The sequence below is a fragment of the Topomyia yanbarensis genome, unplaced genomic scaffold (genome assembly GCF_030247195.1).
Source record: "Topomyia yanbarensis strain Yona2022 unplaced genomic scaffold, ASM3024719v1 HiC_scaffold_101, whole genome shotgun sequence".
Lineage (NCBI taxonomy): Eukaryota > Metazoa > Arthropoda > Insecta > Diptera > Culicidae > Topomyia > Topomyia yanbarensis.
The window spans coordinates 1-115,014 of NW_026683237.1; the positions used below are offsets into that span (position 1 = coordinate 1).

Sequence of the window (115,014 nt, forward strand, 5' to 3'; positions counted from 1 at the left end):
CTGACTTTTTTCGTGATTCGACGTACTTCAATAACCCCTTGCTTTTTGAGTCCTTCCGGTATCAGGTCAGTGGATAAGTTTTTTGTGTCTAGGTCGTATATTACGCCCGCCGTTTTGTTTAGCACTGGGTGCTGTGTGATTTCAATCTTGGTCCCATTTGCTAGCTGTGTCATCGCCATGAGCTGGCTGTATACTTTTTGGGAAGAGGTTCTGAGGACATACTGTGTACCCCTGGCTACTTTGCTCGCCTTGACTTCCTCGTTCGGTTCTCTTCCGATGGCGTTTTTTAACGATAGGTGGATCAAGAATGGATTGTAGGGTAACGACTGATCGTTTCCCATGGCGTCTTTGGATGCTCGCATGATTAAGGTTTGTTCGTTTATCTGATCCCCGTTATTCATGTAAGCTGGTATTTTGTTGCTGAGCGGTAGCCTCCCGAAGGGAGGGGGGTTATCGGTGTCCATCGAGAAAGGGTGGATCAGATATTGTTTGCTCGGGAATGTGCCGTCCGAGACTTTTCTGTTTTAGGTTACCGCAAGTAACGCACGTGGTTTCGACTCAAAGCTGTGGTGAAAATGTATAATAGGAGAAAAACTAACCTGACTGACACCGTTCAGCTTGCACTAAAAAACTTTCACAGTAACACCCCTGTTTGTCCTTAAATCAGTTGGCCAGCGGAGCTGGATTATAAGCCACCCCGCACCGGGAGTCGACGGCCCGTTATGCGGGGTTTTGGGCTGGTATGTCACTGTTTCACTCGAATGTGCGAATCACGAAAATGGTATAATTATATAAGAATAAAGCACGTGTTCGTAATCACTTTAGTGCTTCTCTTGTATTACCGGGGGGCAAAGCCCGAGTTAACACACCGTCCGGATGGCGTCGACCGAACTTTTGATCCACAGGCACTTTTCTTGTGCAATAACTTGCGTGCAAGTAAAACGCGCGGAGCTAGTCAGCTAGTCGACCGATCACTGCTGTGGTTAGAACCGAACTGAAGAAACTAAAAATCGTCCCGCTAGTGCCAGTGACGTAGCCAATTTTACGTACTGATCTATCGCACAGTAAATTACATCACGGAAAAATTCTGTAGAAAATAACCCATTGGAAATTTTCTCTTAAAAATTTGGGTAGAAGTAGTTTAGAGTCTATTGTTTATACTGTATTTTTAGCGCTGTCAGTTTTTCGAAATTTTGAAAAAATGGTGTCACCCGAAAAGCAACGTGGCGAATTGGTTTTTCGCAAGCACCTGCCAAATTCTCAACTCTCATCGTGACATCGGAAAACAACTCGGAATCGTGTAGTCAACGGTGAGTTGTGTGATTAAACCTTAATACCAAACTCTGAGCATCGAATGGAAGGAGAAATGCGGTCAGAATGGATGTTCTATTAGTGATCAGGATCACAAGCGTGTCGTGAAAGCGTTTAAGTGGAATCTTGATGCTTCGGTCAGGGATGTGGCCAAAAAATTGAATCTGTCCAAGTCTTTCGTTCAAGAACCGGGGTGGACTGCATACGTACAAAGTGCAGAAGGCTCGAAATCGTCACGAACGGTAAAATATAGTGGGAAAGTTGCGGGCCCGGAAACTGTACACCCAGATGCTGACGAAGCCTCATTGTCTCATGAGGAATGATGATACCTACGTCAAGCTTCGTGCCACTATTCAGATGTTGTCCTAGAGTGGTACGAAGCCAACGGGGTCACTTTTGTACCCAAGGACATGAACCACCACTTCTCCTTGGGGTAATTTTGTAACGCTGAATTCAACTTTTGTGTTCTTTAAAAAAAATTTCTTAACTCAATATTCTGGTACGTAGCTAAAAAATTCAATATTGTGCTAAAGTGATACAAATAATAAGATTATGTACACTGGGGTTATATCTATGCGAATGGTTTCATATAATGTGTGAATGGGAACGATCAAGGCTTTACCGGAGATTTGGTATTCGCACAGCAACGAGGACGCATCGGTCACACAGCAAATTCCCATATGAACTGGTAACCCTATGATGTCCGAATGATACAATACATATTCAAATGGTTTCAACATTACTTGGATTTGCGTGTCTAGATCACTAATGACTAATCAAAGTAGTTTTGACCATATTGGCCGCCTACGACAGTTCTTGATGCCCCCTGGGAACTCGTCAAGTTCCTAAGCTAATGTCACCTATTTCCCAGTAAACTCTTAAGCGTTTTTTACAAGCTTAATTTCAAATGAACGACATAATACCCCCATTGAGTCCAATTCAAAATCAGTGGTTTTGAACTTCATTTGGATTTGACTTTTGGTTCTGGAGTTATAGTTATTGCGGTCACATAGGAATTTCTCATATGAACCGGAACAATCGTAATTCCTCATAGGTTAAAAATCTATTGAAATGAACATCACATTACTTCGATTCGCAGGCCTAGATCACTGATGGCGAAGCAAAGATTATTGGAATATATTGTCCACTATCAACGATTCCGGAAGTCCCGGGTTTTGGGCATAGTCCAGATCTAAAGCCACTTCGGTAATGACTGAACCAATTTTCACTAACCTAGTCTCAATTGGAAAGTATAATATGAAGTTCGATGTTGAACCCACTATCTACCTCTCTACCTCCTACTTCTTAACTCCCCCCTCCTCACTCACCCTCCAACTTCTCATCCAAACCTCCCACCTGTATTCCCTTCATTCACCCCGTATACTAAAATAAGTTAGATGATTCCCGACGCATCCTCCCCCTCCCACTAATTATATCCCTTCTCTTCTCCAACATGAAGTTAACATGAATACAACATTGAACGCTGATTAAGCTATATTGAATATTATATTTTTGTTTGTTTCCAGTGTTTTTTTTTTTTTTTTTTTTTACAATGGAGAAGACCTTTATGTCCTAGCCCAGTACACGTGCTAACGGTAGGGTCCAATCTACCACACGGGGTGCACTAGGGGCGTGTCGGACTCGAATGGCGACCAGCCATTAATACCGACTAAACTCCATTGGGCTCCGCCATCATTCCTCTCAGGAACTACCTCTCGGTATTACTTCTGGGGGGATGGCTGTACTAAATGTACTCATTCACTCTCACTCGCGCGATCATACATCCTGTATGAGGCTTACTTGGGTGCTCTCTCAATCACACTTTGATTCACTCTCAAACACTCCCACATGAGGCTGACTTTTGTGCTCACCTTTTACGTTCCATGCGAGGCTGACTTGTGTGCTCACCTTACTCATTCCTTGCTAGGCTTACTTTTGTGCTCGCCCTACCCATACATGTGAGGCTGACTTGGGTGCTCACCCTATCACTCCTCTGCCACGCCATGAGGCATCGATAGCTTAGTTCCAACATACTACGCTACGACCCTCCCGTCTTGGCATGAGGCAGTCCACTTATACGCCTATACACTCACTCTTCTGTCTTGCTTCGGGGTGGCTGGGTTTACCCCTTACGCGGTTGCCATTCGCTGCGCCAACCTACCTCGGCATGAACAGACCATTCACTCTCTTATTTTGCGCTTGGCCTTTTTCGCTCCAACTAACCAATCACTAGTTAGCCGTGCCCGCCGTCTGTTGCTCGGTTCGCCAGATTACCTGTAGCCTACTGGCAATCTGGATGGTAGCAGCCGAGACTGCGTTCCACTTCTCCACCGTTTGACACATCCGCTGAATAAGGGTATCCGGGGTTGTGTCCCAGCCACAGACGTCAAGCATTGCTCTTCTTTCGACGTCGAACCGATGACATACGAACAGTATGTGTTCGGCAGTTTCGTCTACACCTGGGCAGTCCGGGCAGACTGGGACCTCCGCGTGTGTGAACCTGTGGAGGTACTGACGGAAACAGCCATGGCCTGACAGGAATTGTGTCAGGTGGAAGTGAACTTCCCCATGGGGTCTTCCCACCCAGCTCGATATGCTAGGTATCAGCCGGTGGGTCCACCTACCTTTCGAGGAGTTGTCCCACTCACGCTGCCATCTGGCGACCGAGGTCACCCTGGTGCGCTCGCGGGCTCCCCTATTTCCACGTAGCTCAAAGCACTCCTCATCTTCCCGAATGACCAGCCCGACTGGCATCATGCTCGCTATCACGCAGGATGCATCGTGTGATACCGTGCGGTAGGCAGATATCACTCTGAGGCACATCACGCGGTAGGTGCTCTCCAGTTTCTGTAGGTAACTGGTTACCCTCAGTGCTCTTGACCATGACGGGCCGCCGTACCTGAGGATAGATACGGCAACGCCTGCCAGTAACCTACGTCTACTGGCGCACACCTTTGAGCTGTTGGACATCATTCTCGATAGTGCCGCAACAGCAGTCGACGCTCTCTTGCACGTATAGTCGACATGGCTGCCGAAGGTCAGCTTGTCGTCTATAATGACTCCGAGAGACTTCAGACTTCGCTGTGAAGTGATCGCGACTTCTCCCACATGGATAACTGCATGTTGTGCCGACTTGCGGTTGTTGACGATAACTACCTCCGTCTTATGATGAGCGAGCTCCAGGCCTCTCGCGCTCATCCATTCCTCCACCGTGCTAATCGCGTGTTCTGCGGTTAGTTCTACCTCAGGAATTGACTCCCCGTAGACCTCCAAGGTTACGTCGTCGGCAAAGCCGACGATCTTGACCCCAGGAGGGAACTTCAGTCTCAGAACCCCGTCATACATGAGGTTCCATAGCACCGGGCCTAGGATCGAGCCCTGCGGGACTCCGGCGGTAATCGGAACCCTTTTCTGACCGGCATCGGTCTCGTATAGCAGTACGCGGTTTTGGAAGTAACTTTCCAGGATCCGGTACAGACCCACCGGTAGGCTAAGCCGGTGTAACGAGAGCGCGATGGCATCCCAGCTTGCGCTGTTGAATGCGTTCTTCACGTCAAGTGTCACTAACGCACAGTATCGAATACCTCGCCTTTTTCGTTGGATCGCTATCTCGGCAGTATTTATCACTGAGTTGAGAGCGTCCACTGTGGACTTACCCTTCCGAAAGCCAAACTGGTTGCTTGACAGACCGTCCGTACCTTCCGCGTACGGGGTGAGCCTGTTGAGGATGATCCTCTCAAGCAGTTTGCCAGTCGTGTCTATCAGACAGATTGGTCTGTACGCCGATGGGTCGCCTGGCGGCTTCCCGGGCTTCGGCAACAGCACCAGTTTCTGCCTTTTCCATCTATTGGGGAAACGGCACTCGTCAAGGCATCTCTGCATAGCTAGCCTGAACATGTTCGGGTTCGCTATGATCGCTGCCTTGAGAGCGTTGTTCGGAACTCCATCCGGCCCTGGAGCTTTGTTCATTGCTAGGGATTTAGCCACTGCGAGTAGTTCTTCGTTCGTCACTGGAGCCACCATTTCGACCGTGCCCGCACTGTCTCGTAGTGCAGGTGGCCAGGGGCTTGTGGCTCGGGACGGGAAGAGTACTTCGATAATCGTTGCCAACCGGTCCGGAGACCGTTCTGGGGGTGAGGAGCCCCCTTTGGTCTTGGCCATCACAATCCGGTAGGCGTCACCCCACGGATTCGCGTTGGCACTCTCACACAGGTTGTCGAAACACGCTCTCTTGCTGCTTTTAATAGCCTTGTTAAGGGCTAATTTCGCAGCTCGAAACACTTCACGGCGGTTCTCTCTTGCATCCTCGGTGCGAGCTCTTTGCATCCTACGTCTAGCTCTGAGGCAGGCTGACCGTAGAACTGCAATCTCGGCACTCCACCAGTATGCCGGGCATCTACCGTTTCTTGGCAGTGTTTTTCTCGGCATAGTGGCGTCGCACGCGCGTGATAGAACAGCTACCAGCGCATCCCCGCTTAGACTGTCGGTGTTGGCCTCCAGTCCCAGGGCCGCGGTGAAAGCTTCGCTGTCGAAGTGATTGGACTTCCACCCGCGTACCTGACAGGGATCTCCCGCCCTCGGATGCTGCACACCATAGTTGATCTTAAAGCGGATTGCTAAATGATCGCTATGGGTGTAGCCTTCGTCTACCCTCCATTCCATGCCTGGAGCCAGACTCGGGCTGGCAAAGGTCAAATCAATCCACGCCTCCACTCCGTTTCTACGGAATGTACTAGCGGAGCCATCATTAGCTAGCACAGTATCGAGTTTCGCAAACGCTTCCATTAGCGCTTGACCCCTGCTATTTGTACAGCGGCTGCCCCACTCCACTGCCCAAGCGTTGAAGTCTCCCGCTATTACTACCGGTTTCCGGCCCACGAGGTCCGACGAGAGCCTGTCGATCATCTGGTAGAACTGTTCTTTTGGCCACCTTGGTGGGGCGTAGCAGCTGCAATAGAACACACCATTGATCTTGGCAATCGCCACACCCTCGGCGGAGGGGTGTATTACCTCTTGAACCGGGAACCTTCCCGTTGTACAGATTGCCACCATTCCAGACCCGTCCGACACCCAATTGCCGTTGCCGGCAGGGATGCTGTACGGGTCTGATAAGAGGGCGACATCTGTCCTCGACTCCGAGACCGACTGCCACAGCAGCTGTTGGGCTGCTGCACAATGGTTAAGATTTAGCTGTGTGACTCTCACGGCTTCTTCTTATTTAACTCGCCGAAGGGACACGAAGGTCCGCCCATAGCATGTTTATGGGCTTGCTTCTTAGAGGTGCAGATAAGGCACTTATATGCCTTAGTGCACCCCCGCTCTTTATGCCCCTCCTCGCCGCATCGACGACATAGCTTGCTCCTGTCTAGGCCTTTGCATTCGTAAGCTTTATGGCCGGATTCTAGGCACCGATAGCACCTGTCCACTGAAGGCGGCTGGGGTATACTAATAGGGCATACCGACCAGCCGATCTTCAGCTTCCCTTTCTCGGTTACCTTTTTGGCATCCGCATTGAGTAGCCTGAGGTAGGCTACTTGGGTGCCAGAGGGTCCGTCCCTCAATCGCACAGAGGCCCGCTCGATTGTGACGCCGCAGTGCTCCTTGACGGCTGCGACGACGTCTTCTGCGGTCGCGAACTCGTCCAAGTGCTTGCACTGGAGAGTTGTTTCCGCACCTAGCGACCTGATTTGGGCGCCCTCGCCAAGGACCAGTGTTTCCAGTGTGTCAGTGTCGAAATGTTGCTTATCAGGGTCGTGACAATCGTGCACTTATATATACTTGTCAAATGTTATAAGAATGTAGTAGACATTTCCACAAAGTTTTATTGAACGTAACCAGGCATTAAATCATAGTTTTTATAAATGAGAAAGGCACAATTGCACCACTAGGTGGATTAAAACAGGTTTTATTGTACTTTTTTGCTAAAAACAGGAAAAAAAAAAGATTTTTTTTAAAAATATGTTCACAGCTTGACATTATTTTTAATTGCTTTTTTTTATAATTATTAAATTTATTTAGGCCCAAATGCGGTAGCTCAACGAGGCCGATTGTTCGTTTTTTACAATAAATAAAAAAAACAACTATATTAAGTTTTTTGTCTCGTTTAGACACAGCTTTCTGCTGCGTGTTGAGATCCTTTTTCTAGGGGGCGAAATATTGCCAGTGTTGTCCACTGCCATTTGAGGTTCGATCCGTTTGTCTTCTTTTGCGTTGTCGTTCATGTCCATGTCCTCATCCGTACTACTTTCCTGCTGCTCGCGGTCAGATGTTCCAGTTTGTGTCTTACTCTTATCGGTCGTCATTGTATGTTCGTATTTTTCGGCATTCGTTTCGTTGTTGTTGTTGCTGGTTGTTGGTGCTTGATCCGAAGATGTTGGTTTTGCAGCTAGTGGTTTAGCGTAAGATGGTTCTGGGCTGATTTCAGTTGGATTGGTTAAGTTTTCCTTAACAGTTTCTACGCAAGGTTTTCCGAGGTGCAGCTTCTTCGTGCAGAACTGGCACGTAGGAATTTGCCCTGGGTACGTGACTAGTGATGTTTGATGAATGAGAACATCGTCACTTCCTAACGCTGTGACGGTTATGTATGAGGGAATTGGCTTGGTCACACGCATTCTCACCACACGAACACCGTTAGGGATGCCCGGGAAAAAATTCCTCCAAGTCTCATGTGTAACGGAGTCTACTTCTCCGTATTTTTGCAAGCATTTTTTAATCGCGCCGTCAGGGGTACGCGTAGCCAAATCATGGACACGAACTTCTACAGCGCCGTTCTCGATGTATACGGGAATGCTATATTTAACATTGCCGCATTCGGCGGTGTGCTGCATGTTGTTTCGCGAGGCGAATGACTCAGCTTGGTTAATGTTATTGAACGAAATCAGCACGCAATGTTTAATATGATGCATTTGTAGGGTTTTCACTTCAGCCAGATTGAGTTTCATCTGCACTTTTAATAACTGTTCCACTTCCCGAATGGCTGGTCTTACGGGGCATTTCGAAAAATCAACAGCAACACAGTTCGGCCGTATCTGGGTTGCTTTTTGCTGTGCACCGTCACTCATCACTAAATCGCACAGTAGGTATAGGCTATTGTTATATGGACTGCTTGTGTGATAGGCACCGATTGATTTTTAGGTAGAATTGACTGTTTCACTTGCGCGGGACGATTTTTTTGCTTCTGCTCAGGGCGAGATGTGAAGACAAACTGTTTTTTAATTGTTGTCAATATCATGAAAATCGACCAAGCCGTTTTCTTGCAATCCGGGACGCCAACTTAAAAAACATGTTTTAATCCACCTAGTGGTGCAATTGTGCCTTTCTCATTTATCCAAACTATTATTTAATGGCACGACCGTCACAAACCTGATAAGCAACATGTCGATACTGACACACTTCAAACAAACAAAAATATAATATTTATATAGCTTAATCAGCGTGAGTTCAATGTAGTCTTCATGTTAACTTCATGATGGAGAAGGGAAGGGATATAATTAGTGGGAGAGGGAAGATGCATCGGGAATCATCTAACTTATTGCAGTATACGGGGTGGATGAAGGGAATGCATGTGGGAGGTTGGTCTGAGAGGGTGGGGGTGAGAGATGGCTGGTGGTTGAGAGGTAGGTGGTGGAGGGATAGATGGAGTGTTCAAAACCGAACTTCATATTATACCTTCCATTTGAGACTAGGTTAGTGAAATTTGGTTGTTATTACCGAAGTGGCTTTAGACCTGGAATTTGCCTGGAACCCCGGTGCTTCCGGAATTATCGATAGTGGACAATACATTCCAATAATTTTTGATTAGCCATCAGTGATCTAGGCCTGCGAATCGAAGTAAATTGATGTTTTAATAGATTTTAAACTTATCAGGTATTACAATTGTACCGGTTTATATGAGAAATTCCTATCTGACCGCAATTACCAACCTGTAACCCCGGAACCTTCTTCTTCTTCGCTTCTTTTTGGCTTGTTTGTGAAACAAAGCTCAAAATGGCACAGCATATAAAGCTATATTGCCAGTTAATTTTCGTTTATAGTCCAATGGACTTTACTTTTTGTGACTAACCGACGATAAACTCGCAGCGCCACAAAATTGGTCCACCACAGCACGAGTAATTCGCCCAATCAAGGTGAAAAAAGCGAATTATCTAGCACTCGGCGAAAACCGACATGTCGACACGTTGAAATTTTCACCGGAAGTGCCCCGGAACCAAAAGTCAGATATGAACTAAATTCAATAGCAGTCAATGGGAGTATTTAGTTCTACAAGATGACGACACGAATGAACTCATGATGAATGAAGTTCATGTTTGATAATTCTCGGTGGTTTGTTTACCCTGTTAGTTTCGTGAGTGCGAGTGCAACGGGTGCTCATCTGTTGCATTCGAGCTCACGTAACTTCCATGTAAACAAACAACCGAGAATTGTCAAACGAAGTTCATCCAGCTCATTTTGCAGGGTTATGTCGGTTGGTGTAAAACCTAATTATATCGTTCATTTGAAATTAAGCTTGTAAAATCGCTTAAGAGTTTGCTGGGAAATAGGTGTGATATTAGCTTATTAGCGAACTTGACGAGTTCCCTGAGGGCATCAAGAACTGTCGTAGGTGGCCAATATGATCAAAACTACTTTGATTAGTCATTAGTGATCTAGACACGCAAATCCAAGTAATGTTGAACCCATTTGAATATGTATTGCATCATTCGGACATCATAGGGTTACCAGTTTATATGGGAATTTGCTGTGTGACCGCACTCTTCAACCCGTAACTCCGGAACCGGAAGTCCGATCAATTAAAAATTCAATAGCATCTTATGGGAGCGTTACACCGTTCATTTGAAACTAAGTTTGTGTAAATCGGTTCAGCCATCTCTGAGAAAATCGAGTGACATTATTTGACACACACATACATACACACAGACATTTGCCAAACTCGAAGAACTTAATCGAATTAGGTTCTTTACTGGCACAATTAACCTCACTTTTCTTGACAGTTCGCTTGTACTGGTTACATAGACTTAGAAAAATTTGTGGACGACTAGATTCGCTCGAAGAAAATCGTAAAGATTTTTTCGAAGTCCATTAAACAGTACAAGCGAACTGTCAAAAATGAACACTCAGTTCATTTGTGTCATCAGCGTAAAGTATTCAATGGTATATGATACTCGGTCCTCGGTTGAAAAGTTGATTTTTGGAGTGATTGCATAGCCTTTCTTTATATGAGAAAGGCAAAACATGTGGAGTTTGCACCTTAATATCTCCCAAAAGAATATTATAACGAAAAATATAATTTAACATATCAATAATGAAGGCTTCAATTCAATTCTATCGTCGCATACGTAGGTTTAGATTCATGCAGAAGGTACTTCCTCACCCACCTCGGGTGCATCTCTTCGGGGTGAGAGAGCTGGCTTGGCGTCGAATAATCACGGCTAACAGAGCCACTGCAGCCCGTTGCACATGAAGTGTAGTGGAACTGGATCTCGTTCAGAAGGCAACACAACAGAAGTCCAATGAACCATTCGCTGGAACCTTCGCGAAACCTATCGTAGAACAGCTGCTGCAGGATATCGGAATCAACAACTCAACAGTAAAATCGAATCGAAAACCAGCAATCTATAAACAGTTTGTGGATCATCAGCAGCACCCGAGCATATTCATTGCAGCAGTCATTAGGGGAGAGTGGGTACGCTTGATCCCACTTTTGTTTTTTTTTTGTCATAACTTTCCAATGAAAATTAAATTTTTTGGATGTCGTTTAAACGTTTTAGTAGAAAAACGTGTTGTTCTAGACAAAATCCGTTAGAAATTAATCGTACTTGAAAATATTCGTACATAATTAGTTCGACGATCACATACAATTGTCCAAAAAAAATTGTAAAAAGATCTTCGAGATGGAATTGCACACATATTTTCTAAAATATTATATAAGTTTTCCAAACCAAATGTAGTACATCAGATTGTATTTTTAAACATCATAAACGACCAAATATTTCATTTTCTTTTAAGATTGTGATAACTTTATGCGTATAGATTATGAGCTATTACCAAGGAATCAAATACCCCCAAAGATCAAGTGTCCTCACTCTCCCCTATCGCCAAGGGCGACCGCGGGAGCTCATGGTGTCTCTGTTTCAGAGAAGTCTTTTCACTATGCCATTGTTCCAATAAAAATCACCTTGGGGGACGGGCATAGCGTAGTTGGTTAATCGATTGCCTTATACGCAGCTCACCTGCGTTCGACGCCCGCACAGGGTTAGATTTTTCCAACAGACACTTCTGTATCCCGAAAAGAGGCGAATGACCCTAAGATTAAAACTTCTATAATAAAAATAAAATAAAAATCTTCTATGTTACAGTGTATATCACCATCGTTGAGTACGTCATCAGCCAGTCGGTGGCACTAGCCCGCTGAATCATCGAAAACAACGTCAACCTGTTAGCGACACAGGCCCGCTGAATAACACCCTTCATATTAATACGTCCTGCAATCACTCCTTCGAAAAATAATCATCACACCTGCGAGCAATGAGGCATCTACTCAGGACAGCAACTCAGCACCGTATCCAACCAACAGTCTCCTCATGCGGATCAGCAGCAGCGAAGCTGAGTAATACCACTCCGCCCCTCTACCGCATCTACTCGATGGTAACGGGCCAGTTATCGCCCAGTACTGCCAACGGTCGTCGTCTTACAGCCACACACCAGAAGTGGCTTCAAGGTTCCAGCAACAAGGCAATTGTGGATGACGCGGTTCCAGGGCCGCTGAGAGAAAATACGGGCCCGGGGGGTCCAACGTACGGGCCCCCATCACTGTGTATTGCCTGAGTACAAAAAAGTCAATGTTTGAAATCCATTGGAGTTCACTGGTATTATGTATAGTATACTGAAATTTTATATTTATGTACCATTTTGTTGCTCTAGTTGTTTGTAGTGACAATGAAGGAAAAAACGTAATTTTTTATACTTTGGGAGTTTTTATTACTTCTTCGACAGTTTTGGTGACTTTGAAAAGCGCCATTTTTGTAATAGTATTTATAAGAGTAGGGAAATGACAAGATTAAAAGAGATGAAAAAACAATAGGAAAACTAAATATTAAAAGAATGTATAAAAAAACTAAAAACAACAAAATCAACCACATAAACAAATGTCAATTGTCAAAAAATGTTTAATCGAGAAAAACCAAAACAAAACCAATAAAAAATTGGTAAAGGAAAACAGGAAACTAGAAAAACATATTGCGAAGATTAAAAAAAGTCGAACATTATTGAATAGATGGTGAAAATAATGAAAAATCGATAGGAAATTAGGAAAAAATTAGAATCAATGAAAATGAAAAAATACTACTAAAAAGAATACAAACATTAATATAAAAAATGCATAAAACTGAAAAACTCGATAAATCAAGAATAATAAAATTTATTTAACATTAAAAACAAGAAATATTTCAAGCAATAGAAAAAATAAATAAAACGTTAAGAATGCATAAAACTAGAGGAGTATATATAAAAGACAAGAATAAAATAACCATAGAAATTAAAAAAATGGACGAACCAGAAATTTTTGAAAAACTGGAAAAGTTTAAATGATGAAAAGACGAAAAAGTAAAGGAAATTGGAAGTATTGAACAAAAACGGAGCAAACAGAAAAAATAGTAGAAAAAAGCCATACTATAGAAACACAAAAATGAAGATATTAACACGAAAAAAAATAATAAAATGGATATTATTTAAAGAATAGAAAAAGCACTAGAAATGAAATTTGAAATAAATTCAAACAACGAACTAAATGTAAAATTAAGAAAAAATGCGCATAATGTCAATAAAAGATAAATCAAATGTTTTTAGGAAAATAAAAAAATTAATGTTAACGTATAGGAAAATGGTCAACTGAAAAAGTATTTTCAAAACAGGTTAAATGGAAAACATGAAGAAATAACAATAACGAATTAAATCTTAAGAAAAAGCTATAAAAAAAAATTATATTAAATGATCAATTGGAAAAAATAAAACTACGATAAACGGAAAACTAAAAACTAGAAAACGAGGAAGAAAATAGAAGAAAGGTAAAAAATTAAACAATAAGACAAATTGGAATGAATTTGAATAAATAAAATTGCTTTTAGAAATGCAAAAAATATGAAAAAAAGGAAATAGAAAAAGGCTATGACAAGTATAAATGTAGTAAATAAACAAATTCTAAAAATTAGATGGAATGACAAAATAAACAAATAAAAATATATATGAAATATGAAACAGCATAAGCAGGAACGTAAAAAGATGTATAAAATAAAAGTATGCAAACAGATAAAAAAGGCAGAATCTTACAATTCTAGAAATATACATGCAATCCACAACTTGAAAAAACAGGTCAATGAAATTTTAACAAAATAAAAAAAAAATCCACGTAGGAATAAAAAAAATGGAAAAAATATGAGAAACATGGATCAAATTTCAAATAAGGGTTTTGGTTGGATTTTATGCTATACTGGTTTCGAAAACATTCATAATCCTATAAAAACGTGAATTATTCTTTTATTTGTGTTGGTGTCTTAGCACACCTTAAAATATTTTACAGGAATGTCGTAACTGATTTCTAGAATATAGTTCAAAAATAAAATCGTTACGTTCAGGAAGCGACGTTCAAAATCTCACACTCACTCCTCCAAAACGAAAAGATTTTGTATGCGGATTTAACTTGCTCCATTAGTTAACTAATCTTGCTAACTAGTTGATTTAGTTTGGAAGCAGAGTTAAAATTTCTCTTCGAAATCAATCAAAAACAATTTAGCAATTTAGTTGCTTTTTAGAATCATTGGCAGCAGCAGGATTGTGAACTGAGAGATCTTCTCTTCATTCTCCATGACATATAAAATTTAAAACAAAACTCTTAACACTATACTTGTCACGAAAGGGCCTTGTTGAGTACGCAATTTGCTGTTATAATAAAAATGTTGACAAAAGGCCGTATTTGAAAGAATTGTAAAACGTATTTATTTTTTTCCATCCCTGGCTCCTTTGCTAGGGGGAATTGGTAGTCGAAAATCACCGAAAAAGCTGAGTCATTTGAGTATGACCCCTTTACAAATGTTTCGGTATCATATCGTATATGATTATGATTTTTTATAGATTTTGTATCGATGAACGGCGAACCAAATATATTAAACTTCAAATTTAAATTTTTGGATTAATTTCGAATTCTTTTGGTATATCAAGAGTTTTTGATGACTCATTTGACCAATTGAGCTCTCAAATTGAGGTAGGGTTACCGCCTCTAGTGGTACTTTGACCAGCAGAATTTTACTGAGCAGGGGATAGACTTGAAGAGGCACATGGGTATGCGTTGAAATCAATTCGAATTTCGAATTAAAGTGATCACTCGACAGAATTTTGGAGCGCTTCCATTGCTTTTTATTATATAAAACGCTTAAAAACAAATAAATATGCACTGTTTTCTTATGTAGCTCGTAGCACTTCAAGGAAAAATATCTTATTTTCTTCACATAGAGTGTAATGTTTTGGTAAAGCACTCCACCTTTCTGTGACATTCACATTAAGTTGGATGTTTTTGCATTTGTTAACAGTTTTGTTGATTTAGTTGGATGTAGTGATTCGCTTTCTCGGATATTCACAAAGAATCCAAAAGCACCAACCACTCTCGCTTTGAAGGATAACCCGAGAGAGCTTTGCTCTGCTCCTCAGTAAACAAACACGGGGTGTGAAATCACGCTTCAGTTTCTTTCGAGAATCTTTGTGAGGAACATAGGGCCTGCAACCCGAGGATGATGTTTATGAGGGCTGGGTGCTGGGCGATTCCTGGTAAAGAAAAGGGCAACGCAAAATTGCAAAATAATCCAATGGATTCTTCCGGGCGAATTCAGATTTATCTGAACGAAGACACGGAATTCGCCTCAAAAACCGGTGTGGTAACCCTAAGCAGGGTTTTTTTCTTTCAATAATTACTTTCGATACTAATCCAGCGCTTTCAAAGATTGGAAATTCAATAAATCAAAAAAATCGATTTCAAATTGGCGAAATTTGAAGACAACCTCATGACTTCTAATCAAACCATTTAATTGTTTAACCCTTACAAGTCTAATCATATTTTTGTTTCGATTATAGACATTTCAACCTTAAGGTCATTCGCTTCTTTATTCAGGTTAGGAATTTTCCTATAACAAATCTTTATTCCTGTGTGCGAGGTTGGGATTCGAACCCAGGTGAGCTGCGTACATGACATTCAATGTACAAATTCCGCTATGCCCGCTCGAGTCTGATCTTGTTTCGATGCGAGATTTGCGTTGATATAAACATAGTTGATATCAAATATGCAGTAGTTTAGAATTTTCGCCATTCTAGTTTCCTCATACACAAGATATTGATTTTTTAATTGTATTCTCAAATAAATTTTTGTCGAAAATGTATTTGTCAAAATTTTAGCTTCTGTTAAAAATCCGGGCCCCCTTCAAAACTCCGGGCCCGGGGGGAAACACCCCGGTCCCCCCCCCCCTCTCGACGGCCCTGCGCGGTTCTGATCGAGTGACCTAGAACTGCCATTCCAACTTAGGTCCAAGTTAAGTATTTTTATACCGGTATCAATGCAACAGAAACTGATCCATTTTCCAATACAGGTATTGAGACAGAAGACAACACGTCCGCAGATAATAGCAAACAGCATAGCTACTGTTTCGGGTCCTAGATCGGCATCACGAGGGGTGGAGGAGGTCAAAGGAAGAAGATTATTGAAGTGAGCACCAACCGTTTGCCGTATGGGTATATATGAAACATCAACATTTTGTGTCAAAACAAACGTAAACCACAAAATCGGATTTAAAAACAATTTTAGTCCCAAGGATTTAAAAAAAAACTTCGGAAAACACAAATTTTACATAAATGCATCAAACCGTCGATATCTTATGTCAGAGGAATTAATAAGATTTGAAAAAAACCCTTTAATTTTATTTAAAAATCGAATGGGTTTTTATGGGAACTGTCAAATGTTTATGGGGCTCTCTCTAAGATACTCACTATTGTTTAAAGTTATAAGGAATCATACATATGCAAGTATGTATACATTAGTCCGGCAACACTTTTAAACTTTTGTCTGAACACTGCTAATTCTAATTGTGGTTGGGTCCACATACCATATGCCAAATATGAATTTGAATGAATCAGTGGCGAAAAATCTATATCTAGTTTTGCAGACTTGATGCGAGTGTAGAAATCGTTGATGAATAAGGTACAGATAAGTGGCCCTTTGTGACTTCCTTTAGGGAAACCGGTCGGTGTTTCAAAGACGCTTGTTTTTTTAAAGTTGGTGTTGATGAGATGTGGATCGCAGGGTCTTATAACAGTTGCTGTCCCCAGCCGAGTGCCCGTCGTTACAGTTGACACAGGGTGTTTTTGCTATTCACTTTGCTCACCTTTGCTTCCTATTTTGAACCTTTTTCTTGTTAAGAAACATGCTTAGAACTACTCCAACAACTACAAGGGGCAGCCCTATGGGGTTGCACGAACTGTAGACGTAGGACTATACTACCTAATGTAAAATATTTATTTTCTTGGTACATTTAGAGTAATAATAAATCAAATATATTTCTTACGAATAGTTTAAACACAACCAATCAACATCGAATGTTACATATTGAACCAAACCTTTTTGGTCATCAAGTTATTTCATTTGTAGTTGGCGATCGAATCCAATTAAACTTATTTGAGAGGATCTGAAGAAAGAAGACAAAACCGTGACCGAACTAATATCTGAAACTAAATCTTTATAGCACAAGATAAGCTTTCAAAAATTGTAAAAACGTTTCAATTGTGTGTGGTAAAAAACTCGGACCGGTTAAGAAAAATCAAATTTTAGGCAATGTACTCACAATTCATGTATAGAACAAGCTTTCTAGTTTTATTTTGTCATCATTTTAACTTTTCTAAAGTACGCATACAAATGTAGTGAATGCAGTGGTCTTAATCATATATCTGTGCTTTCCATCGATCCGCGTAAATTTGTTGCTAAGAAAGTTTTCGTCTTTGCGCAATGAAAGCACAAATTGCTATCATGCAACAAACTGCATCATTGAAATCTGTGTTTCGGTCAAAAATATCATTTTACCATCTGTGATAACTTAAACAGGAAAAAGAATCTGCGATAAATTTCCGAAAAATCACAATATTTCCAAAAATCCATCAACTTTTCATCAAAATGCCAAAAATCTACCATCTGTGAAAAAGAATCTGTGATCAAAAATTGTGAAAAAAATTCTGACATTACCCTGCCAACAAATTAGATATACCTACATTCGCCTCAAACATTGAACCCAAGCGAACGAAGCAAAATTAGTCAACGCTGATGATGATGGGTAGAGCGAAAGAGACAACTAGTACCACGACACTATGCCAACCGTGTTTGCAAATGGAGCTCGAATGTACAAGCGATTTTGTGCAGGTATAATTGTGTTCGAGATTGTACATAAAAGTGTGCTGGAAACGAGCACAACACAAAAGAAAGCATAGCACTGGATTGCGTACCTCCACAAGCAGTGTAACTGCTCTCTGCTCTGCCTGCCGTTCAACAGGCAACTGAAAAAAAATCCGGCCGGATCCATTCGTTAAATAGTCGATGATGACGTCATTCATAGAAGCTAAGCGCGCCAGATACACAAATTTGTCGTACCGGGCTTAGGAAGCGCTATCTTCTGTGTGTAATTGGGCGATATTTTGACAAGGTTACATATTATTTAATTTTTCAATGCCATGTTTTAAAAAATCTTTGGGTTTATCTATTGGAATCTATTCTTAAAAGTATTTCGGGGCGATTTGCCCAAAAAAATTGAAAATTTATCGTGAAATGGCTGAATCATATGCGTTTAAAATTGGACCACGTTTCGTTACATACCATTTTTGTAGAACTTACAAAGTGCACCCCCATATCGAAAACAAAGACGTAGTCCTACATCAAAATTATCGCCTACGACGCACTTTGTTTTCTGAAAGGTGGAACCGCATTTTTATTTGTCGTGAGACAGAATACGAGCTTGGATGACATCGATTAATCGAGCTGTCGATAGTCAACTAGTCGCAGCAAAGGTTAGAACCGATCTGATAATCTATTAGACTTGGTGATGCCTCTCTATTGTGACAGACCGACTGTGACCACTAGATAGACATGACATCCAAAAATAGAACATTACTTGAGGACACAACTCAACCACTTGCCACGGAAGTAGGACAGTACATTTTTACTGCAAAGAAAAGCCGATTAGAATGCATCAACAAAATTATAACAGAATTCAATTTTCGTAGTGAACTGTGTTATAAATCTGGTTCGTTAGTAGTTAGAACAAAATAAAATTACAACAAATAAAAACGCGAGATATAGTTTTGCAATCTTTTTGTTATGATGTTCTGATTTGGAATCAGCCTAGCAATTTACAACAATCTCTTGCACCAAATAATTATACCTAATTATGGTTCAAAACTATCTAGAATTCGCCATCCGTCCTAGTATGCATACCGTAAATACCCAAATTCACTGTTGTCCATTAAACCATGGGAATTTCTATAAATTGATAATAAAAGAATATTCGAGAACTCTCAAATTAATGCAATTTATTAGTATAGTTAATAATGCCTTATTGATAGGCGACTAGAAATGCCGGATAGCCGCTGGATGTTTGATTTATAGTTAAAGCGTATCCTATTCTATACTGTCAAAATTGAAAATAATTGCGAGAATCCTATAATGTTTCATAAAATTACAATAACCAATAAAACATTTTCGGCCCCAACAGTTGCTTCCATAATGTACACTGATTGATTTTACATGTGTTCACATAACAATTAATCCATTGAAAATAACGATACGCCTATAAGATACATCAGGTTTCAAGAAAACTATATCATACATGTAATTGTCTGGCGAAACACCCTTTTCTATAAACAATATCAATGGTAGAATACTCGGTTAAGTACCGGTATATTACTGTATACCAAATAAGTTAAAATTCGTAAATTCCATTCAGGTTATTTTATTAAAAAAGTTAAATTGATTGCTACCGGTAGCAACAAGTCTTTTAATATATGAACGAAAAGAACAAAATTGCATTTTAAAGAAAAATGTTCAATAAATATTATTCATAAATAATCGAAATGTGTCTACCAAATTTACAGATGAATTTAGCAAACTTGAGTCCAACCAACCATCACATGGCTTTTGATCATGATATAGATCCTTTACTGTTGTTGCCTAACGCTTTCGCAATGTACACGTTTAACAATCTATAACAAAATCAAGTTTTTAAACAATTATACTCCAATAAACGTCAGCAATTACTTACCTTATCTTACTCGCATTGAGAAGAGCAAACTTCGGTTTGACTTTCTCTTCGCCCATGACAATGTAAAGCTCAACCATACAAAATACTGCCGCTTTTCTCACCATCGATTGGCCGTCATCAGCTAACTGTAATTAACATAAATTAACTGTTGTCTCTTATATGAAAATAAAGTCATGTTACCCTAGCTATGTTTGGCATAATGTTATCTAAATGATTATCTGTCAGATCTTTCCCTTGCTTATGTGCCAATTCTTTGAGAATTTTCAGTGCGCAAAGGTTTGCCGGAAAATCTCCTGTCGCGATTACTGGATTCAGTATATTTACAGATACATCGAGAGGTAATACATTTGCTATTTTCACAACAATTAGGTCGATTTCCCTAGAAACCTGCAAAAAAAATTGTTTATAATATGCCTGTGACTGTGCTGATTAGTCCTCCGGAAGTCGTGCAAATGAAACGAACATCCGCTGGTGCCCTAAGACGATTCGCTATATTCATCTACGCATGCGATCAAAACTCAACCGTAGCAGTCATTGCTGTACTGCCCATAATCGCAAGTCATGCTCATTAGAGTGCCCAGAAAAATTAAGAATTTTTGAAAACTCAATCGGCCCACCCCTGAGTCGATTCCTAGTCCCACCAGGAGTACTTGCTCCAAATTTGAAGCAAATCGGACAAGTCTAGCTACCGGACCAGCGTGCCTGTAGTTTGCATAAGATTTTTCGACAATTTACATGGAGAAAAAACACTAACTGGCATTTTCGCCGCTAGGGGGCGCTGTATGCGTCGTATTATTATTGAAAGTGAAAATAAGAAAGATAATTAAATTGCCTGCAACTTTGTCGAAGACTGCTAGTGAATCCGGCTTTGTTAAAAGAAGTTATTAAATTTTTAATGAAGTGATGTCTGAGTCAGTTTTGCATGGGGCCTAGCAGTGCATGGTTGTGTATCAGTACTCGATTCCCACCAACTATACATTTTTGTGAGATAATGGTTAGATTTAGCTGTATAGTATATTCACAAGAATCGTAGAACATAATAGGAGTTATGTTTTGGTTATACAATTTTAGTTCCACCTGTGACCGCATAGAGGGCGCCAACACTAACTTTTCATAGAAGTGAGATAGAATATCAAGATGTTCGGAAGAATTTTTTAAAAAATCTTGATCTACAACTTTGTGGAAGACACCTAATCTCTATCTCTTTCCGTTGAAAAGTTAGTGTTGGCGCCCTCTATGCGGTAAAATGTGGAACTAATATTTTCTAAACCTAACCATTATTACACAAAATGTTTGGCTCGTGCGTATCAAGTACTGATCCACATCCATGCACGGCTAGGCCCCATGCAAAACTGACTCAGACATCACTTCATTAAAAGTTTAATAACTTCTTTCAACAAAGCCGGATCCACTAGCAGTTTTCGAAAAAGTTGTAGGCAATTAAATTATCTTTCTTACTTTCACTTACAGTGATAAAACGATGCACACAGTGCCACCTAGCGGCGAAAATGCGAGTTAGTGGGTTTTCTCCATGTAAATTGTCGAAAAATCCCATACAAACTGCAGGCACGTTGGTCCGGTAGCTAGACTTGTCCGATTTGCTTCAAATTTGGAGCAAGTACTCCTGGTGGGACTAGGAATTGACTCAGGCATGGGTTGATAGGGGTCATTTTTTTCCTGTCACTCTAATGCTCATGTTCTATGGGATTGCCTTATCTACATGGAACTGGCTTCCGATTATAGGGAGTGTTATGTTGTAATAGTAGATAGACAATACAGTGCTACGGTGAAGACTTTTTTTTATCAGCCCCTAGGTGTATTTTAGTCCAGTGGTTTTTAACCTTTTTCATCCAATGCAACCCTTTCCGAAAATTGATCATCACCATGCACTCCCTTCTAAAAATTTTTTATCACCATTATCCTATCAGAAAATATAAAATGATTTTCAGCTTGTATTCTTTTATACAAAAAAAAACAAATAGATGAATATTATGCTTATTTTCAATGACATTTTTAAATCGTCTGATTTTTTCGAACTTTTGTGTACAGTAATCGCACGTATTTCAGGATTTTCAGAAAAAATATTTTCAAAAATGTTGACATTTGAATGTCTGATGATTCACAAAATTTCCGCAAATCTGGTGATACAAAAAAATGAATATTAATTTTTCTCCACCAAGGCACACAGTGGTCGGAAAACAAAAAAAACTTGGCAATTATTATCATTCCTTTAAAATTAGTGCAGTTTTAGAAGAAATTGCTCTATATCACCTAGCGTTTATTTAATTGCATCAAACTAGTTCGGAGTTCAGTCGCTAGGGTGGCTCTGTTATTAACTTATGTAATAATGCTAGATATGGTGTATGAAAATATGATCCTCGTAGTAATTTTTACTTAAAGCTTGCTTGTTTTTATCTAACAGATCCTGAAGAACAAATAACAGTGATATGAGAGCAGTGTAGATATAAAATTGTAAAGAACTAACATTGATTTAAATCGTTAAATCGTAAAGTATCATAAATAAATCATTTGTTTGAATAGTAAAATCATGCAGAGATAAACTAATTCGTTTTTTACTTTGCTTTCCTCCAACCAAAATTTCTTCTGCATAAGCATTTCGAAATTTCTTAGCAAATGCATATTTGGTTGCAGAAACTTGTTGCAACTCTTTTATGGTACTCAACTGGGAAGCGCGTTTATACTGTCAATTTATTAGAGGCCAAAAAATATTTTGACTATGATCGTGTACTTATTTTGATTTTCTCTTCACAGTATATTAAAATTAATTATTGGAGAAATGCGCTTCACAATTAAATACGATTAGATTAGGGATAAGCTTTCTATCTAGTTGCATAGCGTCGCCCTAGCGACTAAAACGAAAGATAAGGAAAGGACGTACAAATTGTGGGTTATTCCCTTTCGGACGCCAGGTACCCCCGGGGTTACGTTCATTTCTTGGAGAGTCAAAATAAGGCTTTAATGGCGCACTCTTACTCTGTATTTCCCAATCATTTTCAGCTATGCTGAGAATGTGTAACTTGGTGCAAATATGTAAGTAATCGTGTGATGCTCAAAATTGCTTACTTACCTCTTTACTGATTTTATAGCAATCTATGATTTTCAATAGGATCAATTCCAAAAAATTGCTCCAGCACGATTTCATGTTTGAACTACGTACAATTCGTCCTAGCGTGTGCAGTGATGCAATCAATACTGTGTTGTTCTGTGATTCCATCAAGTTCAGCAACATTTTCATAATGGCTCTGAAATAATTATATATTTTAGAAAGATCGTCCTGGTTTTCAAATTATGTGATGAAGCTTATGATAACTATTTTTAGAATATAAGGAAAAGATCATATGAGCCGAAAATAAAGAGTATAAAATATCAGAAAATGCTTCGTAAAACCAGTTTCAATTATATTAGAATCAAAAAATCGGATACAAACATCCAGCGTAAAAATCGGATTGAGATATTGGGTATAAATATTGCTCTAAATGTTCTCACTTAAAAAGGTCGACGAGGTTGAACCTTCAGTAGAAAAAGCAAGTAAAAATAGACAATTCGTTCGCAGGACAACATTTTTAACGTTACATTTAAGTTTAAAAGTCGGATAAAAAGTACTTTGTGAGAACCGGATATATTTACATCGAAGAACTCCTGTTCGATTTTGGCGCTTGACGTTTATTTTTCATTCTAATATATTTGAAGGGGTTGTAGGAAGCATGTTCTGTTCGATTATTTTCGGTCGCTCATATGTGGTGTGCATGCAAACATCATTACTTGAAGTTTTTAATTGGTAGTTCGCAGTCTCCGTGTTTGATACAAAGCTGTAGATTTCCCAAAACCTGAACTACCAACTCTGAATTTGTATCGTGGGATAGCACAATTGCTGCTTTTATGACATCGTTTTCCTTAGTACCACCTAAAACATGCAAAATGTTATAATAGACCTGAAAATTTTTTGTGAAAATCATCTCTTACATTCCAATACAAGTTCACCAGTAGTTGTTACAGTACAACCGTGACAGCGTTGCTGTAGTGACTGAGATTTGAAGCCAGTGTCGTTTCCATCAATCCTTACAGTATTCTCAGGAGTGTTAGATTCGGTGGTTGTGGCAGATTGAGTTTTTGATCCGTTGCATGAATCATCTTTTTCCATTCTGTTGGAAGAAATCATGTTTACATGTCTTGCAATGTGGACAGGAAAGGAAGGAAAGGCACTACACTTACCCAACATGCCCATTCAGACCATTCGATGGTAACGAATAAACATCCATATTTTGCATTTGTAACTCTCCCATTTGGCTTATTCCGGAGTCTTTACTATTCGCGTCTCTGTCCAATTTTGCTTCAAAGCTGTAGTTTTGGATTTCAGCTGTTGTTTTCCGTAAGTTTTTGTAAATTTCTTCGGTATTCATTGTATCTACAACGTCTAACGATGTCTGTCGTGATCTCGGAACTGAAAAGTTTTAGCAAAACGGATTTGTTTATTTCGCTTATAGAGTTAACCAATATCTTTTTGAATCTACGGCTCTGATACCGAATAAAATGAACAAAAGTAACTTTTGAGTTGCTTGGATATTAGTATTGGTTCGAAGACATTTCTTCTTGGTTCCAACATTTGATTTGTTTTGTTCAAGGGAGCCACACTCTTCTGGGAATTTAACCACGGGGGCGGTCATAGCGTAGTTGCCTTGTACGCAGCTCACCCGAGTTCGATTCCCAACCCCGCACATAGGGTTTAGAGATTTTTCTAAAAGAGGTGAATGGCCATAAGGTTAAAACCGCTATAATCAAAATTTAAAAAAATGATCAAGGATTTTGGTATGGGATTTTGTATTATATTGTTTATTTGGGGCTTTAACCTTAAAGGTCACTCGCCATACGGGATTTGTTCTGGATGTTAAAAACGGATTTTTTATAGTCTTTTATTAAAAAAAAACGGGAGCACGGCGTTTGGCGTAAGTTCATTTGGCATAAGTTCGTTTGGCATAATGTTCATTTTGCATATCAGCAAGTGACACATGCTTTCGGTTGGCATAATGTTTGACATCATTATTAATACGTGTGTATATTATCATTCGGCATCGAATTTGTGTGCAATAATTATAGGATTCTATAACATTCATACAAATGTCATTGCGTTGCGTTGCGAAGCACGACGCTATTCGTAGATTCCATACTAACGATTATCATGTTTGTTTTTGTTGGGGCTTTAACGTCCTGGTCATTCGCCCAGGATTACCATGTTGCCTATAGGTAGTTCGACTCATCTTGGTTGTAAGATAAATGGTCTGCGATGAATTTTATCTCTTTTTGGGTACAGTAAACCAAAAGAATGAGAATCATTATTGCCGGCCATGACCCTCTTCACTGATACCTAAGATAGGGTACGAAATGTTGATGTAATACCTACTTAGGGAAGGCCACCGACTCTGCGACGCTTCCATAGGTATTACGGAGTTAGATTGAAGGACAGGTATTCGCCACAATCAGGCAATGCAACCACGAAATGAATGTTTTATACGTTGGAAGGTTAGTCACCGATTTTACGAATACGCTAGATGCGGGATACAGGATGCAACAGTTCTTCATAATCCAAGTTCATTAATTTGTTTCGGGTAGCCTTTGAAAAAAAATGGATGTCCAACGGCCATAGATAACTGAAAACAATACACTTAAACCAGTATTTTGTTTGGAAACCCGGTAAGTTCTATAGTAGTTTTTTGCCAGCGAGATGAGAAAAGGTAGTCGAATAAAACAGTAAATACTTTTTTTAGAATTTTTAGAATTTCTGTTCAGAACAGACATTGTTGATATTGATTTTTTCAATAGTATTAGTGTAACATGTAAAAACGTTGAGAACGAATCTTCGGCTGCTGGAATCTGATCCAGAGTGATAACAAGAATATTTTAATAGACGTTCCGAACAACTCTCAAGCTGCCCTTGACTGCGACTCTTGATAGAAAACGAAAGCAGTATTGGGGTCACCGCCTCTTTTTCTTGTTAGAAAAATCCTAATTATGTGCGGGGATGACATTCCTTCTAGCTAGGCCCGCTCCCAGAATAGTTGTTAGCAATTCTAATATTGCGCAAATGAAACTCATTTGCACCTATTTTTAGTTTAGATATGTTCTACTTACTAGAAATGCTCTGTAAACTATACGGTCCCTGTTGTGGACTTAATAACGGCTTAGGACTTGAAGACGATAATGGTGATGAAGGACTATCTGTTCCTATAAATCAAGTGAAAATTAAATGTTTCTCTTTTATAACATAACTTTTTCCCACTCAACAAACAATACAACCTACCTGAGGTACTTCGTCGCATGTGCTGTTGGATGATAGCTTTAGCTGTATCCTGATACTGCTTTGATAGATTAGCTAAAGTCATGGTCATCTAGAGAAATACAATAAAAAATAAGGATCATAGGGCTTGTCCCAATTTATTTCATCGATTACCTGAGACGGATTGCAGTTGTATAAAGCAACTATACAAGAGCGTGCTTGAGATTTCAACTCGAGACTTTTTTGATCAAGTGCCGTATGGATGATTTTGAGTATCGCTCGATCAACTAACTGTTGGATTTGGCTATGCGTAACAAATTGTGCTGCGGTACAGTACGTCGTTGCTAAGGTAGTTAAAAATTTTAACGTAGCTTGGCGCGTTTTTATATTCGGTGTCTGAGCAGCGTCAACTAGGATCCTGCGAAATACAAATTTATTCAGTATGTAAGTAAGTTGAATATGTAATTTATTATTTTTGTTTTGCCATCGACCAAGAGTGAGTCAATTGGTAACTATTGTAACGACATTTAATTAGCAAGGGACTGGAAGCTGTGAAATATTTTTCAATATAAAGAGCCACACTACTCAAGGAAGAGCAAGGCGTTGAAGGGAGAAAGATTAGAAAAGCGTGGAATAAGGTCATATGAGCAAGCTTGGAGTTTCCCGACAATTTAACCTTCTAGCGCAGGAGTCAGGATCTTTTGGCACTTTTAAATGCGAATCACCTGAATCTGCGGCATGTCGGGACCAGCATAAAGCGACTTGGTACGTTATGCTGTCGGAACCGTATTTGCTCAGGGGCGATTCCCCGGATATTGCAGGACCGGAGATCCAGCAAAAGGAGGTAAGAATGTCATCGTGTAGTTTGAGTGCATGTACGAATGGGTGTCGCGATTGGTCAGCTTCCAGCGCGAGGAGTATGGAGAGCGAGTTCGAGAAAATGACTATGTTGTATCGGCGGGTTTCCCAGATAGAGGCGAACGAAAGCGGCGGCTTTCGCTGAAAAGATCGATGATTCGAGAGAAAGCGAGGGAGAGGCCTGTCACGTTGCTGCTAACCCCGATTCCGACTTCGTTTTTTTAGAGCCGTCGGTGTGTATGCGGACGTGATTCGGGAAGCGGCGTTTACACAGGTATGGGTGTATGCTGTTAGTACGACTTGTGGAATTCCTCCTGCTTAGATTATCTGAAATAGACATGTGTCGCTGTGTTGTATCCGGACATTCCAGAAGCGGGGAAACACACACACACACACGAGGAAGACGTGAGAATGGTGGTTGGGGGAATATCGCGAATTTCTTTGGCGGTCTACATTATAGCCGAGCTGTCGGCTCCGGTTGTCACGCTTAACGCCCGTCGAAAGGTTACTAAGCCGATTGGTCATCTGAACCGGAGCACGACGCCGGCGCTTTCGGACGGATACTGCCATGTATAAGCGTTTAGCTGCTTGCTAGTCCGAGGTTATGGTTGCATTTGGGCTGGCAGGCGCTTATTGTGTGGACCAGCCTTTTTCGGTTGGCACATTTTTGTTTTGTTTTCGAAAATGGTGGTTTTGCAGTCCATTGTAATCCCGACGAACTTGGTTTCTTTGCTATGAGTGGTTGGTGTGTTGTCTATCCGTATCGGTCTGTCCGTTGTTCGATGATGAGAAGTGCAGAAGTGAAAATAGAGCTCTTTTTATTGGCGATCCGAAAGCCCACCGAGGTTGTTCACTTGGGCACGACGTTGATTGCTGCTTGTAGTTTGACGTCAGCAGAAGTTGAGCAAAGCGAAATTGGTGTTGGATTCTGTGCGCAGAAAGTTAGCTCAAAGGCAACAACCGATTTTGGAAGAAACAGTGCAACTGTTAAGACTTGGTAAGGGCCAATTTGGTGTCGAAGGGAATGTCGAATTGTTGTTTGATGTATTCTTGACGGCCACGTTTAGAATTTCGGTTAAAAATCGGCAGACACGCTTAATTGAGTATTAGAATATAATGTACGCATACAATGAAGGAAATTATTTCATTGTTATTTCAGATAGTAGGATATTGCAAAATACGCGGAAAAATCTTTCTCTCCTTAACACGGAAAACATTGCTCTGGCTCTAAATCAAATGCTTGAGGAAAAAAAGTCATTCAATAACGATAGATAAGACTCGTAAGAAGGTAGACAAGAGGAAAGGAATCAGAATAGTGATAAACAATCTGATAAGGGACACCCAACATAACATATATATGAAAATCAAATAGATACACTTATTATGCACATATTTTTCGATTATAGAGGTTTTAATCTTAAGGCCATTCGCCTCTTCTGGTTAAAAAATCTCTTATGAAAAATATCTAACCCTATGTGCGGAGTCGGAACTCGAACCCAGGTGCGGTATACGCACATGGATTGCCCCAAACTTACACGTTATTTTCCTTCCCTACTAAAAAATCAAAAATCCGTAATAGCTATGGAGATTGCGTGGGTTTCCCGAATCTTCTTAAGTAGGTATTCAACTAACATTTCCTTCCCTCTAACGATCGTAAGTCCATGGCCAGTTGTGCAGTGAATCATACTATTCCATAAAAAGATTTCATTTTATTAGCCACCCCTGTCCGGTCGTTTTTGCTATGCTATGCTATACTAGGTTCAAACCCAAAGTTTGTGGAAAATTTTAGCTATCTTTCAAATTCGAGCCACTTACATTCAACATCAATTTTTTTTTATTTTGAGTTTTTTTTATTCAAAATGGATTCTTATATGCTTGCTGACTAGGAAAAAAGTGGTTTCTAATTTGAAAAGCAAAATAAATTTGGAGATAAAATTGCTTGAGTTATCTACTTCCAAAGCGTTCTAGGAAAATAATAGGAATATCCTGTATGTCATAAATAGGTGAAATCCATGCATGTTTTCGTGAGCTAGTCAGCTCCCAGCGTTGGCATGATCAACTCAGATATTCGTTCCAATATTGTCAGCATACAATAAGCAATGAGGCCAACAAAATAGGGTCATAGCTCTGTCAAATAAATTTTGAAACCAAAAAAATTAGCAAATGTATTTAATGCCTAAAAAGACATAATCAACTCATCCTAATGATGATCTTGGAAACTAATCATAATTCGGTACTATTTTGTTATAGCGTGTTATGGTTAACGCAAAAAAATAAATTAGGGAAGCAAATAATACAATAAAATATTACCTGAACACGCACTGCATTTGAAGATCCGCTGGAAAATACTCGTATATCAACTGAAGAGTTTTCCATATTTTTCCATGCATGGATCCCAACAAGTCTCCACCTAACTTCTGGAACAAACGTGTCAGCAAAATAAACAACCAGTCATGTAGATCATTTGAGTGTGATAGGATTAGCTCATTGACTGTGTCCAGAAACAGAGCGTAAACTTTTATGTGGGGATCCATGAACATCTTACGGAAGAGGTCCAGAACATTCTATAATTATATATTGTTATAAACACTTACGATATTGCATAAGAAAGATAAATTTACCTGTAATTGATGTGGGCTCAACATTTTTCCATCACTGAGGTATTGAGTTAAATTAATGAGACCATCCTTGCGCTCAGACCAGTGCGCTGACGCACACAACTGAATGATAGTTTCAATATCATCAACCATTTGTCGTGAACTGTCAAGACGTGTTCGTGATCCATTCCATGAAAAAGACTATAAATCAGAGTAATATATACAATGTTTCAAAATTTAGATTATTTTGCTGGATGTTATAACATATACATACATCGTTCCCTCTTCTATATGAATCAAAACTTCTTTCAGAACAAACTGACGAAGCTTCACTTTCGTCAGATTCGTCACGCGAAAGTTTTCTATGAAGACCTAAACGACCGAATTCTGCTGAAATATCATGGTCATCCGGAGACAGTGCATCTGCGAGAGCAGTTTCTGCTTCCCTGCTCTGCTGTAATATTTTTTGTGCAAGTACGGGCCTCCCTGGATTTAAAGGGGGCCTATCCAATCGTCTGGGACTGCTAGTGCCATATACATTGCGGCGTAATGATCCGAATTGTGTCCCTCTATAAAAATATACAACAAAAAAGGGTTATTTAGTTTTTTTCACAATGTTGAAACTATGGAAACCTTATGCAAAAGTTTGTAATTGAAAAACAATCAAACTGATCGACAGCAATAACTACATAAGATCGGCCATCACGACAAATCCTGTAAACTTGAGTTTAACTTTCGCCAAACTAGCTACCCTAATTAACAGGGATAAAAAACAGGGAAACTGGAAACATGTCATTCTATTGTGAAAAACTATCAGTGCTCTCAAAGAGAGGTTCGTTCACTGAGAAAAAATCTATAGTATATATGACCAGACTTTTATGGTTGTTTTGACTATTTGCCAAAAAAGTAGGAATGACCATGAGATCGGTAAGACTAAACTTCTGTATCGTAAACAATACTAGAAAAATCGATTACCGCTCAACTATAATGTTGGTATTTATTACAATTTGATCATGGTCACTCCAACAATATTTGTCATCTTAAAACTGATAATGGAATAGTCTGAATCACTATTAAAATAAAGTTAAAATGAAAATATGAGCATCATAAATATAACCAGTGTCATTGTTATAAATACTTTTTGTGTCATTGTTCTCTGCACAATGTATTAATAAGTCCCGAAGACTTAATGTATAGTTGTTATGAAAACACAAAGGTTAAATTAACTAAATACATCGTTTATGTGGACGAGACCCTGTCGAAAGCACCATTTGCATATAGTGCTTTTCAGCTGACTATACTTTGTATTATTATCAACTATAAAACTGGTCAATTTTTGCGTTCCCAAATGTATTCCTACATGTCGCGGCCATTACAGTGAAAAACCGTATACATAACATACGGGCGTGCTTCGAAGACTTCAATTTTTTTTACGATTACTATAATTGTGCGGTAAGGCCTTATAAACCATCGCATAATCGAGTCCCAGCCGGAAAGGATTCTTAGTGACCAAATAGGAGTTAGCACTAGCCTTAAGGGTCTCTACACTAAGAATCGGCTTAAAAGTATGACGAAACAGAAAGTCGCAACGGAATGCAGTACCAGGAGTTTGCTTTACTCATTAGTATTGCACCAGGTGAGTAAATACTGAAATTTCATATGATAATGAACTGTAACGTTCTCAAACCATAAATTTTTCGATCTATTTTTTTTAGCGTGGCTGCAGAAAAATGAGACTAAAAGAGCTTTTTTAAGATAATTATCGAGGATTATTAGATCAGATCGTCGTAAGTTTATCGAAGCTGTCCAATGCTACAATGAACTGTCCTACCGATCTATTGTGGAAGAGGGTGAAAGCAAGTATTAATATGTACCGTTCTTGCTTCGGCTGGTCAACAAAAATCGCGCATGCTGGCTACTCTTTTCAAAGATGAGCGCTGTCCATATCTTCCTGCATATTCTATTTTGGAGAAAATGTATTTGGACCGTATCATTCGTCGATCAGCGCAGCAGGATTTTGCAGTCTTGCTTCAGGCTCATCATCCTCGGTCGAGCGGTATTTGGCCACAATCTATTGTCTGCTGGTAAATTGCCGCTGTGATTATTATGTAAATTATTATTTTAATAAAAAAATATACGGAACGCTTTAATTCACTCTTACCATCCATTTAGTTATATTAACAGGCGTCATTTTCAGAATAACAATATCCTTTCTCAAAATAACTAGTCAACAAATGTCAAAGTCCCAATGTTTTAGTTATTACAAACAGGCCTAGGTCAGGATTACTATGCTTATTGTTATACCAAGCAGCCCACTTATAATGGTCATTTTAACAACATAGTGTTCAATTTCACTATTATGATAAAACGTTAGGTCAACATAACTACGCATATTGTTACACTGAACATTCCACTCACAATAGTCATGCTTTCAATAGATTGTTCAATATTACTATTATGGTACAAAGCTCAAGTATAGTGAAAGTGAGCATGGATATAGTTAAGGTGAGCTAATGCTATAGTCGGTTAAAAACCACTATACTCGCAAAGTCTAATTAACCTCCTCATATGGTAAGTGTTACTATATAATTTTTCTTAGTGTTGGCGCAATAATTTAACAGCTTCGTTGGGTCAAAATGGCGTCTTCGCATGTGCATTCCGCCATGAAGATCCGTCCGAAAATCTTTAAAATCGTGACCGACCATCTTAGATTCCGATGAACCTATAATTGTTCCTGTTGGAGCAATATTCCAAATTATTCGTCAACTATCATTTTAGAAGATTTTAGGTAACCGCATTGTTTTCGAGAGTTGTCCTACTGGAGCCGTAGAGCTAGGTTCTCGGAAGGGCTCCCAGTCAGAATCATACAATACAATTGCAGACGATAGGGGCAATATCGCCCACTGAAACACTGCCTAAGGCCAATTGCAGCGGGTCGTGATTCTGAATGTGATATTCATTGTACGGTTCAGATAAGTGCGGGTGTAGGATCGCGTGCATTTGAACGTTAATGTGTTCGATCGCGTGTGTGTATGTATGTCGCGTGTACTAACGTGTATGTAACTTGCGAGTATAAATTCGCATATTTGCATGTGTTTCTGGATGATTGCGCGCGGACCGTAAATCTATTATTTAATTTTTGGTGTACAGCTCAGATGATAGAAAAAAGTGAGATCTTCCATAGAGTTCCCGGTCATGTCGCCATGGAAGGTGTTGTCTAGTAGATATGAGCTTTATTTTTTGGTCCAACTGAACGTATGGACTAAGTTGCTAAAGCGGAGGGTAATGATTTTTTTATTATTCCGATTATAGATGTTTTAACCTTAAGGTCATTCGTCTCTTCGGGTTAGAAAGCTCTGTTAGGAAAAATTTCTAATCCTATGTGCGGGGTCGGGACTCGAACCCAGGTGCACTGCATACAAGGCAATCGATTTACCAACTACGCTACGCCCACCCCCTTGGTTCTGATATTTAGCTTTCGGTGTACAATTAACATTCTGGCAGGGAATTAGTTACCCCATATCACTAGAGCTCCCGTTCATGTCGCCATGGAACGTGTTGTCTAGTGAATATGAGTGTCATTTTTGTTGATTGGTCCAACTGAAGGCATGAGTCCAGGCTGCTAGGACCGGGGTTAGACTTCTGCACGTGACCGTTTCATAATCGCGCGAGTGGTGAGTTAATGCACGTTTTGTAAGTTTATGGTGAATTGCATGGTCGCGGTTGTGACCAGGTTTCTGTTATTTATTGCATTTGTGCCTTTCTCCTATAGAAAGGTTATGTAATCACTCTGAGCATCGTCAACTTAATCCCGGCCCGGAAAGCCGTGTGTCATATACCATTCGACTCAGTTCGACGAAGTCGGCAAATGTCTGTGTGTGTGTGTATGTATGTGACCAAAAAATGCACATCAGTTACTCGGAGATGGCCGAACCGATTTTCTCAAGTTTAGTCTTAAATGAAAGATACAACGCTCCCATAGGCTGCTATTGAATTTCATTTAGTTCCGACTTCCGGTTCCGGAGTTATGAGTTAAAGAGTGTAGTCACACAGCAAATTCACATTTTTACCTTACTCCTATAGAAAGGTTATACAATCACTCTGAACATCGTCAACTTAATCCCGTTTTGTTGACTAATATAGGTTTTCTGTATGTTGACATGGGCGTAGCAAGGGGTATGCGGTGAGGAATTTGCCCCTCCCCACACACACATCACAACCCCTCCCCCCATTAAAATTTCCTAGTGCCTCTAGAATAAACTTGAATTTTGAAATGAACACATTACGCAATAGGCAATAACCGCATTTAATAAAAACCAGTGAAAAATCTAGTTTGAAAAGATTTTGAGTTTGAAACTATTTCATAATTGAAACTAATTTAAAATTTCTTAACAAGATGAATATTTTTAGCGGGGTCTGGACCCCTCGAACTCTTCTCCTGGATCCGCCACTGTTTTCAAGTGTTTCAGCGTCGACACATAGCATCCTAAGTTCGTGGCTGTCGATCCGTTGTATGTATGTGCAAATCGTACTGAATATGTAATGTATATTTCCACCATTATATTGAACAAAACCAGCCATGGAATCGTAGTTTGGACAAATGAGAAAGGCACAATTGCACCACCAGGTGGATTAAAACAGGCTTTTATCCTAAATTTCACCATATTCAAAATCTCAACATAATATTCCCCACGCATCAGACAAGGTGTTTTTCCTTCCGCTCTGGAAAGTTTTTGAGTGTTCGATAGATAGATTGACATCATCCTTTGCACACATTTTTCCAATAAACTGTGCTCCAAGGAGGAAGCCCATTTGGCATAACGTCGTTTCGCTATAGGCATACCAAGTGGCTTTATGCCAAACAACTTGATGCTGTTTGGTATAAAGCCACTTGGCATGCCCATAGCGAAACTCAAGTGGACATTTCGCAAAAAGTTATTTACTTATTTATTTTGATTCTTGAAGATAGATTGCCATTTGGTATAATGACTATTTCGCATAATACCCATTTGACATAACGCCATTTGGCATAGTGGCGATTTAGCATAAAGCCATTTGGCATGAAGCCATTTGACATAATGGCCATTTGGCATAATAGACATTAAAGCTAATTCTTCAGGTCTATTTGTTTTACCAGACCTGTAGGTCAATAACCGAAATAATAGGATACCAAATCGCTAATTTTCTGGGATGCAGAATACCATTACATGATATGCAATATACGTATCATCCGATTTTTTTGGAAATACAATAAAACTAAAGCCATTGCGCACTGAGTTGTTTTGGAAGACCTGCTATGTAGCCAACTACTCCTTTTAGCTTTCCCATTTCTTTTAGACATGAACATTTGTTTTAATATTATTTGTTATATAATAAATGCAGCTAAAAATTTCTAAGAGTTTACATTATTCTGTCTCTGATTTTGCCTTCTTTTATACATATGTAGTAAATTGCTTTTAACGCAGTTTTTCACCATAAATGCATTGAAAACCCACAAATATAAACAAATACAAACATAAACACTCACCTCGTAGGACTCGTTTCACGAGAGTTCGCCAGCGAGCGAGGAATGCCCGAAGTTTTTTTTGGAACAGTGCCAGTCTGTTTATAAAGCGATGGAATGCCAAAATTATCACGTAGCTTACTTGAAGGAGAAGTACTTCTCGATGTTGCTAAAATTACATGTCATATAATGGTTTATTACAGCTGGCAATTGATTGTTATACTTACGTTGAGATTGCGACACGCCTGATCTAGATCGTATTTTTCGCTCAGGAGTTGAAGGTTGATGTGGAGTGGCAGTTTGCGTTGGTACCTTTTTTGTTCGGGCTGAATAAAAAAACTGATTATTAACAGCGCAGTAAGGTTAAACCAAATATTATTTCAGTATTCATCCTACTTGTTTGATTTGGGAACATTTTTTTTAAATTTTGATTATAGAGGTTTTAACCTTAGGGTCATTCGCCTCTTCGTAAGGTTAAAGAAATCTGTTTAGAACAATCTCTAACCCTATGTGCGGGGTTGGAAATAGAACCCAGGTGAGCTGCGTACAAGGCAATCGATTTAACAACTAAGCTATCTCCCTCTACCCCCTGGGAAACATTAATAAACAACCCAAAATTGTTGCTTGATATTAGCGTTATTAACATAATATTGTAGAAATGTAATTTTCACAAAAATCGAATTAAGCGATCGAACTTGAAAATGTGCTCAATCTGGATGCTACGAACTCCATCGTTATGTTTGTTGAATGATGGCCTAAGAAACTGTTATGCGAAAGCAAAAAATAAAGCGCAAACAATTATTAGTTACGAACAATTCGACTGGGTAATTTGACAATTTTCTCCGCCAAGTGGTACGATTGAACGATTATTCAGCTATTGTATGAGTTTTAGCAAATACACGTTTATTTCCTCACACAATATGCACAAAGAGCGAAATACGCCGAAGAAAGCATAAGCGGCACGAAAACTACTGAGTGCAGAATTCGCGCACTAAGAGAAAAAATGAAAGATCTGCACTCCGAGAAATGCACGATTTCGCATAAAGCTTTACCGTCAAGAGCTATTGGTAAACAGGCAGAAATGCGAAGGAAACTAAAATTCAGATTCAATTTAGTTGGGAGTACCATTTTGACATATTTTTAACTGCCTTTGCTGTTTCCTTACGTGTGATGCCAGGGCGCACAAACATGAGTATCTTTCTGCTCCTTTGTGTGGAGCTACACAGTGGTACGTACATATGCAAGACACAATGTTCGGTTCGAAATTTCGTTGTTCTCTAACAGGAGTATTTCACTATTTTCGCTTCACTTTGTTTGTTTCAAATATAGAGGTTTCGCTTATTTTTTCGAGTCCCAAAAATATCTAACTTTATGCTATGTGCGGTAGTTAACAAACGAAAGTAGGTTACAAATACAGACAACCGAATTACTAACTATGCAATATCTGCCCACGCATCACCTGTATTTAAAATAAAACGAATTTATTGATTCCAATTTATACATCGACTCTAAACCATGTAATTAACTAGGTGGTGCGGCATATTTTCCAACAAGATCAAAATAGGCTAATATACTTATGTTCAAAAAAATTAGAAAACTTGATTGAGCCAATTTTGTAAATTGTAGCGCCAATTTATCGCGTAAAAAACATATAAAACGTATAACCTACAAAACCATTCAGTTATCCTGAATCATTGCCCAATATAACTAACCTTGTTGAGCATACTGCCCTTCTGCAGATTTGTTGACACCAGAGCAGCACGAATTTGAAGTATATAAGATCATATGGAAGAAATACAAACAATAAAGATATATTAGAAACATGTTCTTAAGGGGGCGTCTGGTGTAGAGGGCAATAATAATTTGGGAGCGGTCGGTTGCTTCCCGGGTTTGCGCGTTGCGTTCAATGTTTATACGGGATTTTATATGGGGAAATTCATTATTTTGTATTTACGTTAATAAAGATCGCTATCTCACTCAGTATGAAAAACCAGCTTTATAAAACTATAGTTCAAACCTTGGTTAACTACTTTGTCGAAGACGGTAAACAGCTACGAATTTAAAAAAAATAGTTATAGCGATTTTAAAACTCATGGTTCAATCTAAATTGCAGAAATTCATTATTTCTTCTAACACTTACAGCATACCACCGACAACGATAGCTTAAACATAAATAAATGAGAATATAGTCATCGCAGAGACTTTATACCTTTGAATGAAATGTTCAGAATGAATTGCTGAAGAACATCGCCGTAGTCAGAAAATGGAAGAAGGAAAAAAGAGGGGGTTGGAGGGGGCGGGGGCTTGTGTACTCCCCAGCCCCTTTTTAGATAGTTTAGTATAAGATAAGGAGTACATCTTCAACGCAGGTTTATACCGCCGAATTAAAAATTAATCTTAATATTTGAGTGCTACTATTTAAGGGCTCCGCTGTTATCTCATTTAAAATGGCGTAACGGTTTATAAGTTTTACATATTTTAAAACCCTATTTCTTAGCCGTTCAGTCAGAATTTTTTTTAAAAAAAATGCATGTCCATAGATTCTTTAAAGTCTCGGCATTGTTTCTATTGACGTTTTTGTTTGAGAATCTAAGAACGAAACTAAGATAGTTGCTTCAAAAACGTTTGGTTTTTTCATGAAATTGAGTTAGGTTCATGCAAAACAGTGGTGATGTTAGCGAACCTGAAATATACTTCAGGTTAGAACCCAACACGATTTCCAGAACTGAGTTAGTTTTAGCCTCAATCATAAACAACACATATGTTATTAGGAGTAAATCCTAAATGTTGTAAATGTTACTTTCCACAGCAACGATTGTAGTATGATTCATATTTGGGTCCATCAAAATATTAAGAAAGTTCAGTTACATTTACAAGGACGTCATGATGGCTTAATTGAACATTTTTAATCATATAGACGATCAGTGAGCGGTAGAAAGTTCTGCAATTGATCTGTCTATTCCTTTCCGGCACTTCTCGTATCATTATTACACGTGAAATAACGGGTCTAAGTGAGGAATGAACGTGGTAAATCTGAAACCTACTCGTAAATGACGCTAATTGAGTCTGGAAATTGAAAGAAATGCTTTCCGGCAGGTATTTTCTTTTTTCAAACGCGCCTAACTGAATTTAAGAGAATAGAATATAAATTATGAATACGAAGAACCGAAAGCTATGTCCACTACGCTACTGCACCTATTTATAAGTTGTAAAATGATTATATTCAATATTCTTACTTCATATGCGAACCTCATGGATAAAAAACAAATATTGGTAGACATCATTTAATCTATTGTTCCAAATTATATTCAAAGTTTATATAAAACAGATTTTAAAATATGTCAGCTTTGTTTACAATTTCTGCCAAAAGCTTCGGTATTGTATGGTTTTTAAAGAAAACAGTGACTGAGTCATTAAATGGTGGTATTCAAACATATTACACTTCCGCTTAGTTCGACGGTCTAAACCCGCGCTGAAGATGTATTCTTTGTTTTATACAAAACTATCTAATCATGTGTCTGGGGAGTACACAAATCCCCTCTTCGTTTCATTTTCTGACTACGTCTATGTTATTCAGCAATTCATTCTGAACATTTCATTCAAAGGTATCAAGTCTCTGCGATGACAATATTCTTATTTATTTAAGTTTAATAGGTCGTGAAATTGGAACTAAGATAAGGTATTTTTACACTCCCGTTCTGATCATGGACCGTAAACTTGATCAATAAAACGTACCCAGAGTTGGTACAATGCAACACTAATAGACAGACAATTTCATATTCAATACTTACGCAGGGATGCAGTTCCTGACGATATTTTCATGCGTGCCATGTTTGAATACTGTGCTCGTGCTCGAGCTCTTTGGGCGGCAGCTGTATCAACAGCCGAAATACTGCGCAAACCAGCTGTATAATTTAGAATAAAAATATTTCTATTAGTATTATTAACTATAAAGATAAGAGTCTTGCAATTCACTAGCAACATAAAACATAGATTTATGATTTAAAGAAACCCATAGTTTAACCTCGTAATGCCACTGGCGGCTGATCTCGGTACGCTATTGGAATTCCGCTACGGTTACGAGAATAGGAGCGTGGTAACGATGGCGTCCGTTGCAGTCGAGTTGATTGAGTGGAAGCAGACGATAAGTTTTCTGTACTAACACTTGCTTTATTTGTGATTGTAGATAGTCGACAAAATTGACGAAAATTTCCAAAAATGTTTGCATAGGAAATAAATAGAATGTTCGTGTTAAAAAAAGAATTATATACTATTTTGGTTACATGTACAAAAATACTTTTTAACGAACTGTTACTAGTAATACGAGCAGAGTCTGACAACATATTGAAAACTAAACTTGAAGTTGTGATGTTCGGCAAATGATTACTCAGGTCGTCGTTTTGGTCGTTTTAACGATTAAAAGATCAAAATGAAGAGCAGCAAAATTGTCCTATGACATCAAACAGAAAACTAATTCTGCTATCAGTGAGAGTAAATTGAAAGCTCAATGAGACGTTGAAATTTTTTTTTGGTAACAAAATATGTATTCACTATGATGTTTCACCAAAGAAATATAAACATAGAAAATTCTTCTAAGAAACAAGGGTAGCAAAATGAGATGAAAATTTGATGTCATATTTAAAAAAATCTAAAACTGATAGCTAAATAAGATTTCAATTTGATGCTACTATCAAAATATGATTTCTACTTATTATAATTTTGATGTTCGACTTTTCTCGGGAAGGTTCTCATTTCTAACTAGCTGATGTGACATGGAATAAGCAAAACAACAAATTAATGCTACATCCATTAACGAATGTTAAGGTTTCGACACATATTAAAATTATGGAGCTGTTTTCCTGTGCCATTGGTGACATGGTTATTGATCAAGCCCTGGCCAGGATCAGTGTTGGGAAATTATCAAAAAATCAAAAATCGGTAACGCATAAAATTACTACTAATCTCTTACTCGATATTTATTATCAGAAAAATCACGGATGAGTTTAGCAATACAATGAAAATGTGAAATCCATTACGCCTTCTTCGATCTCATCATCGTGATAAGTTTTTCTTTCACACGTACTCATAAAATCATCTAAAGAGAAAATCAATCTCACCAATTATCAATGATGTATGATATTGATGATTTTATTATGCGCATAAACTGCCATATCAGTTTCGTCTGCCATTTTGCAGTAGCTGCGATTGGACAACTAGAGCTGAATATAACGGGAGATGCGGGAAGTTAATTAGAGTCCAACACATTTGTTTAGGGGGAAAATGTTCTCGTATGCAGCGAACCAAAATATTAATTTAACGTTATAGTACAAATAGTACATGTCCCTATACTATTAAACATGTTTGAGTACTAGGATTTTAGTTGACCAACAGCCCAACAGGGCTTACATCGTGATCGCCGAAGCCGCCAAAACACTAGAAACCCGGAAACTTCACACGGTTTCTCTGCTTTAGGGAGTTTGAGTGAGTGTAACACCGACTACACCAGTGTAGTGCATTGTCAAAAATGAAAATGCCATTAGCTGGTCTTCTACTAATAGAGCCTACAAAATACGATGAGAGCGTTTAACCAGAGACAGATCATCCAACGGTGAGAAAAATTGTTCACGATTTTTCAATAAAAATTTCTTCTACTCAAATGTGTAGCAATCACGTGATGATTTTATTTTGGTTACCGTTGCGTGAACAGTTATGGTTGACAACAGGCACATAAAATTGAAAACGAGAATACTAGATCAACATCGCTCTCTGTATATCAAGTTATAAGGTTTGTGATGTCAGGTGGTAAAAATGAAAACGATTATCATCGATGATTTTTTTCGACGGTGATCATTGATTTTTAATTTTTTGATTATGATTATGACAACACTGGCCAGGATTGATTATTTTTATAACATGATAATAATGCAATTTGTCTAAAAAATATAATTGCAGTGCAGTACATAGTGATACTATGCACTAGTCTTCTAATGCCTTCGCTAGCTCGCAAGCGTTACGAACCGAGCAGCAAAAATATAAACAACTAGCTAATACCCATCGCGCGTTGCTGCGACTTTCAACGAAATAGGAGGAAAACACAATTTGTTCCGAAGCGCCATCTGGCGGGCAGATAATCCCCAACCAATAGCACACAAAGACGCTTCATAACAAATGCCTACTATGTATAAATTTTGACGGCAATCGATTAAGCCGTTTGGGAGTCCATAAATCATATACATACAAACATTGACTTTTATATATAGGGGAACCCGGGGCTATTAAAACAGTGGGGGTAATTCGGACCCCCTCGATTTCTCAGAAAATAGCAAGACTTTCTAACTATCGTACGTATTCGTGGAACCGCTATTCTGAAACAATAATTTTGAAAACTGAATTTAATTCTTTGTTCTTTGTAGAAAGAAGATACAACGTGTTTCGTCGTTTTGCCATTCTCAAAACAAAAATCATTATAATGGAAAAACCGTGATTAAAGCAACAAATAAAAGATAAGTGTTTTGGAAAGCCTAAGGCTGCTACTTTATGGAAAGAATTTTGTTTGGGTAAAAAAACAGAGATATTTTAGAGACGCTCGCCACTTTTGTGCGATATGTGCGTACGGGGCTATTCGGACCCCCTATTCCGTCAACCACCGTTCAGCGGCTTGCGGCTGCGCACACCATTGCACACGCCACAGCAAAGAAAATACATGGGCCGCCAATCGACAGCTGTGACATACCAGATTGTTTTTGTAAAGCAATTTATATTATTTTTTGCTTCATAAGGAGTGTCTCTTGTAACTAATTCATAGGTAAACATAATTCCATTGTTAAAAAATTAAAGAAATATGACGGTCTGAATTGCCCTGTAGGGAAGTTCGAATTACCCCTACATTGAAAAAGGATGGATAACGTGGAGGTTTGCAAATCGTCGCCTAGCGCTGCCATTGAGTGGTGCAAATGAACCTTTTATGGCACCAAAATGTAGCTGAGGTTTCAAACTAACAATTAGGACTTTTGACCGGTAACTTTTTTAGCATCTATCCACCTAAAAGGGCGATTTGCTTAAGTAGGTCCAAATAGCCACGGGTTCCCCTATTGATTGAATGATTGATTTTATTGACCGGGTTTCAACCTAATAGGTCATTCACCCGTTGGTTCCCCTGTTGATTCTTAAATCGAAGAATCCCGAATACGAAATTTACAACCGACTTCTACACTCTAATAGAATAAAACGGGTTTCATGAAGCATGGTCCCTTCCTCCTACTTTTATTTTATTCCGCTTATGTGATAGATAACATAAATTAAATCAAGTTTGAAAGACTATTACTAAGCTGAGTAACGGTGTTTATATAAACCGGACAGCATGTATATTTGGTTTTTCTAATGCGTTTTGTCAAAAACTCTTAATAATAGCTGCCCCTATAACTAATCAACCCACATTACATATATTTTTTGTTTCAATTGGAGATGCTTTTTTCGGCTTGAAATAATCTACTGCTATGTGAGGGTGTTGGAAACCGAATCTAGGTGAGCTGAGGACAAAATAATTGGCATAGCTACCAACGCTATGCTCGCCCTTGGTTGTATGGTTCAGAACCGTTTATCACAATTTGTTGCCCATAAATCATTAGTATACACGATAAGAATGAAATAACAAGAATTTTCTTAACATATTGTGTTATAAATTAGCTCTTGTTAGAAGTTAAAATAACAGAAAATTATAACAACAAAGTGAAATATAATTTTGAACTCATTTTGTTATGTGTTTCTGATCGTGTATGGAATCAGAGACTGTCCAGTTATAGAAGATTCTTTTATTTTGACGATAATTGTAAGAAAAATTTCATATTTTTTTTTTCGATTGTAGAGGTTTTAACCTTAAGGTCATTCCCCCCTTCGCGTTAGAAAAATCTCTTATGAAAGATTTCTAACCCTATGTGCGGGGTCGGGACTCGAACTCAGGTGCGCTGCCTACAAGGCAAACGATTTACCAACTATGCTACGCCCACCCCAATTTCATATTTTGTTGGCGAATTATAAAATCGCGCTTTTTTTTGCGTGGCCCATTTGAGCTCGTTTAAGGTTGAACAAAGAAAGCGCTAAAATCGAAAAAAGCAGTTTTTTCCACACCATGTGTTAGATATTCATAAAAATCAATCAGCAGTACTGTAACAACATTCTACATAAGCTGATTCATTTTTATGAAGATCTAACACACGGTGCTGAGAAAACTGCTTTTTTCGTTTTCGATTCTAGCCCATTCTTTGTCCAACCTTAAGTTTGGAAAATATTTAAAATAGATCATCAAAATAGGTTATGAAAGGAGGCGTTTCCGTTTTTTCTTTTCTGCGGAACTTTGCTTCACCATATTAGACATTCGAGCATATGACGGAATAATAAAAACTATTATTCCTATGTTAGTAAGGTCAAATTACCTGGAGGATGTGCAGATGCTGGACTTCTGAGTCCTGAAGATTGTCTACGTTCTGAGTATAATGTAGTTAGAAGGAAAATGACGCGTGGATGAGTTAATGTTTTAAGAATTATATAGATGGTTAAGCTGAATGTTGTATAGATATTAAATTAAGAATAGAATTCCAAATATTAATATGTAACACGACACTTTGTTTATGAACACATACACTCAACTTAAACATCAAGAATATCAACAATAACAAAACACATACTTATCACCCCACCAGAAACAGAGTTTAAGCTACTATTGCTGCCACGCAGACTAACACTCAATGAGTTGGTACCATTAGTCGAAACGATATCACGATCTTTCTCCAATGTTCGCTGTGTTGCTGGATCCAATGAAGAGTACAGATTGTCTGCAAGATCCGGAAAGTGCCGACGGAAACACCAAAACGCACTGAAATAGAAAACGAAGCAATGTATATATATTATGTATATACGCTCTTATAATTTTTCGTACCATCGACTATGTCTTCTTGCATCACTATCCGCATCAGCGATTCCTTTACGCAATGCGTCTCTTAATAGAAGACTATTTCTTTCTAGTGCCTTTGTGGGCCATTCTTCAAACAGAAGGATCATAACCTCACATAGTGTGCTCCGAATATCTTTGGATTTCGACTGCATAAGATTTTGGGTAATTATTGGTACTAGTTTCGGGGCATGTGTGTATTTTATAACATATTTCAGAGCAATAGTTCCAGCAGATGATATAACTTTTGCTGCATTTTGGATTAAATTGATCAGTTCTTGTAGAATATATATGACAAATTGATCAATTCGATTTTTCAACGTTTTGCTCATGTATGCAAGGGTAATACATGCTTCGCGAATAACCTGTGATCTTAGTTCCTTCAAAATATCTAGGAATGCTATGGACAAGTCTTTCAACTGCTGTGTGAATGTAGGTGAACTTTGAACGTTGATCAATAATAACGAACGAATTTTTTTCAGCGCTTCAACTCGCTTCTCCCAGTCTACATTCTTGTCTCCTATTAATGTATTTATTGATTTCATGTGATCATCCATATCGCGTTGCGAAAATATGGTCAATTGTGGAACATTTTCAAACGAGCATTCAAATATCTCTCCTGATACTGCTCCGGCTGCAAGCAAATCACCTGAACCCTGCGTTTCAAATAAGGGTTTGCGAGGGGTGGCCGATGGAGTTCGTCTTACCAACCTCGTTGGTCTTGTTATTGCTGTGGCATCAACGTCATCACTGGTGACAGCTGAATTCATCGCTGAAGGGAGCAATAAACCATCATTCCGCGTTTCGTCAAACTTCTGCTCAAGAATCATCAATTTTGTTGGTGGAACTTCCTTTTTTCTAAGATCAATTCTCAGTTTATCTCCAACATGCTTGTATATTTCCACCAGGGTTTGAATTGCAGCATCTCGAACCGTAGGTGTTGGATCACCTAAGAGCACCACGATCGGTTGAATGTACGTTTTCACCGACAGAGATTGAGTTCCATATTCGTTCAAAGCATTTATAATGGTCTGCAAAAATTCCTCACGAACTTTTCCATTTTTATGCTTGAAACAAACAGTTAGCTTATCCAATAATGATTGTGGTGGAACTACTCTACATTCCATCAATTTGTGCAGTAAAAGTTGTGCTTTCTCCCGGACTGTATCGCGACTATCTCCTAGGCGATCTATTACATGTGGCAGAATTGTTGATGTGTAAGCGCTAAAATCTTGTCCAAGACGTACGATAAGTTCGGTGAATGCTTCTAGGGCACGTTGTGCGATCTAAAAATAAACATAATTAACATTTATTAGTTTTATATAACAAGCAATTTGGTAAAATGGGCAATACAAAAGCGGTAATGTTCTCCCTATCTGTAGAATCCTGGTTCTACAATGGCGATCAGAGACAATACCATCAGGAAATTCACGTCCAATGTTGCCTTTCTGTAAAGTGGCCACATTGTGTGGCTTTCTATACACCAGTTTTTTCAGCAACAAAATAACAGCTGACAGTCGCATTAGGATATATTTTAATAAGTATAACACGTACAATTATATAGTTACTTACCTTGAAATGACTGCCCACCATCCAAGGTATCAGTCCGTCTATAAGCAAACCAAGATCCACACACTCTATTGAATTTTCAGAGTCATTCAGATACAGTACTAAGTCTTCTGCTAGTTGCGCCTTGACTCTCATATCAGTTTTTGTCATTTGTGTTATGAAACCATCAATATCAGTTGGTTTGTAGTATGCCATCCTTGTCCGATTACAATATTGCGCTATTTGAAAAACAAATTATATCCTCAAAGTTCCTGTAATTAGAAACTTTCACTCGTTTACTATCATCTAAAAAGCAACGAAAATTAATACTGTACATATTAGGTAAGGAATAATTTCAGATGTGATAGTGTTAGTAGCTCAGAAAAGTCTTAAAAAGTATGAGTCAATATTTCTAGTCAAACATTTCAAATGTGCAAATGACAGTTTCTCTTTGTTTACTTTCTCTTTCGCTAATAACTCGGCGTTTATATGTTTGTTACTCAACTCTTATCAGAATAAGCTAGTCGACATCAGAGTTTTTCGATATATCCTGAAACAATATTGAAAAGTTTTAAGATGACGCCGTAATAATCGAAAGAGAAAGTAAACAAAGAGAGGTTGTCATTTGCACTTAGGACCATTTGACATGTTTGTCGAGATTTGATGTTTTCAAATTATGAATGCGGTTGACAATTTAATCGTTTCCAGCAAAATAGTATATATATGTAACATTTAACGTTTGGTGCCCACTGATAACAAACACAACCATAGACTTAAGAACGTTCTGAAAAAATTTCTGTATTGGCAATAATCTATGGGTACAAAGTAGATCTAAATACTGGTCTCACAGTCTCATCTCTACAAGAAATGAATATATCACAGTCCATCTTTTATACTTTGTTTATTTAGGGTTTTAATCTTCAAGGTCATTCGCCCGTTTTTTAGACTTTGTAATGTTTAGTAGCTTTTTCAAAAAAGATAATCCATATGAAGAGCTCCTTGTGTACGTAAAATATAGAATATGTAACCAATTATAATTGTCACAATTAAGGTAGACGAGCCCATATTCATCTCATTAGTCAGGATGTCACACTATTTCACCCATAGCTTAGCTCGCAGTGATTAGATTGCACTTAAATATGTATCCACATCTTTGCTTCATTTCTAAGAAGCAGTTCCATAAACAATCTGGCTTGGAAAATGATAAATACTCACGTTTGAGCGAAGTGAAAAGTCGAGTATAACGCACCCTTATTCATCCTGCCATTTGAGCAAATGCGTTAAAGAGACAGCAGACACTGCTCTAACTAATGTGTTGTAATGGGTGTCTTGACAGTAGATAACAAACGCCCGAAAGTAATTAGGCATTAGGCATAATTGGTATATCCTGATACAGCAATGATTCGATTATATCATGCTTATATATTTACATATGTATGCAATTACATATATACATGTAAGTATACATGTATACATATTTATATGTATGTATTTTATATGTTCAAAAATGCTCTCAAACCTGTGGCTTAAGCATTTCCTTTTGACTTGCAATAAGTTTCAAAGCTTTTGTATTTATTACAGTTGTTTCTTAGTTTACTAACTCTATTTGTGCCTTATGTATTTATAACTATTCAAGTAACTTCCTTGGCCTGATTCAAAATCTGTACAAACCAGGTTATCGAGTTCCATAAAATTATAAATATACTGTTATATACGTATAAGGATCAACCCTTATATATGACTAGGCGTAATATAATCGAAACATTCAGTTTTGGAACAGACGTTTAACGACACATAGTCACACCGAAAACAACCAAACAGATTTTTTTATTCAAGGCGGAATCACACCTTTTTTTTGCAGACACTCGCTTAGAAAAGTAAAAGTTGTTTCTTAGAGTTTGGAGTGAATAAAATATAACAGCTGACTGCCCATACTAGATTCAGAAACGAAACAAAAATCTTCGCAGTACTTTTTTGTAACTGTATGATCACTGATTTATTTCTAAGTAACGCATTCCCGAAAAACTACAAACATTACACATCTGACTTACTATCAGGGGAACTTAATTACCTGAATTGAAGCAAATCTCTGTTATATTTATCCAAAATACTCTCGAGTTATAGAAATTTCATTTGTATTGAGCGCTGGTTAATATTTTTCTTTAATTTCACCAAAACTATTAGCCATTATAAGATCACATCACCTGGAAAGAAAATTATTATTCATTAGAATACTCGATTAGATCAACATCAATTTTTTGTGGCTAATATGTTGTTTACGCACTTTATTTACATCTTATTTCAATGTATTGGTAATGTTGCTGCATGCTTTGGAAAAATTACTCGTGTGCGTTTTTATGAACAAAATGTTCACAAATGACAGAATATGCCAGATTTTCGACAATGATTTACAATTTACTAAAATAGTTTATTCCAATTTATTAATATAGCACTTGTACATTAATTTCTGGAGTGTATAAAATTGCTTTATATCGTAGACACGGTTGCTTCTAGTTAATTTGAATCAAAAACACAATTTTTGTGATAGAACAATTTAGATCACTATAATTTAAAGCACTTATTATCGTAGTAATCTAATAAAATAAGTAAACGCTTCATATTTTGCAAATTCGCAATTCGTCATCCATTTTGAACGTCAGATTTTTTCCAGAGATCCGAAAACAACACCACCTTATAAAACAGAAGGTCTTCTACCTGCCGGAAATACAGTTCATTTTTACGGTATTATATATACTTATAGTTATTAAAATCACCAAAATTCAATGTCTCATCATTAACAGTAACGAATGTAACTAGTTTTACGCCTTTTTTGCCCAAAGAATTAGCGATTTTTTGTATACTTTTATCAGATCCAAATCAGCACAACGAAAGCAAATTCACTACAGGGTTCTTCCATAGAAAGGATGGCTGCAATTACGTCAGTTTTGAACGGAGGGTGCACAAATCAACACACTATTTCACATCCCATGTAATTCACTTTATTAGTGCCCCTCCAGTGCGTGTTGGCACAGTAAAATTGAATTTCCCCGCAGTATATGTGCCATTCGAAAGCTATCAAAAATAATTTTGTTCTACTCAATCACAACTTTTTTCGCAACTTTTACCGAGTTTTACAAAGTTGAGCACTCAACAAACAAAGTTTTTTTTCCGACATCTCAGTACAAACGACGTTTGTTTTGCTGAAACTCGGAATATATATCGCTGAAAATCAGTAAATTATTATCAGTTGAAAAATTTTACTGACTGTTCAGCTGTGCGGAAATCACCGAAATGAATTGAGTGTGACTTGCTTGCCTGTCACACAAACACATAAAGACTACAAATCGTAATCAAATGCGCATCACTGATAGTACAGTGAATGAATTTTGAAATTTGGCTCGAATCAAACTCGCCGAAAGGGTGGTTGACAAAAAGTTTATTCGGTGTGTTCATTCTTGTTTATTTACCTAAAAACGCAAAACGCCAATCTCTGATATTTTTATATTTTTGGCGATTTGCCTCGAGCGAACCGAATCGTCGACATTTTTTTTGTTTGAATCCATGTACGAGAAATTGGTCGGGTTTAAATTTTTTCGAACCCGAGCCCGAGAGCTTGAAAATTGAACCCCACCCGAACCAGAAAATTTATAATTGTGGGAAATCGGATCTGAAACCAATTTGTTAAAACTCAAAATCAACCAAAGATCCTGAATATTTTAAATGTTAAGCACCCGAGCTGGATCCTAGGCTCATACAAGAATTATAGAATCACTGGAACCTGAAGTAGTCCCATACACGTATGCCTATGGCAAAACGAATTACTGGCAAGTGGAATTCACATTTGTATTTACTAATAAGGAACGTCGTATTTGTAATGTTCCGGTAAATTTATAAATCGTCGATATCTTAATCGGAAAGTAAGATAAATCGGCGGCTAACTCATGGGAAAACAAAAAGCTTAATAGTGACTGTTTCACACAACCTTGCACATCGTAATCAACTAAAATTTCTACTATGCTATATTTCACAGGAGGAAAATTGGGTAAACACCAAATTTCTCACTAGGGCGAACATTTTTATAGCATAAAATTTTTATAGCATAGTGCTTTCGCATAGGCCTGCTAAGCCAAGACAAGTTTCGGCTTCACTCCCGAATAGAAATGTACAGTAACAAAACCATGATTTTCACTGTGACAGTACAGTAATTTTACAATAATTTACAGTAAGTTTTAGTGTTATGCTACAATACAAAAACAATAAACTTTAACGTTTTTACAGTAAATTTTAATGTAAAATAGACTTTTACAGTGAAAAAGAGGGTGGTTATGTATCTTAACATTAAAAAAATCAATTTTCTCCATACGCATTTTTTCTCGAAAACAGTAAAATTTAATGTGAATGCACTGTGTCAGTTTTTTGCTGAACAGGGAAATTTATTGTTACCTGAAATTTTATTGTAAATCTACTGTGAGAACTTAGCATCGAACAATTATTATTATTATTATTATTATTATTATTATTATTATTATTATTATTATTATTATTATTATTATTATTATTATTATTATTATTATTATTATTATTATTATTATTATTATTATTATTATTATTATTATTATTATTATTATTATTATTATTATTATTATTATTATTATTATTATTATTATTATTATTATTATTATTATTTATTAAGGCTTTAATCTCGAGGGTCATTCGCCATTTTGAAAATAATATGCATTTCATAAATACACATACTTTTTAAATTCAAAATAGATAACAAAAAAACAACCGAATATCATTTCTGTCGACTATCCTAGGCGCACTGCTTTCCGCTTCTTGTGTTTATTTCCTTTCTTGGTGGTGAGCGATGGTCGGGTGTATCTGCCGCTTGCTGATAATTCTGCCGCTTGCTGATAATTATGCCCATATCGTCATCGCTAGATTGGCTCTGGTGGTCACTTTTAGTTTTTTGGTGCTTTTTGTGTTTTCGAGTTACGTTGATATAGCCGTCCTCGCTCTTGTTTATTTCTTCCCTGCGTACGTTAACTGATGGCTTTGAGATGCCGTGGAATATTGTTTGTTCGGCATTCATTTTTAGGTCGGCTGTCTTTTGTGTATCAGCAGATGTTGAAGGCTGTTTGGCAGTGGTGGTTGCAGATGAGTTTGCTTTAGTTTTGGCGCATGGCTTACCGTAGTGTGCCGTCTGATTACAGAACTGACACGTAGGCGTCTGCCCAGGATATGTGCATAGGGTTCTTTGTATGTAGTTAACACCTTGGGATGATTTGCCCTCGAAGGTCAAGTAAGACGGTATAGGTTGGTACAGCCGCAATCGCACCACCCGAACACCGTTGAGTATGCCAGGGAAAAAGTATCTTTAAGTATCGGTTGTGACGGATTCCACTTCTCCATACTTCGACATGAATCTTTTAATGCAATCCGAACTAGTACGAGTTGCCAAATCATGAAGTTTTATTACAGTTAGATCGAGGTCCATATACACGGGGATCTTGGTTTTGACGTTTTCATATTCAACGTCATGTTGCATATTGTTCTTTGCTACGAATCTTTCTGCCTCGGTTAAGGAGTTGAACGTTAAAAGAACTACTTGCCTCGTGTGGTGAAGCTGGACGTGTGAAACCTCGGTAAGATCAAGTTCCATTTTCACCTTGACCAACTGTTCCACCTCGCGCACTGAAGGTCTAAGACGAGTCTGCGAAAAATCAATCGCGATTTTGTTCTCCCGTAATGGGCGAAATTTATGTTGTGCACTCATTTCCCTCACAGTTAGGTGCAACGGAACTTTCCTATATTACACGTACACGTTAGAGCGGCGCGGCGCGGGTAGTATAATTGTTTATATGCTGTTCGCAAGTAGTGCATTTTTTGCTTCTGATCTGTACGAGATGAGAAAGCAGACTGCATCGAACAATGTTGAAACAGTAATAACTATAATATTTACTGTTTTATGATTGTTTGTAGGGTAAATGCTATTGTAAAATTCTATACGGGCTGTGTCTCATCGGCATAAACAGAACTTCTGCTCGGACGGGACATCAAGTTTGATCAGTCGTTCGATTGAAACACAAAGTGTGTTTTAGTTTTAAGGGTTTTGCGTCAAGCCGGCGCTAATCTATTCCGACAAAAAGTTAGTGTCGGTTTCTGATGAGGCGCAGCCGAAACGCAACCTTGTAACAAAATTTCTATTTTTTTAACGAAATATTTTTGTATAATTATGTATTAAAAAGGTTTGGCAATTAGGTCATTAAATGAAGAATAAAATTCTCCTTTTATTGCATAAACCGATGGAACTCTTTTTCTAAATATAGAAATATATATGTTTAACCTGTAAAACTTTATATTTATTCAACCTGTAAAACTTTCTGAATAATTTTTAATCATTTTTTTTATAAAAATGTAAACACGTCCTCGTTTGACACTATCGGTCTTCCTTGACATTGAATTTAGCCACACGGGTTAGCGTTTTTTTGACAGTAATCCTAGCAAAAGGATAGGGATCAAGGTAGTTCAATGGAAGGTGTGGTTGTAATAATTAAACTTTATAAAATAATTTATATATGTTCAACCTGCAAAACTGTCTGAATAATTTTTAATTATTTTTTTTACAAAAATGTAAACACGTCCTCGTTTGACACTATCGGTCTTCCTTGACATTGAATTTAGCCACACGGGTTAGCGTTTTTTTACAGTAATCCTAGCAAAAGGATAAGGATTAAGGTAGTTCAATGGAAGGTGTGGTTGTAATAATTCAATTTTATAGAATAATTTTTATTTATTTTGCGTATGAAAAGTGAAAAATATCGACTAACTTTAACGTCAACTACATCGGAAAAAATAAAAAACGGCCTTATGACCCAATCGGCAATTCGTGTTCGTCAGTTTACACGACATCGCCCTCGTTACTGGTTGGTCCCCGGGCTACAACGCTAGGGACAGATCACTTGCGATGCATTTTTAAAAATCAACGAAATAAAATACATTTCTTTCCTTCAAAATAGAAATTCGTAATGCATTTTGCGTTGCGTCAAATGTATTTTGCGTTGCGTGCAAGACGTCAAAATCCTACAGAAAAACCAGCCCTACATTCAACAAAATGTCGAACAAAGTGGATCAGCGTATGACGATTTTTAAACAACCTTTTCTGCGAAAGAGTGCAAAGTTGATGCAAAAATGGAAATTAAATGCATTTTTTTAAATTTGATGCAAAATTGTTATACATTCCTAGAGTGATCTGCCCCTAGCTACAACAGCATTCAAAGTATGTCGAAATTTATATTCCATAGTGAAAAGTTCAACCAATATTTTCTGACAAATTTCCTTTGACTTGGTTTATTAATTAATTATGAAAAATAAATCGGATAGAGATTTTAGATGCGAAATATTTATTGTTGAATGCTCTCTCATGAGTGCTCGCGCAGTTTGCGAATCTGAAGAAACGAAATTTTGTACACGAATGTAAAAATACAATTTTTGACCACCAGAAAATATGAGGAATTCTAGCAATTCAAAAGGGCGATATTTAGTACGGTTATATGTATCATACATTCATATCATAAAAAAAGTTAATTACTACAAAAAGAGTGTGGGTGTTGTGTATAGATGTAAACAGCGTCAAGAAATGGTTCTGTGTCATTTGTTTAAACCAGAACCCGGCCCGAACCCAAAAATTCCAAATTTTAAAAACCCGAACCCCTTTAACCTGCAAAGTTAAAATTTCGAAGACCCGACCCGAACCCGAGAATTTCAAACTTGAAAATCCGGAACCCGGCCCTAACCTGAGAAGTCTAATGGCGATTTCGCTTGAACCTGAAACTGAGTCAGGTTCTAACCCCAACCGCTGTCAGTTCATATATTTTGACAGCAGTTGGGGTTAGGTACTGACTCAGTTTCGCCTCAAACAAAAACCGCATAAATTTATAGTACCCGAACCAGACCCGAAACCCGTCGGGTTCGGGTTCGAGTTTTGGATCAAAAACTCGAACCCGACCATCTTTACCATGTACTAGTGAACTGTGAAGAAATGAGTTTAACTGTGTTCGTACACACAGAAAAAAATGTTGGTAAAAATAGGAGTTTTATTTTGATTACTATTCTTCATTAGCCTAAAAGGAAATTTTTTATCTTGATTATTATCGATTAATTTAAAAGTTTTACTTTCAGCCTAATCGTAGGCGTTAGTTGTTTTTTGCTAAGAGCGGAACACTCTTACTTTTACCAATATTGTTTTCTGTGTGTAAAGAACTCTGTGAAGTAGAGGTGTGCGCCGCGCCACGCCGACACTGGCAGGTAAAAATAGATAGCACGTCGGCGTGACGCCGATTTTTACCTTCAATCGGCGGCGCGGCGCACACCTCTACTGTAAAGATGCTATACAGTAATGTTTCGATTATATCACGCTTATATATCCATATATGTAAGCATTTATCTGTGTGTATATATATATATATATATATATATATATATATATATATATATATATATATATATATATATATATATATATATATATATATATATATATATATATATATATATGTATATATATATATATATATATATATATATATATATATATATATATATATATATATATATATATATATATATATATATATATATATATATATATATATATATATATATATATATATATATATATATATATATATATATATATATATATATATATATATATATATATATATATATATATATATATATATATATATATGTGTGCATATACATGTATGTATCTTAGTATACATATGTAAATCAAAATGTATATATTTAAATGAATACATATACATGTACTTATATATTGCTTTATACATACATACATCGATGATTTTGCTATCTTTGTTTATTAATTTCAACCACGCTTGTATATTGTGCTTGTGTCATTTAACGTGAACATACATCAATCACAGAAAGGCTTATTCAACTTCACGAATTCGCCAGCGATATGCGCATCAGTTTGACAATTCTGCATGAACTTTTTTTACATTCGACGAGTTTTGATTCGAGCCAAAAGGATCCAACCGATAAGCAGTCTCTATTGTAAATGTGTGTAGATGCTCTTTTCTATCAGTGTATGGTTATATTCCTTGCTATTTTGTGCTTTTCGAAAGCTCAAAGAAAAAAGCTCTATGTCACATCTTTCTGAGTTAGGATTACATGTAATGGCATTTCGATCGATTATCGTGTAAGGCCAATACCCTGCTAGGCGGCCATTTTTTTCAAGCCAGCATCTGCCTTTGTGAAAATCAATACATCCAAAAGTAAGAGCAGAGCCGAGATGAATAAATCAACCCCAAACGTCTGGGCCCACTTGTGATCTTGCAACATGTTTCATATAGAGATAAAAAATCACAATGATATAACTGCCTTGTCGGACAATACTTGTGTGCGAAGAACGGAGTCATCGTGCCACCCTTCCAATCGGTTACATGTACATAGTGATGTCTTTTTTTACTTAACGCAAATAATCGATTAATTTCTAAAATATTCGAAAAATCAATAATCGATTACAAGCTTTCGGTATAATCGAGCAAATCGAGTAACTGTTATCAATTAATCGAGAGCATAATTAATGAAGGGTGTGCGTTGCAAATGAAAGTCGCAGAACAAGAAATATGACAAGGCTTTTCCAAATTTTTCAAAACGTGTCCAGTGACCTTTTTTTTTGATCGCCAAACTATTGGCGATTTCGCTTGAACCTGAAACTGAGTCAGGTTCTAACCCCAACTGCTGTCAGTTCATACATTTTGACAGCAGTTGGGGTTAGGAACTGACTCAGTTTCGCCTCAAACAAAAACGACATAAGATTCACTAAGTAATCGATTATTGATTTTAATCGATTATGTTGGTCGATTAATCGAATCAATTAATCAAGCTCTCGAAAATTATTCGATTAATGGATAATTGATTATTTGCAAAAATTACACATCACTATAGTACAATTAGCCCTGTTGAATGAACCTGTGCTGTGAGTTTGTTTACTCTCTCTCTCTCTCTCTCTCTCTCTGCCGACGCTCTCGCTCCCTCGAGCTTGATTTGGACTCTAGATTTCAATCTGTGCGATGCTTCTTTGGATTAGAGGTTTGTGACGAAATGCTACGATGGAGGAGGGGGGTGCTAAAATTCACGTGCTACGTCATTTATGGATGGTCCCTTTCATGAAATACCTTCGATAAATCTTGCACGGAAAGCCGTTTGGCAGATGAGTCAAATTTCGCATTCAAGCGAATGAAAATATACAACCTTGACAAAAGGTCCGATATCGAGTTACTTTGCTTTGCTCACAGATGTCGCTACAAAGAAAAACCAGCGGGTAGGTTGTGATATTAGCTGTAGACAATCACAACCGGTTCGAAATTAGCGAAATGATTTTTATGTTGCAATATTCACCTATATTCAACACTCTTAACCGCAAACCTCAAAATCAGTCTAAACGCTGTTTTGAGTTGCCATATTCCCACTGTTCTACAACAGACCCGTAAATCTTTGACTAATGGATAGTCCCAAGTTGTTTGGATGCCACAAGATTGAAAATGAGTTACGACATAAAAAATTAATTTTCCTATGACAAGTTTTTTTTAATGCACAAAATGTACTATATGTATGCAATGCTAAGTTTTTGCTGGGACTTTAGCAATGCGGGAAAATGCTTTGTACATCGCATACATGCAGTACATTTCGATTGACTAATTTTTATTGAAACGGGTTTCAACCAGTACATTTTGAGTGTAACAGAACTTATCACTGAAAAATTGAATTTCCATTCGTAATTTAAACCTATTTTTAATCTTATGGCTCTACAAACTTGCACACTTAAAAATATTTACATCTTGCAAAATGCACATAAAAGGAGCGTCACAATTCACTTGAATTTACATTGAAACACATGTAAAAATGTGCTTCCTTCACAATTATGCATCTTCTTCAACCGAGTTTTACATCAAAAGAGACACAATATTTCATTTCACATGTTAAATCATGTTAAATTCTATTATTAGACCGCAAAATACGTCGCAATGTTGTTTACATGTAATTTTCATGTTTTGTAAGTGTGTGACGTTATCCATGAGTGTTATAATTTTTAGAATCTGTCGAAGAACAGTGGAGTTATAGGAATTCAAACTAGCGTTACGACTAATTTTGAGGCTTGGTGCTCCGCGTTATTTTCCTGGGCGTGGGACTAGGAGTGTTAAAAAAACAAACAATAAGTAAACAGCGTAATCCAAAAATGCTATTAGCGTTTTATTTGAAACAATCCAGCTTTATACGTGCCATAATGGCGGTCTAAATTGTTCAGTTCGTAATACGTTTAATGGCCCCTTTTTGACAATAATCGTTTACGTTAACCGCCCAGCGAGATTAATGTGGTTTTCGTTTGAAGCGAAACTGAGTCAGTTCCTAACCCCAACTGCTGTCAAAATGTATGAACTGACAGCAGTTGGGGTTAGAACCTGACTCAGTTTCAGGTTCAAGCGAAATCGCCATAAGTCATCCTACGTTAGTCGAATGCGTTGGATGTTTATTCAATGAACGCCCGACATCTTCAACTGGACGTTGCTGTCAAGCTGGCGTAAACGGTTATTGTCAAAAAAGGGCAATTAAACGTATTACGAACTGAACAATTTAGACCGCCATTATGACACGTAACAAGTTTGATAATTGCGTGAAGCTCTGAGGAAGCAAGAAGCAGCCAAGCACGAAGAAAAAGCACGGCATTCTTCAGCGTGAACAAGTCAAGGGTAAGGTAACGACGATCTCCAATACTCTCAGATAAATGAAGACTTTTCAATAGGTTCAATCTACAAAAGAGAGCCTCTCTTTCCCTGTTAAACTCATTCCGGAACCGATTCGGATTTCTGAATGGACCCAGTATGATTTCCAACTCAAATGCAACAACCGATTCCGACTCAATCGGTTTCAGAATCTGTTGTTGCCTTTGAGCTGGAATCCATACTGGTTCCATTCAGAATTCCGAATCAAATTCCGAATGGTTTGACTGGGTTGTTTACTTTCTTTTCGGCAAAGTACTCGGTCACCTTTCTGATGTCCCTTAAACTGTTTGCGCAATAAGCTAGTAAAACCTTGGTCTTTCGAAACATACTGATAAATGTATAAAAAGTTTTATAGTTTTGCAGTAATAATCGAAAGAGAAAGCGAAGTGTTAGAGCAGATTCCTCCTGCAAATGTCAAGGAACAAGATTAAAAGTTTAACGAATTTGATACACTGAGAAAATATATTCGTAACTTTGCATACATAAGATTAATCATTTGAATGATTGGCGTCCAAAAGGGTCTAACCAGCATTTCAGAAATTTGAAAATATTTTTTGGATATTTTGCTATGAGCAGTCAAAGTTGACCATAGAGGTAACCCCAGTAATAGTAAGGTTCCATAAGGGGGTGACCCCACGTTGTGTCTTATGGAAATTCAACTTTTCTCGCTTGTTGGTAAGTGTCGCTCACAAACTTGCTATGTATGGCTATTTTCTATGTAATATATATTTATTTCACTAATGTATATTGTTGAGCGTAGGTTTTTTCGAAGATTCCAGTATAAGTTGACCGAGCAATAAGAGATCAAGAGAAAAATGGTACATTGTGGTCGGAAAATTAGAAAACGTTTAATCGATTATTATCTGTAATGTATTAGCATAGAATGAAAAAGGCTATACTTTACTGGAGGAATTCCTGCTTCATGATATAGGTGAGAGAGAAGACCGCATTTGTGTGCAATAAGATATACGAAAGCTCGATGACGAGAAATGGGGCCCGAAGTTGGGATGAATGCAGAGCAAATATGCAGGATTAAAAAGGATGCTCTAAACGAGGCTGCATAGACTTTTCTACGGCTCATGTATGTACACGCCACATGACACAAATACTACATCACAAGCTGGTGAAAAATAATAAAAAGCGGCAAAAGTAAATGGGATTGTTTTCAACCAGGAAACTGCATTAGTGTTCGTGAGACTGCTCGACAAGAACTCAATGACGTTCGTGTGGATGTCGGGAGAGAGAGAGCGTAATATCGAGGGAGGATGTAATGTACCGACGACGAGAAAGTTTTTTTCGGCAGCATACGTCTCTAGTCGGATTTACACGATACGTCAGGTTTTCGTCACCGGTACAGCACGCCAAGTTAGTTACATGCAAATAAACGGAGGCATTCACACACAATCTCAATCTCTGACTGTTTTGTCGTACGGAACGTGTGAATGGACTCACGAGAAAGGCATCCAACGTATCCTGACGGACGTTACGCTGTCGTTCTTTTCCTTTGACGGACAAACTGATGTGTCGTCTGAATCGGGGTTTTCACTGAGCTTCGGGAAAAGCTCATTGGATTGAACTCGAGGTGAGAGCGTAGCTTGACACAAGAAAACGAGCGTAGGGTCGCGGTTGCTGAGATCTTGAGCATCATTCTGTTGGCGAAAATTGTAACGATCGGTCGTGTTTATTTGTTGTGCGTCGAATGTCTTCGAAAATGGCTACCAAGCATCACGACAGTGACTTCGAAAAAGTTGCTATATGGCACCTAGCGCTTGTTTTGTTGAATCAAACCTTTTTGTTGAATCAAACCTTCTGTTTTCAGTCACTAGGGCGGTGCTGTTTTCAACTTTTCATAAAGGCTAGATAGAAATGTGTCGACGAGAAAGTTGTAGGTCCCATCATTTTAAATATATCTTCCGAAGATGCAAACTTTGTAGGTCCTGTATGTTTCGAGATAGAGAATGTTTTTGTTTAAAAAAAAAGGGTTGTGTACAAGACACAATCACAATTACGTTGAAAATGCAGTTTTTTAAAGAGCGCGCGTGTCTTGAGTAAAACAGGTTACGGCACAAGCTAGTTTACTCCTCGATTCTATATGTTACAATTTGTTATACATTCTTCCCGTAAACATTTATTATTTGCCCGCCGACAATATCAAATTCTAGTACAACAGCATGCTCTGTGCTATGCTTTTAATCGAATTGATTATTTCAATTAATCAATTATCTCTTAGCGTTAATCGATTACAATTAGCAACTTTGTGAAACATAATCGATACACTCAGCGCTCTACTGAGAATAAGCCCACGCTCTCCAAATTAAATATTTGATTTTGCAACGAAATATGAAATATTATTTTCCAATTCAATTTTCCATAATTCATTTTTTTCATAAAGCACTAATTTGAAACGGCATTTGCAAAAGCTTTTTTACGGCAGGGTTTCTTTTTTACATAATATGTTACAAAACTATTACGCTATAGTAAAATTCACTTCCTATTGCCCCCAGGGTTCAAACTTATATACGCTGATGATCTCAAACTCTTTCTCATTGTGTTGTCAATTGAGGACTATATCGATCTTCAACGACTTCTAGATGATTTCTGTGACTGGTGTAATCGCAACTTGTTGGCTCTCATAGTGTTCAAATGCTCTATAATATCTTATACGCGCAGAAAGCTGGAGCTACAACATCGCCGGTCAATTGCTAGAGAGAGTGTCAGTTCTCAGAGGCCTTGGTGTACTCCTGGATTCACAACTGACATTCAAAAACCATTACTCTCACGTTACAGCACAGGCAAATAGAAACCTTGGTTTCATAATAAGAATCACCTTCAAGTTTACTGATCCATATTGTCTGCGAGCACTGTATTTATCACTTGTTCGGACATTTGGACCATAAGAATTGAAGCAGTACAAGCAAGATTCCTCCGCTCTGCTGTTAGAGGACCAACGCGCCCTTGGAGTTTTCGAACGAAAGGTGTTGCGTACCATCTATGGTGGCGTGCAGATGGAAGACGGAACGTGGCGCAGGCGAATGAACCCTGAGTTGCATCAGCTGCTGGAACAATAATCCATCGCGCGTACCGCAAAATAGGACGTTTGCGGTGGGCTGGACACGTCGTAAGAATGTCAGACGACGACCCGGTGAAGATGGTTCTTGAGGGCGACCCTACATGAACAAGAAGACGGGGTGCACAGCGAGCACGGTGGATCGACCAGACAGAGGACGACCTGCGGACCCTTCGAAGACTGCGAGGCTGGCAACAAGCAGCAATGGACCGAGTGGAGTGGAGACGGCTTCTGCATACAGCAAGAGACAACAAGGCTCTAACCTGAACGATAAGTAAGCTGTTAGGACTTTGCCGTGGCGTCACCCAACAAATCTACCATGATACATCGAACGCTGTCGTCTGCTCGATATGGAAACTCTGGCAAAAAGGCGAAATACATTGAGAGCGGTATTTGTTGGGAAAATATTGACTGGCCAAATGGATACACCAGATATTAGGTCTGTTCCAGTACCAGGAGAAACTGGAAGTACTCCGGAGAAAATCGTTCCTGTACTCTCTTCTTCTCTTTTTGCTTTTCTCAATAGAAAGGTATTGCAATTGCTCTGAAAACCGACTTTTTAACGGAGGCCCGGAGGGCCGAGTGACATATACCATTCGATTCAGTTCGTCGAGTTCGGCAAATGTCTGTGTGTGTATGTATGTGTGTGTGTATGTATGTGTGTGTATGTGCGTCTGTGTGTGTGTGTACGCGAACACAATCTCACTCACTTTTCTCAGAGATGGATGAACCGATTTTTACAAACTTAGTCCCAAATGAAAGGTGCAACGTTCCCATAGGCTGCTATTAAATTTCTAATGGATCCGACTTCCGGTTCCGGAATTACAGGGTGATGAGTACGATCACGCAGAAAATGTCGATTTTAAGAAATTCTGCAATGAATGTATAATGGTGAAAATTTTTCCAAAATGTGACTACAACTGCTTCGATTTGTAGTACTAGGTCATTAACAGCCATTCAAAGTCTCTTTGGTCACATTGGCCACCATCATCGGTTCCGGAAGCCCCGGCGGAAGTATCCAAATTCAGACTAACAGTCACATCGGTTTCTCGGAGGTGGCTAGACCGAATCAACCAAACTTAGTCTCAAATGAAAGATGTTGCGTCCCCGTAAATGGCTATTAAATTTTATCCCCAACCGACTTCCGGTTCCGGAGTTACGGGTTGTGGCGTGCGATCACATAGCAAATTGTGATTCAAACCGATACCCCGATGGAAGCAAAAAAGGTAAAAATTTCGCTAAAATGTCTCTCAAATAACTTAACTTTGCAGTTCTAGGTCACCGACGGCCAAACAAACTTTCGTTGACTACATTGACCACCATAGACGGTTCCGGAAGTGCCCGGGAAAAGCGGCCATCTTTCATAACTAGCAAACTCATATCAGTTTCTCGGAAATGGTTGGGCCGATTTTCACAAACTTAGTCCCAAATGATAGCTATATTATCCCCACAGATGTCTGTAAAATTTCGCACGGACCGCTTGTATGGTTCCGGAAATATAGACTGAACGGTCCGGTCACACATGAAATTCCCATATAAGCCGGAACTCAAAATTTTTTTCAAAGGGGGGACCCCATGAAATTTCAGAAATCGAATTCGTATTTTTGATGCCAAACATCTTTAAAATGCATGAAACGTCGAGATTTTATGTTATCACGATTTTTTTTTTTTTTTAAATCGACTTTTTGGGATCTTGCCGATTTCGCACCTTTTTGCCTTTCTCAATAGAAAGGTATTGCAATTGCTCTGAAAACCGACTTTTTAACGGAGGCCCGGAGGGCCGAGTGACATATACCATTCGATTCAGTTCGTCGAGTTCGGCAAATGTCTATGTGTGTATGTATGTGTGTGTATGTATGTGCGTCTGTTGATTGATTTTATTGGAGCGAGTTTTAACCTTATAGGTCATTCACCCGTAGTATGAAAGAAAAAAATTTACATGTCATTTATTTAAATTCTAGTATGTGATGGTCCTGTCGGTGGTTTAGAAGGTTCCTGGGTTTCGGGGCTGGTGTCAAGTTTGATCTTGGAGGGCGCAGGTTGGTTTGGGTGGGCCGCGGTTGTCCCTCCCATCATCCGGCCCGGGTGTGGCGAGGGGCCCGCTGTTGTGAATGGCAAGTCGTTGTTCGATGGGATGGCCTGAAAGCGGGGGCTGAGGTACGCTTTCCTTGTGGGTCGCGGTGGGCCCTCCCATTACCCGTGTTGGATGTGGCGAGGGGCCCGGGGTTATGTGCAGAAGGTGAATTTTGATGTTCGATGGGCCGCGGAGAACCCTCCCATCACCCGGCCGGGTGTGGCGAGGGGCCCGCTGTGTGGAGTGTGTTGTGGTGAATTCCAGGTGGGCCGCGGAGAACCCTCCCATCACCCGGTCCGGGAGTGGCGAGGGGCCCGCGGTTCTGAATGGCAGCGTAGCTGAGTGGTACGCCGGGGTTGGTGAGTCTAGATGAGTTCGTAAAGTCCTGAGTCCTTTAAGAAGTTGAGCATGACCTCCTCTCTCACAGGGTCGTTAGAAAGTGCGTCGCGGATGGAGAGTGGTAGGTCATGCATTGCTCGAAGATCTTGTAGTTCGATGCAGTTTATGAGCAAGTGCTCGACTGATTTCCGAGTCCCGCAGGTGGTGCAGGAGGGAACGGGTGCGTTGGCGACGGTATGCTCATGGGAAATTTTGGTGTGTCCGGTCCGGAGCCGCGAAAGGACCCTTTGCTCTTTCCAGTTGTCCCGGTTCTCCCACTTGGCGGGAGTTCCCTTGATTTTCTGCAGATAACCACGAGAAGTTCGCCAGTGTTGGGCGAAGTGATTGTAGATGGCCTGGGTGAAGTGGCGAACAATGTCCTGCGATGGAACCTCCTTGGTTAACACTTTCCTCGCTGTCCTACCCCGGGTAGCGCGGGAGTCAGCCTCGGCATTCCCCTTTATACCACAATGTCCGGGGATCCAGCAGAGGGTGGTGAGAGAGTCGATATCCTCTTCGATGGCCTGTACAAAGGGGTGGCGGGACTGGCCGTTCTCGAGGGCGCGAAGAACCGAGAGCGAGTCGGTGAAGATGGTGGTTGCAGAGTCGGAAGGTCTTCGGGCAAGGGCCAGGGCGATGGCTGCTGCTTCGGCCGAGAACTCCGAGCATTGGGTCGGGAGCCGGAAGGAGGAGCCGGTTGGGCCGTTGGTAACACCGACTCCCACCTCCCCGTCCCTCTTCGAGCCGTCGGTGAATATGCGTGTGTGGGAGGAGTAGCGTCGTGCTACCAGCTGGTTGTATGTTGCCTGTGCGATTTCTGGTACTCCTCCGGCCCGGAGGGTTCTGGACAGGGATGTGTCGATCAGGATGGGTTGTGCATTCCAGGGGCGAGGCCAAACCCGGTGCAGCCGGGCGAGTGGGGGTAGGGCGGTTCCAGTGAACTCCAAGTATATATCCTGGGCTGTTTGGAGTGTCGCAGATTCGTCGTTTCCGTATGTCTTCTCAAGTACGCCTAGTGCCCGCCGGAAGATGACGAGGGCGGTTCTCCAACGGAATGGGAGTACGCCAGCCTCTACACATGCGCTTTCTGCTGGTGTGCTGGGCAGGAGTTTGGATGCGCTCCGGATGGATCCGTGGTAGAGCGGGGCTAAGATGTTGTTGATACCTGCGATGTTTTTCCCGGTTATCTCAACTCCGTAGAAGATAAGGTGAAGATGGGCTTCGCCAACCCTCAGTGCGGTATCCCTGTTGCATTTAGGGTGCCTGGCGACTATTGTCTGTACTAGGCGTTTACGGTTGGCGCATTCGGCTTTTATCCTCCGGAAATGGGGGGCGAAGGTGGTTTTGCGGTCTAATGTGATCCCGAGGATGGTCGGTTCCTTTCTGTATGTGATCGGGGTGTCGGCGATGCGGATTGGACGGTCGGTGGCACGGTGGAAGGAGTCGCAGATGTGGGTGTAGAAGCTCTTGCTGATCGATAGTCGGAAGCCGATTCCAGTTGCCCATTTGGACACGGCATTGACGGCAGCCTGGAGTTTGATTCGCGTTCTACCTCTGGTTCTTCCGGTTACGACTAGTACAATGTCGTCAGCATACACGAAGATGAAGACCCCCTTGGGGAGGGTGGCGAATATGGTGTTCATAGAGATGAGGAATAGGGTGACCGCGAGTACGGACCCCTGGGGTACTCCGTTTTCTTCCACGTACACTCCAGATTCGCTACCGCCAATTCCAACCCGGAACCTGCGGTCTTGGAGGAAGCGCTGGATATAGGCGCCGAGGTTTCCTCCGATCCCCCAGCGGTGGAGTTGGCGGAGGATACCCTCACGCCATACGGTGTTGTATGCTTTTTCGATATCTAGGGCTGCGATGTCCGCGTGGAGGCCGTCCCTTCTGGCCTGTTCGAGGGTCTCTCCCAGGGATGCCAGGTAAGACCCGATGCCCTTCCCCTTCCGGAAGGCGTGTTGACGATTGTCCAAGAGTTGGCTCTGTTCGAGGATGTCTGTTAGTCTTCTATTGGCCATCCTCTCAAATGTTTTGCTGATGCAAGGGAGCAGGCTTATAGGCCGGAAGTCCTTGGCCGTACGGGGTCCCTGGACCCTTTTGGGGATCGGGATGATCAGGGCTGTCTGCCACGAGTTCGGGATAGGTCCGCCCTTCCAGATTTGGTTGAAACACTCGAGGAGGGTTCTTTTACCAGATGCCGGTAGGTTGCGTAGAAGAGGATAGCCAATGTTGTCGATGCCGGTGGCTTTTCCTTGGCCCTGGTTGAGAGCGTAGGAGAGTTCCGTTCCGGAAAAGGGCTGGTTCCATTGGGCGGATGAGTCCGGAAGGAAGGTAACGGGGTTGGCCTCGAGATGGTTCTTTCTGGTTTGGAATTCGGTGGGCAGCGAGGTGTTTGCGGAGAGCGAGGAGAAATACCTTCCCAGCTCGTTAGCAATTTCACTGGGTTGAATGCTTGGTGATCCACCGATGTCGAGTGAAAAACCTATGTTACGTCTCTTTCCGCTGAGCGCGTTGACTCGGCGCCAAATTTCCTCCGTTGGTGAATCGGGGTGGATCCCGTCTAGGAAAGAGTTCCAACTGGCGGTTTTGGCTTCGGAGATGGCTTTCCGTGCGTCGTTGCGCAGTTGCCGGAAGTTGTTGGATCGAGGGGCCCATAAAGGGCTGTCAGTCGGAGTTTTCCGAAGGGTACGGAGGGCTCTGCGGCGGTTTTTGATGGCGGTAGCTACTTCGGAGCACCACCAGTGGACCGCTCTCCGTCGTGGGGTCCCGCTGGTTCTGGGAATGCTCGATTCGGCAGCGAAGTGTATGATGTCGGTGAGTTCATCTGCAGTGTACGACCTTAGTGGGTCGAGTTGGTCCGTAAAGGTCTCCTGGAAGTTTGCCCAGTCGGCTTCCTTGTAGAGCCATCGACGCCGGCGAGTTGTTGTAGGGGGGGGTTGCCCTGTGAGTGATCAAGATCGGGTGGTGGTCACTGCTGCAGGAGTCCGGAAGCACGGACCACAGGCAGTCAGGTGCTAGGGGGCTGGAGCATATGGAGATGTCGATGTGCGTTAGGGCAGGGCCTCTGGCGAACGTCGGATTTCCGTCGTTAAGTATGATGGCTCCATTGTTTTCGACGGTTTTGAGGATCTCGTTTCCGCGACGGTTGGGGCGGCGAGACCCCCAGGCTGGATGGTGGGCGTTGAAATCGCCCATGATGAGGAACGGGGTGGGTAGCTGCCGAATCAGGTGATCGAGCTTCTTTCCAACATCCTGGACCTCCTGGGGTATGTAAACGGTTGCGACGGTGCAGGGGGTGGGTACCAGGATTCTCCTCGCGATCGCGAGTAGCTGTGTGTCTAAGCGGATTTCGCCTCCTGGAATGTCGGAACGGGTGGCTAATCCGACGGTTTGAAAAATGTTTCCACCGGTCCGGAGTTCCCACGTGTAGTGGCCTCCAAGCCACCGGGTGGGATCGGTTCCTACGGGGATATGTGTTTCCTGGATGGCAAGCACGATGGGGTTGTGCCGGGCGATGATAACCTGGAGGTCTCTGAGGTTCTGACGCAGTCCGTTGGCGTTCCACTGGAGGGCCAGTGTGCTGCGGTTACCGGAGTTAAGGGTATCGGAGCCGGATTCCGAAGGGGTGCCAGGGCGAGGGTCGCCAGGGCTGTGTGTGTTGGAAATCTGCGGTCTGGTCGTAGTGTGTAGGCCTGGTTGTATCAGGTTTAATGGGGGGTCAGCAAGGCGTTCCGGGGAGTTCCTATAGTTGTGAAGCAGGTGGCTGGGCGGGTTTGGTGGTGAGTTGTCTAGAAAAGGTGTGGAGCCGTACGATTGTTCGGGAGAAACGCAGCGAATAGTGGGACTTACCCGATGGGGAGCCGGGCCCCCTGCACCTGCAGCCGCCGAAGGCTCGTCGGTAGGTGCCGGTACGTCCGCGGGCGGGGCCGGTGCAGGGGAGAAGGCTTTTTCCCTAACGTCTCCTTCTATACTGGTTTTATCGGAGTTAAATATGCTGCTGGTTGGCTCTGTGTTTGTCGCTGTGTTCAAATGGAAGGTGATGGGGTGCCAGGAGCAGCCAGCTACCGGGCTCGGAGAGCGGGGGTGAAAGTTGTAGCTCATTGGGGTGATGGGGTGTTCGTTGTGTTGGTGTTCCGGGGGGTTGGCCGGGCCCTCTGCATCGGCAGGAGCCGAAGGTTCGTCGGGGTGAACCAGTTTGCTTCTTGCTGTGTCACGTGGTGGGGGGTCGTATGGTGGGGGGCGATCCGCTTGCCGTCCTCTAGTTCCTCCTGGTGGGGGTGTGCTGGGAGACCCGGGTTCGCCATGTTTTTTTGTATCCGTAGGTTGGTTAGTCGAATTATGGTGGTCGGCTGGGCCGCATTGAGGCCCGCTAGGTTGCGGGGCGCTAGGGTCCGCCGGGTTGTCCGCCGTTTCGGTCTTGTTGGTTGCTGTGTTGAAAGGGGGTGGGGCAATTGAACTGTTTTGGTTGGTAACGAAATTAGTACTTGCCTGGTTGGGTACCGATGGTCCCACACCAACAGCCGCCGGGGGCTCTTCGGGGGGACCCGGTACTTCCCCGGTCAGGGTCGATGTGGGTAGGTTTTTTGTTTTTCTGCTGTTTGTTGGTATCATGTTGGGTTTTATTTTTGGTTTCGCCTTATGTTGGGAGGTCAATCGAAAGGTCGTCAAGGTTTGTTCGGTGTTGGAATGATATTTCGCTGGATGTGTTCGCAGTGTTCTGTCCGTCCCGTGTTATGCTCAGTTTTCGCAGTGGGCTTCTTGATTTGCTCCTTTTTTTGGTGGTTTTGTTGTATTTTTCCCTACTACGACCAGTGCGAGCGGTTTCAGTTGTTTGCAGGTTAAGGATGAGGCTTGTTTGTGGTTGGGTCCGATCTTGGGTAGAATTATTGTTGAGTGAGTGTTTGATGTTGCTGCTTGTGATTGGGGGGTTTTATTTGGTTGTGCGTTTCCTATTATTGTCTGGACGTTTCCTGTGATTACCTGCTGCTGGTGTGTTTTTTGGGGTTGTGGGTTTCCGGATTGGGTTTGTTGTTGCGGTGTTTTATTTTGTGGCAGCGGGAGGGGCGATTTGGAAGATCCTCTTTGCAGTTCTTGGACTGCTCTACGCAGGGCGGCCATCTCGTTTAGCAAGTCTTTATTTTGGATGCGCTCTTCGATTATTTGTTCCTTTAGTTTTTTAATTGTTGTGTCTTTATCGTCACTTGTAGGTTGACTTTTGGTGGCTTTTTTTTAGGGATTCCACTTCTTGCTTGAGCAGCTGGATAACGCGGTCTCTTTCGTCCACGGTTGTGTCCATTCGTGCGTTTACCTTACTCGCGTATGTTTCCTTTCCTGTTCTGTCCTGTTTCAACAATGCCCGGGCCTCGGGGAAGGTTAGGTTATTGTCCGTTTTTATTTTGATCAGGTGTTTTTCTGCTTCGAAAACGGAGCAGGTGCGGTCTCGTGCCGAATGTTCCCCTTTGCAGTTTACGCAGTAGCTTGTTTTTTGCATGGATTTTCTATGGTTGTCTCGTGGTTACTTAAATCACAGAGAACAGACGTCCATCTTCAGCATTCAACTTGTGTAAAATCTCTAACGGTTTCGAAGGTAGTTTGGATATCTAAACCAGGTGCGCTACTGTCGTCATGTTTTTTTGTGGCTGAGTGCGACAGAATTGACAGCGGTTATTCCTCTACCCAGTTAAACTAGTCCGGAACCGATTCGGACTTCCAGCATGAATTCCAGCTCAAATGCGTCAACCGATAGAGTCGGAATCGGTTGTTTTCTTTGAGCTAGATTCCATGCTGAATCCATCCAGGATTTCGAACCGGTTCCAGAATCGATTTGACGGATAGTTGGGATAGGTTGGTGTGGCGGCGCTAGTGTTTTTCGTATATTAATTCAAATGTTTACACACGTTTTTTTAAATATTTTTGTTCGATCATGGATGTCTGTTCTCTGTGCTTAAATCTTCCGTTCCGCAGTTTAGGCAGATTTCCTTTTCTTTGCAGTTTTTGCTACCGTGCCCGAAGCGGCCGCACCTGTAGCACTGCATGGGGCTGGAGTAATATCTTCTAACGTTTACCCTCAGCACTCCCAAGTATACATAATCCGGTAGGTACGAACCCTCAAAGTAGACGACCAGTAGTGGTGTATTAGTCGGGATTCCACTGACTTTTTTCGTGATTCGACGTACTTCAATAACCCCTTGCTTTTTGAGTCCTTCCAGTATCAGGTCAGTGGATAAGTTTTTTGTGTCTAGGTCGTATATTACGCCCGCCGTTTTGTTTAGCACTGGGTGCTGTGTGATTTCAATCTTGGTCCCATTTGCTAACTGTGTCATCGCCATGAGCTGGCTGTATACTTTTTGGGAAGAGGTTCTGAGGACATACTGTGTACCCCTGGCTTCTTTGCTCGCCTTGACTACCTCGTTCGGTTCTCTTCCGATGGCGTTTTTTAACGATAGGTGGATCAAGAATGGATTGTAGGGTAGCGACTGATCGTTTCCCATGGCGTCTTTGGATGCTCGCATGATTAAGGTTTGTTCGTTTATCTGATCCCCGTTATTCATGTAAGCTGGTATTTTGTTGCTGAGCGGTAGCCTCCCGAAGGGAGGGGGGTTATCGGTGTCCATCGAGAAAAGGTGGATCAGATATTGTTTGCTCGGGAATGTGCCGTCCGAGACTTTTCTGTTTTAGGTTACCGCTAGTAACGCACGTGGTTTCGACTCAAAGCTGTGGTGAAAATGTATAATAGGAGAAAAACTAACCTGACTGACACCGTTCAGCTTGCACTAGAAAAACCTTCACAGTAAGACTTTTGTTTGTCCTTAAATCAGTTGGCCACCGGAGCTGGATTATAAGCCACCCCGCACCGGGAGTCGACGGCCCGTTATGCAGGGTTTTGGGCTGGTATGGCACTCTTTCACTCGAATGTGCGAATCACGAAAATGGTATAATTATATAAGAATAAAGCACGTGTTCGTAATCACTTTAGTGCTTCTCTTGTATTGTCGGGGGGCAAAGCCCGAGTTAACACACCGTCCGGATGGCGTCGACCGCACTTTTGATCCACAGGCACTCTTCTTGTGCAACAACTTGCGTGCAAGTAAAACGCGCGGAGCTAGTCAGCTGACTAGCTCCGCGCGTTTTACTTGCACGCAAGTTGTTGCACAAGAAGAGTGCCTGTGGATCCGAACCGAACCGAACTCGGCACTGCAACTTCTTGCCGGTTTCGTACAGGTTCGACAGCGCCATAGTAAACTCATCCTTAGCATTCAGTTTGAGATAGTTCTTGTACAGCAAAAGCGCTGTCCAGGCATCCTCAACGGAATCGTGTGTCTCGGATTGGATCTTGATCCCGAGGAATTGTCATGCCAAGAAGCGAAGCGATACCATGCGATGATGGGGAGATGAAACAGGTAAACCGTGTCCACGACTTGCTCCGGCGGAACAATCATATTGATCAAGCGAAAATCGTTCTTGAGTGCATGTCCATCGAAGATGACACCACTGTTCACCAGATAGCGTATTTTTTGGTAGGACTTTTTCAGCGTCTTCAGTCTCTTGTTGCTAAAGTTAACATCCAGATCGACTGGTTTGATTCCGGAGAATTTTGTCAAATAATCGACAACCTGACCTGAGTGGAGATGTAATCATCGACGAAGGGAACTCCTTCATCTTTACTTTGCCCGCGGATACACGTGATAAAGCAGTTTTCAACTATCCAATTTCCAAATTCTCCTTCTCATCCAAAATCATTCAGAAGTCTAGCGGGAACCATGAGTATTGCTGTCCTCAATTAGACGCATTCGAGTTGAACGACGGTGGCGGTAATCTGTAATAACAGCGTAAAATATTGTAGGACCAGTGGAAACAGTATTCAGGTTCAAGGACAGTTCGAGGTAAATAACATTGTTGTTCGTGTGGCTTACTCGTTTCCTAATCAGTGTTTTTTGTGCTTAAAATCCCCGTTTTCTACATTCAACATTTAAATCCCGCTCATCGATCATCGCTTCGCTCATCATACCTGGAGTACACCTATTCCGAGCCGCAACTTTAACGATTTTGCCGAATTTAGTTTCTCTGTAACCATTACAATGGATGCTGCGTCGTTCTGTTGTGCCTGCACTCGTGTAATTGAAACAGTGGAAGAAAGCGTTTGCAGTGGATTCTGTAAGTCGTCTTTCCACCTAAAGTGCATGAAACAATATGCCGCCATATTTGATCGCCAAATGCGCTAATCTATTCTGGATGTGTAACTCTTGTACTAAATGGATGGCTAATGCTACTTTTCGTCAAACGATTTCATCCACCAACAATGCCATGGAGGCCATTAGTGCTGAACAAAACAAAACACTAATGGAGCTAAGACATGAGATGGAACAAAACAGCGCAAAAATCAACAAAATTTTGCAACACATTCCAAGTGTACTTCAAGATCGAGCTGGCCGAAAGGATAGTACTTCCAGTAAGACACAAAAACGTCCCAGGATTGATGGCGATTCTGATCAGACTGTCGCTCAACAACAACGAATCTAATGAGCTATGTGTCAACGCTGATTGATAAATTAGAAAAACGACAACAAATTGATGCAGTGTATGTAGCTTTCTCCAACGCTTTCGATCGCCTTTCTCATCAGCTAGCTGTTGAAAAGTTGATGCGAATTGGATTTCCGGACTGGCTGACCAATTTTTTTTTTTATTTCGTTTATTTGACACGGATGGCTGACCAATTGGATCTTCTCGTACCTTACAAACCGCAGTGCATCTCTGCGACTTGGAACTGTAGATTGTTGTGCACTTCAGATGGACATAGATAGGATCATGAGTTGGTGTGATAGAAACGGAATGACTATAAACATTCAGAAATGCAACATAATCACATTCACACGAATACACTCGCCAATTACGTTTGAGTATGCAGTGAGCGCTGCACCAGTAGAACGAGTTTCATCAATTAAGGACCTTGGTGTTATACTTGACCATAAGCTACGTTTCATCGAACACTCCAATGCAGTAACTGCTAAAGCCTATGCAGTACTAGAACTAATCAAACGAAACACCCAAGATTTTAACGACGTCTACTGCCTGAAGGCACTGTACATCAGTCTGGTACGCAGCATTCTAGAGTATGGAGTTATCGTTTGGGCTCCGTATCACACCGTACACATTAATCGCATAGAACGGGTGCAAAAGAGCTTTGCCCGGTATGCTCTTCGACAGCTTCCCTGGCGAAATTGATTTGAACTACCACCGTAGTAAGAGCATCGTTGTGCTCTTATCAACCTGCCTACGCTACGAAACAAGTGAGTTTTTCTGCAGCGACTTTTTGTGTTCGATCTTCTCGCTGACAACATTGACTGCCCTCTGCTTCTCGTTAAGCTGGACTTCAATGTTCCTGGTAGGTCTCTGTGGAGAATGGACTTCTTTCGGCGCTCTACTCATCGCACGCAGTACGGCCAGAATGACCCGGTAGATGTTTGCTGTCAGCTCTTCAATAGCGTTTTTCATCATTTTGACTTTAATTTAAGTAGAGAAATGTTCAAATTGAAAATAGGTTTAAGTTAGTATAATATTTCAGTCTGTACGAAAATTATTAATTCGAAGACAATATATCAAAAATTAAATCTCACCTCGGATGGAAAAAGTGACAATCTATCCGAGAGCACGACACATTTTCCCATTACACTGAACAAAAATTGTTGCGATATAGCATATGATTTGTCATTTGAACGACATAAAAACTCAATGTTGACGATTTCGAATGGCAATCATCCAAAAAATGGTGGATTCAAGATCGAATGACTTCATGTCTGTATTGGAATGAACAGTCTGTGATATTCGAAGGATAGACATAACGCCATATGAATTATTTGCACCCAAAAAAGTAAACGATGGTGCTTATTATTATCATCTCAACTAACAGTAGTTGATCATTCGTGTTTCATCTGTTTCCAGTGTTTGGGCTGGCTCGAATGACAGTCATTTGAAGCGCTTCATGCGTTTGCGAGATAAGTTTTTTCATTATTTCTGTGCAGTCGCAAAAAGTCAGTTCGCGAAATCAAAACGTGAAAAAACTGCTGCTTGTCATCTTCAAGACTAACGTACCCTAGAAAAATTGCTTTGGAGCTGATTTCCTGGTATTGGGAGAGAAACTAGCGTCCGGATCAAAGGATTTATTTGCATATTTTGGAGCAATGTCACTGACATGGTGTCTTTCAACATACAGGGAATAGCCGTTATTTAGTGCAAATAACTGGTCAAAGCCATAGTATGCAAGGCAAAGAGGGAGTACTGGAAAGGGAGTGAAATATACAATAGGTAAAATGTTTCGTAAGTTTGTGCACAGCTAGTTTCACGATCATATTTTTTAGGATGGATGCCAAATAGCTGTCAATTGATGACTATGTTGATCGGAACTATTATTCTGGTGAAATGGTGGCACTAACGATTCAATATCGTACGGGAATCACAGCCCTAGGAACCACGAGTCCCGAGAGATTGTAGTTACAGGTATTCCTATCCCAAGGTTTGGAAAATTTCCACGCGACCGGCACTAGGTGATGGCCAAATCTACTGGTTTCACATAGCCGTCTTAGTCCCTGAATCAGATTCGAGAGCTAGACGGATCGCATGATATGCAACATGAGAAGCCAATGTTCGATCTGCTTTGGTTCTATCCCGATGACCATGGCGGCTGAACTACATTGCCCCACAATGCTGATTACCTTTGGAAATGTACAATCAATTAAACAATCTGACGCAGGTATTTCAGTTTTATTATGGAAGGGTTCAATTTATAGCATTAAGCACTATTTACACTTATCCGATCCGTTTCAGTTCCGTGCACGGACACCAATATTCTTTCATACAAATCAAAAGCGAGCATTCACACTTGTCCGGCACGGCACCGTCCCGGACAAGTGTGCTCACATTTGAAGCGTGTAAAATAATATTGGCATTCGTGCACGGTACTGAACCGTTGCCAAAGCGGATCGGAAAGGTGTTACTTTGACTTTATCGTTATGTTGTTACAATATTCTCTGCACAAAAGTACACTAAAAAAATCGAAACGATAATTCTATTTGTTTCAAACCGCTTAAAAATCATATGAAGAAGAAATGCTATTGTTATCGAGCGCACACATACCTTTTATGTGTCAATTGTATAAACTATGTATGCACACACATAAGTTATATGTGCATATTGTTATAGAATGGGGTTTTATGTGCCTAATAATTATGAAATGTGAATGTAAGATTAATATTTATTGTAAATACACACATTAGGTTTATGTGCCAGTAAATAGTGTCGTAAACGTATGCTTCCGCAATAGTGCAAAAATCTATAAACCAATAGGCATAACGTTTACTTTTTTGAGTGTACTATGATTGTGGTTAATATACAGGTGGCATTCATGACACACGCCTGTTTACGAATATTTTGACGCATGAGAATTTTTTCAAAAAGACATCTGCAATGAGTTACTCTCTTTGTTTACTTTCTCTTTCGATTTTTACGGTGTCACTATAACGCTTTTCACTTATTTTACAGTACAGATCGAAAGACGGTGGTTTTAAGTAGCATATTATGACCAGACTTGAGGGATAAATGTTAAAGTGACCGAATTATTAACAGAAGAGAAAGTAAACAAAGAGAGTAACTCATTGCAGATATGACTTTTTGAAAAAACGCTCAAGAATTGCGTCCCACTATTCACCAACTTGTGGTAAAAGTGATTTATTTCCTCTTTTCAGAAAACACCAGCACCGCACAAACGTAAGAGATTCTGTGATGGACCAACGTTGCCGCAAGAGAACACTGGTAGCAATAGGTTTGTTCCAGTACCAGGAGAAACTGGAAGTACTCCGGAGAAAACAGGGAGAAAATCGTTCCTGTATTATCTTCTTTTCTTTTCCTTCTTTTGGTAGCAAATCGGAGTGAAAAGGAGCAAGAATGTTTTGTTCCGGAGCAACAGGGAGTGACTTCCGTGTACTGGAACAAACCTAATCATTGTTAGCAGAAAGGAAACCACTCTTTTGCGCTCAAGCAAGAAACCAAGTCACCCAGCAATTTTTAAGTTTACCGTAAAACTTGAAGGCACTGAGCTAGATCAGCAACCTCCCGGTGCGATTGTTAAAAGTCGATCAACGATCCAGTAGAATTACGCACTAGGCAAGAGAATATGTCCGGAATTACAAATTCTGACTCATCAGAAAAATATCTTTAAAAAAGCACTAGCTCGGAAACGGTATCAATCGAAACTATGAAAAGTTTCGACTGACTCCGACGCAAATTCCGGAAACTTTTCTTCGTTGATTGCGCGAATATTATATTCTGGTACTGCTGGGTAAATTTCACATTGAAGAATAATTCCGTTGCTAGCTGCCATGATTCAGCATCGAGAGATAGAACCTATAGTCGAGATCGAACCAAGAGAGCAAGGCAAACCGTTGTCACTAAACGCCCTAGCACTAAACTAAAACAAGTTATATTACACATAAGACATAACTTTCTCCGCTGAAGGAAGGCAACAAATTTTTACCGTTAAATTTGAATACTGCGTAATTGTCTCTCTTCGTTTACTTTCGTAGTCACCGATGTTACGTAACATGTTTTAACTGAAGAATTTTTTTTGAAGACTCACGTACCGGGGGAGTAGCGATAAAAAAAGTTGTGGTTCAGCCGGAAATGAACTGGATTTCTGGCTGGTTCCAGTTCGTATTCTGGCTCCAGTAACACAACCGATTCTAATTAGCCACTGAAGTCGGAATACGAACTGGAACCAGCCAGAATTCCGGTTCATTTCCGGCTGAGCTTAACTGGGTGCTAAAGCTGTAAGATTGTCATGATGACATTCACACAGAAAAAAAATGTTGGTAAAAATAAGAGTTTTTCACTCTTAGCAAAAAAGAACCAACGCATACTCTTAGTTTGAAAATAAAACTTTTATTTTGAATACTATTCTTCATTAGCTTAAAAGGAAAACTTTTATTTTGATTATTATTCTTGATTAATTTAAAAGTTTTACTTTCAACCTGATAGTAGGCGTTAGTTGTTTTTTGCTAAGAGCGGAACACTCTTACTTTTACCAATATTTTTTTTCTGTGTGTTGGTAACGAAACTATATTAAGCAAAGTGTCAAAAGTTTGAATTCAATGTGAGGTTTTTTTTATACAACGGTAGCATGTTACAAGCATTTGGATTGTGTTTTGATGTTTTTAGAATATATTATTTTGATCAATAGTTTTTAAGAAACCAATAACAATAAATTACGTTTGCAAAATGCAATAAACTGTTTCAATAATAATTATATACACTGAACAAAAATGATTGCAATATAGCGTATGATTTATCATATGAACGGCCTAAAAACTCGATGTTGACGATTTCGAATGGCAATCATTCAAAAAATAGTGAATTCAAGATCGAATGACTTCATATTTGAATTGGAATGAACAGGTTGTCGATTTTCAAATGATAAACTTAACTATAAAGGAATTGATTGCACTCGAAAAAGTAAACGAAGGCGTTGATAATCATCATTCCAAATCACAGCAGTTCATCATTCGTAATTTATCTGTTTTCAGTGCTCGGGCTGAACCAAATGACAATCATTTGATGCGCGCAATGCGATTGGGAGAAGTTTTTCTTAGTTTTTTTCTCTTTACTAGTAACAGCATTTACTAAAACCACATCCGTTCACGAGAGCAAAAAAATATTAGTAATTTTATTAGTGTTAACGATAACCTGGTAGTGAAAACTGTTTTTCAGGTCAAGAAAAATAACAAATATTGTTAATAGTGTTTACTGGAAAAATACATCCAGTTCAAACGATTTATTTGTGCCCATTTTCGGACAATATCACTGGCATGGGGGTCTTGAGAGCATACAGGAAATCATCCGCGACGGTCTTGGAACTGCAAAAAGCAAACAACTGTGAAAGACGAGGCGAACGAAGTATTGGATAAGGTGTCAAAAAGACAAGAGGTAAAATGTTTGGCAAAGGTTTGTACACGGTCAGTTTCACGATCTGGTTAATCATTTTAGAATATGACAGCGTTCATCGGATGCCAACTCTCTGTTAATTGGTGCCTACATCAATTGTGACGCCGAAATGGCCATTAAGTTTTGATATCCCAGTAAGAGCACAATGGATATCATTGGGAACTACTGGTTCCGAAATATTACGGAGGTATATGGCTTCCACAACGAGTAGTTACGTGTGGCAACCCAAAAGTCTGGAAAATTTTCACGGGCCTGCTCGATTCATGTTTTCAAGGCGGTGTCAGTCCCGCAATCAACACACTGAATTTTTGCACATTCGGGAGTTGCAGGATATGCCACATGCCACATGAGGAACCGATATGCGATCGGATTTGGTTCTATCCCGATGACCGCGCCGGCTGGACTGTTGCCGCCGCTACATACGGAACGTGCCATATGCCATATATATTTAACCCAATATATTCCGAATCACTGTCGCGAGGAGAGGGATTTAAGAAGTATAGCTCCCATGCCTCCGCATAGCTCAATGTGGTCCTGATGTTCGTGTGCCAACAAAGTAAAAGATCGTGGCATGTTCGGTGATAATAGTGAGAAAAAGAAATTGCACATGTCCCTCGAACAATAAACTAATAATGTTCAAAGACAATCCAAAATTTAGTAAAATTACACACTATACAAGACGTCCGGATTTCCAAACAAGATGTGATTGGATATTTGAAAACAGCGCATTCCCGTGGAGACAATTTTGAATAAACTTTTAGCAACTGGCGTCTCCTGCACCACGACATATAAGTTCTTGACTTTGAAAAGCTCCGATGAATTCGAAACCAATGAAACCCTGGCCGAAGAAGTTGGTAGACCAGTGGACAAATTATACCTACAGCTATGACTCGCTAGATGTGGCCAACTTTGTATCTATTGTTCGTGAATGGAAGCAGACATGCTCCGCTAGCATATTTCCTCTATTCAAAGAGCTTGGCGTAATAGGTTCTCCGAAACGAATGTGACTAAAACGTAGTATTGATCCAATCGAACAGCAATTTTCAAATATCAGCGGCTCGTATCAATTTGTCCATTTTTACAGAAAAAGTAACAAACCGTTGAGTTCCTATATATTAATCAACTTACAAACGACAATGTCCTGGATTTATTTAAGCTTGAAAAGACGGATGTTTTTCTTATATACGATGGTATCAAATACGACATCATCGCACAGCCAAATAGTTTTAGGTGTACCTATGAATTGCCGTCTCTTATTACCAAGAGTAATTTTCAAAAAAACTACTTGGTTGGAAATGAAGTAAATCCAAACTACGCTAAATCTCGACTGACTGGATGCATCCTACGGGTAGCATCTTTTTAAATTCTCTTTGAATGTGAAGATATATCCTTGTACGATTTCGACAAGCTAGGATCTGTGATAATTATATGGAGTATCATTGATCAATATTAATGTTTCAAAGGTTTTCTTCCATTTAATGCCACTATGTTTAATAGTGGAGTTAAATGGAAGAAAACCTTTGAAACATTACGTACATTCCACTAAGACCTCCGTTCGCGTATATATTGTGATCAATATTGTTTCTCTTTGTTCAAAGCCGTCCATCAGGATTCTTCTATTACCACGCATCTCAATAAAATAGAGCAAATCGGATGCCGCAAACTTCCGTAACTTCTTTCCGTAATATCCTAAGAGGAGAACAAACGAACTATACTGAAGGGAACAACGGAACCGGTTACCACCTCAGACTATTTACTATTTAAACAGATTTGAACTAAAAATGTTGTATTTGTATACCATATCTAGCCAAACATTTGAAAAGAACCCATCTGTCAAACGTAAAAATAGAGGAAATTATAAAAGGAGTTTTGAATTTCTTTCAAATTCATTATAATCTTATTTAAAAAATTGTTACTATTTTATTTCGTTTGATTGCGTTAGATATATCTTACATTTGATTAATAACCGACAACAAATAAGTGTAGCATGGGATTTAACTTTAATAAATGTAATAGAATCGCATTCAAATGAATAGCTAAAGGCCAGTCAGCAGCTGACTTCATTCAGTAACATAAATTATGCTAAAGCTACAAGGTGCAGTGTCGCGACTCGATTCATTATGATTGGCAACTATACTAAGCAAAATTTGGAATGCAAAAACCATCTTTTTATAGTGCGGTAGTAAGTTTTAAGCATTTGATTTGTGTTTATGGATACGAATTTGTAAAATCTAGGCAGCGATAATATGTGAGTCCTACTTAAGCGGAATTGTTTAAATACAAACTCACCGAAAAGCAGCTATTAGATACTATTTAGAAATGTTTTCAACAGTTTATTATAATAGCCAATAGTTCTTAAATAAATCAATTCTCGACAAACATATGATTACGGCCTAAAAGCCAACTGTCACAATCCACTTTAAATGGAAATTCCGGACAAACCGTTACACACCAATCACAGATGTTGGTAGTAAACGAAAGAGAAAAGTTTTCTCTTTCATAAACTGTTGTGAACTGTGTTCGACCAGTAACGGTTTGTCTGGAATTTCCATTCAAAGTGGATTTTGACAGTTGGCTTTTAGGCCGTCATCATATGTTTGTCGAGAATTAAAATAATATTCGTTTGCATCAATTTCATCACGAAGTATATAAAAACAAATTCCTTTGAACTGATGGTCTACCTAAAACCAAAAAACTATCGATTTGCTGTTCGAGCAACTTTCATTCAATTTTTTGATGACATGCATGCGAAAAAATATTTGGAGTAGTTCGATTTTCTTATTTGCTATATAAATTAAACATGAGACTATCTGATCGAATGTGACGTTTTAGTTGTTGAAAAATAAATGATCACATTTCAAAACAGAATGATTGCTATTTCGAATTTTACAACTTTTGCTTTTATCTTTTGTATGCCTATCATTTGATGTTTGCATACAAAGACGAAAAGTTGATTGCAACAAAAATCAAATGGCAGTCATCCAAAACACAACTGCCAATTGTTAAAGGGCCAGGTCAACAAGAATATCATTCGATTTAACGCTACGGTTTTGGTACAGTGTACGTACAACCAATTCCTTGATTTGAACTGATCTTCTGCTTAAAACCAAATATATATCGTCTTGTTCTTTGAGCAACTTTCATTCAACTTTTCGATGATATTTATGCTAAGAAATAATGGAAGTATTTCGATTTTCTGATTTGGTATATACGCTGAATATGGGGATGTCTTATCAATTTCGACGTTTTAGTTATTGTAAAGTTAATGTTAACATTTCAATCTTGATCGGTTGTTGCTTTGCAATGCGAAACTTTTGCTTCTATTTTCTGAATGTCTATCATTTGATACTTGCATACAGGGGTGGAAAGTAACTTGCAACAAAAATCAAAAGGCTGTCATCCAAAACACAACTGACAAATGTTAAAGGGCCGGGTCATATTGAATATCATTCGGAATAACGCTTCAGTTTTGGTACAGTGTACCTACGTTTGCACCATTCCGCGCATCCCTTTCACTAGACACTTGGGCAGAGGGTCGCGGCATTTGTTTCTTTAGATAGGGTAAACAGGTCTAATACGCCCTCCTTAAGCAAAAATAGCTATATTTCACCATTCGACGCTATGATCTTCTCATTAACTACTCTAATTTATTGTTAAATTAGTTAGAAATTAGTACCCGTTTCATTTTTTATTAAAAACATCCTGATACAAGTACAATTAAACATTTTTCAAAGATGCCTAAATTCTAGTTTTTTTCTTTCACCCAGGGCAAAATGCCCCCGGGGAAAGTGTAATATACCCCACAACAAGAGGACGCTATGTCCCACAGCAATCGGTGAGTATGCCCCACAACAATGGGTGGGGCGTTTTGGCCGGTGATGAGCTGTTGTGAATACATGAATAATTCTACACACACACACACACACACACACACACACACACACACACACATAGTTTTAAGCCAAGCTATAAACTAAGATAGTGACTATAACATTCTAGTAAGCTACTTGAAATAGTTCTATCGAATCCGACTATTTCTAATTGGTTGTAATGTTTTGGGAAAAAGTGGAAGCTTACATAAAAGTAGCTCTTTTGAAACTTTTGTGTATATTGTTGGTTTGCAACATATTAAAAATACCAAACTAACTAGTACTAGTACGTTGATTTCATGAAACGATACTGTTATCAGTCTTTTTACTTTTTAGATAATTCAGGAATCCTGGGAATCGAATAGGGGCATTTAGCCTCGGTGGGTCGTATTATACCCTTTTACCCCTACTACTTTACTTTCTTTAGATACTACTTTTTTATTTCGATTATAGAGGTTTTAACCTTAAGGTCATTCGCCTCTTCGGTTTAGAAAAATCTCTTATGAAAAATTTCTAACCCTATGAGCGGGGTCGGGACTCGAACCCAGGTGCGCTGCGTACAAGGCAATCGATTTACCAACTACGCTACGCCCACCCCTAGATACTACTTATTGCACTTCTCACACCAGGCCGGTGTAATTTTTTTAACAGAAATATTTCTCTAAATTGACGCAAATGTTCCGTCGACATGTCGGTGGTTGGTGTTGGTAGGATACAGGAGATTGCACACTAGAAGGATATTATTTTTGACACTTTCGGTGTTGCATTTCAGGAAACGTTTTTGTTAAGTGCCGAACAGGCGACTAATTTCCGTTTCATCCTTGTTACTACGAGTAGGTTGTGCTTCTTTTGCCATCTCAGTATAGATATCAGTTGCGGCTGCCAACGTCGGATAGTAATCTAACGAGAAGAGATTATATTGTGCGAGAAGAGATTATTTAAAGAAACCATCCAACTTACCACTACTGGCCACTAAGAATCGAAACTTTACATTGTTAGCATCATACTGCTGAACTTCGCTGTCCAAGCATTCCTGATGATCTTCCAGGTATTGCATGTGCATCTCCGCCCCCGAAACAAACGGTCGGGGTGAAACGGACAGTTAAATTCTTCGCATACCACTAACCGTATCGTGAGGGATCAAACTTCCCTTCGTAGTGCATCTGTTCAAGCGATCGTATGTGCTTGAGTTATTTTGGTGTGTAAAACTCGTAGGCGACTGTGTCATACAGGATTCAATAGAAAATGTTCGACTTTTTTCCTTTGCTGAAAACTATATTAAAATCCGAGGTTTTATTAGACATGGACAAATACCTGACTAACTGATTTAAAAATAATCTTTCAGAAGATTCTTTTCTTTGCTGTATTCGAATTAACATGTCAAAGGGTATTCTAGTTCACTCCGATATATCGGACATTACCTATTCATTTTTTTGTTCAGAAAAAAACATGGTACGTAGTATAAGGCTCTCGCCTCGGAAGGTGCAAAATCCCAGATGGGGGTCTTGCCTAAGCTCCGACTCCTGGTATGGGAGTCCTGGAGTGGGCACTCAAGGCCTCTTTAGTTCCGAGTCCCAGGGCGTTGTGGAAGTAGGGGAGCTTTCGGATGTGTGGCGGTCCTAAAGAAAATAACACACTTCCTACCTTACGTACAAATTTATTCCGGTTCGGGTGCGGTGGTGACAATGGCGTGAGTCTTCGATGGCGGCGAGCAGCGGGCGACGATGATCAGGGATGACACGTGCGGCAGGCAGGTAAGTTGAGCTGTTTTGTGGGCTACGAGGCCGGGAGAGCTACTACATTCACTGTATCCGGGACCACGAGAAACGGGTGGTTCTGCATTTGGGCGCGCAGGCCTTGTCGTCCTTGGCGTTTAGCAGGCGAAAGTGCCGGAATGCACGAGGCAATCGTGTCCTGCGACGGGGTCCTTGACGGTGAGCCGTTACTTTTAGTTTTAGGAAAACGGCGACCCAATTTGGGAAAAGGACGTGGCAGTAACTGTCTAGCTAATAATGTTCGTTTAAACTTTTTCCACAAGGGCCGTAGCGATGGCACCTCGAACACGTCTTACACTTTCTATCGTCCAAGTCCAACTCTCTAATAGCCTTCCCTTATCGTAGCCTTCTAACCAACTCCAACTCCCGCTCACTATCTCTCTCGCTCTCACTCTTTCCGTTTCATTTTCCGCGTCAATCCACTGCATTTTTCACCCAAACTCTGCGTTCTAATCCACATATCTTCTTTACCGACCGCCCACTTTAAATTCACCGTTGCTCCTACACTAATTGATTATAATTTATCCCTACGGTTCACACATCTTTAAGAAAACTAAGTTGTGTTACGGTAACACTCCCCCTCTGGTCAGCGAAAAAAATGAATGATACATAATTCGTTTTTTTTATACACAAATACCTTATATTGAAATAACAAGAAAAATAAACCATTGATAATCACACATAGAAGAATAGGTGGCCACCATAATATACCAAAAACACTTACACTAATATAAATAAACGTTTGGCTATTCTTACATCGATCATCGGGTGCATTCCTAGTCTTATTTACTACGGTCAAAATTCTCGATCAGCTTAGGCACCAGAGACAGTGCTAAATTGTATTGAGTAGCGCAGACGGATTACGCAACAACGATTATGTATATGCCTTCTACACCACATTTGTTAATCTTTTCACGGAAAGGGTACGGAACCGACGCGCCGCGAGTAATTTGGATTCATATTACGACGTCTAAGGTTCACGTAAGACTAAGGATGAAAGCCAGATTCGTATCTTACAACACGTCGGGTGAAATCGTCACGATGATCGATCGAACGAGACAAGGATCACAGATTAGGTGATAAGAGCTCTCGCTTCGAACCTCGTAGGATTATAATAGGGGTTTGAATACTTTTACATGTCACTGTTAATTAAATAAATTTCCCATGGGATCGGGTTTTCGTGCAGTTAGCCAAGGGCAATACTAATTTCACTTACACAGCTTTGTATAAGTTGAAATCTTATCCGGATATCAGTAGTCGTTTAACTCTGAACCTATGAAGGTCAGAATCCGCGCGTGATTTCGAGAGGATTTCCAGGGCCATGATTCGCAGACGTCTCCGCGATTTGGAGCTAGGATATCCAATACAACGTTCATCTCCACGTATAGACCAGCTTTACCGCCATGAATGATCTCCCAGTCACCGTTCTGGATAGGGAATTAGATGCTACTTTTGGCTAAGTTGTGGCCTTTTATCACCAAGGAGTGTTGAAGGTCATGAGGTAATTATCACTATTGTTGGTCGAAAACATGAACAATAGCAATCTGCTACACGATGATCTTCTCTTGTTCTATATTGTTAGTTTCATTTTAGGTTTGGTCTACCCGGTTTTCAGCAAATTTGCTGGCCAGACACCAATATTGCGGCCATTAGAATCAGTTAATTCGTACGAAGATGACCCGTGCTTGGCCACAACAGTGCAAGGTAAATATTGAGCTCCGAGTTTGGCGTTATAGAACTCGCTTGCGTTTGACTGCTTCGTATTTCTTCTATAAACTGTTTCGCCTATCTTGAAAGGTTCGGCTGGTTTACGGGTTCTTAAGTTGTAGGTTTTTGCACATGCAGTGTGTGCCTTTTGGAGGTTATTTTTAACAATGAAATATAACAGAGGAGAATCTTCGCGAATTCGCGTTAACCGGGTTTCTAGTGAGGTTTCCTCTTCGTCAACTAACCGTGAGTGATCGGTTCCCTTCAAGATGACCTCTTCACCTTTCGCCACCCGGAACGGGCTGTAACCAGAGGAAGTGTGTATAGTGGAATTGATTATAAGTTCGATCTCAGACAGGCGCGTATCCCACTCGCGCTGATTTCCTCTCGCATACGATCGGATAGCCGTGTTTATAGCGCGATTTACTCGTTCGACTGGGTTCGCTTGCGAATGGTACCGCGAGGTTAGCCAATGTTTAATTTCAAAGCGGTCCAGCAGATTTTTAAAATCTTTGGACGTGAAGGTAGTGGCGTTATCCGATAGAATAATCGCTGGGACGGAGTTCCGGAAAAACCAATGATCGGTTAGTTCGACACACAAAGTTTTTGACGATATTTGGGGAAATGCGCGCAAGTGCACCCATTTGCTGAACAGGTCCATTGTAACCAGGATGAATTGTTTCCCCGCCTTCGAACGCGGTAGGGGACCCATATAGTCTATCGCGATGATTTGCCAAGGACGGGACGGGGAACGTATCTCACCCATTAGAGGTACCGTGGATGTATTGGGAGGTTTGATTTCTTTGCAATCGTTACATTTCTTAACATGGGCCCTGATGTCTCTTACCATGTTGGGCCAATAATATTGCTGACGTACTTTGGCTAGCGTTTTATCAACGCCAATGTGCATGCTATTGTTGTGGTTCGCTATAATAATGTCCTTTCTCGATTCCGGGCTCGGAATAATCTTCCAGTCGAAGCGGTGATCTGCGAGCTCGTCATTGAAGACATACTTTTGCAACAATTTACCCTGGAGTCGGAAATCAGGGTAATCAACCAGAGAATCTTGTACTGACTGCAATAAATCATTATACCAGACCGATTCCGAGTTGGCCGATATCGCCATTACACTTCGCGATAGAGCATCGGGTACGATGTTGTCCCTTCCCCGACGGTGGACGATCGTCATGTTATATTGCTGTAACGATAAACTCCATCGACTAAGGCGAGAGGAAGTTTTCCACTTTGACCTCATGATAAAGGTTAAAGCGGATGAGTCGGTCACTAGCACAAAGTGGCTACCCTCCACGTACCCGCGAAAATGTTCGATCGATTGCAATGCTGCCAGTCCTTCTTTTTCTGTCGCGTGGTATGATCGCTCTGGCGTGGTTAGCTTTCTTGAAAAGTATTCAATGACTCGTTCCTCCCCCTCAATCTTCTGGGTTAGCACACCAGCAATGGCGTAGTCGCTTGCGTCAGTATGTATAGCCAGGTTAGCCAATGTTTAATTTCAAAGCGGTCCAGCAGATTTTTAAAATCTTTGGACGTGAAGGTAGTGGCGTTATCCGATAGAATAATCGCTGGGACGGAGTTCCGGAAAAACCAATGATCGGTTAGTTCGACACACAAAGTTTTTGACGATATTTGGGGAAATGCGCGCAAGTGCACCCATTTGCTGAACAGGTCCATTGTAACCAGGATGAATTGTTTCCCCGCCTTCGAACGCGGTAGGGGACCCATATAGTCTATCGCGATGATTTGCCAAGGACGGGACGGGGAACGTATCTCACCCATTAGAGGTACCGTGGATGTATTGGGAGGTTTGATTTCTTTGCAATCGTTACATTTCTTAACATGGGCCCTGATGTCTCTTACCATGTTGGGCCAATAATATTGCTGACGTACTTTGGCTAGCGTTTTATCAACGCCAATGTGCATGCTATTGTTGTGGTTCGCTATAATAATGTCCTTTCTCGATTCCGGGCTCGGAATAATCTTCCAGTCGAAGCGGTGATCTGCGAGCTCGTCATTGAAGACATACTTTTGCAACAATTTACCCTGGAGTCGGAAATCAGGGTAATCAACCAGAGAATCTTGTACTGACTGCAATAAATCATTATACCAGACCGATTCCGAGTTGGCCGATATCGCCATTACACTTCGCGATAGAGCATCGGGTACGATGTTGTCCCTTCCCCGACGGTGGACGATCGTCATGTTATATTGCTGTAACGATAAACTCCATCGACTAAGGCGAGAGGAAGTTTTCCACTTTGACCTCATGATAAAGGTTAAAGCGGATGAGTCGGTCACTAGCACAAAGTGGCTACCCTCCACGTACCCGCGAAAATGTTCGATCGATTGCAATGCTGCCAGTCCTTCTTTTTCTGTCGCGTGGTATGATCGCTCTGGCGTGGTTAGCTTTCTTGAAAAGTATTCAATGACTCGTTCCTCCCCCTCAATCTTCTGGGTTAGCACACCAGCAATGGCGTAGTCGCTTGCGTCAGTATGTATAATAAACTCACGGTCAAAGTCAGGGCTGGACAATATCGGAGCTGTTATCAGTCTTTCTTTTATTGTTTGAAACGCTTCCTCCGCCTCTACAGTCCATTTCAATGATTTAGACTTCGATTTGAGAAGTTCAGAAAGGGCTGCGGTAGTCTTACTGTAATCCGCGATAAAACGTCGGTAGTAGTTCGACATACCGAGAAAGCGGCGGAGTTTAGTTATAGAGTTAGGACGGTCGTACTCTACGATGGGCCTTACCTTCTCGGGATTAATTCTTAATCCCTGCGAGGAAAGGATATATCCTAGAAAGGGTATTTCGTTCAAGCAAAAATGGGACTTTTCTAATTTAATCGATAAGTTTGCTTCGCGGAGGCGCGTCGCGACTTCATCGAGCAAACGTATGTGCTCCTCAAATGTCTCCGTTACGATGACGATATCGTCTAAGTAAACGAAGACATTTGGTTCTAGTGCCCCGTGCCCCAAGACGCGGTTCATCAAACGGGCTAGCGTCGCCGGGCTATTAATTAAGCCAAAAGGAAGTCGCGTGAATTGGTACATGCCCTTCCCCTGTACGCTAAAAGAACAGTACTTTCTAGACTCCTTCGCCAGTGGAATTTGAAGAAAGGCCTCCGACAGGTCAATCGTCGAAAGAAACCGAGCTCGGGGCAGCCGCCCGAGGATTCGTCCTGGATGAGGCAGGGGGTACGCGTCACGTATCGTTCTCTCGTTCAATTTACGAGCATCTAGGCATAGCCGTATCGCCCCAGACGTTTTCCGAATCGGGACAATGTTGAGCGACCAGTCCGAGTTTGATTCTTCAATTATTCCCCGGTCCAGCAGTCTGTCCAGTTCAGTGAACAATCCTTCCTGAATTTTTGGGGAAATCGGGTACGGATACTGTCGTATCGGCTTAGCAGTTTTAAATGCACCGTCGAGAATAATTTGGTGCTCACAAAGCGGTGTGGTATCTAACCGATCTGCCCGAGCACATTTGAAGTTAGTTTTTATTCGGTTCAAGATTTTTATTTGCTCCTCAGATAAAACTGGTCCAATCGAATCTGGTATAGTATTTAAGCTTCTTGAAGTGGAACAGATAGAAGCAATTGACGGGTACACTCCAAAGGCATTCCAGAAGTCCATGCCACATATACATTCCTTTGTGAGACTAGGCGCCACTAAGGTGGGAATCACTCTCGTTTTGCCGTGGAATGTATATGGGATGAGAACCTCTCCAAGGATTTCCATTGGCGATCCGTCTGCTGTCTGCAGCTCTACCAGTTCCGACGGATTTCGAATGGTTACTCGGTGCAACTGACGGTAAATTTTGGAATTTATGAACGACAAATTACTTCCACAATCTAATAAGGCATTAACTCGTATATCAAAAATTTTAATCTGAACATAAGGTCTATCATCTAGCGTATTATGAAAGGTAATTTTGTGAATTTGGGCTGGAGAGGGTGGTTGGTAATCTCCTTCTTCGTTCAATGCTAATTCGTAAGATTGACTGACCTCAGACCACCATAAAGGGGACCACTCCTCCTCCCGCGCTATAGGAAGCACCTGCGCCTTTAGGCCTTCCTGATCGAGTTTTTTAAGCAATAAGGGCAATTTTCGTTCGTGAAGCCTTTGAAGGCGCACACGCTACAAAGAACTCTTCTCGGAATTGGACAGTCCTTGAGCTTATGGTTCTCCCCACAGTTGAAACACTCGTCGTTAGAAGGGGGAACGTACTTTGAGACCAATCTCAACAAAGGACTTTGTTGGCTAGGACCCGATTCTGGAGATTGCATATTCGTTCTATCTGTTTTATTATTAGTAGATGCATGCTTGTGGTCTGTTTGTGGGGGGTACTTTTGGTATTCTCCCTTCTGACCCTTCCACATTTTGTTCCCTTTTAATGTTTGGGCATTATTGTCATCCGAACGGTTTTTGTTAAAGAAAGTTCGGGCAGAATGACCGGAATTATTACCTGAGTTGATAGCACAGGTCTCGCGTTTGCCCATCCCAAATACTTTTGTAAAAGCTGAAAAGTCGGTGGCGTCTAAATCCTTCCCAATGGCTATCAATTCCCTCACAGTTCGTACGTTCTTACCAACGAGAGCTTTCTTGCCATCATATCGTAAGTTCATCTTCAACACTTCAACCTTTTCTGCATCAGCCATGCCATGATTCATAGCTGAGAACAGTTTTTCCATCTGCAAATAGTATTGCTGGAAGGACTCGCCTTTCTGTTGCCGGGTTTGATAAATTTTGGTACGATGAACTGAGTCTAGGTCTGGATGCCTAAACTCGCTTTTAAGCTCTTGTACCAAATGTGCCCATCCGAGAAGGGAACTTTGATTACGCTGAGACGTATACCAACTTAGCGCCGCTCCCTCGAACAAGTGAACCGCCGAATCGAAGAGATCGGACTCATTGACGTGTTCTGAAATTGCTAGCTGTTGGACGTGATTGAGGAACTCATTGAGGGCCAACCCTTGATCATTTCCCGAGTACTTCTTAATTTTCCACTGTGAAACTGGAATCATTTTTCGTTGCGAAATTTCTTGGGAAATCTGCGAAGGGTGTCTAAAATTACCGTATGCGCGGGGAGTTGCTTGTTGATGCACATAACCAGGATCAAATGGACTAAATTATATTTCATCAATTCTACGATTGAACGAATGATTTTGATTATTGGTGCCAGAAAAAGGATTTGAGTTGCTGGCTGGGATAAAATGTGAAGTAGCTGTATTGGCGGGTGCTGGATATGGTATACCCCTACTAATGGCAGTAGTGGTTATGGTTGAAGATCGAGACACCTTCCGGAAATCATAGCTAGGGGGTACTGGGTTATTATTTGATTGGAAATCGTCCCGAAATAGGAAAGGATTTGTTTCATTCAGACTCTGTACGGTCTTCGTAGGTTGTGGCGGAGTTAATTGTTCTTTCAAATCGGTAATTTGTATAGCCATTGATTGAATGAGTGAATTGATATTGGTCATAACTTGGTGAAAATCCTCTTTTGTAATAAAGCCAGTTTCTGGGTGAGGTTTAGGAATTGTCCCTGTGCAGGTTGTGACTGTCGACGTTACGATAGGAGGTGTGTCTGTGGTTCCTGCGGCTTCATCTAACAAATCTTCTTCGTCAGACCCTTGTTCATCTGATTCGGAAGACCAATTTTCATTGTCCCAAAAATGCTCTGAGAACAGTCCAATCACTTTGTTAAACTCACAATTAGCTTTCTTTTGTACCTCTCCTACTGAATGGTTTTTAATTAGAACTAATCTATGACCCAAATGTAACAACCTTGCCCTACAGAAAAAAGCTTCATCTTTTGGCGATACGGATATAATGCGATCAAGTTCATTGTATAGCAGTCGGCAGATACTAAGATCCACCTCCGGGTCTTGATTATAGTGAATAATAAACTCATGACCTTCCCGCTCGTTTTTCAGAATTCCGTTCAACCGACGACGGCGCCTACACCGAGATTCGTCATTGCTAATACACACGTTTCGGAGTGCTAATTCGTAATCAAGTTCGCCCGCGGTAAGATGATCAACCCGCAGGTTGTGATAGAGTGTCCCGAAATCTGTACCCGAGACTGAACGTGACGGAGGCATTGTAGATGGTTGATACGATCGCGGAGAAGGAATAAATGTGGTTTAGATGGCACTTATTAATCTGTAAGAAAACGATCCGAACATCAAACGTCTCTCTACTCAAAGCACTTCAAGACTGTTCGAGGTTAACTACACTTAATCGAAAATGACTTATAAGCTTTTGATGCACCACTGACCGATCAGAATTTACCACGTGGTTCAACTACTGCGACGGAATTAGTTACAAATGACCACCAATTCTTCGTGTGCGATGTGACCAGAGTGGATTTGAGAGGTTAAAGCTCGAAAACTCCCCCACAACTGATTAAGAAAAAATATTCCATGAATATTTTTTCTCTCCTAGGAACCTTTAATTTACGTTGGGCGCCAGATATAAGGCTCTCGCCTCGGAAGGTGCAAAATCCCAGATGGGGGTCTTGCCTAAGCTCCGACTCCTGGTATGGGAGTCCTGGAGTGGGCACTCAAGGCCTCTTTAGTTCCGAGTCCCAGGGCGTTGTGGAAGTAGGGGAGCTTTCGGATGTGTGGCGGTCCTAAAGAAAATAACACACTTCCTACCTTACGTACAAATTTATTCCGGTTCGGGTGCGGTGGTGACAATGGCGTGAGTCTTCGATGGCGGCGAGCAGCGGGCGACGATGATCAGGGATGACACGTGCGGCAGGCAGGTAAGTTGAGCTGTTTTGTGGGCTACGAGGCCGGGAGAGCTACTACATTCACTGTATCCGGGACCACGAGAAACGGGTGGTTCTGCATTTGGGCGCGCAGGCCTTGTCGTCCTTGGCGTTTAGCAGGCGAAAGTGCCGGAATGCACGAGGCAATCGTGTCCTGCGACGGGGTCCTTGACGGTGAGCCGTTACTTTTAGTTTTAGGAAAACGGCGACCCAATTTGGGAAAAGGACGTGGCAGTAACTGTCTAGCTAATAATGTTCGTTTAAACTTTTTCCACAAGGGCCGTAGCGATGGCACCTCGAACACGTCTTACACTTTCTATCGTCCAAGTCCAACTCTCTAATAGCCTTCCCTTATCGTAGCCTTCTAACCAACTCCAACTCCCGCTCACTCTCTCTCGCTCTCACTCTTTCCGTTTCATTTTCCGCGTCAATCCACTGCATTTTTCACCCAAACTCTGCGTTCTAATCCACATATCTTCTTTACCGACCGCCCACTTTAAATTCACCGTTGCTCCTACACTAATTGATTATAATTTATCCCTACGGTTCACACATCTTTAAGAAAACTAAGTTGTGTTACGGTAACAGTAGTTATATCTAACTCTCCCTCTCCCATACGTCGCAGAACGTCACATTTTGTAAACTACTCCCCCCCCCCCCACTCTCCCCCAATCCAGCTTTAACGATGACATAATTTATATATGAAACCTTAGCTGATAGCGGCAATATACACAACATATGCAGTAGCCGAAGTAACGCAGAAGTGTTTCCTTCTGAAATATCTAGCAAAAAAAATTCGTTCGACTAGGATATACAAATCGAACGGCCCCACATTGAATGCAGTGTTAGCGAATGCTTGCGTAAGAAAATTGTCAGATCATCCGCGAAAATTTAAATAAAAAATCTGTGCCTCCCGTCGCACCTCTCGTGCGGTAATAGGAAGAATTTTTAGAGCGCGGAACCACTTTTTTCAGTCACGATTGCAAACTAAAAGCTACACGTATAAAGTTCAATGCACTTTTTAGGCTACACTAACCGCTTGGGCTTAAACCTCCGATATCAGTAGAAACTATTTGTTTAAACAATTTTTCATCCCTAATAACGATAAAAGAGGATGAAAATCTGACATCTTTTTTCTGTACGAAATGGTTAATAATTTTCAATGTTTAATAAGATGTTTCATGTACTATGCTATATTGCTCCTTAGTGGAGAACAATTTTGGTAAAAACTATTTGTTCTCCATTAACTGTCTTGTTGTGCGTACTGTGTTATGGGTGGCAACTGACTAGAGGCGATTCAAAATGTAAGTGTATCGCTTCCAATATGAAAATGACGCCAAGTATAATAAAGAAACACGTAAGGATAATACTATGTTCACACTACAGAGTTAAAACATGTTTTAATAATTAGCAACAAGAAACATGTCATCAAGATAGCGTTAAAACATGTTTTAACTTGTAGTGCGAACGTAATATAATATCAAAAACCCACCCACCACATACATTTGAAATACAAAACTAACACGTAACCTACTAGGTGCCAAAAATCGACAAAAATATCTTTTGACATGAAAATTCTACTTGCCACCCATTCATCTCATCAAACGTTGTACCAACAAACACAAAATGCATGCGTCAAGCGACCCGATACAAATATTGCTCCTTTTTTGTTCATTTAACAAAAAAGTAAACTTGCACAGTATGGCGCAGAGCACGATAAACTTTGCACTCGGTTCTAGTGAGTGAGGGTTTATGCTAATAATGGAAAATTTCAAATAATCCTTACCATAATTCTTGTGTTGTCCTAATAAGGACAATTTGTTGTGAGACAATAATGTACGTTCTCTGCGAACGACACTCGTACATGGTGATGATTTCTGGGTGGAAACGGAGCGATGACTTCCTCCGTGGCAGGGACAACGTCCCTGCTGCTTTCGTTGCCTGCTGCTTGCGGGGAGCCTTTCCTCCGACAGACCAGTGAGCGATCTGCTTGTTGCTACTTCTGCTACGAGGGCGGGTAAACGAATGACGAGTAATTAAAACATGCCGTGCTTTTTACGAGTGTCCAGCATTCTTTGAAAGAAAATGGGCGGGTCTAACAATGATTAAAATTTTATGTTCGGCAAATTAACCAAACACGTCAAACAGTAGTGATTCTTCCAAATGTTTACCCTTCTCTTTTGCGCCGAGCGAAGTGAATGCAAGTCTTTGCTACCTGCGCACACCGTAAGCACCGAGCCAAAACGGATAGTTAAATTCTTCGCATACCACTAACCGTATCGTGAGGGATCAAACTTCCCTTCGTAGTGCATCTGTTCGAGCGATCGTATGTGCTTGAGTTATTTTGGTGTGTAAAACTCGTAGGCGACTGTGTCATACAGGATTCAATAGAAAATGTTCGACTTTTTTCCTTTGCTGAAAATTATATTAAAATCCGAGGTTTTATTAGACATGGACAAATATCTGACTAACTGATTTAAAAATAATCTTTCAGAAGATTCTTTTCTTTGCTGTATTCGAATTAACATGTCAAAGGGTATTCTAGTTCACTTCGCTATATCGGACATTACCTATTCATTTTTTTGTTCAGAAAAAAAACATGGTACGTAGTTATATCTAACTCTCCCTCTCCCATACGTCGCAGAACGTCACATTTTGTAAACTACTCCCCCCCCCCTCTCCCCCAATCCAGCTTTAACGATGACATAATTTATATATGAAACCTTAGCTGATAGCGGCAATATACACAACATATGCAGTAGCCGAAGTAACGCAGAAGTGTTTCCTTCTGAAATATCTAGCAAAAATAATTCGTTCGACTAGGATATACAAATCGAACGGCCCCACATTGAATGCAGTGTTAGCGAATGCTTGCGTAAGAAAATTGTCAGATCATCCGCGAAAATTTAAATAAAAAATCTGTGCCTCCCGTCGCACCTCTCGTGCGGTAATAGGAAGAATTTTTAGAGCGCGGAACCACTTTTTTCAGTCACGATTGCAAACTAAAAGCTACACGTATAAAGTTCAATGCACTTTTTAGGCTACACTAACCGCTTGGGCTTAAACCTCCGATATCAGTAGAAACTATTTGTTTAAACAATTTTTCATCCCTAATAACGATAAAAGAGGATGAAAATCTGACATCTTTTTGCCTTTCTCAATAGAAAGGTATTGCAATTGCTCTGAAAACCGACTTTTTAACAGAGGCCCGGAGGGCCGAGTGACATATACCATTCGATTCAGTTCGTCGAGTTCGGCAAATGTCTGTGTGTGTGTAATACACAGAGTGGGACATGGTTATATGAAAAAAATAAAATTTGGCTCCGAGTAACTTTTTGGGTCCCATTTAGCTCCCAGAACAACTCTGCAAATTTTTAGCTCGATCGGTGAAACTATATTTTTGCGCCCACTGTTTAAGGTTTACATGGGATTTCGTATGGGGAAATTGTCTTTTGCAAATTAATTCTTCCAAGAGTCGCCCGTTATCTTCTAAAAATAAACAGATGTCTGATTTTTATAGGAAATTTGTCAAGGAAACAAAGTCTAGAAGACTGCGAAACGATCTGATGCTTGTGGAAAAAGTTATTAAGCAAAAACCGATTGATGCCCTGAAGATTGATGAAAATTTCACTTTTCATAGCATCACTGCTTCTGACGGTTTTATTATATACAAAAATTTTAACTTTCTCTTATTATGTACAAAAGAAGCCTCAATTTTTTCCTCAAAATCTTGCGAAGTGGCCAAATAGTATAGATAAACGATTTAGATACGTTAAGAGAGGATTAAAACAAAATTGCGTATAATTGGACAACCAACAGCAGTGGTGCTAGAAAAAATGATTATTTTATCAATCGTCAGAGCATCAATCGGTTTCTGGTTAATAACTTTTTTCTCAAGCATCAGATCGTTTCATGGTTTTCGAGACTTTTTTTCTTCGTTAAATTTCCTATACAAGCCACATAACGATATATTTTTAAGAAGTAATGGGCGACTCCTGGAGGAATTATTTTGTAAAAGTTTACTTTCCCATACAAAATCCCATGTAAACTTTAAACAGTGGGCGCAAAAATATAGTTTCACCGATCGAACTAAGAATTTGCACAGTTGTTCTAGGACCCAAATGGTACCTAAAAAGTTGCTCGGAGCTGGAATCTATTTTTTGTCCCACCCTAGTGTGTATGTATGTATGTATGTATGTATGTGTGTGTGTATGTGTGTGTGTATGTGACGAAAAATGTCACTCATTTTTCTCAGAGATGGCTGAACCGATTTTGACAAACTTAGTCTCAAATGAAAGGTGCAACGTTCCCATAGGCTGCTATTGAATTTCTAATGGATCCGACTTCCGGTTCCGGAATTACAGGGTGATAAGTACGAACACGCAGAAAATGTCGATTTTAATAAATTCTGCAATGAATGTATAAAGGTGAAAAATTTTCCAAAATATGACCACAACTGCTTCGATTTGTAGTATTAGGTCACTAACATCCATTCAAAGTCTATTTGGCCACATTGGCCACCATCCTCGGTTCCGGAAGCCCCGGCGGAAGTATCTAAATTCAGAATAACAGTCACATCGGTTTCTCGGAGATGGCTAGACCGATTCGACTAAACTTGGCCTCAAATGAAAGGTATTGCGTCCCCGTAAATGGCTATTTAATTTCATCCCGATCCGACTTCCGGTTCCGGAGTTACAGGTTGTGGCGTGCGATCACATAGCAGATTGTGATTCAAACCGATACTCCGATGAAAGCAAAAAAGGTAAAAATTTCGCTAAAATGTCTCTCAAACAACTTAAATTTGCTGTTCTAGGTCACCGACGGCCAACCAAACTTTCGTTGACTACATTGACCACCATAGACGGTTCCGGAAGTGCCCGGGAAAAGCGGCCATCTTTCAAAATTTACGAACTCACATCAGTTTCCCTGAAATGGTTGGGCCGATTTTCACAAACTTAGTTCCAAATGATAGCTATAATATCCCCACAGATGTCTATAAAATTTCGTACGGATCGCTTATATGGGTTCGGAAATATAGACTAAATCGTCCGGTCACATATGAAATTCCCATATAAGCCAGAACTCAAATTTTTTTTTCAAAGGGGGGACCCCATGAAATTTCAGAAATCGAATTCGTATTTTTGATGCCAAACATCTTTAAAATGCATGAAACGTCGAGATTTTATGTTATCTCGAAAAATTTTTTTTTTGTAAAAATCGACTTTTTGGGACCGATTTCGCACCTTTTTTCAGTTCAATATTACCGTGGCTGTTTTTTTTCAAAATTTTAGAACTCGAACTCTTTTAATGAATATAAACAACGCACACATTCTCGTGATTCATGATTGAGAAAGGCACAATTGCACCGCTAGGTGGATTAAAATAGGTTTTTCTGTACGAAATGGTTAATAATTTTCAATGTTTAATCAGATGTTTCATGTACTATGCTATATTGCTCCTTAGTGGAGAACAATTTTGGTAAAAACTATTTGTTCTCCATTAACTGTCTGGTTGTGCGTACTGTGTTATGGGTGGCAACTGACTAGAGGCGATTCAAAATGTAAGTGTATCGCTTCCAATATGAAAATGACGCCAAGTATAATAAAGAAACACGTAAGGATAATACTATGTTCACACTACAGAGTTAAAACATGTTTTAATAATTAGCAACAAGAAACATGTCATCAAGATAGCGTTAAAACATGTTTTAACTTGTAGTGCGAACGTAATATAATATCAAAAACCCACCACATACATTTGAAATACAAAACTAACACGTAACCTACTAGGTGCCAAAAATCGACAAAAATATCTTTTGACATGAAAATTCTACTTGCCACCCATTCATCTCATCAAACGTTGTATCCACAAACACAAAATGCATGTGTCAAGCGACCCGATACAAATATTGCTCCTTTTTTGTTCATTTAGCAAAAAAGTAAAGTAGTATTTAACAAAAAAAAGTAAAGTAAACTCGCACAGTATGGCGCAGAGCACGATAAACTTCGCACTCGGTTCTAGTGAGTGAGGGTTTATGCTAATAATGGAAAATTTCAAATAATCCTTACCATAATTCTTGTGTTGTCCTAATAAGGACAATTTGTTGTGAGACAATAATGTACGTTCTCTGCGAACGACACTCGTACATGGTGATGATTCTGGGTGGAAACGGAGCGATGACTTCCTCCGTGGCAGGGACAACGTCCCTGCTGCTTTCGTTGCCTGCTGCTTGCGGGGAGCCTTTCCTCCGACAGACCAGTGAGCGATCTGCTTGTTGCTACTTCTGCTACGAGGGCGGGTAAACGAATGATGAGTAATTAAAACATGCCGTGCTTTTTACGAGTGTCCAGCATTCTTTGAAAGAAAATGGGCGGGTCTAACAATGATTAAAATTTTATGTTCGGCAAATTAACCAAACACGTCAAACAGTAGTGATTCTAAATGTTTACCCTTCTCTTTTGCGCCGAGCGAAGTGAATGCAAGTCTTTGCTACCTGCGCACACCGTAAGCACCAAGCCACAAGCTAAACGCATCGCAAGACTAGCTTCAATACGAGTGCAAAGCCGCACTACCAATAATGTTTACCTGTTTTAACCATACCGACGCCATGGTGTGAAGCGAGACAACATGATAAACTCATGTTGGCCAATCAGAGAAGAGATCGTGCCCAACATGTACAGTTCTTGTCACTGATCAGAGTATAAAAGTCGGCGACAATCTCTGCTTATTCTCTTTTTACTTCGCAACGGTTCCAGCGGCATCGAGCTCCCCAGTGCATTAGCTCGCTACCAATCCTTTGTAAAGAATTAAAATTTTCCAGGTAGACGAAGCTTATCACTGGGGAGATGGGAGGATCCTTTGGATCGAGCCGGAGTGCAGCATCGTCGTAATAGCATCGTTCATTTGGTTCGCTGCGGGCGACAGCGAATGGGCCCATTTCGTCATCCTATGTAAGTATGATCGCAATGATATGCTTTTCGATTGATAGGTACCGATGTAGTGGAGTGCACTCCACTACACCGGTGCACTGCCATCGAAAATGGAATGATCCAGCATTCTAACTGTATTTTCGATTTCTTCTACAGCGTTCCGCTTGTCAGTGTGTGCTTCCGGAGCCGGAGTGCAGCATCGTCGTAATAGCATCGTTCATTTGGTTTGCTGCGGGCGACAGCGAATGGGCCAGAGTGCGTTGGCTGTGGGCCGGCAGTTTGCAGCGTCATCGTGTATACATCGTGTATTGGCAGTGAATCGGCAAAGGGTCGATATCAGCGGTTGGCAGTAGAAAAACTCTAGAAAGAGAACTGTGGAGACTCCATTTTGAATCGATTGGATTCGGGTTTTGCAGTCAAAAAACGAGTCCAATCGAACACTGCCTATACTTATAACATTGGACTTGTTGCCATACAATGCCGGGGCATACGTTACCAAAAATGCTGTTTTTCTCTCCGCTGTTCACTTTCTAGAGTTTTTCTAGAGCAGTGATGTGATCAATAAATTTGAAAGTGGAATAAAATTGAATTTGACGCACACAAACGATTGAGTGAAGTGTAAGTGAAGAAAGTGTACTTGAAAATTAAAACTACTAGTTAGTTATATTTTATGTGGTCATTCGCCCGAAGATTAACAATAGTGATTTTGTATGAAAAACAAGAAGCAGTTACAAAAAAGCTTTGATTAGTGTTTTAGTGCGGTGAGGAATTTATCAGCGTGAGCAAAAAGCGGAAAACGCTTCCCAGGTGAGTTCTTTTTATATATTTTTTTTAATATGAAAATTTTACAAAAATTTTTGTGACGCAGCTTGCAATATTTTTTTTTAATTTTTGCCCAAATGTTTAGTGTATAGTATTGTTCGTATTATTTGTCAGATGTTCGGTATAATCTGTTTATGCCTACACGCCCTCTCTCAAATGTTAAACAATCTTATACACCAATTTCAATGTCATGACTTTCTTGGCTAATTAATTGTATGTCTTCTATCGTACTATTAGCGGCGTATAAGACCAACTACCGCCCCAATTTTGTAATTATTAATTTTAATGTTTATTTTCAGAACAATTATATTATTCCATTGAATTATTTTTATTGGGGCTTCACCTGGTAGGTTTTTCACCCCAATTTATGTTATTCATCTCGAACTTTTCCATACTTAGTTTTGGAAAATTATATGCTTCATTTATTTATATTAGTTCTGATATTTTGAGCTGATCAAGCTTTGTATTTGGTGGTGAAATTTATTAGGATTAACACTACCATCTTGTGTATTTTACAACAGTTTTCTTATTCCTGTTCTTTCTTAGATTAAAAAAAAGGCGAAAAAGTTAAAGTTTCTGAATTAATATTAATTCTATCCGCCCATAAATTTTTTTACCCTTAACAAACTCACCGTCGATGTCAAATTTTTCAAGGTAAAGTCTTCCAATTGTTTCTTGGTGGTATGGAGTCATGTATTATTTGAAGCATTTCGCCGATTTTATTAAATACTTCATTGTGTTTGTGGTGTGTTTTTATTCTTTGCATTTTATATAGTTTTGTGCATAGCTTGCAATAGATGTTTTCAAATTTAGCCAGATATTTTCCCCAACTTTGTAAGTGTAAGTTTTATATGGATAAATTACGTTAGAAGCATATTTTTTTAATGTTTATGATCGGACCATTTACATTATACGTCGACGATTTTTCTACATTTTATATCTGTATTTAGTGTTGAAAGTTGATAAGGATTCTTGTTTATTTTGCAGCAGATTTTTCGTCCCTTAATTCTTAATTCTAGATTAGGCTCCACCCCAACATTCACGAATTTAAAATTCTTCTTTGCCCAAACTCATCAATTAATTTTGAAGAAGGGATTTTCATCAAAACAGATAAACTAGAGATCCGTAATTTGTTTTGTCAAGAAACTATTTTCCTTGTGATTATTGCCTAAAACATAGTATCGCTTAGTGGATGCTTGTTAATTCTTGCTAGACAGTCAAATTATTTGCGACACCTTTTGTAAACGCTTTATATGCGTATGCAATAGGTAATTCAATATGACGCTACAATCATATCGTTTTTGTAATTATTATTTATTTTATTTCGATTATATTGCCAATAAAAGTATAAGAGTCCCATATTGAAAAACAGCAAGCGGAGAAAAACGCTGTTGAAGATTTACATTCTCATTGAGCCTTATGGATGGGACAACCATGTTTTGGTAATTTTTCAATATTTTCTAAACAAACCTGGACTTTTTCGGGATAAAAAAATCTCTTTAGAAAAATGTCTATCCCTATGTGTGGGGTTTGGAATCGAACCTATGCCGCTTTGCCCACCCCCATTTTGAAATTAGTAATTTTAATGTTCATTTTCAGGACAATTATTGAATTATTTTATTGTGGCTTTAACCTGGTAGGTTCTTCGCACCCATTTATGTTATTCGTCTCGAGTTTTTAGAAAATTAATTTTGGTAAATTATATGTTTCATTTATTTATATTAGTTCTGATATTTTGAGCTGATCAAGCTTTGTATTTGGTGGTGAAATTTATTAGGATTAACACTACTATCTTGTGTATTTTGTAGCAGTTTTCTTGTTCCTGTTCTTGCTTGGATTAAAAAAAACAATCAAAACAGAGTTTCTGGATTAATCTTAATTCTAGAGAGCGCATCCGTCCTTACATTTATTTTACCCTTAACAAACTCTCTGTCGATGTCAAATTCTGCGAAGTGAAGTTTTTATTGGGGCTTTAACCTGGTAGGTTCTTCGCACCCATTTTTGTTATTCGTCTCGAATTTTTCAAAATTTAATTTTGGTATATTATATGTTTTATTTATTTATATTAATTCTGATATTTTGAGCTGACCAAGCTTTGTATTTAGACTTGACATTTATTGACAACTACCACCTTGTGTATTTTGTAGCAGTTTTCTTGTTCCTGTTCTTGCTTGAATTTGAACAAAAAACATACAAAACAGAGTTTCTGAATTAATCTTACAATTCTAGAGAGTGCATCCGTCCTTACATTTATTTTACCCTTAACAAACTCACTGTCGATGTCAAATTCTTTGAGGTAAAGTCTTCCAATTGATTCTTAATAGTATAGAGTCATGCATTATTTATGCCTAACTCACTCTTAAAAAATCATATCCACCAGTTGCGAAATCATTATTTTCTTGGAAAATCTCAAATATCAATTATATGTCTTCTATCGTACTTTGAGGTTGATCGAGAATAGTTTGCATTGTTTTAAATTTAGCCTGCTTGCTTGTTTCAATTCATTTATATTAAAATTGAGAGCGCTAGAGCATTCTTTCCAGCTTAATCTTCAAATTTTCCAAAAAAATTCCTAACTTTGTAACTGTAAGTTTTATATGGATAAATTGCGTTAGAATCATATCCATTTTTTAATGTTTATGATCAGACCTTTACATTATTCGTCGACGATTTTTCGATATTTAATTTCAGCAAATTGAATATTTCATTTGAATATATTGATTCAGATACTTTGAGTTGAACGGTCTCTGTATCTTGTTTATTTTGCAACTTGCTTGGATTTTAAAAACAGACATATTAGAGTTTCTGAATTAATCTTAATTCTGGACTAGCCTCCACTCCTACATTCGAACTCAAATTCATTGAGGTCAAGTCTTATTCTGAAGGGGTTTTCATCGACAACAGATAAACTTAAGATCGGTAATCTGTTTTGTCTAGAGACTGTTTTCCTTTTAATTATTGCCTAAAATATAATTTCATTTAGTGGATGCTTGTTAATTCGTGCTAGACAGTCAATTTATTTGCGACACATTGTATAAACGCTTTATTTGCGTATGCAATAGGTAATTTAATATTATCATGCTTTCGAGGGGTCAGTTATTGCAATAAATTGCTTACCGAAGTCGGGGAATTGTAGTATTTTAGGGAATAAAAGACGATTTTTCAAAGTTTTGAATGCTTATGCATATTTGGTGGACTAGTCCAATTTTGATTTCTAAGTTTTTTCTTGAGAGGAGATTGTTGAATATGTTGATTGATCTGATATAATTCCTGATACCCTAAATAGGTAACATCACTACCGTAAAAGTTGCACTTCGATGGATTCAATTTGGAGTTATATTTTTGGTGAATACAATATCGCTTTCATAGTTTTTTTGGCGTTCGGCACGAGTGCAAAGCCACAATGTTTACCTGTATCAACCATACCGACGCCATGGTGTGAAGCGAGACAACAAGATGCTCATATCGGCCAATACAGATAAACTAGAGATCCGTAAGCTGTTTTGTCCAGAAACTATTTTCCTTTTGATTATTGCTTAAAACATAGTATCGCTTAGTGGATGCTTGTTAATTCTAGCTAGACAGTCAATTTATTTGCGACACCTTTTGTAAACGCTTTATTTACGTATGCAATAGGTAATTCAATATGACGCTACAATCATATCGTTTTTGTAATTATTATTTATTTTATTACGATTATATTGCCAATAAAAGTATAAGAGTCCCATATTGAAAAACAGCAAGCGGAGAAAAACGCTGTTGAAGATTTACATTCTCATTGAGCCTTATGGATGGGACAACCATGTTTTGGTGATTTTTAAATATTTTCTAAACAATCCTGGAAATCTTATTTGTGCATTGTGATTCAGTGGCGATACAGAATACAATCCAACATATAACTCATTTTCGACAAGAATCCATATGGGACTCTTATGTTTTTAGGGGTAGTATAGACATTTTAATCTTATGCTCATTCAACTCTTTTCGGGATAGAAAAATCTCTTTAGAAAAATGTCTAACCCTATTTGCGGGGTTGGGAATCGAACCCGGGTGAGCGGCGTACAAGACCAACTACGCTATGCATACCCCATTTTGTAATCATTAATTTTAATGATTATTATGTTATAGTATTGAATTGTTTTTATTGAGGCTTTAACCTGGTAGGTTCTTCACACCCATTTATGTTATTCGTCTCGAATTTTTCATTTTAATTTTGGTATATTATATGCTTTATTTATTTATATTAGTTCTGATATTTTGAGCTGATCAAGCTTTGTATTTGGACTTGACATTTATTAGGATTAAAACTACCACCTTGTGTATTTGTAGCAGTTTTCTTGTTCCTGTTCTTGCTTGAATTTAAAAAAACATACAAAACAGAGTTTCTGAATTAATCTTAATTCTAGAGAGCGCATCCTTCCTTATATTTATTTTACCCTTAACAAACTCACTGTCGATGTCAAATTCTTCGAGGTGAAGTCTTTCAATTGTTTCTTAATAGTATGGAGTCGTGCATTATTCATGCCTTACTCAAACACATAAAAAATCATGTCCACCAATTACGAAATCATGATTTTCTTGTAAAATCTCAAATATCAATTATATGTCTTCTATCGTACTTTGAAGTTGATCGAAAATAGTTTGCATTTTTTTAAATTTTGCCTGCTTGCTTGTTTCAATTCATTTATATTTAAATTGAGAGCGCTAGAGCATTCCTTCTAGCTTAATCTTCAAATTTTCCAAAAAAATTTCCAACTTTGTAACTATAAGTTTTATATGGATAAATTACGTTAGAACCATATCCATTTTTTAATGTTTATGATCAGACCATTTACATTCCTCATCGACGATTTTTCGATATTTAATTTCGGTAAATTGAATATTTCATTTGTATATATTGATTCAGATACTTTGAGTTGAACGGGCTCTGTATGTTTCGTGGTCATCTTGTTTATTTTGCAACTTGCTTGGATTTTGAAAACAGACATTTTGTGTTTGTTGGAGACAAACCACTGCGATCAGTATTTAGATCTGTGGTATGCCCCTTCCTTAATCTAAGTGTACTATCTACCATGACATATGGTCAAGGCTTCTGTCTGTCACGTTACAAGTTTACGCATATTTCATAAGACAAGTCTGTAAAAACTATTTAATCAGATTTTATCACAATTTCACAGGATTAAGGCCACTAAGTCGCACATTTTTGTACAGAAAGTTATTTTCTATTATGAACGCTTTTCGCGTTATTGTCATTTTGATACGTCTGTAACGTTACACAATTTTCGCAGTGAGTTTAGAGGTTGCCCAACTAAATTGAAAAAGTCTGTTTCGTTGGCCTTCAAATTTGCATTAAACCTTAAACACAGTTTTGAGTTGAACCTTGGAAAACAAAGATCTTGAAATATAGTTTTCCTGAGGAAAAACTTTTTTTTCGATTTTATGGAGTATACTAAATGATATGTGACGTTTCAACCATAATCTGTCATATTACATTGCTGAATTTTTATTGAAGCAAGGATATGGAGACAGTGATACACTAATCATCCTTGATCTGGGAACTGAATATTAACGGGAAATTTCATGTTTATTTTGAAAAACATTGGATTTGATGAACAAACGTGAATAACGTATGAACAGGTCGTAATTTCACGAAGTAACACTTCATATCGAAAGAAAATCTAAAATAACTTAAAAACATCTGCGTTTTTATGGAAAAATTTTCATGAGCATTTGGAATTGGACAAACATTTTGAAATACATTCTATATCAAAATTACCCCTTTCGTTTATATCACTACTTCCTCATACTGTATGATGGGCGTTTGCATCGCAACCAATAATGAACTGCTTATTTATTTTTCTACAGTAGCCAACATAGTCAGTTACTTCCTGTGGAGGGGCTTCATCTGATTCCCTTGGGAAGTAAGCAGAAGCGACTATAATATCAGTTTTCCCTCTCGTTGTTGGTATATTTAACTGTATTGCCACTATGTATCCTTTTGTAAATTCGGTTATTGGTGTAAAGTTAACATTTGCATTTACCAGAAAAGCCGCACGTGGCATATTCACCGAGTTGTCAAATATTTTCTTACCCGTTTGTGTAGGTATTCCAGAAAACAGACATATTAGAGTTTCTGAATTAATTTTAATTCTAGACTTCCACTCCTACATTCGAACTCAAATTCATCGAGGTCAAGTCTCATTCTAGTTAATTCTGAAGAAGGGGTTTTCATCGAAAACTGGTAAATTAGAGATCGGTAATCTGTTTTGTCAAGAAACTGGTTTTCTTTTGATTATTGCTTAAAATAAAGTATCCCTTAGTGGATAGGGTAAAAGGGTATAATATTCCCCACCGGGGCTAAATGCTCCTATTCGATTCCCAGGATTCCTGAATTATCTAAAAAGTAAAAATGACTGATAACAGTATCGTTTCATGAAATCAACGTACTAAGTTAGTTTGGTATTTTTAACATGTTGCAAAACAACAATATACACAAAAGTTTCAAAAGAGCTACTTTTATGTAAGCTTCCACTTTTTCCCAAAGCATTACAACCAATTAGAAATAGTCGGATCCGATAGAACTATTTCAAGTAGCTTACTAGAATGTTATAGTTACTATCTTAGTTTATAGCTTGGCTTAAAACTATGTGTGTGTAGAATTATTCATATATTCACAACAGCTCATCACCGGCCAAAACGCCCCACCCATTGTTGTGGGGCATACTCACCGATTGCTGTGGGGCATACCGTCCTCTTGTTGTGGGGCATATTACACTTTCACCGGGGGCATTTTGCCCTGGGGGAAAGAAAAAACTAGAATTTAGGCATCTTTGAAAAATGTTTAATTATACTTGTATCAGGATGTTTTTAATAAAAAATGAAACGGGTACTAATTTCTAACTAATATAACAATAAATTAGAGTAGTTCGTGAGAAGATCATAGCGTCGAATGGTGAAATATAGCTATTTTTCCTTAAGGGAAGCGTATTAGACCTGTTTACCCTACTTGTTAATTCGTGCTAGACAGTCAATTTACATATTTGCGACTCCTTTTGTAAACGCTTTATTTGCGTATGCAATAGGTAATTTAATATCCCACTTTAGAGGCGTTAATTATTGCAATAAATTACCTAACGAAGTCGGGGAATTATAGTATTTTAAGGAATAAAAGATGATTTTTCAAAGTTTTGAATGCTTATGCATATTTAGTGGACTAGTCCAATTTTGATTTCTAAGTTTTTTGTTTAGATTGTTGAATATGTTGATTGATCTGATAAAATTCCTGATGCCCTAAATAGGTAACATCACTACCGTAAAATTTGCACTTCGATGGATTTAATTTCGAGTTGTTTTTTTGGTGATACAGAAAGTGTTAGTTTTCCTTTCCTCCTGTGGCCGACAAGCAATATGCTTGTTGCTGCTGCTGCTACGAGGGCATGACATGCCTTTTGCCAGTGTCCTTTGAAAGAAAATTTTATCTCACCTGCGTTCGGCACGAGTGCAAATGGTGTAAAGCGAGACAACAAGATGCTCATATCGGCCAATACAGATAAACTAGAGATCCGTAATCTGTTTTGTCAAGAAACTATTTTCCTTTTGATTATTGCCTAAAACATAGTATCGCTTAGTGTATGCTTGTTAATTCTTGCTAGACAGTCAATTTATTTGCGACACCTTTATTTGCGTATGCAATAAGTAATTCAATATGACGCTACAATCATATCGTTTTTGTAATTATTATTTATTTTATTTCGATTATATTGTCCATAAAAGTATAAGAGTCCAATATTGAAAAACAGCAAGCCGAGAAAAACGCTGTTGAAGATTTACATTCAAATTGAGCCTTATGGATGGGACAACCATGTTTTGGTAATTTTTCGATATTTTCTAAACAAACCTGAAAATCTTATTTGCGCAATGTGATTCAGTGGTGATACAGAATACAATCCAACATATAACTTATTTTCGACAAGAATCCTCTTATGTTTTCATGGGCAGCATAGAAATTTTAATCTTTTGCTGATTCACCTCTTTTCGGGATAGAAAAATCTGTTTAGAAAAATGTCTAACCCTATGTGCGGGGTTAGGAATCGAACCTGGGTGAGCGGCGTACAAGACCAACTGCGTTATGCCCTCCCCTGTTCATTTTCAGGACAATTATTGAATTATTTTATTGTAGCTTTAACCTGGTAGGTTCTTCGCACCCATTTATGTTATTCGTCTCTAATTTTTCAAAATTTAATTTTGGTATATTATATGTTTTATTTATTTATATTAATTCTAACATTTTGAGCTGATCAAGCTTTGTATTTGGACTTGACATTTATTAGGATTAAAACTACCATCTTGTGTATTTTGCACCAGTTTTCTTGTTCCTGTTCTTGCTTGGATTTAAAAAAAACATACAAAACAGAGTTTCTGAATTAATCTTACAATTCTAGAGAGCGCATCCGTCCTTACATTTATATTACCCTTAACAAACTCACTGTCGATGTCAAATTCTTCGAGGTGAAGTCTTCCAATTGATTATTAATAGTATGGAGTCATGCGTTATTTATGCCTAACTCACTCTTAAAAAATCATATCCACCAGTTGCGAAATCATTATTTTCTTGGAAAATCTCAAATATCAATTATATGTCTTCTATCGTACTTTGAGGTTGATCGAGAATAATTTGCATTGTTTTAAATTTTGCCTGCTTGCTTGTTTCAAATCATTTATAATTAAATTGAGAGCGCTTGAGCATTCTTTCCAGCTTAATCTTCAAATTTTCCAAAAAAAAAATCCCAACTTTGTAACTGTAAGTTTTATATGGATAAATTGCGTTAGAATCATATCCATTTTTTAATGTTTATGATCAGACCATTTACATTATTCGTCGACGATTTTTCGATATTTAATTTCGGTAAATTGAATATTTCATTTGAATATATTGATTCAGATACTTTGAGTTGAACGGGCTCTGTATGTATTTCGTGGTCATCTTGTTTATTTTGCAACTTGCTTGGATTTTAAAAACAGACATATTAGAGTTCCTGAATTAATCTTAATTCTAGACTAGCCTCACCTCCTACATTCGAACTCAAATTCATTGAGGTCAAGTCTTATTCTAGTTAATTCTGGAGAAGGGGTTTTCATCGACAACAGATAAACTTAAGATCGGTAATCTGTTTTGTCTAGAGACTGTTTTCCTTTTAATTATTGCCTAAAATATAGTTTCATTTAGTGGATGCTTGTTAATTCGTGCTAGACAGTCAATTTGTTTGCGACACATTGTATAAACGCTTTATTTGCGTATGCAATAAGTAATTTAATATTATCATGCTGTAGAGGGGTCAGTTATTGCAATAAATTGCTTACCGAAGTCGGGGAATTGTAGTATTTTACGGAATAAAAGATGATTTTTCAAAGTGTTTATTTAGTGGACTAGCCCAAATTTGATTTCTAAGTTTTTTGTTTAGAGGAGATTGTTGAATATGTTGATGGATCTGATAAAATTCCTGATGCCCTGAATAGGTAACATCACTTCCGTAAAAGTTGCACTTCGATGGATTAAGTTACCTCAAGGCTTGGTAGTAGGCGTAAGAAAAATTGTGTTCAGCTTTGCTACCAGATTATCCATTTAAACCTTTTCAAAACACTAAAAGAAGAATATCAGTCGATTTATTAGATCATCACGATTCAATTCATGCTAAATATCTGCTGGAAAAACCATCGGCTTAGCTAAATGGTGCTTTTGAAAAAGTGGCTGTGATTTTTTATCACACTACCACACTGAGCTGGGGTACGCAACACAACTGCGCAATGAAAAAAACCACAGCCACTTTTTCAAAAGCACCAGTTAGCTAAGCCGATGGTTTTTCCAGCAGGTATTTAGCATGAATTGAATCGTGATGATCTAATAAATCGACTGATATTCTTCTTTTAGAGTTTTAAAAAGGTTTAAATGGATAATCCGGTGGCAAAGCTGAACACAAGAAAATGGGTGGGTCTATCAATAGTTAAAATCTCGCTTGGGTTCGGCAGAGCGCAAAGCCAAAATGTTTACCTGTGTTAACCATACGGACGTTATGGTGTGAAGCGAGACAACAAAAAAATGGGCGGATCTAACTATGATTAAATTTTGATCTCGCCTGGGTTCGGCACAAGTGTAAAGCCACAATGTTTACCTATTTTAACCATACCGAAGCCGTGGTGTGAAGCGAGACAACAAAATGCTCATATCGGCCAATCAGAGTAGAGATTGTGCCCAACATGTGCAGTTTTTGTTACTGAGCAGAGTTTAAAAGAAGCACTCGGCGACGTTCCCGGCCTATTCTCATTTTGAACTTCGCAAAGGTTCCAGCGGCATCGAGTTCCCCAGTGCATCGTCGTAATAGCATCGTTTGTTTGGTTTACTGAGGGTGACAGCGAACGGGTCCTTCGTCATCGTATGTAAGTATGGTGGAAATGATATGCTTTTCAATATTCTAACTATATTTTCGATTTTTTTCTGCAGTGTTCCGCTTTTCATTTGCGTGTTGGCAGTGGGCCGGCACTTTGCAGCGTCATCGTTCCAACCGTTGGCAGCAGTGGTGTCACCAAAAAATTTAAATGTGATGCATATGTGGACTAATATTAAGTGTAAGTGAAACAAGTGAATTTGAAAATTAAAACTGCCAATAGTTAGTTAGTTTTATTTGGGCCTCATCCGCTTTTCATTTGCGTGGAGCGTGTTGGCAGTGAGGGGGCCGATAGCGGTTGGCAGCAGTGGTGTGACCAATAAATTTAAATGGACGTGAACTAAAATTAAATTACTGAGTGAAGTGTAAGTGACGTAAGTGTATTTGAAAATTAAATCTGCCAATTGGGTCATTTGCTAAGAGACCAATAGTGATTTTTATGAAATGTTACAAAAAGCTATGATTAGTGTTTTAGTTCGGTGGAGGAATTCTTCAGGAACAATCCTTCGCAGGTGAGTCTTTTTTATATATTTTTTTAAATGAAATTTTCGACAATATTTTTTTGTCAAAATTCCATTATATTTTTGAAAAGAAATATATGATATTTTGATTTGAAATATTTGAAGTTTTAGTTTTTAAATGTTTAAAATGTAGAAAATTTCATACGTTCTATTTTGTCAAAAAGTATATTGTAGAAAATTTCATAGATCTTTTTTATATATTTTTGCGTATCATTTTTTTGCTTTTGTGTATCGTTTATTTTTTTGCTTCGTTGCTGCATCTTCTATTGTTACATTCGCGAGATTTTTTTCAGTTATGGTCCTTCATAAATTTTGTCGTTTTCTATCATCGCATTATCATTTACTGTACTGTATTGGCTCTCGCTTTGCAATATTTCATTTTTTCGTATTCTTTTTTGCCGTTTTTATTTCATATTTCAGTTCTATATAGTACTTTATTCATTGCATTTTATAGATTATTATTCAAGACAATTATATTATTGTATTGGCTTATTTTTATTAGGACTATAACCTGGTAGGTTCAGACAAAACAGTTAGTTTCTGAATTGATCTCAATTCTAGAGAGCGCCTTTACAATTATTTTACCCTTAACAAAATCACCGTCGATGTCAAAACCAGATATTTTTATTCTTTGCATTTTATAGTTTTTTACATGGCTTGCAAAGGTTTTTCAAATTTAGCCAGATATAATAAGATTCCAGTTTTCGGTATATTTTGGCATATCCTTTCTCAAATTCATAGAAAAATCGTATTCATCAATTGTGAAGTCGTGATTTTCTTGGATAATCTCAGACATCAATTATACATATGTCTTCTAGGGTGGATCGAGAATAATTTGCATTTTTTGCCTGCTTGCTCGTTTTAATTCATTAATGCAATTTTTTTTAAAAATTGAGTGCGTTACAGCTAATTTTCCAACTTGTTCTTCAAATAATAAAAAAAAAAACTTCCAACTTTGTAACTGTAAGTTTTATATGGATAAATTACGCTAGAGTCATATCCATTTTGTAACTTTATTTAATCAGATGAAAGTTGATTAGGATTCTAATTTATTTTGCAGCAGATTTTTCGTCCCTGCTTTTGTTTAGATTTTAAAAACAGACATTAGAATTTCTGAATTAGTCTTAATTCTAGAATAGGCTCCACCCCTACAATTACGAACTCAAATTCAGCGATGTAAAGTCTCAGAAGGGGTTTTCATCGAAAACAGATAAATTAGAGATCGGTAATCTGTTTTGTCAAGAAACTGTATTCCTTTTGATTATTGCCCAAAACATAAGTATCGCTTAGATGATGCTTGTTAATGCTTGCTTGTTACACAGTCAATTTATTTGCGATACCTTTTATAAACGCTTTATTGGCGTATGTAATAGGTAATTCAATATGACGCTACAATCATATCGTCTTTATAATTATTATTTATTTTATTTCGATTATAGAGGCTTTAACCTTATGCTCATTCACCTCTTTTCGGGATAGAAAAATCTCTTTACAAAAATGTCTAGCCCTATGTGCTGGGTTGGGAATCAAATCCGGGTGAGCGGCGTACAAGACCAACTACGTATGTCCGCCCGTATGTAATTATTAATTTCAATATTTATTTTCAGGACAATTATATTATTGAATTAATCTTAATTCTAGAGAGCGCATCCGCCTTTACATTTATTTTACCCTTAACAAACTCACCGTTGATGCCAAATTCTTCGAGGTATAGTGTTCCAATTGTTTCTTGGTGGTATGGAGTCATGTATTATTTGAAGCATTTCGCTGATTTTATCAAATTCTTCACTTGTTTTTGTTGTGTGTTATTTTATTTTATTTTACAGTTTTTTACATATCTTGCAATAGATTTTTTCTTACTTAGCCAGATATAATAACATTTAAGTGTTCGGTATATTTTCTCATGCCTTTCTCAACTCTCATCTTCTATCGTACTTTGAGGTTGATCGAGAATAATTTGCATTTTTTTTTTAATTTTACGTGATTGCTTGTTTCAATTCATTTATGGTTAAATTAAGAGCGTTAGAGCATTCTTTCAAGCATGTTCTTCAATATTTTTTTTAAATTTCCCAACTTTGTTACTGTAAGCTTTATATGAATAAATTTCGCTAGAATCACATCCATTTTTTAATGTTTTTGATCAGACCATTTATATTATTCGTCGACGATTTTTCGATATTTAATTTCGGTAAATGTATATTTTATTTTTATATATATTGATTCAGATACTTTTAGTTAAAAGGGCTCTGTATGTGGTCATCTTGCTTACTATGCAACAGATTTTTCGTTCCTTCTCTTGTTTGGATTTTGAAAACAGACATTAGAGTTTCTAAATTAATTTTAATTCTGGACTAGTCTCAACCCCTACATTCACGATCTCAAATTCTTCGAGGTCAAATCTCATTCTAGTTAATTCTGAAGAAGGGGTTTCCATCGAAAACAGATAAACTAGAGATCGGTAATCTGTTTCGTCAAGAAACTGTTTTCCTTTTGATTGTTGCCTAAAATATAATATTGCTTAGTGGATGCTTGTTAATTCTTGCTAGACAGTAAATTTATTTGCGACACTTTTTGTAAACACTTTATTAGCGTATGCAATAGGAAATTCAATATTATCATGCTTTTGCACTAGAACCACACCACATCCCACTTTAGAGGCGTCAGGTATTGCAATAAATTGTTGACGGAAGTCGGGGAATTGTAGTATTTTAGGGAATAACAGATGATTTTTCAAAATTTTGAATATTTGTGCATATTTAGTACTAGTCCAATTTTGATTTCTAAGTTTTTTGTTTAGTGGCGGTTGTTGAATATGTTGATGAATCTGATAAAATTCCTGATGTCCTAAATAGGTAACATCACTTCCGTAAAAGTTTCACTTCGATGGATTTGATTTGGAGTTGTATTTTTGGTGAAAATATTATCGCTTTCATTTTGTTGGCGATACAGAATGTGTTAGTTTCCCTACAATAATGCAACATTTGAACAAAATTTTCATTGCAAAATATTGAAAATTGGGTAAGAGATAGTAAATATTGAGGAGGATCTGCTTTACAGAGATATATACTGATCACCATTTATATTTTAAGGTATGATAATCAGATGGATTGTATAATTGATTCAAAGTGAAAAGGTCGATTCGGTTGCGTTGGTACTTGACCGCAACAAGAGAAAATTGATGAATTTTTAGTATGGTTTGTAATACGTATTGAATAGTGTTCCAAATTTTATTTAAAGTGTAAAATATATTTTTCTTGGAAGGGGAGTGGGCGTATCGTATTGGTAAATCGATTGCCTTGTACGCAGCGCACCTGGGTTCGAGTCCCGACCCCGCACATAGGGTTAGAAATTTTTCCTAAGAGATTTTTCTAACCCGAAGAGGCGAATGACCTTAAGGTTAAAACCTCTATAATTGAAATAAAAAAAAAAATTCTTGGAAGAAATATATAAAAAATTAACTTTTAAATACCTCAGTTGTTATTTTTTCAAATTTAATTTTCTAATTTTAATTTGGTTATTTTCTCATAACTTTTCCATACATTTGACTGCCCTTTTTTGCTGAATCGGTATTACAAAAGGTTATTTCTTCCTATACCTAATTTAGGTGTTAACTTTTTGTAACGAATAAGGTGTTAGCGGGTCATATTGACCCCGATTTCGAACTCCGTTTTAAGACACATTTCCAACCAAATCTATATGAATTGGAACTTAAATTGTTTGTTAGAGTGTAAATTCTCAGTTTCTGGTAAATATTACCGTTTTTCACCTTATTGGTCAGAAGGAATCGGTGCAGAATAGAGTCATATTTGGCCTATTCCGGCGGTATACTATTGTACCCACGGAATCGTAATCCGGGACATCCAAGATCAGTCGTATCATGTACAAATTTAATATATACAAACCGACAGCATAAGCCATTAAATTGACTTTACACTTGTCCGGACATGCTGCAAACTCAGGTGATTCGCATTTAATGCAAAAGATCCTGACTCCTGCGTTGCAGAAGACAAAGAGTTAAGTAGCCGGGAAACTCTAAGCTTGTTCATTAACCCTACTCCACGCTTTTCTAAACTTTCTTACTTCAAATCCTTGCTCTACCTTGAGTACTATGGCTCTTAATATTTGAAAAATACTTCACCTTCCAGTCCCTTGCTAATTAAATGTCGTTTCAATATAAAAAAAGGAAAAAGATTGTCTCACTATAAGTCGTTAATAAAAAGGGGAAAAAAGTTATGTTTTTCTGAAAAAGCGTGTTCCGCTACCTTGGATTTGAAGTGGAATGGCAAATCTGTATCAGATTCTCTAGAAGCTTTTGCTATTTCGCTATGTGCTCTTCGAATCGAATTTCTAATGTTCTCCTGGTTTGTCCAATATAAACTTTATCACAATGTGAACATGATATTTTATATATCCCCGATTTGCTCAGTGTTTCTTTCGGATCCTTTCTGGATCCTAGTATTGATTTTAGCTGGTAATTTTTACTACTGAAAACTAGATCTACACCAAGCTTTTTTTTAATTTTTTCCTAACTGGATAAGCTGTATTCTGGTTAAAATCTACTGCTATCCTTTTTAAATTTTCAGTTGTTGGAGTTAAGGTTGTGAGGTTTTGTTTATGAAGCATTCTAGATTTTTTATTAATTATTAATTGGATGGTTTGCTCTGGATACCAGTTGAGCTTACCTGTTTCGAAAATGAATTCAGTTTCTTTAGTTTTTGCTTCTTCCCCTAATGGTAAAGTAAGCATTCTATGGACCATGTGGTGAAAAGCGGCCATTTTATGCTGATATTAGTGGTTTGAAGTATTTAGTATAATTCTCTTTATAGGTTTCCTATATATTTCGAAAGTCAATGACCCCCCCCCCCCTCTCTTTTTACAAGCACATTCAAGAAGGGTAAATTGTTATCTTTCTCTTCTTCATGTGTAAAATTGATATTTTTATGGATGTTGTTAACGGTTTCCAACATCCGGGATATTTTTTTACTTTTGATAATACAGAAGGTATCGTCAACGTATCGCCACCAGCGTTTTGGTAGCTCACCTTTTTCTTTTAAACATTCTTCTAAGTTTGCCATAAAAAGTTCACAAAGAAATGGAGAGAGTGGGTTATCCATCGGAGCACCCTTGGTTTGTTTATAGAAGACACCCCGGATTGTGAAATAATTTTCTTCCATGCAAAGGCGAGTAAGTTGGATATAATATCTTACTTGGATTTTCCATAGACTGTTACTATTTTGTTGTAATAACCAATCCTCTAGTAGGTTAATTGAATCGTTTACAGGGACACTTGGGAATAGTGCGGTTACGTCAAAGGAGACCATAATCTCATCGTCTTTGATTTCACCCGAGTTTTGAAGTTTGAGAGTGAATTCTTGTGTATTGGTGATGGACCGGCTGGAAAACTTTTTTGGCATATTTTGAAATTCTTGTACTAGCCATTTTGCATT

The 115,014-nt window shown here is 39.1% G+C and overlaps 2 protein-coding genes and 1 long non-coding RNA gene across 14 annotated transcripts; 1 reads left to right on the forward strand and 2 right to left on the reverse strand.

Moving 5' to 3' along the window:
• Window positions 1–18,898: 18,898 nt before the first annotated feature.
• On the reverse strand, window positions 18,899–48,325 carry LOC131694589 (CLIP-associating protein). Of its 8 annotated transcripts, XM_058983065.1 has the most exons (25): window positions 48,166–48,325; window positions 47,676–48,106; window positions 47,463–47,595; window positions 45,416–45,697; window positions 43,832–45,129; window positions 43,581–43,768; window positions 43,329–43,379; window positions 38,921–39,064; window positions 38,688–38,801; window positions 36,609–36,629; window positions 35,124–35,222; window positions 34,921–35,065; window positions 29,668–29,962; window positions 29,418–29,594; window positions 29,107–29,360; window positions 26,113–26,356; window positions 25,963–26,050; window positions 25,794–25,886; window positions 23,880–24,108; window positions 23,631–23,809; window positions 23,430–23,571; window positions 22,735–22,909; window positions 19,827–20,033; window positions 19,647–19,771; window positions 18,899–19,587 (listed from the first exon to the last, which is right to left on the reverse strand). In XM_058983065.1, the coding sequence occupies exons 4-25, from the start codon at window positions 45,605–45,607 to the stop codon at window positions 19,527–19,529; spliced, it is 4,521 nt and encodes a 1,506-aa protein (XP_058839048.1). In that variant the 5' UTR covers window positions 45,608–45,697; window positions 47,463–47,595; window positions 47,676–48,106; window positions 48,166–48,325; the 3' UTR covers window positions 18,899–19,526. The 8 variants fall into 8 exon arrangements, with proteins under 8 accessions (XP_058839048.1, XP_058839047.1, XP_058839046.1 ...); XM_058983064.1 differs by lacking the exon at window positions 47,676–48,106; XM_058983063.1 differs by lacking the exon at window positions 47,676–48,106 and having other exon boundaries at window positions 45,416–45,663; window positions 48,107–48,325.
• Window positions 48,326–50,204: 1,879 nt separating this feature from the next.
• LOC131694588 (uncharacterized) lies at window positions 50,205–67,337 on the reverse strand. The gene is made up of 4 exons (XM_058983061.1): window positions 67,211–67,337; window positions 65,609–67,153; window positions 62,768–65,550; window positions 50,205–50,621 (listed from the first exon to the last, which is right to left on the reverse strand). The coding sequence occupies exons 1-4, from the start codon at window positions 67,335–67,337 to the stop codon at window positions 50,205–50,207; spliced, it is 4,872 nt and encodes a 1,623-aa protein (XP_058839044.1).
• Window positions 67,338–72,399: 5,062 nt separating this feature from the next.
• Window positions 72,400–75,929, forward strand: LOC131694587 (uncharacterized). 5 transcript variants are annotated; one of them, XR_009306529.1, is made up of 3 exons: window positions 72,407–72,594; window positions 72,666–73,028; window positions 73,082–73,220. It is a non-coding gene; the product is annotated as an uncharacterized LOC131694587 (long non-coding RNA). The 5 variants fall into 5 exon arrangements; XR_009306527.1 differs by adding an exon at window positions 74,262–74,419 and having other exon boundaries at window positions 72,412–73,028; window positions 73,082–73,473; XR_009306528.1 differs by adding an exon at window positions 74,465–75,929 and having other exon boundaries at window positions 72,413–73,028; window positions 73,082–73,473.
• The last annotated feature ends 39,085 nt before the right edge of the window (window positions 75,930–115,014 follow it).

Bases quoted from the DNA above. Each gene is read 5' to 3' on its own strand.
- LOC131694589 (XM_058983064.1), bottom strand. From the start codon at position 45,607: ATGGCATACTACAAACCAACTGATATTGATGGTTTCATAACACAAATG. The intron at 38,802-38,920 runs GTTAAACTATGG...TAAATTATACAG, and splicing joins GCCGCCAGTGGCATTACGAG to CTGGTTTGCGCAGTATTTCG. The intron at 35,223-36,608 runs GTTAGTTATATT...TTTTTTATTCAG, and splicing joins AGGGCAGTATGCTCAACAAG to CCCGAACAAAAAAGGTACCA.
- LOC131694588 (XM_058983061.1), bottom strand. From the start codon at position 67,337: ATGATACCAACAAACAGCAGAAAAACAAAAAACCTACCCACATCGACC. The intron at 67,154-67,210 runs GTACTAATTTCG...CTTTCAACACAG, and splicing joins ATCGGTACCCAACCAGGCAA to CAACCAACAAGACCGAAACG. The intron at 65,551-65,608 runs GCAAACTTCCAG...CGTACACTGCAG, and splicing joins TCTACAAGGAAGCCGACTGG to ATGAACTCACCGACATCATA.